At 47.5% G+C, this 118,178-nt stretch overlaps 1 protein-coding gene across 1 annotated transcript; it reads left to right on the top strand.

Annotated features, from left to right (window-relative positions):
• Nucleotides 1-12,953: 12,953 nt before the first annotated feature.
• On the top strand, nt 12,954-73,583 carry LOC127030132 (zinc finger protein 883-like). The gene is made up of 8 exons (XM_050916158.1): nt 12,954-13,477; nt 13,579-13,596; nt 36,709-36,763; nt 37,762-37,944; nt 60,014-60,077; nt 60,995-61,068; nt 67,344-67,457; nt 67,825-73,583. Exons 1-8 carry the CDS (start codon nt 13,427-13,429, stop codon nt 69,183-69,185), a joined length of 1,920 nt encoding a protein of 639 aa, XP_050772115.1. The 5' UTR covers nt 12,954-13,426; the 3' UTR covers nt 69,186-73,583.
• Nucleotides 73,584-118,178: the final 44,595 nt, after the last annotated feature.

The raw sequence follows: 118,178 nt of genomic DNA, 5'->3' as shown, positions 1-118,178 counted from the left end.
GGGTAGGGCCCCTGGAGCTAGAGTTAAGGGCCCCAATAGGAACACTAACCATAGGGCGGGAAGCCCTATCCATAGGAAACCTAACCTTAGGGTGGGAAGGCAGACCCATAGGAACACTAACTCTAGGGCAGGAAGTCCTACCCATAGGAATCCTAACTGTAGGACCGGAAGCCCTACCCATAGGAACCCTAACCCTATAGCGGTAAGCCCTACCCATAGGAACTCTAACCCTAGGGCGCGAAGCTCTATCCATAGGAACCTTAACCCTAGCTCGAAGTGCCCTACTTATATTAACCCTAGCCCTAGTTCCAAGTGCTCTACCCATAGGAACCCTAACCCTAGGGCGGGAAGCCCGACCCATAAGAACCCAAACCCTAGGGCAGGAAGCGCTACCCATATGAACCGCAACCCTAGCTCCAAGTGCTCGACTTATAGGAACCGTAAACCTAGGGCTGGACACCCTACCCATAGGAACCCTAACCCTAGCTACAAGTGTCCTACCCATAGGAATGCTAACTATAGCGCCAAGCGCCCTACCCATAGGAACCCTAACCTTGGGATGGGAAGCCCTACAATAGGAACTCTAATGCTGGGGCGTAAAGGCCTATCCATAGGAACCCTAAAACTAGGGCAGGATGGCCTACCCATAGGATCTCTAACACTAGAGCGGAAAGCCTTACCCATATGAACCATAACTCAAGCTTCAAGTGCCGTACCCTTAGGAACCCTAACCTTAGCTCCAAATGACCTACCTAGAAGAACCCTAACACTAGGGAGGGAAGGCCTACTCATAGGAAACCTAACCCTAGCTCCAAGTGCCCAACCCATAGGAACGCTAACCCTAGGACAGGAAGCTCTACCCATAGGAACCAAAACCTTAGCTCCCAGTGCCCTACCCAGTAGAACCCTAATCCTAGCGTGGGAAGCCCGACCCATAAGAACCCTAAGCCTAGGACCAGAAGCCCTACCCATAGGAATCCTAACCCTAGGGTGGGAAGCCCTACCCATAGGAACAGTAACCCTAGGGCGGGAAGCTCTATCCATAGGAATCCTAACACTAGGGCAGAATGCCCTACCCATAGGATCCCTAACTCTAGCTCCAAGTGCCCTACTCTTAGGAACCCTAACTCTAGCTCCAAATGACGTACCTAGAAGAACTGTAACCTGAGGGCGGGAAGGCCTACCCATAGGAAACCTAACCCTAGCTCCAAGTGGCCAACCCATAGGAACCTTAAACCTAGGGCAGGAAGGCCTACCCATAGGAACCGAAACCCTAGCTCCAAGTGCCCTACCCCATAGGGAACCTAACCCTCGCTCCAAGTGCCCTACTCATACTAACCCTAACCCTACCCCTAGGGTGGGAAGCCCTACCCATAGGAACCCTTACCCTAGGGCAGGAAGCCCTACCCATAGTAACCTTAACCCTAGCTCCAATTGCCATACTCATAGGAAGCCTTATCCTAGGGCTGGAAGCGCTACCCATAGAAATCCTAACCTGAAGGCGGGAAGGCCTACCCATAGGAACTCTAACCTTAGCTCCAATTGCCCTACCCATAGGAACCCTAACCCTAGGGCGGGTAACCCATTCCATAAGAACCCTAACCCTAGGGCTGGAAGCCCTACCTATAGCAACCCTAACCCTAGCTCCAAGTGCCCTATCCATAGGAACCCTAACCCTATGGGGGGAAGGTCTACCCATAGGAACCCTAACCCTAGCTCCCAGTACCCTACCCATAGAAACCGTAAACCTAGGGCGGGAAGGTCTACCCATAGGAACTGAAACCCTAGCTCCAAGTGCCCTACCCATAGGGACCCTAACCCTAGCTCCAAGTGCCCTACCCATACTAACCCTAACCCTAACCCTAGGGTGGGAAGCCCTACCTATAGGAACCGTAACCCTATGGCAGGAATCCCTACCCATAGGAAGCCTAACCCTAGCTCTAAATGACTAATAGAAGAACCCTAACCCTATGGCAGGAAGCCCTACCCATAGGAACTCTAGCCCTAGGGCGGGAAGCCCTACCCATAGTAACCTTAACCCTTGCTCCAAGTGCCCTACCCATAGGAACCCTAACCCTAGTTCCAAGTGCCCTATCCATTGGAAACCTAACCCTAAGGCGGGAAGGCCTACCCATAGGAACTCTAATCCCAGTTCCAAGTGCCCTACCCATAGCAACCCTAACCCTAGGGCGGGATGCCATATCCATAGGAACTCTAATCCTAGGGCAGGAATGCCTACCCATAGGAACTCTAATCCTAGCTCCAAATGCCCTATCCATAGGAACCTTAACCCTAGGGTGGGAAGGCCTACCCATGGGAACCCTAACCCTAGCTCCAAGTGCCCTACCCATTGGAACCCTAACCCTATGGCGGGAAGGCCTACCCGTAGGAACCCTAACCGTAGCTCCCAGTACCCTACCCACAGAAACCGTAAACCTAGGGTGGGAAGGCCTACCCATAGGAACCGTAACCGTAGGTCCATGTGCCATAACCATAGGACCCTAACCCTAGCTCCAAGTGCCCTACCCATACTAATCCTAACCCTAACCCCAGGGCAGGAAGCCCTACCCATAGGAACACTAACTGTATGGCGGGAAGCCCTACCCATAGGAACCCTAACCCTAACCCTACCCTAACTCCTAACCCTAACTCCTAACCCTCTCACTCTAATCCTAACCCCCTAACCCTCACCCTCACCCTCACCCTCACCCTACCCCAACCCCTAAACCTAACCCTAAGCCCGAGCCCAACTCCAACCCTAATGTCTAACCCCTAAATCTAACCCTGAACCCTAACCCTAACCTTATCCCTAACCATAATCCTCTTACCTTAACCCTAACCCCAAACCCTAACCTACTAACCCTAACCCCTTACCCCTAACACTAAACCTAACCTCAACACCAACCTTAAACCAAACCCCTAAACCTAACCCCTGACCCCTGACCCTAACCCTAAACCCTAATCCTAATCCTAAACCCCGACCTCAACGCTAACCCCTAACCCTAAACACTCGCCTTCGCCCTAGCCCTAGCCCTAACCTTAACCCCAACCCCTAATCCTAACCGTAACCCAACCGTAACACTAACGCTAACCATGACCCTGACCCCGACCCTGACCCATCCTAACCCTAACCTAACCATGACTCTGACCCTGACCCTAACCCCAACCCCTATCCCTGACACTGACCCGACCCCAACCCTAAACCTAACCGTAACCCAATCCAACCCTAACCCTAACCCCCAACTCTAAACACTCGCCCTCGCCCTTGTCCTAGCTCTAACCCTAACCTCAACCCCAACCCCTAACCCTAACCGTAACCCAACCCTAACCCTAACCCTAACCCTGACCCCAACCCTGACCTCGTCCTAACCCTAACCTAACCATGACCCTGATCCTGACCCTAACCCCAACCCCTAACCCTGACCCTAACCGTAACCCAACCCAACCCTAACCCTAACCCTAAAGCCTAATCCTAACCCTTACCCCATCCCCAACCCTAACCTTCTAACCCTAACCCTCACCCTAACCTAACCTACTCTACCCTAGCCCTAGTCCTAGCCCTGACCCTGACCCCGACTCCAACCCTAACCCATAACCCATAACCCTAACCCTACTCCTAACTCTAGCTCTAAACCCTAATCCCTAACCCTAACTCTAACCCAAACCTAACCCTAACCCCAACCTAACCCTCTCACCCTCACTCCAACCCCAACCCTAACCCGACCCTGATCCGACCATACCCCTACCCCTAACCCCTACCTAGCCCTAGCTCTAGCCCTAACCCTAACCCGACACTGACTCTAACCCTAACCCTAATTCTAAACCCTAACCCTAACCCTACTCGTAAACCCTAACCTCTAAACCTAACCCTAACCCCTAAACCCCGAGCCCTAACCCTAAACCGTAACCCTGACCCTAAACCCTAACCCTAAACGAAACCCTCACTCTAAGCCTAAACCCGACCATGACCCTTGACCCCGACCCCTAAACGTATCCTAAACCCTAACTGAAGAGTAACCCTAAGCTTCCCCTACATTTGACCCCCTGTAACTCTAAACTCTGACCCTAACCCTGAACCTGAACCATAACTCAAACCCTAAACCCTCACCCAATCCTAACTGAACCCACAACCTAACCCCTGACCCTAACCCGACCCCTAAATCTGACCTACCCCTAACCCAACCCCCACCCCACCCTAACGGTAACCCAAACCTAACCGGCCCCACCCAAACCCTAAACCCTAACCTCTACCCTAAGCCTAACTGAATGGTCACTCTAGCCCCCACTCTGAATCCACCGAACTCCTCCCTTACCCTGAGTCTCAACCATAACCAAACCCTGACCATAACCCTACCCCTAACGCTAACCCTGACCCTAACTCAAACCCAAACCTCAGACCCTGACCCTAACCCAACCCGGACCCTAACCTTAACTCCAAATCCTAAACCCAAAACCTAAACCCTGACCCTAACCCTAAACCAACCCTAATCCTACCCAATGTGACCCTGACCTTAAACCTTAACCTTATCCTGACCCTAAACTTAACCCTAACCATACCCTAACTCTAACGCATGAACCCTAACCCCTGACCCTGACCCTAACACAACCCTACCCCTCACCCGGATCCTCATCCTAAACCCTAACTCTAACCCCTAAACCCTAACTCAATCCTACACCTGACCCTACCCCAACCCAACCCTCACCCTCACCACTACCCTAACCCTCACCCTACCCATGACCCTCACCCTAACCCTGACCCTAACCCAAAGCTAACCATAGCCCTAACCTAACCCTAACCCTAACCCTGGTCCTGACCTAATCCTAATGTATCCCTAACCCCCAACCATAACACTAACTGACCCTGACCCTACGCCAAACAATAAACCCTAAACCTAACCACAAAAACTAACCCTAACCCAGCACAAACCAACCCTAACCCTAATCCTAACCTAACCCTAATCCAACACTAATCCTAAATCCTAACCCCCCCAACCTATCCCTAACCCTAACCCAACTCTAAACATAACCCCCGACACTATCCTGGACCCTAACCTATCGCTAAACCTAATGCTAAACACTCACCCTAAACCCTAATCCTAACCCAAGCCCTAACCCAACCGTAACCCTAACCTACCCCTACCCATTACCCTAACCTTACCCTGCCATCAATCACAACCCCAACCCAAACCCTAACCCCAACCCCAACCCTGACCCTACCCCTGACCCTGACCCTAACCCTAACTCATCTGTAAAAAGGGGAGTAGTCTCCCACTATTAGCCTATTTGGCCTTTCAGCTTTTTCTGGAAAGGACTCTGTCTCACACACTGTGGGTATGTCTACACTGCAGCTGGACATCAGTGGCTGGCTCCTGCCCACAGCCTTGGACTCACAGGCCTCAGGCTGCAGGGTTGTTTAATTGTGTTGTAGATGTTGCGGCTTAGGCAGCAGCCCAAGGTCTGGCACCCTCCCAACTTGCAGGGTCTACAGCCTGGCTCAAGACCGAACCCAGACATCTACACAACACTGTGAGTCCAAGCCAGTTGCCATGGGCCAGCTGTGGGTTTTTTAATAGCAGTGTAGACAGATCCTTGGTGTCTGTTCAGCACCTATCACAATGGGGACCCTGATCTTGGTCAGTGTCTGTGCAGAGCCCTGCACAACAGGGGGACTTGGGTGAGGGCTCTGCAACTTCCAGCACTACAGGATCTCTGATTTTGTTTGAGGTCCCTGCAGCATCTGGTAAAATTGGGGGCGGGGGGTATGATCTCTGTCAGGATCTCCGCAGTACCCAGTGCAGTGGTGGGGACTGATCTTGGCTGGGGTCAGTGCAGCACCAGGCCCAACAGGGACATAGATCTGAAGTGCCCAGCACAATGCAGGTAGGATTCTGGGGCCTGGTCTACACTACGTGTTTATATTGAATTTAGCAGCATTAAATTGATTTAACCCTGCACCCGTCCACACAACGAAGCCCTTTATATCGATATAAAGGGCTCTTAAAACCGATTTCTGTACTCCTCCCCGACGAGGGGAGTAGCGCTGAAATTGGTATTCCCCCATGTCGGATTAAGGTTAGTGTGGCCACAATTCCACGGTTTTGGTCTCCGGGTGGTATCCCACAGTGCACCATTGTGACCACTCTGGAAAGCCATCTAAACTCGGATGCACTGGCCAAGTAGACAGGAAAAGCCCCGTGAACTTTTGAATTTCATTTCCTGTTTGGCCAATGTGGAGAGCTCACCAGCACAGGTGACCATGCAGAGGTCATCAGCACAGGTAACAATGCAGTCTCCTGAGATTCAAAAAAGAGCTCCAGCATGGACTGCACGGGAGGTACTGGATCTGATTGCTGTATGGGGAGAGGATTCCATGCTAACAGAAATCTGTTCCAAAAGACAAAATGAAAAAACATTTGAAAAAATTTCCAAGGCTATGATGCAGAGAGGCCACAGCAGGGACTCAATACAGTGCCGTGTGAAAGTTAAGGAGCTCAGACAAGCCTACCAGAAAACCACAGAAGCAAACGGAAGGTCCGGGGCAGGGCCGAAAACATGCCGCTTCTACACTGAGCTGCATGCAATTCTAGCGGGGTCTGCCACCACTACCCCACCCCTGTCCGTGGATTCCGAGGTGGGGGTGGTAATCTCAGCCATGCCTGAGGATTCTGCAGATGGGGAAGATGAGGAGGAGGAAGAGGAGGACGAGCTTGCAGAGAGCACACAGCACTCCGTTCTCCCCAACAGCCAGGAGCTTTTTCTCACCCTGACGGAATTACCCACCCAGCCCTCCCAAGTCACTGTCCCAGATAATGAAGCCATGGAAGGGACCTCTGGTGAGTGTACCTTTGTAAATATAAAACATGGTTTAAAAGCAAGCGTTTTTTAATGATTAATTTGCCCGGAGGACTTGGGATGCATTCGCGGCCAGTAAAGTTACTGGAAAAGTCTGTTAACATGTCTGGGGATGGAGCGGAAATCCTCCAGGAACATCTCCATGAAGCTCTCCTGGAGGTACTTCAAAAGCCTTTGCAGAAGGTTTCTGGGCAAGGCAGCCTTATTCCATCCTCCATGGTAGGACACTTGACCACACCATGCATGTAGCAAGTAATCTGGTATCATTGCATGACAAAGCCTAGCTGTGTATGGTCCCAGTGTTTGCTGGCATTCAAGCAACATCCGTTCTTTATCTTACTGTGTTATCCTCAGGAAAGTGATATAGTTCATGGTAACCTGGTTGAAATCCAGCAATTTAATTAAGGGGACAGAGATGGTTGGGCTGTTTGCCTGTGGCTTAAAAGAAATCCTTCCCTGCATTTAGCCAAGCAGGGGGAGGGGGGGTGATTGGCGCTGAGCTTTTTTGCGTTTGGCTAGCTGGGATCTTCCCTGCTATCAGCTACGCGGTGGTGGGGAGGGTGGCTAGCAGCAATCTTCCATTATACCAGCCACGCGGTGGGGGGAGGGGTAAGGTGATCATCCCAGAGAATTGGATGGGGACGGTTCTGGTGCTGCACGTTAACAGGAAAGAAGCAGCACTCAATGGGCTTTGCTTGGTATTTGGGAAAGGAGGGCGCTGGATATATGAAGGCTGCAGAAGCTGAAAGACAATGGCTTACCATGGCTGCATGCAAGCCAAATTCTGATGACTGGACCTGTGTCTGTGATCTCTAATACCAAAGCCACAGGCACTCAATATTAAGATGCAAAATGCAACCTTGTAGTGAGATCACATGTGCTATGTAAGGTGAATAGTGTTGTTCACCGTGAAAGAGTATAACCAATGTTCTGTAAAATGTATCTTTTTAAATACTTCTCTCCCTTTTTTCCCTCTCTCCTGCAGCTGCAAATTTTTCAAGTCTCCCTCGTCCATCCCGAAGGCTATCTCAGATAAGGCAGTGGAAAAAAAAGACGCGACATGAAATGTTCTCGGAAATCATGAAAGTGACCCGCAATGAAAGAGCTCATCTGAATGAGTGGAAGGACATGGTATCAAAGTACAGGAAAGATGCCAGTGACCGTGAGGACAGGAGGGACCAATGTGAGGATAGGAGGGATGAACGTGAGGAGAGGAGAGATGCTCGAGGTGAGAGGTGGCGTCAGGAAGATCTGAGGTGTCGGGATGCAACTCTGGGGCTGCTGCGTGATCAAACGGATATGCTCCAGTGCCTGGTGGAGCTTCAGGAATGGCAGCAGGATCACAGAGTGCCGCTGCAGCCCCTCTATAACCACCCTCACCCCTCACCATGTTCCTGAGCCTCCTCAAGCACCAGACAACTAAGAACGCGTGGTGGGAGGCTCCGTGCACCCGCCCATTCCACCCCAGTGGACAGCCCAACCAAATGGCTGTCATTATTTTGAAATTTTTTTAGTGGCCTTTTCCTTCCCTCCTATCTTCCTCCCAAACCTCACCCGGGCTACCTTGTCAGTTCTCGCCCTCTTTTTATAATTAATTAATAAAGAATACATGATTTTTAAACGAGAGTGATTTTATTTCCTTAGGAAGCAAGCGGTAATCGAAGGGGGAGGGTGGGTGGCTTACAGGGAATGAGTCAATCAAGGGGGAGGGGGGTTTCATCAAGGAGAACCAAACACAGCAGTCACACTGTACCCTGGCTCGTGATGAAACTGGTTTTCAAAGCTTCTCTGATGCGCTCCGCTTCCTGGTGTGCTCTTCTAATCACCCTGGTGTCTGGCTGCGCGTAATCAGCAGCCAGGTGATTTACCTCAGCCTCCCACCCTGCCATAAAGGTCTTCCCCTTACTCTCACAGAGATTGTGGAGCACATAGCAAGCAGCAATAACAATGGGGACATTGATTTGGCTGAGTCTGAGCGAGTCAGTGATGTGCGCCAGCGTGCCTTTAAACAGCCAAATGCACATTCTACCACCATTCTGCACTTGCTCAGCCTATAGTTGAACAACTCCTGACTACTGTCCAAGTTGCCTGTGTATGGCTTCATGAGCCATGGCATCAAGGGGTAGCCTGGATCCCCCAGGATAACTACAGGCATTTCAACATCCCCAACTGTTAATTTCTGGTCTGGGAAGTAATTCCCTTGCTGCAGCTGTTTAAACAGAGTAGTGTTCCCGAAGACGCGAGCGTCATGAACCCTTCCCGGCCATCCCACGTAGATGTTGGTGAAACATCCCTTGTGATCCACCAGTGCTTGCAGCACCATGGAAAAGTACCCCTTGCGGTTTATGTACTGGGTGTCCTGGTGCTCTGGTGCCAAGATAGGGATATGGGTTCCATCTATCACCCCACCACAGTTAGGGAATCCCATTGCAGCAAAACCATCCACTATGACCTGCACATTTCCCAGAGTCACAACCTTTCGTAGCAGCAGCTTAATGATTGCTTTGGCTACTTGCATCAAAGCAGCCCCCACAGTAGATTTGCCCACTCCAAATTGATTCCTGACTGACTGGTAGCTGTCTGGCGTTGCAAGCTTCCAGAGGGCTATTGCCACTCGCTTCTCAACTGTGAGGGCTGCTCTCATCTTGGTATTCTGGCATTTCAGGGCAGGGGAAAGCAAGTCACAAAGTTCTATGAAAGTGCCTTTACGCATGCGAAAATTTTGCAGCCACTGGGAATCGTCCCAGACCTGCAACTCTATGTGGTCCCACCAGTCTGTGCTTGTTTCCTGGGCTCAAAATCAGCGTTCAATGGCTAGAACCTGCTCCATTATCAGCCTGATCTCCAAAGCGCAGAGGCCCGCGATTTGAGAGAATTCTGTGTCCATGTCCTCATAACTCTCATCGCCACGCTGCAGTAGCTGCCTCCTCCTCGACTGGTTTTGCAGGTCCTGAACAACATTCAATATTGACTGCATGAGAATGCGCGAGGTGTTTACAACGTCCATGATTGCTGTCTTGAGCTGAGCAGGGTCCACACTTGCCGTGCTATGGGGTCTGCACAGTTCACCCAGGGAAAAAGGCGCGAAATGGTTGTCTGCTACTTGCACAGAGGGAGGGGTGAGGCTGTACCCAGAACCACCCACGACAATATTTTTTGCCCCATCAGGCACTGGGATCTCAACTCAGAATTCCAATGGGCAGGGGAGACTGCGGGAACTATGGGATAGCTACCCACAGTGCAACACTCCGGAAATCAACACTAGCCTCAGTACATGGACGCACACTGCCGAAGTAACGTGTTTAGTGCGGCTGCGTGCACTAGACTTTATACAATCTGTTTTAAAAAACTGGTTTCTGTAAAATCGGAATAATCTCGTAGTGTAGACATACCCTAGGATGCAGTCATGGGCTATCTGGAACCAGGAGGCACTAAAGATCTCGGTCCAGGTCTGTTTTACCTGTCACAATGGTGGGTCCGTTGTCAGTTGGGGGTCTCTGCAGTGCCCAGTACAACAGGGGCACAGATCTCAGTTGGGGTCGCCACAGCAGCTGTCACAACAGTGGGGTCTGGCCTCTGTTGGGGTCTCTGCAACACCTGACATAACAGGACCCAGATCTCACTTGGGGTCTCTGCAGTTCCAAGAACAACAAGGTCCCTGATTTTGTTTGCTGTCTCTGCAGCACCTGGCACAATGGGAGTCTGATTTCACTTGGAATCAGGGTGCAGGGCCCAGCACAACAGGAGCCCGGAGCTTGGTCAGGGTCACGGTAACACCCGGCAACAACAAGGTCCCTGCTCTCTGTAGGGGTCTGGGTAATTCCGGGAACAACGACTGCCCTAAACTTGGTCAGGCCTTGTGCAGTGCCCAGCACACTGGGGGATCAGATCTCAGTCAAGACTTGTGCCCCTATGCTCAGTACGATAAGAGCCCTAATCTCAGTCAGATACCTGGAGGCTCAGAACCGAGGAGAAAATGGGGCAAAAACTAAATATAAGAGAAAAACACCAACATCTGGGGAGACTTTATGTCACCAGTCAACGATTCAAGGAGAAAAGGGAGAAATTTGAGAGGATTATACAGTGATATTCAATCAACAGCAGAATGGGTTGGATTCTTCTTGCCTCACATTCACATGGCCAGCAGAAAGTCCTGGCTGCTGTCTTTCACAGGGGAAAGGAGTGGTGCTGGAGTCAGAAGGTCACAGGCAGTGGGGAGGGGATGGCAGAAGGTCTGGAAATGGTAACTAGCGGGAGCTGGGTGGGGCTTCTGGATTGGGCAGGGTGGGGGAGAGGGAGAAGCTGGGACTGGGAAACCTGTTACAAATGCTCGGAGCACTCCCATGGACACATCCGTCGCCCCCAGGGAGTAGATCGCAGGGGCTGCGAGATCTCAGGTTCCCACGGACACTGGCACCCAGCCACTTCCCCGCCCCCTCCCCAGCACCTTCCCAACCACATCTGCATCCAGAACTCAGTATGGCGTGGATGGTGCCACTTGGATTCTGCGTCTGCTCAAAGAGGGAGGGTTAATACTCAAACCAATTTGGCAGGGTGGTCTGTTTCTTAAATGCAGCCACCAGGAGACTTTATTGCAGCCACAGCCTCCTAGGTGGTGATTTGGGAGTAGGGGGTGGAAGGAGGCAAAGCAGCGGCCCCTCCCCCAGTGCAGCCAGCAGGCATTTGGCCCTGCCCCCCTCTGGAGCTGCAAATGCCAGAGGAGCAGGCAGCTGCCCCAGGTAAATTCCCTACCTTCCCTAGGGGTGGCAGAGATCAGGCTTCCAGCTTCAGCCCTGAGTGGCGAGCTGCAGGCTCTGGCTGCATGGCATTGGGCTCCCTCCCCCATGTGCAGTGGGGCCCTGGACTCACCACCCCTCCATTCCTCCTGGCCTCCACTGTGTCCTCCAACCCTGGTCCCAGGCTGCAGGGCTTTGGATCCCCACTGCCTCCCCCGCTCCCTCCAATTGCCCTCACCATCACCCCTGCTCTTACCACCTTCCCATACAGGGCTTAATTTGGCCTCCAGCTTGCCAGAGTAAGTCTGCTGTGAAAAGTGTTACTTGTATGTTTGTTTGTTAATATCACTTTTCACTACCTCCCAGCTAGCTAGCAAGTGTTGCTGCTGCAAAAAGATATTAACAAATAACACTTTTCAGGGAAGCAGACTTACTAGCTAGCAAGTCAAAACAAAAACAAAAAAGCAACCAAAAGGCTAAATAAACAAACAACAACAAAAGACAAGAACATCAAAGCACCTTATTTGTGTTTCTATTCTGTTTAGGTCCAGTAAAGAAGAGAGACAAATGTACATTACATTTACATGGACATGTTTATGTGCATATTTACTTGTTTTTCCTAAAGTTTATTAAATGTTTTAGGAAAAATTGTCAGAGGCCACCAGCAAGAGTTGGTGACCAGACTCCGAGGCCACCAAAATTTTTGTTGTGAGAATCCCTGGAATAAAAGCAAGGACTACTAACTGGTGCAGGATGCTGCTGTTCTACCCGGCTGGTGCAGTGCAGTTGGAGCCTTCCCCAGACCTGAAGAATAGTTTTGCGCAGCTCCAAAGCTTGTCTCTCGCCAACAGAAGCTGGTGCAATACAAGATATGGCCCTCTCTAGCTCCCTGGCTCTTGGTATGTGCAGATGGCAGCGTAGGGTGGTGGTGGGGAGAGTCCTAGGGTATGGCTACACTGGCGAGTTGCAGCGCTGGTGGTGGGTTTACAGCGCTGCAACTTACTCACTGTCCACACTTGCAAGGCACATACAGCATCTCCCTGGCTGCATAGGCAGAACTCACAGAGACTACATTTCCCAGAACACCTGGCACAAGGGGCTGTCCCGGCAGCTCCTGGGGGAGCTCCCCTCCCGCCCCGGTCTTTAGGCTCAGGCAGGCGAGCCGTGGCGGGGGAAGTAGGAGTCCGGGAGAACAAAGGAAGAACAGAGTGTGATCAGCTCCTGGGTGAGTGCCACGCTGCTGCCTCCAGCGTGACCTGGGAGCCGGGGCTCAGCTGGGGGTCTGTGCTGGGGAGAGACCTTCCTTCCGTAACCCCCTTGTGCCCAGCCTGGGGGGAACTTCTCCAGCTGGAGCGAACCTGTGGGGTGTCTCCAGCTAATGGAGAGAGATCGCGGGGAAGGTGCTGCGGAGGGGGCGGGGGAGTGGCTGGGCGCCAGTGTCCGTGGGAACCTGAGATCTCGCAGCCCCTGCGATCCACTCCCTGGGGGCGACGGATGTGTCCATGGGAGTGCTCCGAGCTTCTGTAACAGCCGGGAGCCCAGCGCCCCGCCTGGCTAGGGTGACCAGACAGCAAATGGGAAAAATCGGGACGGGGTGTGGGGTAATAGAAGCCTATATGAGAAAAAGACCCAAAAATCGGGATTGTCCCTATCAAATAGGGACATCTGGGCACCCTACGCGTGGCCCCTGCCAGGATCTGCCCTGGGGCACAACCGGGAGATTCAGGAGGGTTCCTCTGTGTGTGGCTTGGCGGGAGGCTGTCAGGAAGGGCGAGAAGTGAGATCGAGCTGGAAGGAAAAGGAGGGAGGAGTGAAGGGAGACCTGGGAAAAGGGACAGATGGAACTATTTCTGTGCAGCCAGGAAACTGCAGGAAGAGGAGAAGGGCAGGTGACCCCAGAGGAGCGGTGGGAGATCTCCTCTGATTTACCGGTGCCCTCTCCCATAGTGATAACATTCTCTCCTCTCCTTTCCCCTTTTTCTCTAGGTAGCAAAGATCAAAATCTGTGGTGAGTTTCCCCTCAAATTACTGAGAAGGTCTCTCTTCTTCTCCACTGATTTTGCCCCATTTTCTCTCCACTTCTCCAATAACCAATTCAAATCTCAGATGTAGAGTGTTTCCCTCCTCCCCCCCTCCAATTTTTACCTGCAATTAATTGTTGTTTAGGTGGGAAATCATTACCCTGAGTGATTTTTGAACTGGGAAGAGGGTTAATGGGCAGAGGTTGGGAGAGCCCTGCCACATGGATACCTCTAGACTGGGCTGGGGTGGCCACTCTTTGTTGGCAACAGGGAATGGAAAGACACAGGAAGGGAAGGGAGGAGCAAGCATCCCCCCATGGATACTGCCCCAGGTTTCCCAGTCCCAGCTTCTCCCTCTCCCCCACCCTGCCCAGTCCAGAAGCCCCACCCAGCTCCCACTAGTTACTGTTCCCAGACCTTCTGCCATCCTCTCCCCACTGCCTGTGACCTTCTGACTCCAGCACCACTCCTTTCCCCTGTGAAAGACAGCAGCCAGGACTCCGTGCTTACCATGTGAATGTGAGGCAAAAAGAATCTAACCCATTCTGCTGTTGATTGAATATCACTGTATAATCCTCTCAAATTTCTCCCTTTTCTCCTTGAATTGTTGACTGGTGACATAAAGTCTCCCCAGATATTGGTGTTTTTCTCTTATATTTAGTTTTTGCCCCATTTTCTCCTCGGTTCTGAGCCTCCAGGTATCTGACTGAGATTAGAGCTCTTATCATACTGAGCATAGGGGCACAAGTCTTGACTGAGATCTGATCCCCCAGTGTACTGGGCACTGCACAAGGCCTGACCAAGTTTAGGGCTGTCGTTGTTCCCGGAATTACACAGACCGCTACAGAGAGCAGGGACCTTGTTGTTGCCGGGTGTTACCGTGACCCTGACCGAGCTCCGGGCTCCGGGCTCCTGTTGTGCTGGGCCCTGCACCCTGATTCCAAGTGAAATCAGACTCCCATTGTGCCAGGTGCTGCAGAGACAGCAAACAAAATCAGGGACCTTGTTGTTCCTGGAACTGCAGAGACCCCAAGTGAGATCTGGGTCCTGTTATGTCAGGTGCTGCAGAGACTCCAACAGAGACCAGACCCCACTGTTGTGACAGCTGCTGTGGCGACCCCAACTGAGATCTGTGCCCCTGTTGTACTGGGCACTGCAGAGACCCCCAACTGATGACGGGCCCACCATTGTGACAGGTAAAACAGACCTGGACCGAGATCTTTAGTGCCTCCTGGTTCCAGATAGCCCATGACTGCATCCCAGACTCCTACCTGCATTTTGCTGGGCACTTCAGATCTATGTCCCTGTTGGGTCTGGCACTGCACTGACCCTGGCCAAGATCAGTCCCCACCGCTGCACTGGGTACTACGGAGATCCTGACAGAGATCATACACCCCTTGCCCCCAATTTTACCAGGTGCTGCAGGGATCCCAAACAAATTCAGAGATCCTGTAGTGCTGGGAGTTGCAGAGCCCTCGCCCAAAGCCCCCTGTTGTGCAGGGCTCTGCACAGACACTGACCAAGATCAGGGTCCCCATTGTGATAGTGCTGAACAGACACCAAGGATCTGTCTACACTGCTATTTAAAAATCCACAGCTGACCTATGGCAACTGGCTTGGGCTCACAGTGTTGTGTAGATGTCTGGGCTTGGTCTGGAGCCAGGCTGTAGACCCTGAAAGGTGGGAGGGTGCCAGACCTTGGGCTGCTGCCCAAGCCACAACATCTACACTACAATTAAACAGCCCTGCAGCCTGAGGCCTGTGAGTCCAAGGCTGTGGGCAGGGGCCAGCCACTGGTGTCCAACTGCAGTGTAGACATACCCACAGTGTGTGAGACAGAGTCCATGCCAGAAAAAGCTGAGAGGCCAAATAGGCTGATGGTGGGAAGCTGTTCCCCTTTTTACCGATGGGGAAACTGAAGCTCAGAGAGTTGAAGTAATTTGCTCAAGTTTGCATGGAGAATTTGAGGCAGAACTGAGAAGTGAACCCTGATTGTTTGAATTTTTGTCTCTCCCCTTAACCACAAGCCAGCTGTGTGTACAGCGTTGTTTTGGTCTGAGTGTTTGCATTGCATTGGCTTCCAAAGGCAGTTGTGGAACGTCCTTCATTGGACATTTTTAAGGCCAGGTTAGAGCTACATCATTCTGGGAATGTCTAGGGATACTTGGTCTGGACTCATCACAGGAGGCTTGAGTAGACGACCTCTCAAGATCCCTTCCAGGCCTAAATTGAAATAATTCTTTTTTGTGCTGTGTCCTGTTCCACGCTGAGCTGTTTTGCATGGCACCATTTTGGAAATGTGATGCACCATGCCGTATTGCATAGTTCTATGGTGCATTGTTTTGCCTCAGGTTGTTTGGTGCCTCTGTTGTGTTAGTTTGAGTTGAGCTCTTTTCCATTGTGTACTTTTGTCCTAGGGTGTGTTAGCTTGCATTGTGTTGCTTTCTTCTCCTCTGCATTGTGTCATTTTACGCTGTGGAGTCTAGTTTTTTTTGTTTTTTGTTCTTTTTTTGTGAATGGCCTGACAGTATCTTGTGGTGGGTTTTTTTCCCTGTATGTATCATTTTTATACATAAATATATTGCATAGCATCATAGAAACATAGGGCTGGAAAGGACCTCAAGATGTCATCAAGTCCAGCTCTCTCTGTAGAGGCAGGACCAAGTATATGGAAATTATACCTGACTGAGGTTTGTCCAACATATTCTTAAAAACTTCTAGGGAAAGGGACTCCACAGCCATCGTTGTAAGTGTATTCTGGAGCTTATCTACCTTCGCTCTGGTGACACCCACACAGATTTTACTGGTGATCAGCTCTGGGGAGAGAGGAGACCCCAGTGAATGGACAGTTGGGTAAATAGTAGGGCTGTCAATTAATTGCAGTTAACTCACGTGATTAACTCAAAAAAAATTAACTGCGGTTACAAAAAATGAATTGCGATCAGTCACATTCTTAAATAATAGAATACACATTGAAATTTATTAATTATTTTGGGTGTTTTTCTACATTTTCAATATGGATTCAATTACAACACAATACAAAGTGTACAGTGCTCTCTTTATATATATTTTTTATTACAAATACATACTGTAAAAATGATAAACAAAAAAAAGTATTTTTCAATTCATCTCATACAAGTACTGAAGTGCAATCTCTTTGAAAATGCAAATTACAAAATGTAGATTTTTTTTTGTTACATAACTGCACTCCAAAACAAAACAATATATAAGTCCTACAAGTCCACTCAGACCTACTACTTGTTCTGCCAGTTGCTAAGACAAACAAGTTTGTTTACATTGATGTTAGATACTGCTGCCTGCTTGTTGTTTACAATGTCAGCAGAAAGTAAGAATGGGCATTTGCATGACACTTTTGTAGCCAATGTTGCAAGGTATTAACTGCCAGATATGCTAAACATTCCTATGCCCCGTCATGCTTTGACCACCATTCCAGAGGACATGCTTCCATGGTGATGATGCTTGTTAAAAAAATGTGTTAATTAAATTTCTGACTGAATTCCTTGGGGGAGAATTGTATGTCTCCTGCTCTGTTTTACCCACATTCTGCCATATACTTCATGTTATAGCAGTCTCGGATGATGACCCAGCACATTAGTTTTCAGAACCCTTTCACTGTAGATTTGACAAAATGCGAAGAAGGTACCTGTGATGGGTTGGATCACAGAAACTCTCTCAAGACTGTAACTAGATGTGCTGGGATACCACTAAGAACAACCCCCCCCCGCCAGAAAAGAGTTCCTACCACTCCCATCTTGCTGAACTGGGCGCACCAGTCGGCTCCAGCACAGACCAAGAGGTTGGGCCACGGCCTCCTTCATTTCACAGAAACCGAGATTCACTCAGCTTAAGGGCTTCTCAGTTAACAGGGACTTTCCCAGCACCCAGCATTCAGTCTTTCTGGGAGCCTAAACCCCAAATAAATCTGTTTTACTCTGTATAAAGCTTATATAGGGCAAAATCATCAATTGTCCACCTTCTATAACACTGATAGATATATAGAGCTGTTTGCTCCCTCAGGTATTAATCACTTACTCGGGTTTTATTAATAAACAAAGGTGATTTGATTAAGTATAAAAAGTAGGATTTTAGTGATTTCAAGTAATAGCAGACAGATCAAAGTAGGTCACAAAAAACAAAATAAAACAAAACACAAGTCTAAGCCTAATACATTAACATCTGATTACAGATAATACCTCACCCTCAAAGATGTTTCAATAAGCATGCTTCACAGACTTCTGCCCCTGCTTTCCTGCCCTGGTGGCTTAGGACTTCAGTGCCCTGCCTGGTTTGAGCCAGACTCGCTAGCCTGCTGCAAACCCAGACCCATTTCTGAACCACGTCCCCTAACAGCTGTAGGCTTAAACTGAAAGCAGCTAACACAAGTGTTCTTGTCTTTAATGCTCAGATGCCCAACTCCCAATGGGGTCTAAACCCAAATAAATCCATTTTACCTGGTATAAAGCTTATACAGGGTAAACTCATACATTGTTCACACTCTGTAACACTGATAGAGAGATATGCACAGCTGTTTGACTTCCCCAGGTATTAACACATACTCTGGGTTAATTAATAAGTAAAAAGTGATTTTATTAAATACAGAAAGTAGGATTTAAGTGGTTCCAAGTAGTAACAGGCAGAACAAAGTAAATTACCAAGCAAAATAAAATAAAACACGCCAATCTATGTCTAATCAAACTGAATACAGATAATCTCACCCTTAGAGATGCTTCAATAAGTTTTTTCCTCAGACTGGACACTTTCCAGGCCTGGACACAATTCTTTCCCTTGGTACAGCTCTTGTTCCAGCTCAGGTGATAGTGAGAGGATCCTTCATGATGGCTCCTCTCCCTTTGTTATAGACTCATAGACTTATAAACTTTAAGGTCAAAAGGGACCATTATGATCATCTAGTCGCAGCCAACAGAATCTCACCCATCCACTTCTATAACAAATCCCTAACCTATGTCTGAGTTATTGAAGTCCTCAAATTGTGGCTTGAAGACCTCAAGCTACAGAGAATCCTCTAGCAAGTGACCCGTGCCCCATGCTACAGAGGAAGGAAAAAAACCTCCAGGACCTCTGCCAATCTGCGCTGTAGGAAAATTCCTTCCTGACCCCAAATATGGCAATCAGTTAAACCCTGAGCATGTGGGCAAGACTAACCAGCCAGCACCCCAGGAAAGAATTCTCTATTGTAACTCAGATCCCAATCCATCTAACATCCCATCACAGACCACTGGGCATACTTACCTGCTGATAATCAAAGACCAATTGCTAAATTAATTGCCAAAATTAGGCTATCCCATCATACCATCCCCTCCATAAACTTATCAAGCTTAGTCTTAAAGCCAGATATGTCTTTTGCCCCCACTACTCCCCTTGGAAAGCTGTTCCAGAACTTCACCCCTCTAATGGTTAGAAACCTTCATCTAATTTCAAGTCTAAACTTCCTAGTGTCCAGTTTATATCCATATCTTGTGTCCACATTGGTACTAATCTTAAATAATTTCTCTCTCTCCTTGATATTAATCCTTCTGATATATTTCTAAAGAGCAATCATATCCCCCTCGACCTTCTTTAGGTTAGGCTAAACAAGCCAAGCTCTTTTGGTCTCCTTTCATAAGACAGGTTTTCCATTCCTCAGATCATCCTAGTAGCCCGTCTCAAAACCTGTTCCAGTTTGAATTCATCCTTCTTAAACATGGGAGACCAGAACTGCACACAGTATTCCAGGGGAGGTCTCACCAGTGCCTTGTACAACGGTACTAACACCTCCTTATCTTTGCTGGAAATACCTCGCCTGATGCATCCTAAAACTGCATTAGCTTTTTTAATGGCCATATCGCATTGGCGGCTCATAGTCATCCTGTGATCAACCAATACTCCGAGGTCCTTCTCCTCCTCTGTTACTTCCAACTGATGTGTCCCCAATTTATAACTAAAATTCTTGTTCTTAATCCCTAAATGCATAACCTTGCACTTTTCACTATTAAATTTTATCCTATTACTGTTGCTCCAGTTTAGAAGGTCATCCAGATCTTCCTGTAGGATATCCCGCTCCTTCTCTGTGTTAGCAATTGTCATAAACAGATAGCTAAGGGTTAATGTTCTTTTACCTGTAAATGGTTAACAAAGGGAACCAAACACCTGACCAGAGGACCAATCAGGAAACAAGACTTTTTCAAATCTGGGTGGAGGGAAGTTTTGGGTGTGAGTCCCTTGTTCTTGGTCTGTTCTCTTTCTGGGCTCTGAGAGTGACCACAGGAATCTCCAAGCTTTCTAATCCTCTGTTTCCAAGTTATAGGTACAAGGATAGTAAGACAATAGGTTTATATTTTTTTTTGTATTTGCATGCGTGTAGTTGCTGGACTGTTTTAAATTGTATTTTTTTTGGATAAGGCTGTTTATTCATTTTTTCTTTTAAGCAATTGACCTTGTATATTGTCACCTTGATACAGAGACCATTTTATGTCTTTTTCTTTCTTTATAAAAAGCTTTCTTTTTAAGACCTGTGGATTTTTTTTTTAGTGGGGGCTCAAGGGGTTTGAGTCTGCAGCTCACCAGGGAATTGGTGGGAGGAAGAAGACGGGGGAAGAGAGAATCTCTTTGTGTTAGATTTACTAAGCCTGAATTTGCATAACCTCTGGGTGAGGGGAGAGAAATATTTGATTTCTCGGTGTGGTGTTTCAAGGACTTGAAGCAGGGAATCTCCTAGAGTACCCAGGGCGGGGAAATCTGGGAGGAGGTATAGAGGGTGAAATCCCTTTGTTTAGATTCACGGAGCTTGAATCTGTATATTTCTCCAGGAACCCAGGGAGGGAACACCTGGAGGGGAGGAGGGGGAAGGGAAATGGTTTATTTCCCTTTGTGGTGAGACTCAGGGCATCTGAGTCTTGGAGGTTCCCCAGGGAAGGTTTTGGGGAGACCAGAGTGAGCCAGACACTGGAATTCTGGCTGGTGGCAGCGATATCAGATCCAAGCTGGTAATTAAGTTTGGAGGTTTCATGCTAGCTTCTCATGTTCTGAACTCTAAGGTTCAGATCTGAGTAGGACAGTTATGACAGCAATACCTCCCAGCTTTGTGTCATCCACAAACTTTATTAGCACATTCCCGCTTTTTGTGCCAAGGTCAGTAATAAAAAGGTTAAATAAGATTGGTCCCAAAACTGATCCCTGAGGAACTCCACTAGTAACCTCCTTCCAGCCTGACAGTTCACCTTTCAGTATGACCTGTTGTAGTCTCCCCTTTAACCAGTTCCTTATCCACCTTTCAATTTTCATATTGATCCCCATCTTTTCCAATTTAACTAATAATTCCCCATTTGGAACCATGTCAAATGCCTTACTGAAATTGAGGTAAATTAGATCCACTGTGTTTCCTTTGTCTAAAAAATCTGTTACTTTCTCAAAGAAGGAGATCAGGTTGGTTTTGCACGATCTACCTTTTGTAAAACTATGTTGTATTTTGTCCTAATTACCATTGACCTCAATGTCCTTAACTACTTTCTCCTTCAAAATTTTTTCCAAGACCTTACATACTACAGATGTCAAACTAACAGGCCTATAGTTACTCGGATCACTTTTTTTCCCTTTCTTAAAAATAGGAACTATGTTAGCAATTCTCCAGTTGTACGGTACAACCCCTGAGTTTACTGATTCATTAAAAATTCTTGCTAATGGGCTTGCAATTTCATGTGCCAGTTCCTTTAATATTCTTGGATGAAGATTATCTGGGCCCTCCGATTTTGTCCCATTAAGCTGTTTGAGTTTGGCTTCTGCCTCGGATGTGGTAATATCTACTGCCATATCTCATAGACTCATAGACTCTAGGACTGGAAGGGACCTCGAGAGGTCATCAAGTCCAGTCCCCTGCCCTCATGGCAGGACCAAATACTGTCTAAATAAGTACTTTGCCTCAGTCTTTAATAAGGCTAATGAGGAGCTTAGGGATAATGGAAGGATGACAAATGGGATTGAGGATATGGAGAATTTTTAATGAATCAGTAAACTCAGGGGTTGTACCGTATGACTTGAGAATTGCTAACATAGTTCCTATCTTTAAGAAAGGGAAAAAAAGTGATCCGAGTAACTATAGGCCTATTAGTTTGACATCTGTAGTATGTAAGGTCTTGGAAAAAATTTTGAAGGAGAAAGTAGTTAAGTACATTGAGGTCAATGGTAACTTGGACAAATTACAACCTGGTTTTACTAAAAGTAGATCATGCCAAACCAACCTGATCTCCTTCTTTGACCAGGATATCGTACAGGAAGATCTGGATGACCTTGTAAACTGGAGTAATAGTAACAGGATGAAATTTAATAGTGAAAAGTGCAAGGTCATGCACTTAGGGATTAATAATAAGAATTTTAGATATACATTGGGGACACATCAGTTGGAAGCAACAGAGGAGGAGGAGGACCTTGGAGTATTGGTTGATCACAGGATGACTATGAGCCGCCAATGTGATTTGGCCGTTAAAAAAGCTAATGCAGTTTTAGGATGCATCAGGCGAGGTATTTCCAGCAAAGATAAGGAGGTGTTAGTACCGTTATATAAGGCACTGGTGAGACCTCCCCTGGAATACTGTGTGCAGTTCTGGTCTCCCATGTTTAAGAAGGATGAATTCAAACTGGAACAGGTTTTGAGACGGGCTACTAGGATGATCTGAGGAATGGAAAACTTGTCATATGAAAGGAGACTCAAAGAGCTTGGCTTGTTTAGTCTAGCCAAAAGAAGGCTGTGGGGGGATATGCTTGTTCTTTATAAATATATCAGAGGGATTAATATTAGGGAGGGAGAGGAATTATTTAAGCTTAATACCAATGTAGACACAAGAACAAATGGGTATAAACTGGACATTAGGAAGTTTAGACTTGAAATTAGATGAAGGTTTCTAACCATTAGAGGAGTGACATTCTGGAACAGCCTTCCAAGGGGAGTAGTGGGGGCAAAAGACATATCTGGCTTTAAGACTAAGCTTGATAAGTTTATGGAGGGGATGTTATGATGGGATAGCTTAATTTTGGCAATTGATCTTTGATTACCAGCAGATAAGTATGCCCAGTGTTCGGTGATGGGATGTTGGATGGGATGGGACCTGAGTTACTGCAGAGAGTTCTTTCCTGGGTGCTGGCTGGTGAGTCTTACCCACATGCTCAGGGTTTAACTGATCGCTATATTTGGGGTCGGGAAGAAATTTTCCTCTGGGGCAGATTGGCAGAGGTCCTGGAGGTTTTTTGCCTTCCTCTGCAGCGTGGGGCATGGGTCACTTGCTGGAGGATTCTCTGCAACTTGAGGTCTTCAAACCACAATTTGAAGACTTCAATAACTCGGACATAGGTTAGGGGTTTGTTATAGAAGTGGATGGGTAGGGTTCTGTGGCCTGCTTTGTGCAGGAGGTCAGACTAGATGATCACATTGGTCCCTTCTGACCCTAAAGTCTATGAATCTATGAATATCCTCATTCCCATTTATCATCCTTCCATTATCCCTAAGTTCTTCATTAGCCTTATTAAAGACTGAGGCAAAAAATTTATTTAGATATTGGGCCATGCCTAGATTATCCTTAACCTCCATTCCATCCTCAGTGTTTAGTGGTCCCACTTCTTTCTTTGTTTTCTTCTTATTTATATGGCTATAGAACTTTTTACTATTGGTTTTAATTCCCATTGCGAGGTCCAACTCTACGTGACTTTTAGCCTTTCTCACTTCATCCCTACGTGTTCTGACTTCAATGAGGTAGCTTTCCTTGCTAATCGTGCCCATCTTCCACTCCTTGTAGGCTTTCTGCTTTTTCTTAATCACCTCTCTGAGATGCTTGCTCATCCAGCTTGGTCTACAACTCCTGCCTATGATTTTTTCCCCCTTTCTTGGGATACAGGGTCCTGGTAGTTTCTGCAACTTTGACTTGAAGTAATTCCAGGCCTCCTTCGCTTTTAGATCCACAAGTTCTTCTGTCCAATCCACTTCCCTAACTAATCTCCTTAATTCTTTAAAGTTAGCCCTTTTGAAATCAAAAACCCTAGTCCCATATCTGTTTTTGTTTATCGTTCCATCTAGTTTGAACTGAATTAGCTCATGATCACTCGAACCAAGGTTGTCTCCTACAACTATTTCTTCTATGAGGTCCTCACTACTCGCCAAAATCAAATCTAAAATGGCATCCCCTCTTGTTGGTTCTTCAACTACTTGGTTCTGTCCCATCTATTTATATATCTTTTGCATAAGGTGGGAATCCTTTGTCCCTCTGGGTTCCCACCCCCTCTTTCTCAATGGAAAGACACCAAGTTAAAGATGGATTCCAGTTCAGGTGACATGATCACATGTCACTGTAAGACTTCATTACCCACTTGCCAGCACACACACATACATAAAGACTTACAGGTAAAACAGAGCCATCTGCAGTCAATTGTCCTGGTTAATGGGAGTCATCAAGATTCCAAACCACCATTAATGGCCCACACTTTGCATAATTACAATAGACCCTCAGAGTTATATTTCATATTTCTACTTTCAGATACAAAAGTGGTACATGTATACAAATAGGATGATCACACTCAGTAGATTAGAAGCTTTGTAATGATACCTTACAAGAGACCTTTTGCATGAAGCATATTCCAGTTACATTATATTCACTTATTAGCATATTTTTATAAAATCATATAGACTGCAACATCATTGTAGCCTAGTGCATGGTTGGCCCCTCCTCCTCCGGGCCTGGTTGCCCTCCCAAATAAATCCAGGGAGATTTCATCTCTGTACAGCTGTGACAATGGATGCCCGTGGGAGCCAGCTGAGGTCACTCAAGCAGGGTGAACTGCACATAGAATGGGGCGGACAAACCCCGCAAGCTGGTGGATATTCCAATATTTAGATTTACCAGCACAAAACAGCCTGTGTACTACCTTACTGGTTATTCGGAAATCTAAACAAAACAGCTCCCTTAAAGTATCCAGCCTCAGGCCTCCCTATAGGTACACATGTCAAAAAATATGATGATTACTGAAAATCTTATTCCATCGTATAAAAGAAAAGGTTCTTCTGATCCCAAAGGACCAGCCACTTACTCAGGTCAAATTATAACTTCGATCTTACCCCCAAAATACACACTTATAGCCAATTCTTATTAACATAGGGTTTGGCTACACTTGCAGCTGTACAGTGCTGGGCATTAAAGCTGTCTTCATACAGCTGTGTAGGGAAAGCGCTGCAGTGTGGCCACACTGACAGCTACCAGCGCTGCAGTGTGGCCACATTTGCAGCATTTGCTGTGGTGTTTGGAGTGGTGCATTATGGGCAGCTATCTCAGCGTTCAAGTGGCTGCAACATGCTTTTCAAAAAAGGGGGATGGGGTGGAGTGTGACAAGGAGCGTGGGGGAGACAGAAGAGAGAGTGGATTTTTGGAGCTGACACTGTGTCAGCTCCCTGCCTTGCAAGTTCTAAGGACTTGAAGATACTCAGCACCAATCTTCAATCATTTTAAAAGTTTTGACCCCTTCCCCCACCCCTCTCTCATTCACTAAATGCAAATAGCCTTCAGACCAGATAAGCCGCTGTTCCAAAACAGACACTCCCCCCCCCCCCCCCCCCCCCCCCCGGGCTGCTTCTCTCCTCAAGGGTATGTCTACATCTACAATTTTGCAGCGCTGGTTGTTACAGCTGTATTAGTACAGCTGTATAGGGCCAGCGCTGCAGAGTGGCCACACTTACAGCAACCAGCGCTGCAAGTGGTGTTAGATGTGGCCACACTGCAGCGCTGTTGGGTGGCTTCAAGGGGGGTTCGGGGAACGCGAGAGCAAACCGCAGGGAAGGAGACCTGCTTGCTCGGGGGTTCGGGGAATGCGAGAGCAAACCGGGGAAGGAGACCTGCTTCCCCGCGGTTTGCTCTCGCGTTCCCCGAACCCCCCTGCAAACCGCAGGGAAAGAAAACCTGCTTGCTCGGGGGTTCGGGGAACGCGAGAGCAAACCGCAGGGAAGGAGACCTGCTTGCTCGGGGGTTCGGGGAACGCGAGAGCAAACCGCAGGGAAGGAGACCTGCTTGCATGGGGGTTCGGGGAACGCAAGAGCAAACCGGGGAAGGAGACCTGCTTCCCCGCGGTTTGCTCTCGCGTTCCCCGAACCCCCCTGCAAACCGCAGGGAAAGAAAACGTGCTTGCTCGGGGGTTCGGGGAACGCGAGAGCAAACCGCAGGGAAGGAGACCTGCTTGCACGGGGGTTCGGGGAACGCGAGAGCAAACTGGGGAAGGAGACCTGCTTCCCCGCGGTTTGCTCTTGCGTTCCCCGAACCCCCCTGCAAACCGCGGGGAAGGAGACCTGCTTGCTCGGGGGTTCGGGGAACGCGAGAGCAATCCAGGGAAGGAGACCTGCTTCCCCGCGGTTTGCTCTCGCGTTCCCCGAACCCCGCTGCAAACTGCGGGGAAGGAGACCTGCTTGCTCGGGGGTTCGGGGAACGCGAGAGCAAACCGGGAAAGGAGACCAGCTTCGCCGCGGTTTGCTCTCGCGTTCCCCGAACCCCGCTGCAAACCGCGGGGAAGGAGACCTGCTTGCTCGGGGGTTCGGGGAACGCGAGAGCAAACTGGGGAAGGAGACCTGCTTGATTACCAGAGAGGCTTCCTCAGGTATGCTGGGATACCTGCTTATTCCACGGAGGTCAAGAAAAGCGCTGGTAAGTGTCTACACTTGATTACCAGCGCTGGATCACCAGCGCTGGATCCTCTACACCCGAGACAAAACGGGAGTACGGCCAGCGCTGCGAACAGGGAGTTGCAGCGCTGGTGATGCCCTGCAGATGTGTACACCTCCTAAGTTGCAGCGCTGTAACCCCCTCACCAGCGCTGCAACTTTGTGATGTAGACAAGCCCCAAGAAAACATTCCAAAGGGATCCCTCTGCCTGCCTCTGCTCGAGCAAACAGTAGCTGTGTTTGTTTTTTAGATAAGCAGCTCCAGGAGCCTTGAGTTTACAACAAAACAAAGAGAGGCATCACAACAAAACAAAGAGTGTTATCTTTACTTAAAAAGCATTATGGGAAGGTTCCGGGGGTCAGTTACAGCTTAGTAAGATTAATCACTGTTTACACTGGCACCCCAGCACTGCAAGAGCAGCGCTAGAGTCGTTATTCCCCAGGCCGAGGTGGAGTACAGCCAACGCTGTAGCCAGGGAGATGCAGCGCTGTATGTGCCTTGCTAATGTGGACGGGGAATAAGTTACAGCACTGTAAAACCACCACCAGCGCTGTAACACTCAAGTGTAGCCAAGCCCTAAACTAAGAATTTGTTGAAAAAGAAAAGAGGGAGCCTGTTGTTTAAAGGAATCAAATACATACAGACATGAGTTCAATTCTTGAGGTTCAGATACTTAGCAGAGGTGGTGAGCTTGTAATTGCAGACGTTCTTTTAGAAATAGTCCATAGATTATAGTCTAAAGACCATATTCAGGGTGACTCCAGCCAATGGCTGGGGATCTCAATTCTTATGGCTTAAGGTTTCCCCTTGTTGAAACCCAAAGCAGATCTGAGATGTCAGAATCGGGTCCTAAGGCTTTTTATACTTTTCTAGGGGCCTCTTGAGCATTCAGTCCTGGATGAACAAAATTCCTTTGTGACCTTCTGTTTTTCAAATATTCTGGCAATTAGCTATGCAGCTTAACACAAGGTAATTTGTCCATTAAACAGTTTATACACTTTAAAGCAGAGGTGAGCAAACTATGGCCCGCAGGCCACATCTGGCCTGTGGGACCGTCCTGCCCAGCCCTTGAGCTCCTGGCTGGGGAGGCTAGCCCCCGGCTCCTCCACTGCTCTCTCCCTTTCCCACAGCCTCATCTCGCCATGCCACCAGCGCTCTGGGCAGTGGGGCTGTGAGCTCCTACCGGGACTGGCTTTGGCCGGGCAGCGCGGCTGTCAGTCCTGTGCTTTGAGCAGCATGGTGAGGGGGTGGCGAGTGGGGGGGTTGGATAAGGGGCAGAGGGGTCCCAAGGGACAGTCAGGGGACAGGGAGAAGGGGGCGGTTGGATAGGCATGGGAGTCCTGGGGGGCTTGTCGGTGTGTGTGTGGATAGGGGTGAGGGCAATCAGGAGACAGGGAGCAGGGGAGGGGTGTTGGATAGGGGGTAGGGTCCCAGAGGGGCGGTCAGGGGACAAGGAGCAGGAGGGATTGGATGGGTTGGGGGTTCAGTCAGGGGACGGAAGTGGGAGGGGGCGGGGGGAGGCAGGCTGTTTGAGGAAGCACAGCCGACATAAAGACAATAATACTACTTCAGCCAAGTTGAATAAGAGCAAACACCTACCACTTTACTGCTCTAACAATGCAGGTTTGCATTTCAAAATACTACTCTAACCTAATGGGATAGCCCAACTACTATGTACCCATTTCCTAACGTATCTTTAGAGGTCAACCATGGGTCAGAGAGCCTGGGGTTTGCTTAACTCTTTGCTGGCCGTGTATTGCACTTCAGTGTGGTATTACATTATAAGCATATAACATCAGAACAACACCCCTATTCTTTAAGTGTTTCCCACCACCAGTGTGTAATGTTCTCTCTAATTTTTTCCATCCATAAGCAGAATGAGTTTTGTTATGTGCACCAGTACTGAGGTAATGTGCACTTGTGTGGATGTGTGCCACCATGACACCCACCAGTACAAACAAAAAACATAGATATAATATATATTTTTAAAAAGTTATTTCTTCTTAGGATTTGCTCCTTTGTTTACACATGGCTGTTAAAAGGAGCAGCAGGAGGTCATATGTAACCCACTTTTAGGGGAAAAAACCATGGAACTATTATTAAAAAGGCATCTGCTTCTGTAGCCTTTGCCAAGGCTGAATCAATAAAGTAGAACTGAAGGCACTGAGGCCTCAACTGGCAGAGACTGAGTTGGGATAGACGTTTCACATTATTTTCAGCTACTGGTTAAATGTTACTTCTTGGATTCACTTCTGAACACTTTTTGTTCACAAATTGCTCCCTATTACCCAGAAAAACAGGATTTTTTAATATTTCTGTTTCCATATCTCAAATCTTGCAGACAACCCAGAGCAATTTGCTTTGCCATTCATCAGAGCGGTGTGGTTCATCTCTGGAGAAAGATTGAGGAATGAAATCCTACTGAAATATTATATTCATTTATTTTTATCCCCATCTAAGCAACGGATGGATAGCTTGAGCATTTTAGCACCAAATTAGCAGTCTCATTCTCAAATTTGGATTGCTCTCTGGTTTGTTGGTGCTTTCTCAGAGGGAGAAGCCTGCAGATATTTTAAGCCATATGCTCTTATTTCCTACCTACTCAAACCCATGGTAGAGCCCGTATTTTTCAATCATAAATGTCACACACAGTGCATAGGGCAATAGTGGCTGGGCTTGGGCTGTTGGCTGTATTACACTGAAAAAGGACAGAAACAAGACAGTAGCCTCTCTGTATGTGACTGATTGATTGTCTTCTCACAATGTGGGGCACAACTGCACTGGTATTTTACTGCACTGAAACCTTCTTGCTCAGAGATGTGAAAAATCACCCCCCGAGCTCAGCAAGTTTCAGCAGTGTAAAGCACCAGTGTAGACAGGCTTCCAGGGCTGGGAGCTATGCCTCTCATGGAGGTGGTTTTTTAAAGTGCTGGGAGATCTCTTTCCCAGTGCTGGTGCCGTGACCACACTGCCGGCAGTGCTTTAATCTGGTAAGTGTAGACAAAGCCTAAGAACTCTGCCAGTGTCTGACTATATACAATTGTTATAGGTTTCTCACCTACCATAGCCTGAGTCAGTAACCAGCTAGAGGGGAGGGCTGGCCCGGCCCGGCCCGGCCCGCCTGCCCACCTACCTGCCTCTCTCCCACTTCCCTTTCCTTCTGGCTCCTTCCCAGCCTTTGTAGCTCCTGGCTCATCAGGCTGGCAGGTGTTGCCAATCATGAGGCGGATCTAAGGCTTTTCAACCAGCACCAATCTATCCCCCTTGACTGGGGCTGTGGTGTGAGGGGCTGATTAGGCATGTTTGCAGCAGCACTCTGACATACACTCACATACTCACACACACACTCACTCTCACTCTCTCTCTCTCTCTCTCTCTCTCTCATATAGGCTTGGACGGGGCCTGCAGGGCTGGCTTGGACAGTGCGATTTTACTAGGGCTGGCTTGGTCAGCGGTTTGGGTCAGGGCCATGGCTGGCTTGGCTGGAGCCTGGTTGGGTCAGCTTCTCCAGGTTGAATTGCCAATCTGGCCCTGACAGACTTGGCTGGTGCATGGACCAGCTTCGCCTGCTTTGGCCAGGGTTGGCTTGGCCAGGGCTGGCCCAGCCTACTTGGCAGGAGTTGTCTTGGCCAGCATGTGCTCTGTTTTTTCATTAAAACAGAAAAATGTATTTTAACTAAAAGGAAAAAAAATAGCCAAAAGCAGCCCAGTTATGCAGACAACTTATGGTAATTCCCCCACCTCACAGACCACAAAAGGGAACTTTGGGGAAAGGTGCCTAATTTCCTTAAGGATCTATTAATTCAGAGTTGTAAGTGTGTTGTATCAACCAAGCAAGGTACTACCAACTTCAACCGGACTTTATTTTTAGTGGAAACCTCTGTACCAAGCTGCTGCTGCACCCTCTGCAACTCTCACTCAGCCTCCTCAACTCCTCTCCCCTCCTTCCTGTTTCCTGTCCTTTCAGACTCCCAACAGCCAGTGCTCCCAGTCCTAATAATTACAAGCACATCTAAACATCACATTCCCTCCTCTCTTAGGAAACTCTCCCAATTAAAATAAACATTGTTTTTCTAACCACAGGAACAAATTGGAAACAAGACACTATACTATTGGCAGAAATATTATATTGGAAACACTGCAGATACTACATAACAGTCTTTAGTCCACACAGGTGGTCTTCTGGGTCTGACAGCCCGTCTCTCAAGTCCTGGTTCTAGTGCAATGCAGGGCTGCCGGTGGGGGGTGGGGCAGAAGTGGGGCAATTTGCCTCAGGCCCCGCAGGGGCTCCCACAAGAGTTTTTTGGGGCCTCTGGAGTGGGGTCCTTCACTCACTCCGAGGGCCCCAGAAAACTCTCACGGGGCCTGGGCCCCTGGAGCTTCTTCTGCTCCGGGTCATCGTCGGCAGTTCGGCGGTGGGGGGGTCCTTCCGTTCCGGAGCGGAAGGACCCCCCCTGCTGCTGAATTACCGCCGAAGTGGGTGCCCTCCACCGCCAAAGACCCCAGGCCCCCTGAATCCTCTGGGCGGCCCTGGTGCAATGGCTTGTTGTGTTGGTTCTATGGTTAAGTCATCCAATGCAGACTGGGTGTTGGCATAATCTCCTCTTGGTGCATAGGCAGGTGCAAGATAAGCATTCCATACTCGCCCATCAGAAAGTCAGTAAGTGTAAGGTCCCTTCTTCTCTATGATTTTAAGAGGAGCTGTGAGTTTATGGTCCCCTTTGCATAAAATTCCAGGTTTTCATATTCTAGCGAAGGAACCACACTCAAACTTTGGTTCCTTAGCACCCTGCCGCTTGTCTGTGAAAGCCTTATATTTTGCTTGGTTCTGTTCAACTGTTTTTCTCACCTCATCCTGGTTTGGGGCATCAGGTCATGCCTTTAACAATCCAGCAATGTTCAGTTTAGTATTCACCTGTTTCCCATGCAATAACTCTGTGAGTGATCTTTGCATTGTGGCATGTCGTGTAGCCAGGTATGCTTGCAAGAAATCAGTAGTGAAGGGTATCCACAATTGCCCTTCCAGTTTAGCTGTTTGCAAACTCTCTTTCAAACTTCTGTTAAACTGTTCGATTTCCCCTTTGGCTGGAGGGTAATATAGGGTTGATCTTCTGTGTAAAATGTTCTTTTCTGCTAGAAAGGTTTCAAACTCCAGGGAAGTAAATTGAGTACCATTATTGGAAACCAGTTCTTTGGGGTTACCTTCCCTGCTAAAAACTGAAGAGAGAAACTTAATTACTGTAGCAGAAGAGATTTGTGATGTAAACGCTACCTCAGGCCATTTACTGACATAGTCTATTAAAGTGATGGCATTATGATAGTCAATTGGAGAAGTATCAAAGGGTCCTACAATGTCAATCACCCCTTTTTTCCCATGCAGATTCAGGAAAAGGAACAGGCTGTAATGGAGGGATACATGTCACTGCTGTCTTATCATGCATTTGGCAAGTGACACAGGTTTTTATGAGTGCTTCAGTTTGAGAGGCCATCCCTGGCCACCAATACAGATCCCGTAGTCGTTGTTTGGTTCTGACAATTCCTTGATGAGTCTCGTGTGCCAGGTGTATGAGTTTTGACTGTAATTCTTCTGGAACAAGTAGCCAGTTTGTACCGTGTAGCACACAGCCATCGAGCAAAGAAAGTTCATCCCAAACTCTAAAATAAGGCAGCAAAACTGGGTCAAGGTTTTTAGGGTTACTGGGCCATCTCTTTGTCAGAAATTCCTGTTTTTGTTGAATTGGACATGCTGAACAAGCAGCTTGAAATTGTTCTCTTGTAACTGCAGTAAGGGTGCTTGTAATAAGTGCAACTACTACATCCTCATCCTCCAGTGGACCATCTGGTGAAGGCAAAGGCAGGTGAGAAAGGCAATCAGCTACCACATTTTTGTTTCCAGGCTTATATTCCAGGTCATAATTGAAAGAAAGTAGTCTTGCAGACCACCTAGCAATACGATATCCTGCTCTTCTCAGTCCTTTCGTGGTGAGCAATATCGTCAAAGGGCTGTGATCTGTGTGCAACTTGAATGGGCGACCCCGCAGGTAAGTTCTCCATTTTTCAGTAGCCCAGACACAAGCAAGTGCTTCTTTTTCTGCTGTAGAATATTTTCTCTTAGCATTACTCAGTGTCCTTGAAGCAAATGCAACAGTCCTCTCTGTGTTGTCCTCCTGAAGTTGTGTGAGGACAGCCCCAAGTCCATAACCCGAAGCATCAGTAGTTACAATTGTGGGCAATGTGGGACTGAATAATGCAAGTACTGGACTATGTACAATCAGTTCTTTCACCGTTTCGAAACTAGCTTGCGCATCCATTGTCCATACTAAGGCTGAACTTCTCCATAGTAATTCTTGTAATGGTTCAATGACAGAAGCATAATTGGGAATGAATTTTGCATATCAGGAGGTAAGACCCAAGAAGGAACGTAAGGTTTGCAAATCTGTTGGAGAAGGAGCATTTGAAACTGCCAGGATATGATCTGGATCAGGTTTTAGTCCAGCCTGTGAAATTGTATGCCCCAGAAAGGAGAGTTCAGTTTGTCTAAATTTACATTTGGACCTATTGAGCTTGAGGCCTGATTTGCTGATGCAGTTTAGTACAGATTGCAGGTTATTGTCATGCTCCTCAGTGATATTTCCAAACACGATAATATCATCCAAACAGCACTGAACTCCATGTTGATTCTTCAGAATCAATGACATCATTTTGGAAGGCACTTGGGGCTGATGCGATACTGTGTGGAACACGTTTAAAATGAAATAGTCCCTCATGTGTAATAAATGCTGTGAGGTCTCTGCTGTCTTCATGCAACATAACCTGGTGGTATGCGCTCTGCAAATCAAGAGTAGAAAACATCTTTTCTTCACGGAGTTCTGCAAATACTTCTTCTGTGTGAGGAAGAGGATGGCTGTCAATCACAATAACTTTATTTGGCTCCCTTAAGTCCACACAAAGGCGAATGCCTCCACTCTTCTTCTGTGTCACCACTATAGCTGAAACCCATTCTGAGGAGTTAATCTCTTCAATAATGTCATTTTGAACAAGTTTTCTAAGTTCCTGTGAAACAGCTTCCCTGACTGAAATGGTAAGCGCTGTAATTTCTGTCATACAGGCATCCCATTATTCCGCATTTTAACTTTATGCAGAAACCCATAATCACAGCTGAGTTTCTCCTCAACCTGGTGTTGGGTCCTAGCTGAAACTGGTGTGTGTACCGCAAGCGTGCTTTGCTGAGGAAGATCAATTTGTCCATTTACTACCCTGAGATTTAAAGAAGCCAATAAATCTCTGCCAAGGATAGGAGTGCCTTTGTGGACAATGTAGAACTCTGCAGTTACACAGCAATCACCGAAAGTAACTATTTCTGGCAGGCAGCCATGTACTGGAATATGGTTTTTCAAATAGCACACCAACTGAAGTTTGGGTTCAGTAAGAGGCACATCTCTCAAGTAATGCAAATCAATGGAATCAGGTAGTATAGATACTGCTGAGCCAGTGTCCAACATTAACTAAATAGAGTGTGATTTGCTTGAGGGTATGGCGGAAACATTTACAGTGCACTTTATCTGTTCTGAAATATATGCAGTAGTGATTTTGGTCACACTCAGTACATTTACATCTGGTATCGTAACTGCATGCACCTGTTGACTGAACTGGCTACTGCGACATACTTTAGCAAAATGCTGACTCTCTTTGCAATGATTGCACTGAGCTACTTATGCTGGACATCCTGTGTAGTTTGCAAGGTGTTGTGAGGATCCACAGTGAAAGCATGCTTTTACTGTATTTTGCATTTGCTGATTCAGTGGCTTTTTAGTAGTTTTCCTCTTGCAATTGTTTGTCTGCAGTGATAGTGAACTTTTCTGCAAAGGAGTCACAGCCTGGACTGTGCTTTCTGTATCTCTGCTCATTATTTTGGCTTCAGCTATAGCTGACTCAATCTGAGCAGCAATGGTTATTGCTTTTTCTAGAATAAGCTGTGGTTCTAGAAGTAAGCATTCTCTTACAGGAAGCATGGTTGTTTTCTCATGGTCTCCGATCATCTCATCTGCCATATTCCCAAACTCACAAGTTACAGTCAGACTCCTCGGGGAAGCAATATACTGCATTATAGTATCCCCTGGTTTTTGCTCACGCTGGTGAAATCTGTAGCGATTAGCTACTACATTCACTTTTGGCACAAAAAAGTTCTTTAATGCAGGGAGTGCAGTCTCATATTTATCATCTGCAAGGGGAAAAAGTGTAAAATATACGCTGCCCTTCTGCTCCAAGGCAGTGGATTAGCAGAGCACGCTTTCTTACTTCAGAAATCTCTGTAGCACTGATTGCAAGCAGATGAGTCTCAAACATGGATCCAGAGAGTTAAAGCAATTGGAGGCTCACCTGGGCTGTGCAGAAAGGGTGCAGGTGGGTTCAGAGACAGAAGATCCCACCTTCGTCGCCAAAATGTTGTATCAACCAAGCAAGGTACTAACAACTTCAACAGGACTTTATTTTTACAGTGAAAACCTCTGTACCAAGCTGCTGCTGCACCCTCTGTAACTCTCACTCAGCCTCCTCAACTCCTCCCCCTCTCCTTCCTGTTTCCTGTCCTTTCAGACTCCCAGCAGCCAGTGCTCTCAGTTCTAATAATTACAAGCACATCTGAACACCACAAAGTGATTGAATTAACCTGCTAACTACAGACTTTGAAACAAAAAGTTAGGATGGTATAAAAACCTCTGTTTTTTGGAAACTGTTTCTGTTGAAAGAGAACAATCTTGAACAGAATAGTTGCTGGACTGCAGGATGAGATATGTTGCTTGTTTTTAAGTCTGAAAATGTATATTATATAACAGGGATCGGCAGCCTTTCAGAAGTGGTGAGCCAAGTCTTCATCTATTCACTCTAATTTAGGATTTCACATGCCAGTAATACATTTTAACATTTTTAGAAGGTTTCGCTCTATGTCTCTCTTATATAACTAAACTATTGTTGTATGTAAAGTAAACAAGGTTTTAAAAATGTTTAAGAAGCGTCATTTAAAATTAAATTAAAATGCAGATCTTATCAGTTTAGTGTAGTGGGTCTTAACGTGGGGTGGACACACCCCCGGGGGTGTGAGATGCCCTTTCTGGGGGTGCAAGACATGCGAGATTTTTTTTAAGAAGGTAAATCATCGAAAACAAAAATTAAGCACAGGCACATAAGTACAACTACTTTGTTTCATCAAACCTATGCATTTATTAACATTATACTTTTTTTAATGATTACTGTAATATACAAACAAAGTTTTCAAGTTTTTAAGCTAATTGTAGTGTAATTTTTGATAAGGGGTGCAAGAACATATTTTGAGAACTCCAGACCATCAGCAGGCTGAGCGGGGCTGGAGTGTAGTGTATTAAATTGCTCCCAATAGGAATGTGCTACTTACGGTGTACTACATATGGGTGCCAGTCCTGGTACTCTAAGCGGCATGATAAGGGGACGTGAAACGGGGGATTGGATCGGCGTGGGAGTCCTAGGGGGCCTGTCGGGGTTGTGGATAGGGGTCGGGGCAGTCAGGTAGCAGGGAGGCTTGGGTGTGCTGCTGGGGCCGGAAAGGGGAGGGGGTCCCGGGAGAGAGCGGTCAGGGGACTAGCTCCAGGGGGGTTGGATGGGTGGGGGGTTCTGAGGGGGTCCTGGGAGGGGGCGGTCAGGGGACTATGAGCTGGGGGGATTGGATGGGTGTGGGGTTCTGAGGGGGGCAGTGAGGGGGCAGGGGGTCCCGGGAGGGGGCGGTCAGGGGACTAGGAGCTGGGGGGATTGGATGGGTGTGGGATTCTGAGGGGGGCAGTGAGGGGGCAGGGGGTCCCGGGAGGGAGCGGTCAGGAGACAAGGAGAATAGGGGGTTGGATGAGTGTGGGGTTCTGAGTGGGGCAGTTGGGGGGCAGGGGGTCCCAGGTGGGGGTGATCAGGGGACAAGGAGCGGGGTGGGGGTTGGATGGGTCAGGAGTTCTGAGGGGAGCAGTCAGGAGTGGGAGGGGGTGGGTGGGGGTGGGCTGTTTAGGGGGGCACAGCCTTCCCTACCCAGGTGTAGTGTATTAAATTTCTCCCCGTTGAAATATGCTACTTACGGTGTACTACTTATGGCTGCCAGTCCTGGTGCTCTGCAAGTAGCACATTCCTACGGGGAGAAATTCCTATGGTCTGGGGTTCTGTCTGCCGGCTCCTGCCAGCTGGGGTCCCGGACACCTGCCCTGCTCAGCTTGCTGCTGGCCTGGGGTTCTGTTCACCCAGGCCAGCAGCGAGCTGCACGGGGGCGGTGGCCAGGACCCCGGCTGGCAGCAGCGTGCCAGTAAAAATCGGCTCGCGTGCCGCAGGTTGCTGACGCCTGTTCATGCTATCCTTACTAATTAATGGCAGCTCTCTTTATTGCAGTGTGAACTGTTTAGCATGGAATCAACAACTTCAAGCTGCATTTCACCAGGGCCAGGTAAAACTTTTTAAAAAAATTAGCTATAGTTATGCTTAATACTATTAAATTAAAAAATATCAGGTATTTCACAGATTGTATAGGGATTTGATGCATTTGGGGAATAATACTAACTAAACTTTTGCTTTTTCTTTAATCCAAAGCTCAAATACACATGAGGGAAAACAGAACAGTCAAGTGCCAGCACCCCTTTACCCTGGGGTGGATGGTAAATTTAATATAATTGACTTGTGTGTGTATGTGTGTGTTTGTTTTAAATTTTTTTTTTTTTTTTAAGATTTGGTTTAAATGTTTAAATTGTGACTTGAGGCTATCCTAGAGATAAGTGTGGGGTTTTGAAATATTTCGTTTTTAAACAGTTTGGTTTTTACTCTGCAAAATGTGATGTGATATTTTAAACTGGGCTGTTTAAAAATTAGTTTAAATGTTTAAATTGTTGGTTGATTCAGGGGTCCTGTGCAAGACATAGTTATGGTGAGGGATTTAAAACATATTCTGTTGCACACTATGTTTTGGGTGCATGGTGGAAACATGTTCTTGTATTAAAAATGTCTTGGTTTTGAAGAAACGCTAGCGGTAGAAATAAACCAAAATCTGTGTTTGTTGTAGAGCCTGAAATTGATTATTTTGTTTAAAACGATGACTTTTTAATAGGAAAAACCCTAATTAGTAATTTATTAGTAAGTTTATAATAATGTTGTCTGCTCCACAGTACAGTCAAAACATGAGAGACCCTTAGACCAGGGGGTAAACAAGCTCAAAAGGAAAAGGAAAGAGACAGCTGAAAAGAAAAATTCACCAGTGTCAGTGGCTGACAAATGGGTGAAGCCCAGTAAATATATTTTGCTTATTGATTTGGTTATTTTATGAGGGTTTGTATTTTAAGTGAATACATAGATGTGGGTGAGGAAGATGGTAAAGTTAAGTTTTGTGGGTTTGGTGAATTTTGCAAAATGTTTATTTGAGGCTAATTTGCAGCATCTGTTTTTCCTAATTAGGCATAGCCAGCTCACCTGATAATGCCATAGTCAGAGCTACAGGGACACCTCTGCAAGAACTGCCAAAGAACCAGGAATCTGCTCTAAGACCTTTAACAACAATGCCAACGCAAAACAGCACAAGAGCGCAGATGAGTCCAAAGCTCGTATACGTCAAGCCAAAGGACAAAACAAAAGATCCTGGTAAAAAGCAACCACACAAACACAACTCCGGTTTCTCAGTGGTCAGCACCACACCTAGCCCTGAGAAAACTGTGAGCGAAAACACACACATTCACAAACCCAGAGCACATGCTTTAGGGGTTGTGAATAAAAAAACAAGGACTGAAAGCTGGGGTAGCTCCTTATGAAGTATCTGGAAATTTATTACAACCCATTCTCCCCACACAATAAGCTCGGCACACCTCTTCAGTATTCTAAAAAGATTTGGGAAAAATACGATGCTTTGTTTAGAAAGCTGATGGGCTCTGTATCTTCAGGAGTTCTAAAAGAAAGGAGTACTGGAAACTACATCTAAAATGCAAAAGCTTTTGCGGATGAATTTTTGAAATATATGTTCATTTTTCCGTTGGGTGGCTCTGAGCAGGAATGACTAATTGTGGAAAGGGGCTTGAGTAAAAGGGGCATCCTCAAAGATACACATCAGCTAAGGCGTAAACAAAAGGGGGGACGGCATTTGGAAGATAAACGGACCCAAAAGTTACAAGCCAGGATCACTAGAATTTTTTTTAAAAGGCTAAAGAGGTGATGAGGAGAAGAAAAACAAAAGGAGATGCCCCCTGTTGGAGGTTCTCAAACTGGTGTGTCTGAGAATGGGAAGGCAGAATCCAACCTGCAGGACAGTGTTGACTCTCACACAGAGTCTGATTTCAAAAATTCTCCAAAAGGCTCTCTAGACTAGAGATGGGCAAACTACGGCCTGCGGGCCACATCCGGCTTGTGGGACCCTCCTGCCCCAGGAGGCAAGCTCCCGGCCCCTCCCCTGCTGTTCACCCTCCCCCACAGCCTCAGTTCGCCCCACCACCGGCACAGTGCCGTGGGTGACGGGGTTGCGAGCTCCTGGTGCAGCACTGCTGCAGAGCCCAGCTTGACTCAGTGCTCTGTGCTGCGTGGTGGCGTGGCTGGCTCCAGCTGGGCAGTACAACTGTAGCACTGCCAGCTACCAGTGCTCCAGGCAGCCACCTGGGGCAGGGAGCAGGGGGGTTGGATAGATGGCAGGGGAGTTTGGGGGGGGTGGTCAGGGGGTGAGGGGTGTGCGTAGGGGTTGGGACGGTCAGAGGGTGAGGAACAGGGGGGTTGAATGGGGGCAGAGGTCCTGGGGGAGCAGTCAGGAATGAGAGGAGGGGTTCGATGGGGCGGTGGGGGACAGTCAGGGGTAGGGGTTCTGGGGGCAGTCAGGGGACACGGAGAAGGGGTGGTTAGATGGCGCAGGAGTCCTGGGGTGGGCAGTCAGGAAGGAGGGGGGGTTGGATGGAGTGGCGGGGGGCAGTCAGGGGCAGGGGTTCCAGCGGCAGCCAGGGGACAGGGAGAAGGGGTGGTTGGATGGGGCAGGGGTCTCGGGGAGCGGGGGGCATCAGGAATTAGAGGAGGGTTTGGATGGGGCGGCTGGGGGCAGTCGGGGCGGAGGTTCTGGGGGTGGTGAGGGGACAGTGAGTGTGGGGGGTGTGGTGGGGCAGGAATCCCAGGGGGGCAGTCAGGGAACAGGGGGGTTGGATGGGGCAGGAGTCCGGGGGGGGTGTGGATGGGGGAGTCGGGCCATGACCCCCTCCCCTAACCGGCCCGCCATGTAATTTCTGAAACCTGATGCGTCCCTCAGGCCAAAAAGTTTGCCTGTCTCTGCTCTAGACGGATCCTCATCTACTCCTGCTGATCCTTTCAGTGCTCCCTTGGAGTCTGACTCTCAAATAGCATCTGATGTAGAAGATGCAGCTGATGGCCCTGTAAAAGAACCCCGAAGTAACCCTGAAAAGGCAGCTGCAGACCCCCAAATAGATGTGTATATGGAATGAGTGAGAAGTTGGCAATGGGAATTACCTAGATTTAGGGGTCTGGTGTATTGTGAAGAATTTCATTTTGTCAGTGTTGAGGGAATAAATTCAGCTCAGCAGGTCGTTGAAGCCATACACAGGGGGATACAGTTAGTTCTCGATGATGTAAGCGGTAGAGTAGCTCCTGCTGATTACGTTCAGTTACGTTTAGAGAGTCGTAATTTAACCAGCCCTTTGTTTTCCATAAGAAGAACTAGGGATGAGCTATCTCCTGAAGACTTCTTAAATCAAACCACAAAGCTGGTACAAAGTAATGGAGAGATGCATGTCTATGGGATGTTGCGCCTCATTGTGAGTTGTAAAAAATATCGGCGGGGGTGGCCCTGGAGTTTTAAATTCATCCTCAGTAGTCAAATCATCCATAAAAAGAAACAGTGTTTGGTAGACCTGACTTACAGGTACCAGTCTATGTTTTGTGGACGGGCTTTTAGCCATCATGTCTGACTGTAAACCTACAGACGCAGATGTTAGAGGGCTTTCTGCTTCACCCTCCTGCTTCCCTGGTTCTTCTCACGCAGACAGAGAGCAAAAAAGACCAGAAATCCAAAGCAAGGACAATTTGATGTTTATTGGGGTGAATTTCCAGCAAGCATGATTCCAGTTTCCTTCCTAGCTCTGATGCTGCAGAATGTTTACCCTGTGTCCCCTTTCCAACTCTGATGCCACAGAGCCTTGCCTGTGTTCCTGTTCCCATCCTCCCATTTCTATTTGACCTCAGTTTGTATAGTAAAACTTGAGTTTTGCTTAGCTAGACCTTAACCAATCATTTTATTGAAATTTAACTAACCAATTCTAACATATTATAACATAATTCTCTCACCAATTATATCCCTCTACCTTAATTAACTTACACCTAGCAAAATTAATTATATAGCAGACAGAAGCAATTAGAGAACCAGACAGATTAACAATAGAAAAGTCAGGGCCATAAAGACAGAACAATACAGAAATGAAAGTTTCACAACCACAACTATTGATAAGTGAGTTCTTGCCAAACAAGATTATATCAAACCAAGTTTTCTTTAACCATCTTAAGATCTGTTTCTTTATCTGACAGTGATGGGCACTATCAGGCCAGAACCGCTTTCCTAACAGCCCAATAGCACCTTATTTCAATGTGACTAGTTTGGAATGTGAAGCTCTGACCATATGCTTCCCAGCTTATGGCTGCCTCTGCTGCTTAGCCTAAGAACAAGGCCTCAGACTATCCTAGTGACTATCCTAACCTTAACCCTAACTCTAGTTCCCATACACAGGCAGACTGTGATTTTGATTCTTTATTTTATGCCTCTATAACACACCTAAATTATTAAAGTATAGGCCTTTACAGGCAGGCCTGAATAGCTATAGTCTAACAGTGGAATTGTTAGACTGGAAAGTTGCATGAGAAACTGGGGTGGTCAGATCAAAAAAAGATTATGCTCAGTAATGTAGCGGCATCTGAACAGCATTTACAAGTCAACATACAGGTGATGCTTTACGCGGGTGGGTTTTTTTTAACCAGTAGGCCCAGTGTACCCCAAGACTTTTTTCATCTTGTTGTATGATGAGCATTTCTATGGGGTGCTGGATTTGAAAAAGTTGTTCGGTGTGAAAAATTAATGTGAGTTTTTTCCATGCAGTGTACAGTCATGACCACTCTTGCAGGTACTGTTGCCACCTCTGCTCAAGTGCGACATGCTCAGACAGTGTGGGCGCGCAGCTGAGGTGTCCTAGCTGTAAACTGAATTGTTGCTCCAAAGACTGTTTTGACAAACACGTCGACTGTGCATCAAAAAAACAAGTTGAATGCCTGTCTAAAACTTTATGTGATAAGTGTCAATCTTATGTGGACAAGGGGCACCAGTGTAATGGGAGGCGTTGTAAGCGGTATCAGGGTTTGATCACCAGTGATGCAGACAGCCACTTGTGTTTTATGGACAGTATTAGAAAGCCCAAATCATAGGAAAAGTATATTTTTAACGATTTTGATGCATGCAGGAGAATGGGTTGCATGTGCCCAATTATATTATTGCCATGTCCCTAAAGCCGGAAAAATCCTGGGAATTTAAGGGCAGTGAGCGTCTTTCTACCTTTGTTAAGCCCTTTACTGGAAAGAAGTTCCAGGACTACACTTTCATAGCACACAATTCCAAAGGTTATGATGTGTACTTCGTCGCTAGACAGTTACTGAAGGAAAGAATGTGCGTACAACTGATAACTAATGTGTATGGAAGTTAAGGCCCTAGGCATTCATTTTATAGACTCTTTAAATTTCTTGCCCATGAAGCTTAGCAGGCTCCCTCGGGCGATGGGGTTTGAAGGTTGCAAAGGGTATTTTCTACTGTTTTAAACATTTTAGAAAACCAAAATTTTGTGGGGCCTATGCCTTTTACATACATTTTTTTCAATCTTCTCTCATAAGCCATGTTTTCTAGACCTTTATTCATTTTTGTTGCTCTTCTCTGGACTCTCTCCAGTTTGTCCACATCCTTCCTGAAACATGGCACCCAGAACTGGACACAATACTCCAGTTGAGGCCTAATCAGCACGGAGTAGAATAGAAGAATTACTTCTCGTGTCTTGCTTATAACACTCCTGCTAATGCATCCCAGAAGATGTTCACTTTTTTTGCAACAGCACTACACTAACTCATATTTAGCTTTTGGTTCACTATGACCCCCAGATTCTTTTTCGCAGTATGACTTCCTAGGCAGTCATTTCTCATTTTGTGTGTGTGCAACTGATTGTCCCTTCCTAAATGCAGTTCTTCACATTTGTTCTTATTGAATTTCATCTTATTTACTTCAGGCCATTTCTCCAGTTTGAATATTAATCCTATCCTTCAAAGCACTTGCAACCTCTCCCAGTTTAATATCATCTGCAAACTCTATAAGTGTACTCTGTATGCCATTATCTAAATCATTGTTGAAGATATTGACCAGAACCGGATCCCAAACTGATCCCTGCGGGACCCCACTCATTATCCCCTTCCAGCATGACTGTGGACCACTGAAAGCTACCCTCTGGAAATGGCTTTCCAGCCAGTTTTGCACCCACCTTATTGTAGCTTCGTCTGGGTTGCATTTCCCTAGTTTTGACAGTATCAAAAGCTTTACTAAAGTCTAGATACACCATTTCTGCCGCTTCCCCCCTATCCACAAAGTTTGTTACCCTGTCAAAGAAAGCTATCAGGTTGGCCTGACACAATTTGTTTTTTATAAATCCATGCTGACTGTTACTTATCTCCTTATTATCTTCCAGATGTTTGCCAATTGATTGCTTCATTATTTGCTCCATTATGTTCCTGGGTACAGAAGTTAAGCTGACTGGTCTGTAATTTCCTGGGTTGTGTTTATTTTCCTTTTTATAGATGGGTACTATATTTGCCCTTTTCCAGTCTTCTGGAATCTCCCATCTTTCCTGATTTTTCAAATGCTAATGGCTCAGCTATCTCCTCAGTCAGCTCCTTGATTATTCTAGAATGCATTTCATCAGACCCTGGTGACTTGAAGACATCTAATTTGTCAAATATTTTTTAACTTGTTCTTTCCATACTTTAACCTCTTCTGATCCTACCTCATTTTCACTAGCATTCACTACGTTAGATGACCAATCACCACCAACCTTCATGGTGAAAACTGAAACAAAGAAATCATTACGGACCTCTGCCATTTCCACATTTTCTGTTGTTATTTCCTCCACCCCATTGAGTAACAGGCCTACCCTGTCCTTAGTCTTCCTCTTTTTTCTAATGTATTTGTGGAATGTTTTCTTGTTACCCTTATGTCTTTACCTAGTTTGATCTCGCTTTGTGCATTGGTCTTTCTAATTTTGCCCCTACATACATGCGTTATTTGTTTATACTGGTCTGTTGCATCTTATGTGCATTTAACATGCATGATTTCAGCTTTACATGGTCAGCAAAAAAAAAAAAGGGAACAATAACAATTTTAATAATGTACCTGTAGTGCGGGCGATTCCGCCCGCCATTCAACTCAATGTAATTTTGACTGTACGCGGTTTTCGCTTTATGCGCTAACCACGGAACGGAACCCCTGTGTAAGATGAGACTCGCCTGTATTCGTTCTTTGTAATTTGACCTAATGTCCACTTTTTGTAGGACTCTTTTTTGATTTTTAGATCATTGAAGAGCCAAGATGAGCCTCTTACCATACTCTCCATCTTTCCTATGCAGTGGGATAGTTTTCTCTTGTGCTTAAGAACGGTCATACTGGGTCAGACCAAAGGTCCATCTAGCCCAGTATCCTGTCTTCCAACAGTGGCCAGTGCCAGGTGCCCCAGAAGGAATGAACAGAACAGGAAAATCATCAAGTGATCCATCTGTTGTCGCTCATTCCTAGCTTCTGGCAAACAGAGGCTAGGGACACCATCCCTGCCCATCCTGGCTAATAGCTGTTGATGGACCTATGCTCCATGAATTTATCTAGTTTTGTTTTTAACCCTGTTTTGCTCTTGGTCTTCACAACATCCTTTGGCAAGGAGTTCCACAAGTTGACTATGTGTTGTGTGAAGAAATACTTCCTTTTGTTTGTTTTAAACCTGCTGCCTATTAATTTCATTTGGTGGCCCCTAGTTCTTCTGTTATGAGAAGTAGTAAACAACACTTGGTCATCTACTTTTTCTACACCCGTCATAATTTTGTAGACCTCAGTCATATCTCCCCTAAGCCATCTCTTTTCCAAGCTGAAAAGTCCCAGTCTTATTAATCTCTCCTTATACAGAAGCCATTCCATACCCCTAATAATTTTTGTTGCCCTTTTCTGGATCCTTTCCAATTCAAAAATATTTTTTTTGAGATGGAGTGACAACATCTGCACACAGTATTTGAGATGTAGGCATATCACGGATTTATATAGAGGCAAGATGATATTTTCTGTCCTATTAGCTATCCCTTTCTTAATTATTCCGAACATTTTGTTCACTTTTTTGACTGCCGCTGCATATTGAGTGAATGATTTCGGAGAACTATCCACAATGACTCTGAGATCTCTTTCTTGAGTGGTAACAGCTAATTTAGACCCATCATTTTATATGTATAGATGGGATTATGCTTTACAATGTGCATTACTTTGCATTTATCAACATTGGTTTTCATCTGCCATTTTGTTGCCCAATCACCCAATTTTGAGAGATCTTTTTGCATGGGTATTAACTATCTTTATTAATTTTGTATCATCAGCAAATTTTGCCACCTCACTATTTACCCCTTTTTCTAGAATATTTATGAATATGTTGAATAGGACTAGTCCCAGAACAGAACCCTGGGGAACACCACTATTTAACTCTCTCCATTCGGAAAACTGACCATTTATAAGTACCCTTTGTTTCCTGTCTTTTAACCAGTTACCAGTCCATGAGAGCAACTTCCTTCTTATCCTGTGGCAGCTTACCTTGCTTAAGAGCCTTTGGTGAGGGACCTCGTCAAAGGCTTTCTGAAAATCTAAATAAACTGGATCCCCTTTGCCCACATGCTTCTTGACCTCCTCAAAGAATTATAGCAGATTGGTGAGGCATGATTTCCCTTTACTAAAACCATGTTGACTCTTCCTCAACAAATTAAGTTCATCTATAGGTCTGACAATATTGTTCTTTATTATAGTTTCAACCAGTTTGCCCAATACTGAAGTCAGGCTTTCAGGTCCGTAATTGCCCAAATCACCTCTGGAGCCCTTTTTAAAAATTGGTGTCACGTTAGCTATCCTCCAGTCATCTGGTACATAAGCTGATATAAATTATAGGTTACAGATTACAGTTAGTAGTTCTGCAATTTCATGTCTGAGTTCCTTCAGAACTCTTGGGTGAATCCCATCCAGTCCTGGTGACTTATTACTGTTTAATTTATCTATTTGTTCCAAAACCTCTAATGATACATCAATCTGGGACAGTTTCTCAGATCTGTCACCTAAAAAGAATGGCTCAGGTTTAGGCATCTCCCTCACATCTGCAGCCGTGAAGACCAAGCCAAAGAATTCATTTAGTTTCTCCACAGTGGCCTTATTGTCCTTGAGTGCTCTTTAGCACATCAATCATCCAGTGTCCCCACTGGTTGTTTAGCAGGCTTTCTGCTTCTGATGTATTAAAAAAAATCACTATTACTTTTTGAGTCTTTGGCCAACTGTTCCTCAAATTCTTTTTTGGCCTTCCTAATTATATTTTTACACTTCATTTGCCAGTGTTTATGCCCCTTTCTATTTTCCTCACTAGGATTTAACTTCCACTTTTTAAAGGATGCCTTTTTGCCTCTCATTGCTTCTTTTACTTTGTTTAGCCACATGGCTCTTTTTTCGTTCTCTTACAATGTTTTTTAATTTGGGGGATACATTTAAGTTGAAACTTTATTATGGTGTCTTTAAAAAGTTTCCATGCAGCTTGCAGAGATTTCACTTTGGGGGCTGTACCCTTTAATTTCTGTTGAACTAATCTCTTCATTTTTCTGTAGTTCTCCCTTCTTAAATTAAATGATACAGTGTTGGGCCGCTGTGTTTGTTTTTCCTGCCATAGAGTGATGAAATTTAATTATATTATGGTCACTATTACCAAGCGGTCCAGCTATATCCACCTCTTGGACCAGATCTTGTGCTCCACTTAGGATTTTATCAAGAATTGCCTCTTCTCTTGTGGGTTCCAGGACCAGCTGCTCCAAGAAGCAGTCATGTAAGGTGTCAAGAAACTTTATCTCTGCATCCCATCCCAAGGTGACATGTACCCAGTCAATATGGGGGTAATTGAAATCCCCCATTATTATTGAGATTTTTGTTTTATTAATCTCTCTAATCTCCCTGAGCATTTCACAGTTGCTGTCACCATCCTGGTCAAGGGGTTGCTAATATATCTCTACCACTGTATTTTTATTATTAGAGCATGGAATTTCTGTCCATGGAGACTCTATGGTACAGTTTGATTAATTTAATGATTTTTTCTTCATTTGAGTCTGTGCTTTCTTTCACATATAATGCCATTCCCCCACCAACACAACCTGTTCTGTCTTTCCGATATATTTTGTACCCTGGTATTACTGTACCCTCATTCCACCAAGTTTCTGTGATGCTTATAATATCAATATCCTCATGTAATATGAGGCATTCTAGTTCACCCATTTTACTATTTAGTCTTCTAGCATTGGTATATAAGCACTTTAAAAACTTGTCGCCTTTTAGCTGTCTGCCATTACATGATGTAATTGAATGAGACTCTCTTTTATTTGACTGTTTTTCTGATCAGATCCTGCCCATATTTTATCATTTTCCATCCTCTCGTCCTCACTAGGACAGAGAGACTCTGTATTAATATATCTTCCCCTAAGGGATGTCAGAACCACGTGCTTCTCCACACATGTTGGCTTTCCCGCAGCCCTTAGTTTAAAAACTGCGCTACAATCTTTTTAATGTAAAGTGCCAGCAATCTGGTTCCATTTTGGTTTAGGTGGAGCTGATCCTTCCTGTGTAGGCTCCCCCTTTCCCAAAAGTCTTCCCAGTTCCTAATAATTCTAAACCCCTCCTCCCCACACCATCATCTCATCCAGGCATTGAGACCTTGTAGTTCTGCTTGTCTAACTGGCCCTGCGCATGGAACTGGGAGCATCTAGGGGAATGCTACCATAGAGGTCCTAGACTTCAATCTCTTATCTAGCAGTCTTAATTTAGCCTCCAGGACCTCTACCCTATCCTTCCCTATCTCATTGATACCTAATGTACCATGACCACCAGCTCCTCCCCAGCACTACCATAGATCTAGATGTCTTGAGAGATCCGCAGGCTTCGCACCAGGCAGGCAAGTCACTATGCGGTTCTCCTGGTCGTCGCAAATCCAGCTAGCTATGTTTCTAATGGTCTAATTGCCCACTACTAATACCTGTGTCTTCCAAATAGCTGGAGTTCCCTCTCCCGGAGATGTATGCTCAGTGCGAGAGGATACCACAACGTCATCTGGAAGGAGGTTCCCAACTATGGGATTGTTTCCCTCTGCTCCAGTTGGATGTTCTCCTTCCCTGGGACTTTCATCCTCTTCAACAGCACAGAGGTTGTCAGACCTGGGTGGGCCATTCTGCTGTGTCCTGGAAAGTCTCATCTATGTACCTCTCTGTGTCCCTCAGCTCCGCCAGCTCAGCCACCCTGGTCTTCAAAGCCCGTACATGGTCTCTGAGGCCAGGAGCATCTTGGACTGAATGCACACACACGCCACCTGTCCATAGGGCAGGTAATCATACATGCTGCCCTGGGTGCAATAAACTGGATAGCCCCCACTCTGGTGCTGGGCTTCTGCCTACATTGTGTTTTTGCTCCTGCAGCTGGGTTCTTTGTTGTTTTTGTTTATATCAAGGGGGTGTTTTTGGCTTTTAAGTTTAAACAATGTTGAGTTCTAGCCCCTGCTTGCACTTCTCCTCTAAAAACTCTGTCGCCAAATTCCCCTGTTAGCTGCTCCTGGTCACTCGCTCCTCTGGTCACTTAGGAGCAGGCTTTTTAAAGCTCTGGTCTTCCTGAGTTACCCCGTCCCTTGGTTAAGGGTTGATGAGTGCTAAAACGCTTAGGGATCACAGCCTCCTTAAGAAACTCTCAGCTCTCAGCCTTGCCTAGCAGGCCGCTAGGCTCAGCACAGACAAGGTCAGCACATGGTCTCCCAAACAAACCGCGCACGCGGTATATTTGAGTCAAGCAGCAAGCTCACCACAAACACAGATACCCACACTGTGGATAACAAACTTACCCCAAGGGTCACGTAATCGCTCCTCCTTCACCTGGAGAACTCCCTCGCCAAACTCCCGTTAGCCGCTCCTGTTCACTCTTCCTCTCACTCTGCCTCCCTTATATCCTTATTGCCTTTCATGCAATTTATTTCAAGCCATTTTTCAAGTTTGTCAGGATCATTTTGAACTTGAATGTTGTCCTCCAAAGTGCTTGCAGCCCTTCCCAGCTGGGTGTTGTCTGCAAACTTTGTAAGTGTGCTATTTCTGCCATTTTGGAAACCATTTATAAACATATTGAATAGAAGTGGACCCAGAACAGATCCCTGGGGGAATTCCACTCGATATGTCCTTCCACCTTGACTCTGTATCATTCACATCTACGCTCTATTAGTGGTTTTCCAGCCACTTGTGCACCCAACCTACTGTCGGTTCATCTAGGCTATATTTCCCTAATTTGCTTATGAGGAGGTCATGTGAGACAGTACCAAAATTCAAAATATATCATATTTACTGCTCTACCCAAGCTGTATACTATAGACTGCACTATCCAGTGGGGTGAGAAAAAGTGCTTACTCTAGATGTTGCCCAGTCTAATAGAGTTGAGAGTTTATGGTTATCTTTTCTTTTGGTAGTCAACTCTGACTTTTTGCCGATCACTTAAAAAGCTATCTTTTATAGTTTAACTGTTTAACTTCACCAGTGAGTTTGTCTGAAGTGAATGGTAATTGCTCAGGTATCAAAGGCTGGTGTATATCCACTTCCATTGATGAAGTAGTGAACCAATTAATAAATTAGACCATATATTCCTGATATAAAGTGCTGGAAGTTGGGGGTATTTGGCTCTGGTGCCTTTCTCTGTGTGATTGTTGAATGGCTCTGGGAGCATTCATGCAATCTAGCAGCTAGGTGTGGGTCTGCACATTCAGTAGTGCTGAGTGATAACAGCGCCTGGAGGAGGGGTTGCTGCTGGTCACTAGCAGGACATTGTGAGAGACAGCCCAGGCTGGAGTTCAGGGGGCACAGTGGTCCCATGGCCCCAGGCTGCACCCCGATGATCCTGTCACATCTCTCATCCTTCATGAATTCTCAGAGATAATCGTCAATGGCTCAGGTGTCTCTTTGGCCAGTTCCTTAAGTATTCTTGCATGTATTTCATCAGGCCTTCCTCACTTGAAGACACCTTCAAAGATTATCCCCAATGGCTCAGAGGTCTCTTCCGTTAGGACCTGAATGAGCTTACATTGCAGCAAGGAAGATTTATGTTAGATATTAGGAAAAACTTTCTACCTATAAGGATAGTTATGCTCTGAAATAGGCTTCCAAAGGAGCTTGTGAATTCCCCGTCATTGGAAGTTTTAAAAAACAGATTGGACAAACGTCTGTGAGGAATGGTCTAGGTTTACTGGGTCCTGTGATAGCACAGCTGTTTGGACTTGTAGAGTTCTTGAGCTCCCTTGCAGCCCTACTTTTTGATGGTTCTGTGCTTTCTCTGATGTTGCTCCTTGCTCTTTGGAGAAACTACCCATAAGCATCCACAGGCATACTTTGTTATCATCCTTCCCATCCCTCCATACAGCTCCCCTGTTCCATGAAGCTTTCAAACACAGGACAATGGTTAGGCTGCTGAGACCGCTGTTTAGCAGGTTGACAAATGTTGTCTTGTGCTCCCCGTCTCTATTCAGGGCCATTGTACCTGTATTCCCCCTCTGCTGCCCAGCTGTCACCTCTTTTGGGTAGAAACGCACAACAATCAGGAGGGATAGAGATGTATCTCCAGGCTTCACAGCTCTGAACACTGTAACTGCCCCTGCTTAACTTACCACACTTCTGTTTCCCAGCAAACAATGATTCTCAAGGTAAAAGATTAGAGAGCCTAGACACATGCTAATAGCTTACTAGAGATCACCCCAGCCCCACCCAGGGCTGAGGCAGGTGTACAGATCTTCAAACCCCACCACAATTTTTTTTAATTTGTTTTTTATTACCCTGTGGTCAAAAGCTAATAATTGTTAGCTCACTATTTTATCCAATTTAGGCCACTGAAATTTACTCTTGGGCAGGGCCGTCCTTGGCGGGGTTGCGGGGCCCAGGACTATTTCCCCCCACCCCTCCAGGCTCCACCCCCACTCCACCACTTCACCAAACACCTTTACCCTGCCTCTTCCTACCCAGAGCCAGCCCACAACATTTTAGCACCTGAGGCGAGGATCTCAAATGATGCCCCCATGCCCCCTCACTTAGGCCAAAACTTTGAAAGGTCTCAGTTATGCCTTCTTCCTGTTCTACTCCTCTCATGGTCCTGCTCTGCTACCTACCCCAGTAAAGGAGAACTAACAACTTAAAATGCCTTGTTCAAAATTTTTAAGTAACACATCACTTTCAAACGCCTGAACAGCAAATATAACTTGACTTGTCTGCATAGTAAACACTGGCATTTGTATATCCGAATAATCAAAGTGGTGCTTTCCGTGCCGCCTTGGTTGCAGAGATTTGAACTGCTTCCTGAAGGTCCATAGTCTGGGCCAACTCATGCTCTGTTGAGATGGTTGCAAGGCCGACCAGCCTCTCCTGTGTCATTGTGGAGCATAGATGTGTTTTTATTAACTTCAGCTTGGAGAAGTTGCTTTCTCCACTGGCAACTGTTACAGGAAGTGTTAGAAGTGTGCACAGAGCAACAAAAGCATAGGGGGCGGGATAGCTCAGTGGTTTGAGCACTGGCCTGCTAAACCCAGGGTTGTAACTTCAATCCTTGAGGGGGCCATTTAGGCTTCTGGGGCAAAAATCTGTCTGGGGATTGGGCCTGCTTCGAGCAGGGGGTTGGGCTAGATAACCTTCTGAGGTCCCTTCCAACCCTGATATTCTGTGAAAGAGGATGGTCATCTTATTTGTGCACATATATTCCAGAACAGCCTTTGGAGTTGATCCTGCTGAAATTTATCTTGAAAAGGTTTTCAGTTCGTCACCTAAATCACTCACATCAATATCACACATATCATCAGGTGTCAACACTGTCTCTAGTGCCCTGCATTGATGGTGTAGGTCTTCTTCAGGTATAGTGAAAAGTTTTGAAATGTCATACAACATCCCAAATATACTGCTGTGTTCCTTGAGCTGCATGAAATATTCTTCAGCTGACTGTATTGCACAATCTAATACCCGATCAAATAATTCATCTTTGGAGGAGCATAAAAATATTGCTCAGGCATGCAGGAGTGAAATCAGGAAGGCCAAATCACACTTGGAGTTGCAGCTTACAAGAGATGTTAAGAGTAACAAGAAAGATTCTTCAGGTATGTTAGCAACAAGAAGAAAGTCAAGGAAAGTGTGGGCCCCTTACTGAGTGAGGGAGGCAACCTAGTGATAGAGGATGTGGAAAAAGCTAATGTACTTGATACTACATGGCCAGAGGGCAGCAGGAGAGTGTTAGCAGGGATCCTTATTCCCTGCAAGGGGAGGAAGGTTTGCTATAGATAGTTAGAGCACCTGAAGCCAATTAGAGCACTAGCAGTCAGTCCTGTGATAAAAACCCCTGCTTCTGTCAGACAGTGTGGGAGTTGGAGCAGGAAGGTTTGATTGCAGCAGAGAGCAGTTTGAAGGAGTTGGAGCAGAGAACAGTTTTGAAGACAGACAAAAGGAAAGTTTGGAGGAGTGCTGCGGTGGGCTGAGAAATCCAAAAACCCTAGGTAAGGGACACCTGGCTTGTGTAGAAGGAGGGCAAGAAGCCCCTCCACAAGCTGAAGGGCAGGAGAGGGAAGTAGCCCAGGGGAAGGAACAGCTAGTTCAAGTGGTTCACCACAAACCTCAGGGCCCCTGGGTTGGGACCTGGAGAAGAGGGTGGGCCCAGGTCCCTCCCTCTCCACTCCCCTCCTCAAGGACACTAGTGGGGCAGTTAAATACCAATTCAGAGGCAAGCAATGGCACCCTGAACCTTCCCCAAAGAAGAGAAAGCACGAGACCCAGCATAACAGTACTGGCAATTTGCCACAGTACTAAATGATTTTTTTGCTTCTGTCTTCACAAACAAGGAGAGCTCCCAGACTGCTGCACTGGGCAACACAGTATGGGGAGAAGGTGACCAGCCCTCTGTGGAGAAAGAAGTGGGTTGAGACTATTTTAAAAACACTAAACAAGCACAAGTCCATGGGTCCGGATGCGCTGCATCAGAGGGTGCTAAAGGAGCTGGCGGATGTGACTGCAGAGCCATTGGCCATTATCTTTGAAAAGTCATGGCGATCGGGGGAGGTCCCGGATGACTGGAAAAAGGCTAATGTAGTGCCCATCTTTTAAAAAGAGAAGAAGGAGGATCCGGGGAACTAGGCAAGTCAGCCTCACCTCAGTCCCTGACAAAATCATGAAGCAGGTCCTCAAGGAATCAATTCTGAAACACTTGGAGTAGAGGAAAGTGATCAGGAACAGTCAGCATGGATTACGCAAGGGCAAGTCATGCCTGACTAACCTAATTGCCTTCTATGAGGAGATAACTGGGTGTGTGGATGAGGGGAAAGGAGTGGATGTGTTATTCCTTGACTTTAGCAAATCTTTTGATACGGTCTCCCACAGTATTCTTGCCAGCAAGTTAAAGAAGTATGGGCTGGATGAATGAACTATAAGGTGGACAGAAAGCTGACTAGATCCTGGGGCTCAATGGGTAGTGATCAACAGCTCCATGTCTAGTTGGCAGCTGGTTTCAAGCAGAGTGCCTCAAGGGTCTGTCCTGGGGCCGGTTTTGTTCAATATCTTCATTAATGATCTGGAGAATGGCGTGGACTGCACTCTCGGCAAGTTTGCAGATGACACTAAACTGGGAGGAGTCGTAGATACCCTCGAGGGTAGGGATAGGATACAGAGGGACCTAGACAAATTAGAGGACTGGGCCAAAAGAAATCTGATGAGGTTCAACAAGAACGAGTGCAGAGTCCTGCACTTTGGATGGAAGAATCCCATTCACTGTTACAGACTAGGGACCGAATGGCTAGGAAGCAGTTCTGCAGAAAATGACCTACGGGTTACAGTGGACGAGAAGCTGGATATGAGTCAACAGTGTGCCCTTGTTGTCAAGAAGGCTAACGGCATTTTGGGCTCTATAAGTAGGGGCATTGCCAGCGGATCGAGGGATGTGATCATTCCCCTCTATTCGACATTGGTGAGGCCTCTTCTGGAGTATGGATCCAGTTTTGGGCCCCACACTACAAAAAGGATGTGGAAAAATTGGAAAGAGTCCAGCGGAGGGCAACAAAAATGATTAGGGGGCTGCAGCACGTGACTTATGAGGAGAGGCTGAGGGAACTGGGATTGTTTAGTCTGCAGAAGAGAAGAATGAGGGGGGATTTGATAGCTGCTTTCAACTACCTAAAAGGGGGTTCCCAAGTGGATGGATCTACACTGTTCTCAGTGGTAGCAGATGACAGAACAAGAAATAATGGTCTCAAGTTGCAGTGGGGGAGGTTTAGGTTGGATATAAGGAAAAACTTTTTCACTCAGAGAGTGGTGAAGCAATTGAATGGCTTACCTAGGTAGGTGGTAGAATCTCTTTCCTTAGAGGTTTTTAAGGTCAGGCTTGACAAAGCCCTAGCTGGGATGATTTAGTTGGCAGTCGGTCCTGCTTTGAGCAGGGGGTTGGACTAGATGACCTCCTGAGGTCCCTTCCAGCCCTGATATTCTATAATTCTATGATTTGAGTTGTTGTTTGGGGTCTCTTATGGGATTATCCCATGCCTCGTAATCAAAATGTTGTCTTCTTCGGTGACTCGTATTCTTGAATGAGTGAGAAAATAGCTTCAGTGTAAAGTTCCTCTGCCAACTTTTGTGCACTCTTCAGAATGTTTTGAAATCCCTCATCTGACCGGTAAGACTGCAGGTATGACTTTGCTTCGTCCAGTTGTTCCATTGCTCCAGATATATCACTATCAACACCTTGGAGTCTCTTGCTTACAACATATATTTCAAATAGTATGTCATGCCACACATGAAGCCACACAGAAATTTGAAGTTATGTATGTTTCTGGTAATTCCATTTCCCTCTGCCACGGTTCTCCTACAAACAGTTCCTGTCATAGTATTGTCCTCCATAATGGCAACTATGGCCTCACCTATCTTCCCAATTTGGTGTTTGATAGGCTTTATCGCCTCCACTCAACTTTGCCATTGTGTGATACTCATTGGTTTCAGTGTCAGAGAGAATGTTTCCAGATGTTGCTTCAAAATTTGCCATCGATGAGTTGATGCAGAGAAAAATATATAGATACTTTTTGAATTACATTAAAAAATTCAGCAGCCTCGCTAGAAGCTGATGCTGCATCACTGACCACCAAGTTCAATAAATGAGAACTGCCTGGGACACAAAAAGCTCCAGGGTTTAACTCTTGGATCCGTGTCTGCACTCCTCTGTTCTTTCCTCTGATGTTGGCACCATTATCATAGCCTTGACCTCTCATGTCAGCTATCGCAATTCCTGTATCTTCCAGCTTTTTAAGAAGCACATTTGTCATACCAGCTCCTGTAGTATCATCAATGTCACTAAATTCTAGAAAATGCTCTCTGACAGTCACCATTGCAGGGACATTTTCACTAGCTTCAGTTGTTGCAACACGCACCATTAAAGTCATTTATTCCGTATGGCTGATGTTAGGTGTGCAATCCAGAATAACAGAGTAATATCTTACTGACTTCAGATCTGCCACAATCTTCTCTTTTACTTTTGTTGCCAGTATGATCTCATTTTGAATTGTTTTTTCCAAGGTAATGGTGTGTGTACATTTCTTAGGTGATGACTCTTCTTAGATGCTCCTGGGGTACAGCATCAAACTCAGCCATCACCTCCACAATTTTAAGGAAATTTCCATTGTTTGGCACATACATGGTTACATCCATTTGAGATGGATATGTGGATGCTGCAGTAGCTGCCGGGTCACCTGCACTCTGACTAACTGGAAGATCAGGCATCTCCTCACCACTCTTGTCCTCACTGGGGCCAGAAGGCTCGCCGTGAACATTTGTGTCTATGTATCTCAGGAGAGCACCTTCCTGCTTAGATAGAAAAGCTTCCTTTGCCTGCTTTTTCTGAATGCTGCCCCAGAGGGGCATTTTCTTCTTTCACTCATGACTGTTGTTCTATGCCAGTTATAGTGACTCTCAACACTCAGTTGAAGGGGACAAATAAGCAGGCTGGTAGCAGGGCCTGAGTGAGGGAAGATATCAGCATCTTAAGGGCTTAACTGGCTCCTACTACTTCAGTTGACTGCCTGTTTTCCTCAAGTAGGTTCAGAGAAGCAGCAGGAAACTTGAAGCTCCCTGACAAGCTGGTGTGAATCAGTCCAGGCTCCTTGAGGGTGCTGGAGAGGTACATAAGAGGCTCCTCCTCCTCCTCTCTCTCCCTGCAGCTCCTGCTGCTTTCTGTTATTCCCTCTCACCTTTTGTCCTGCCTGCCTGTTATGTCTCTTGTGCCCTCCCTCCTCCAGCACGGCACTCCACCATCTCTGTGCATCTGGAGCAGGGAGAATACATATGCACCAGCAGCAGACACAATTTTCTACACTCTGGGTCCTAGTGGTGCCCCCCTCCCACCAGTCTGGCATCTGAGGTGACTGCCTCAGTTTGCCTCATGGTAAGGCCAGCCCTATTCCCACCCCTGCTCTGCCCCCTCCCATCCCCATTCCACCCCTTCTCCCAAGCCCCGCTTCACCTCTTTCCAGCTTCCACCCTGTAGTGAGGCGGCCTGGCTCCCAGCCGCCCCAGAGAGGGATGAGCTCCTGCAGATGCCAAAGTGGGCGGAGTCACTGGAGCCTGCTCCCGCCCCCCAAAGGTCAAGGCACCGGGCAGGAAGTATAAAAGCCCAACCCCAGGGCTCAGAAGTGGCCTGGCCGCCAGAGAGGCCAGACGCTGATGCCCCAGCTCCCGCTGGGGAGACTCCCACCACCTGTGACCAACCCGAGGACTGGCCATACCTGCGGAGGCTGGATGCCCACCAGACGCTGACCAGACCCTGGAAGAGCCCCTAAGCCGACGGGTACAAAGGGTCCAAGAGGAGCTGCCCAGTTTACCCCTCGCTCAATATCCCGAGGAGCCCATGGTGCTAGACGCCATGGAAGACGCCGCTGAGACGCAGGTACTGGTAAAGGGGGAGGTCCTATTCCCAGATTTGGACTTAGCGTCCAAAATATGGAGGTTAGCATGAAAACCTCCAAGCTTAGTTACCAGCTTGGACCTGGTAAAGCTGCCAGCACCCAAAAAATTAGTGTTTTGGGGCACTCTGGTCCCCCAAAAAACCTTCCCTGGGGACCCCAAGACCCAAATTCCTTGAGTCTCACAACAAAGGGGAATAAACCATTTCCCTTCCCTTCTCCCTTCCAGGTGTTTCCCCCCCTGGATTCCTGGAGAGATACACAGAAGCAAGTTCCGTGAATCTAAACAGAGGGACTCCACCCTCTCTATTTCCAGTCCTGGAAACACAAGGAGAGAGAGACAATCTCTCCCCCACCCCCCTCCTTCACCCAGAGGGAATGCAAAGTCAGGCTAGTAAATCTAACACACACAGATTTCCCCCTGACTTCTTCCTCCTACCAATTCCCTGGTGAACACAGACTCAATTCCCTGGAGTTCCCCACTAAAGAAAAACTCCAACAGGTCTTAAAAAGAAAGAAAAAGTTCATAAAAATGGTCTCTCTGTGTTAAGGTGACAAATACAGGGTCAATTGCTTAAAAGAAATATGAATAAATAGCCTTATTCAAAAAGAATATAATTCAAAACACTCCAGCAACTACACACAGGTAAATACAAAAAAAACATATAAATCACTATCTGATCTTTTGTACTTACAACTGAGAAACAGAAGATTAGATAGCAGGAGATAGAAATCCTCTCATAGCCGAGAGAGCGTACAGGCAGAAGACCAAGAACAAAGGACTCACACACAAACTTCCCTCCACCCAGATTTGAAAAAGTCTTGTTTCCTGATTGGTCCTCTGGTCAGGTGTTTCAGGTTACTTCTTTTCAGGTGAAAGAGACATTAACCCTTAGCTATCTGTTTATGACAGACGGGTACAAAGGGTCCAAGAGGAGCTGCCCAGTTTACCCCTCGCTCAATATCCCGAGGAGCCCATGGTGCTAGACGCCATGGAAGACGCCGCTGAGACGCAGGTACTGGTAGAGGGGGAGGTCGGAAGTAATCCGGAGGCAGCCGACCCTAGTCTGGCTGCAGCACACCCAGAGCCAATGTCAGTGTGTTGCGGCCAGGATCCCCCATGACACCGCAGCAGGCTGCCTGCCACCGTTAGGGCCCCAGGCTGGGACGCAGAGGAGTGGGCGGGCCTGTATCCCCCCTGCCACCTGACTCCCGGGTGGCAGTCTCCTCCTCGCCCCCGACGCTCAGGACCAGGAGCCTGGGCTTGTTAAATCCTGAACTACTTTGCTCAGCCCCTGCCTGAGGGTCTGAGCTCTGAACTGTTGTTTGCTGCCCCACCCTGATCAAGGGCCTGGGCTTACAATATGGAACTATTTGCTCAGCCCCTGCCTGAGGGCCTGAGCTCCTGACTGTTTCCTGCCTCACCAGGCTAATTCGCCAGCTCACCGGACTCGTATAGTGAGGCGGGCTGGCTCTCAGTCGCCCCAAGGAGTGGCGACCTCAACAGCAGATGTCTACACGCCCCCTCCCCTGAGCGATGCTGGGAGCCAGTGAGGCAGAGCAGAGTAGAGTGGGCTGGGGCCAGGTCACTTGTTGCTGCTGGTGACAGGGCCCCTGCTAACTCCCACACTGCTATGGACCCTGCATCCCCCTGAATTGTGGGGTTCCCCCAAACTGAGGGGCCTGGGGCAGTTGCCCCAGTCTGTCCTATGGACAGGATGGCTCTGCGGCTGGGTGAATTCCGCAGATGTGCAGAATTCATGTGTTTGCAGAATTTTTTTTCTCTGCAGAAAATATATTCTGCCAGAGATGTGCTGCAGTGATACCTTTTGCCCACCTGGATCTTCTGTGGTGCCAGAACAGAGAGCAGCTGCTCTCAGGCACAAGCGACTCCTGCTGTAGATCGGGAAGAGAAGAGGCTCAGTTCCTCACAGTGTCCTAACTGGTGCCAGGTCAGGAGGCACTGGCTATGAGTGGATGGACAGCGTGAGCACATGGGGGTGCTGGGTGGTCAGACTGGGGTTCAGAAGAGATAGTGGGTAGGGACAGCCTGGTGTGGGGCCTCAATTGGAAAGGGGGTTCAATGACACATGAGGACAGGGAGTAGGGTGTGCTGGGACACATAAGAATGGCTGACGGGTGTAGGGACACATGGAGCAAGGAGAAGGGAGTGGCTGAGTGGGGATGCAGAGACACCTGGAGATAGAGGTGGGGGTGGCTGAGTGGGATTGCAGGGCTACATGGGGACAGAGGCAAATGTGCCTGACTGAATGAGAGAGAGAGGCTATGGGTCAGCCAGGATCTGCATCAGGGAGGCTCCCTAAGAATTCCCCACACACCCCCTCAACAATTGTTTCATACTTCTCCCACCCACCCTCAGCAACCTTCGAGGTTAACACCCAGGCACCTTTCCAGCAATTACTTTCCACACCATCAGCTCCTCCATTACCCCTTCCCCAAACCTTTGCACTGCTTCTGGGGGTGCTGGAAATACGTATCTCTAGTGTAGTTTAAATGAATTATTACTCAAAGTTTTGTATTAATATGCCCAGTTGTGATGTGTTGGATCACAGAAACCCTCTTGGGAGCTGCCACTCGATGTGCCAAGACTACTTCTACCCCTGCCTTCCCTGCCAGCTCGGGCCCCAGGACCCTGACTTGCTAAGCCAGACACTCTCGTCTGCTCCAGCGAAGACCCAGGGCCTGAATTACTTGCTCCAAAGCTGCTGGTTTACCTGAAAGCAGCTCACAGAAGTGTGCTTGTCTTTAACACTCAGATGCCCAATTCCCAATGGGGTCTAAACCCAGATAAATCCATTTTACCCTGTATAAAGCTTATACAGGATAAACTCATAAATTGTTCACCCTCTGTAACACTGATAGAGAGAGATGCACAGCTGTTTGCTCCCCCAGGTGTTAATACATACTTTGAGTTAATTAATAAGTAAAAAGTCATTTTATTAAATATAGAAAGTAGGATTTAAGTGGTTCCAAGTAGTGACAGACAGAACAAAGTACGTCACCAAGCAAAATAAAATAAAATGTGCAAATCTATGTCTAATCAAACTGAATACAGATAAGATCCTCACCAGTTCCAGAATGCTCCCTTTCACAGACTAATCTCCTGTTAGTCTGGGTCCAGCAATCACTCACCCCCTTGCAGTTTCTTTCTGGTCTCTTGAAATGGAGAGGCTTTCTCTTTAGCCAGCTGAAGACAAAATGGAGAGGTCTCTCAAGTTTAAATAGACTTTCTCTTGTGGGTGAAGACCTTCCTCCTATGCAAAGTCCAGCTCCAAGATGGAGTTATAGAGTCACCTGGGCAAGTCACATGTCCATGCATGACTCGCACTCTTTACAGGCAGAAGCCATCGTCCACATGGTATTTTGTTTGTCTCCAGGAAAACTTCTTTTGTGGATTGAAGCATTCCAAGATGCACTGTTTCCCAAGTGCTTCCTGATCAGGTACTTAACCTTGCAAATTCCTTCCTAAAGAAGCTGACCAAATGCCTCACAAAGCTTACTTAGAAATCAAGCAAGTATACAGCCCATATTCTTAACCTCAAGTACAAAATGATATATGTGTACAAATAGGATGAATAGATATAGTAAACCATAACCTTTACAGAGATATGTTATATGGCACAGGCAGCACAAAACATATTCCAGTTATGTCATATTCCTATAAAGCATTATGGGGTACAGCATCACACTAGTATTGAATCTGTTTGTCAAAAAACATTTCTTTAATCTTTTTTGTGCACTGTATTGCTACAGAAATATTTGCTGACAGGTATTGTGAAATAAATTATTAAAATAATTGAAACTTGTGTGATTGTATTGTTCTATTTTGACAAATAAAATATAAAGAATTCTAAACTATTGTGAGCAGAATTTTTAATTTTTGCTGCAGAGTTTTCCCAGGAGTAGAACTTACATTCAGGTAATAGGTGATCAACAGGCAATGGTTTCTTCTCCGGGTGCAGCTACCATAGGTTTGGGATGGAGGTGGAACATTGCCCTCTCCTCCCCCCATGTACTTCCTAGTAATCCTACTTAACTTTGTCTAGCATATTGTTTCAAAGGATTCTTTGAAGCGCATAACACTTTCTAGGGCTTTTGTTAGCCAGGTCCCCTCCCCAGAGGGGTTACAGACCATCCCACAATAATGCATACACATTCATATTTTTAATAAAATAAATTCCTAGAATACTGAACACTTAATTCAGTAAGGTTTGAGTTAATTCTCTAAGGATGATTCAGAATATTGCAGAAAATTTCATCTCTGTCAAATCCATGTCTGTTTGTATCCATCTTTCTCTTATCTTATTCTTAGATTCTCATATTTTGGGGCAAAGAATTTTTTGTTTTGTGTTCTGTAGAATGTCCAGCAGAATGGGATCATGGTCTGTGACTAACGCTACTAAATGCTACAGTAATAGAAATTGTAATAATGGTGTAGTCTTTTATTCTACTTAAAGTTAATTATATTTCCCTGGGTTCAGCTCTGGTGACTACGATCTCCAGTTCAACAGAGGTGTGTCTCTTGGTTCTAGATCTGGAGCCCATAGGAACACCGTAAACCATAGGCAAGTAACACCTACAATTAAAAGAGCATCTGTCTTTTAGTAATTTTATTAAAGTTGCCAATAGAATCATGAAAGTAACAGCATATATAATTCCAAAAAGATATGTACTATGCCCTAACTGTAACTATAGACATAGTCACATCCTCTTAGGCGGTGTTAGAGTGTTTCGGCCCTCCCAGTGTCTGTTGGCCCTCACATGGATTGATTATCTGTATGGTAGTGGTTCCTGCTAGAGTCTCCCAAAGGGAGCTGAACTTGCCTATTCTTGGGCACCCCTTTTTATACAGTGACTTTGACTATACCTACTTCTGTGCATGTACATGCTCTGATTGTCTCTTTCTTATTGGTTGTTGTCCCTTGGAGACACAAGGGACTCCGAATTCTATAGACTGTGTAGGATGATATTCCACCTTTGTCTTGCAGTTAAGGCGTGTGTTACGAACCATTTTGTTGTTGCAGCAATTTTATGATTAATTTTAAGCTTTCCTGAAGTTGCTTTCGCAATGTTACTAGAATTTTAGGTCATCAGGTCATCCCTGAACCATTTCTTGTATCTAAGGCCTAAAATAGCTAAGCTAGATCTTGCAGGTTTCAGCCTACAGTTTCCTTGCATTTCAGCTTGTCTGATTTCTCACCTAGTTCCACTAAATATTACTCATCCTCATGTCTTGCTTAATCTTATACTTTTATAATTCCATAAACCAATTTCTATAAATCAATTTTTATTAACATAGTGAGTATACCACATATAACACATTGATTAATCTTAGCGCCATACAATAAATGAATACCAAACTAACATTATTGGCTACAATAGGCAGGTTCTGGGCAGTGGAAGGGAAGGCGTTAGAGAGCTTAGGAGAGGAAGGTTTTGGGCAAAGCTCCTGTGAGCAAGGAGTGCTGGAGACACTAAGAGTGGGGATGCCATGGAACAGCTGCTGTAGGGAATTAGGATGCTGTGGAGGGCTGGAAGAAATGGAAATCAAGGATCTGGAACGGTTGGTGCTGGTTAGAACCCATGCTCCCTTTACTCTAGGTAGTGGTGCTCCAGAAAATAGAGGTGCTAGCAATGGGACACATTTCTGGCAGGAACTCTTGGGAATCAGGACCAAGGAACAATTGAGACAGTGGGATGATGGGTGGAAAAGGCTGGGGAATAGAGAATTTGGGAGTACTGGTAGCAAGGAGGGCACTGGGCAATGGGGGAGTTGAGGAGGAAACACAAGGGCCTGGTCTACACTACGAGTTTATATCGAATTTAGCAGTGTTAAATCACATTAACCCTGCACCCGTCTACACAACAATGCCCTTTATATCGATTATAAAGGGCTCTTAATAGTGATTATCTGTACTCCTCCCTGACGAGGGGAGTAGCACTGAAATCGGTATTCCATTTCGGATTAGGGTTAGTGTGGCCACAATTCGACGGTATTGGCCTCTGGGTGCTATCCCACTGTGTACCATTGTGACCGCTCTGGACAGCTATCTGAACTCAGATGCACTGGCCAAGTAGACAGGAAAAGCCCTGCGAACTTTTGAATTTCATTTCCTGTTTGCCCAGTGTGGAGCGCCAGTCAGCACAGGTGACCATGCAGTCCCAGAATCAAAAAAGAGCTCCAGCATGGACCGTACAGGAGATACTGAATCTGATCTCTATGTGGGGAGATGAATCTGTTCTATCAGAACGCTGTTCTAAAAGATGAAATGCCAAAGCATTTGAAAAAAATCTCCAAAGCTATGTTGGACAGAGGCCACAATAGGGACTCAACACATTGCTGCATGGAGGAGCTGAGACAAGTGTACCAGAAAGCCAAAGAATCAAATGGACGCTCGTGGAGGGAGGGAGGTGGGACTGAGGACTCCAGCTATCCCACAGTTCCCACACTCTCTGAAAACCATTTGCATTCTTGTCTGAGCGCCCAAAGCCTGAAAGGTCAAAAACATTGTCGTGGGTGGTTCAGGGTATTTCATCAGCCCCTTCCCCCACCCCTCATGAAAGAAAAGGGAAAAAAATTGTTTCTTGCCTTTTTTCAGTGTCAACGTATGTCTACTGGATGCTGCTGGCAGGTGCGGTGCTACAGCGCTACACAGCAGCATTCCCTTCCCTTCCCGATGGCAGATGGTACAATATGACTGGTATTCAACATCCCGTGAGTGCTCCTGGCTGGCCTCAGTGAGGTTGGCCGGGGGCACCTGGGCAAAAATGGAAATGACTCCTGGTCATTCCCTTCTTTAAGCTTTGTCTCCTGGAGATTCAGTCCTGCCTGGAGTATCATAGCAGCTGGAGGCTGCCCTCCCCTCCCCCGTTTGATGTATAATGGAGATTCAGTCCTGCCTGGAATATCATAGCAGCTGGAGGCTGCCATCTCCCCCTCTACCTTTATCTCTGCTTGCAAAGGCAATAAACATAATAACAACATAAGAACGGGCGTACCGGGTCAGACCAAAGGTCCATCTAGCCCAGTATCTGTCTACCGACAGTGGCCAATGCCAGGTGCCCCAGAGGGAGTGAAGCTAACAGGCAATGATCAAGTGATCTCTCTCCTAACATCCATCTCCATCCTCTGATGAACAGAGGCTAGGGACACCATTCTTTACCCTTCCTGGATAATAGCCATTTATGGACTTAGCCACCATGAATTTATCCAGTTCCCTTTCAAACATTGTTATAGTCCCAGCCTTCACAACCTCCTCAGGTAAAGAGTTCCACAAGTTGACTGTGCGCTGTGTGAAGAAGAACTTCCTTTTATTTGTTTTAAACCTGCTACCTATTAATTTCATTTGGTGACCCCTAGTTCTTGTATTATGGGAATAAGTAAATAACTTTTCCTTATCCACTTTCTCCACTTCAGTCATGATTTTATATACCTCTATCCTATCCCCCCTTAGTCTCCTCTTTTCCAAGCTGAAGAGGCCTAGCTTCTTTAATCTTTCCTCATATGGGACCCTCTCCAAACCTCTAATCATTTTAGTTGTCCTTTTCTGAACCTTTTCTAGTGCTGGAATATCTTTTTTGAGGTGAGGAGACCACATCTGTACACAGTATTTGAGATGTGGGTGTACCATGGATTTATATAAGGGCAATAATATATTCTCAGTCCTATTCTCTATCCCCTTTTTAATGATTCCTAACATCCTGTTTGCTTTTTTGACCACCTCTGCGCACTGCATGAACATCTTGAGAGAACTATCCATGATGACGCCAAGATCTTTTCCCTGACTCGTTGTAGCTAAATTAGCCCCCATCATATTGTATGTATAGTTGGGGTTATTTTTTCCAATGTGCATTACTTTACATTTATCCACATTAAATTGCATTTACCATTTTGTTGCCCAATCACTTAGTTTTGTGAGATCTTTTTGAAGTTCTTCACAATCTGCTTTGGTCTTAACTATCTCGAGTAGTTTAGTATCATCTGCAAACTTTGCCACCTCACTGTTTACCCCTTTCTCCAGATCATTTATGAATAAATTGAATAGGATTGGTCCTAGGACTGACCCTTGGGGAACACCACTAGTTACCCCTCTCCATTCTGAGAATTTACCATTAATTCCTACCCTTTGTTCCCTGTCTTTTAACCAGTTCTCAATCCGTGAAAGGATCTTCTCTTTTATCCCATGACAGCTTAATTTACATAAGAGCCTTTGGTGAGGGACCTTGTCAAAGGCTTTCTGGAAATCTAAGTACACTTTGTCCACTGGATCCCCCTTGTCCACATGTTTGTTGACCCCTTCAAAGAACTCTAATAGATTAGTAAGACACGATTTCCCTTTACAGAAACCATCTTGACTATTGCTCAACAGTTTATGTTTTTCTATGTGTCTGACAATTTTATTCTTAGCTATTGTTTCGACTAATTTGCCCGGTACCGACGTTAGACTTACCAGTCTGTAATTGCTGGGATCACCTCTAGAGCCCTTTTTAAATATTGGCATTACATTAGCTAACTTCCAGTCATTGGATACCGAAGCCGATTTAAAGAACAGGTTACAAACCTTAGTTAATGGTTCCGCAACTTCACATTTGAGTTCTTTCAGAACTCTTGGGTGAATGCTATCTGGTCCCGGTGATTTGTTGATGTTGAGTTTTTATCAATTCCAAAACCTCCTCTAGTGACACTTCAATCTGTGACAGTTCCTCAGATTTGTCACCTACAAAAGCCGGCTCAGGTTTGGGAATCTCCCTAACATCCTCAGCCATGAAGACTGAAGCGCTCCTTTTGTATCTCGATCGTCAAGGGGCCCCACTGTTTGTTTAGCAGGCTTCCTGCTTCTGATGTATTTAAAAAAACATTTTGTTATTACCTTTGGAGTTTTTGGCTAGCCGTTCTTCAAACTCCTCTTTGGCTTTTCTTATTACACTCTTGCACTTAAGCTGGCAGTGTTAGTGCTCCTTTCTATTGCCTCACTAGGATTTGACTTCCACTTTTTAAAAGAAGTCTTTTTATCTCTCACTGCTTCTTTTACATGGTTGTTAAGCCACGGTGGCTCTTTTTTAGTTCTTTTACTGTGTTTCTTAATTTGGAGCATACATTGAAGTTGAGCCTCTATTATAGTGTCTTTAAAAAGGGCCCATGCATCTTGCAGAGATTTCACTTTAGTCACTGTACCTTTTAACGTTTGTTTAACTAGCCCCCTCATTTTTGTATAGCTCCCTCTTTTGAAATTAAATGCCACAGTGTTGGGCTGTTGAGGTGTTCTTCCCCCCACAGGGATGTTGAATGCTATTGTATTATGGTCACTATTTCCAAGCTGTCCTGCTATAGTTACCTCTTGGACCAGCTCCTGCGCTCCTCTCAGGATTAAATAAAGTCAGTGTTGTTTCTTATTCATGCATTCTTTATTACTTCGTCACACAAATGGGGGGATAACTGCCACGATAGCTCAGGAGGGGTGGGGGAGGAGGGAAGCAATGGGTGGGGTTGTTGCAGGGGCACCCCCTAGAATGGCACGCAGCTCATCATTTCTGTGGGATGTCTGGGGCTCTGACCTGGAGCGGCAGTTTGCCTCTCTGGTTCTTTAGCAGGCTTGCCTGATATTCTAGGCAGGACTGACTCTCCATTAGACAAAACTTAAAGAAAGGAATGACCTGGGGAGTCATTCCCATTTTTGTCCATGCGCTCCTGGCCCAACCTCACCAAGGCCCGCCAGGAGCACCCATGACAGCAGCAGACGGTACAATATGACTGGTAACCGTCTCTGCTAACTTGCAAAGGCAACGGGATACTGCTGTGTAGCACTGCAGCACCGCGTCTGTCAGCAGCATCCAGTAGACATACGGTGACATTGAAAAAAGGCTGAACAGGCTTCATGGTTGCTATGCTATGGCATCTGCCAGGGCAATCCAGGGAAAAGGGCTAGAAATGATTGTCTGCCGTTACTTTCACGGAGGGAGGATTGACTGATGACATTTACCCAGAATCACTCGCGACACTGTTTTTGCCCCATCATGCATTGTGATCTCAACCCAGAATTCCAATGGGTGCAGGAGACTGCGGGAACTATAGGATAGCTATGGGATAGCTACCCACAGTGCAACGTTCTGGAAATTGACGCTAGCCTTGGTACATGGACGCACACCACCGAATTAATGTGCTTAGTGTGGCCGCGTGCACTCTTCTTTATACAGTCTGTTTCCAAAAACTGGTTTCTGTAAAATTGGAATAATCCTGTAGTGTAGACATACTCAAGGAGTGGTTGCTCCTCAGGTTGCAGGAGCTGGGAAAGGGTGAGAGCAATTAGAGGAAGAGATGAGGGAGTCATAGTGATGGGCAGGGATAGCTGCCTCTCTGTGCCCTTCCTTATCTCTCTGAGTATCTCCCCTCAGCTGTCAGGCCTTGAGCCTTTCTCTCTCCCTCAATGTCTGTGGGCCTCTGTCTGTCAATAGGAAGCAGTTGTAGGGGGAGTCCCCTCTGGCTGGAATCTGCTCTGGGTTTTTCCTTTGATCATGAGTGTCTGGCTGTGTGTGTTCCCATGAGACATGGGCACAGTTAAACCCCTACACCTTTGAGAACGTGGGGAGCTGGCCCCAGGATTTTACTGCTTTAAAATGGGCTTGGGTTAAAATAACAGAACTGTTTTTGTGGGGGACAAATGTCTCATGAATTTACCTAATCTCACTTGTCTTCTTTCCCTTGAGCAGGGTTTCCAGTTTCCAAACCTGATGTCATCTCCCAGCAGGAACAAAAGGAAGAGCCGTTTTCCCCAGATCTCCAGACCTCAGTAGAAAGAGAGCTCCTGAGAGGCAGGAGTACAGGTGAGTGATCATCAAACTAACTCAGTGCTTGAAGGAAATAGCTGGGATTCCCAACAAAGACTTTTTGAGCTTTCTGAATTCAGGATTGTCCCCAGCGGATGTCATATCCACAGGGCAGATATTGCTCATGGCTTCCTACCTATCCTGACTTACTCCTGGCAGTAGCTCCCTCCCTGAACTTCCTTCTCCCTGAGTGTTTGGATGGGAGCTGGATGCGGAATTGATCCCCTACTCTCTCCCCTTTAGGAAAGAGTTTGGGGAACTTCAGTCCCTGTTTGTTTTTTTTTCCATCTCCAGCTTCTTCTTTTGGTTTGTTCTCCCCTTTTCCATTCTAGTTTCTGAGGTTTTTCTTTTTCTGTCCCACCAGATGATGGGATCGTGAATGAGACTGTGGAGCAGAATCCCCTGCAGGAAGATGATGAGAAAGGGGAATTACATGGGGTGTTACTGCAAAGATGCAAAGGGAATGTGTCCAGGAGTTGTGAGCAGGAGAAAACCTGTAAGAATCAGTACAGGCCAGCAAAGCAGCAGGGAAACCAGCCAATGCAGAAAATTGGTCGATCTGTTCATTATCAGGGAACTCAGAAATACCACAAGAAAACCATGGCCCAGCAGATTATCCTCACGGGTGAGAGAAATAACACATGCGCTGAGTGTGGTAAAAAGTTTGATAGGCTCCCACTCCTGATTATCCATCAGAGAATCCACACGGGGGAGAAACCCTATCGATGCTGTGAGTGTGGGAAAACCTTTGCGCAGAGCTCAGCTCTTATTCAACATCAGAGACTCCACACCGGGGAGAAACCCTATCGGTGCTGTGAGTGCGGGAAAACCTTCACTCAGAGCTCAGCTCTTATTCAACATCAGAGACTCCACACTGGGGAGAAACCCTATCGGTGCTGTGAGTGTGGGAAAACCTTTGCTCAGAGCTCAGCTCTTATTCAACATCAGAGAATCCACACAGGGGAGAAACCCTATCGGTGCTGTGAGTGCGGGAAAACCTTCAATCAGAGCTCAAGCCTTATGAAACATCAGAGAATCCACACAGGAGAGAAACCATATCGATGCTGTGAGTGTGGGAAATCCTTCACTGAGCAGTCAAGCCTTATTAAACATCAGAGTATCCACACAGGAAAGAAACCCTATCGATGCTGGGAGTGTGGGAAATCTTTCTCTCGGAGTTTATCCTTTATTCAACATCAGAGAATCCACACCGGGGAGAAACCATATGAATGCTACGAGTGTGGGAAAACCTTCACTCAGAGCTCAAACCTTATTAGCCATCAGAGGATCCACACAAAGGAGAAACTCTATGAATGCTTTGAGTGCGGGAAAATGTTCACTGATCGTTCACACCTTATTAGCCATCAGAGGATCCACACAGGGAAGAAACTCTATGAATGCTTTGAGTGCGGGAAAACATTTACTGGTACTTCAAACCTTGTTAGCCATCAGAGGATCCACACAGGGGAGAAACCCTATCGATGCTGTGAGTGTGGGAAAAGCTTCTATCGGAACTCAGCTCTTTTTCAACATCAGAGAATCCACACAGGGGAGAAACCCTATCGATGCTGTGAGTGTGGGAAAAGCTTCTCTCGGAGTTCAGCTCTTATTCAACATCAGAATATCCACACAGGGGAGAAACCCTATCGATGCTGTGAGTGTGGGAAAACCTTTGCTCAGAGCTCAGCCCTTGTTACACATCAGAGGATCCACACAAGAAAGTGACCCTGTGAATGTTATGAATATGCCAGGTTCTTATATCAGAACTCAGGCTTTATTTAGCATTAGAGATGCTGCAAGGGAGCTAGAGACTATACAAATCCTGTCCAGAGCTGAGAAAAGATTGTTTTCCTTTTGCTAATTCCCACATAGTAAAATTTAAGGCCTCATTTGTGTCCCTGTGATCTTTCAGTTCCCCCAGCTAAGTTGTCTGCTTTTCTCTTCTGTAGCACATCCTGTCTTGGGGAAAATCTCATAGTCTTCATGATCATCTGCTTTGTTCTATGTCATGGAAGTGTGCTCCTCAAACAAGAATAACAAGGAGTCCGGTGGCACCTGAAAGACTAACAGATTTATTTGGCTATATGTCAGACACAAAGTGGGTTTTGTACCCATGGAAGCTTATGCCCAAAAAAATCTGTTAGTCTTTAAGGTGCCACCGGACTCCTTGTTGTTTTTGTGGATACAGACTAACATGGCTACCCCTCTGATATTTGTCAAACAAGAATGTCAGTCAACTCCAGGTGAGGGAACCAGGAGTGACCTCAGCTAGGTACACGGAGGTTAAATATACTTGGGCCTTGATTCCACTAGGATTTAACTAGCTTCAATTAACAATCTTGATGTAAAAACAACTGGTTTTTTTTTTTCAATAAAAAATAGCCCATATATAGTGGCCGCAGTAATTTAGCAAACTTCATGAAGACCTGATGTAACCCTTTCCCTAGTGTAAACAAATTTGGAGCATCACATTTTTACTTTTTCTCCCACTGCAAAGCAAGTGTTGGTCACCAGGTTTCCCCACTATGGACAAATTATCTCATTCCCAATTGTTTTCACATTGCACTGGGTTCTGCTGAATGTTTTTGTACCATTTTTCTCATTTTTAATATATTTAAATATAACAAAGAGAAGGAGCAGGATTAGGGACATGAAAAGAAAAGTTTTTTTCAACCTCTGTGACACCTGAAGAAGAAGCAGTGAGTTGGAGGGAGTCCCTCCTTCCAAATTACTCCAGCAGTGTTTCTCTCTTTGAGATAGAATTTATGTTCTCCAATTTCTACTCCTCCATCTTTCAATGTATCCTGTGATGCAGTGTTCTCAGCCCTCTGCTTGGGAATCACACTTTGATTTCATCCTAAAAAATAATAATTTAGGGCCTGAGATGAAAGTCTCACAAACCTGGAAGGGGGATTTGAAAGGATCTTAAAGGATCACAAATGCAAAGGCTAGCTGTGGGTGGAGGAGAGGAACAATCAACATGGATTCACCAAGGGGAAGTCATGCCTGACCAACCTGATTGCCTTCTATGATGAGATAACTGGCTCTGTGGCTATGGGGAAGTGGTGGATGTGATATATCTTGACTTTAGCAAAGCTTTTGATACGGTCTCCCACAGTATTCTTGCCAGCAAGTTAAAGACATGGCTTGAATGAATGGACTACAAGGTGGATAGAAAGTTGGCTAGATTGTTGGGCTGAATGGGTAATGATCAATGGCTTGATGTCTAGTTGGCAGCTGGTATCAAGTGGAGTGCCCATGGGGTTGGTTCTGGCTCTGGTTTTGTTCAATATCTTCATTAATGATCTGGATGATGGGATGGATTGCACCCTCAGCAAGTTTTCAGATGACACTAAGCTAGGACAAGAGGTAGATACACTGGAAGGTAGGGATAGAGTCCAGGGTGACCTAGACAAATTGGAGGATTGGGCCAAAAGAAATCTGAAGAGGTTCAACAAGGACAAGTGCATAGTCCTGCACTTAGGACGGATTAATCCCAAGCACTGCTACAGGCTGAGGACTGACTGGCTAAGTGGAAGTCCTGCAGAAAAAGGACCTATGAATTACAGTGGAGGAGAAGCTGGATATGAGTCAGCAGGGTGCCCTCATTGCCAAGAAGGCTAACAGCATATTGGGCTGCATTAGTAAGAGCATTGCCAGCGGATTGAGGGAAGTGATTATTCCCCTCTATTTGACACTGGTGTGGCCACATCTGGAGTACTGTGTTTTGGGGCCCCAGCTGGAATATGGAGTTTTGGGGCCCCCATTACAGAAGGGATGTGCATAAATTGGAGAGAGTCCAGCAGACAGCAACAAAAATGATTAGGGGGTTGGGGCACATGACTTATGGGAGAGGCTGAGGGAACTCTGCTTATTTAGTCTGCAGAAGAGAAGAGTGAGGGGGAGGATTTAATAGCAGCCTTGAACTACCTGAAGGGGGGTTCCAAAGAAGATGGAGCTCGGCTGTTCTCAGTGGTGGCAGATGACAGAACAAGGAGCAATGGTCTCAAGTTGCAGTGGGGGAGGTCTGGGCTGGATGTTAGGAAACACTATTTCACTAGGAGAGTGGTGAAGCACTGGAATGGGTTACCTAGGGAGGTGGTGGAATCTCCATCCAGAGAGGTTTTTAAGGCTTGACTTGACAAAGCCCTGGCTGGGTGATTTAGTGGGTGTTGATGCTGCTTTGAGCAGGGGGTTGGACTAGATGACCTCCTGAGGTCCTTTCCAACCCTAATCTTCTATGTTTCTATGACAGTAAGCACATTGGAAATACAGATACACAGTCAATATTCATAACTCCAGATACAAAAATGATCCATGCATTCAAATAGGATAATCACATTTAGCGAATCAAAACTTTTCCATAGACACCTTACATGCCGCATTTTGCAGCAGATACATTATAACTATATCTTAATTATATCATAATGATACCATTGTGATGAATATGGGGTGCAGTGTCACAGTGGTCAGGCCTTCCAAGAGACAGCCTGTGAACAGAAGTCAAGTTCTGCCTGCATGGAGGCTCACAAAATCTATCAAGAACAAGGCTGGTATTAGAAAAACATACACATTCCTGAGACGTGTTAGGCATAGGACATTCACACAAACAGATTCCAGAAAGATGGTACCAGAACCACCTGACCTCTTAAAAATAAGTTCATGATGCCAATGTGGTGGATAGATATGTTTTGCTGAACTAACATGTACAAGGTAAAGGGTGGTTACTGACCACGTCAGAGGGGCAATAACTGGCTACATCAGAGGGGCAATACGAAACTTGTTTGTATTGGTGTCTAAAATAGAGGAAGTGGCTCTGGCTGGCCCAGGAGGAAGTGGAAAGTCCCACTACTGACTGAGCTGGTCCACTGTGATGAGTATACATGTGGTAGTGGTCCTGCAGAGACTAAAGGATACTAGGACCATGCTTCATTCGTTGTCTGGGTGCCTTCGCTACTAAACTGGGGCAGTTTGATTGGAACTTGATGTATGGGGTGTCTGGCCAGAGCCAGTGCAACACACAGAGGGAACCAGGGCTACCCAGAGGATTCACGAGGCCCCTGCTGTCAAGTTGCCGCTGAAGACCCGCACTTTGGTGGCGGGTCCCAGGGCAGAAGGACCCCCTGCCATGGGTCTTCGGGGCGCTCCGGCGACGAGTCCCGGGGTGGAAGGACCCCTGGCCACGGGTCTTCGGGGCACTTCGGTGGCAGGTCCCGGAGCAGAAGGACCCCCCATTCCCAAATTACCCCTGAAGACCTGGAGTGGAAGAAGCTCTGGGGGCCCGGCCCCTCGAGAGTTTTCTGAGACCTCCGGAGCAAGTGAAGGACCCCGCTCCAGGGGCCCCGAAAAACTCATGGGGGCCAGGGCAAATTGCCCCACTTGCACCCCCCTCTGGGCGGCCCTGGAGGGAACATACACATGCAGACAACATCTGACAACAGCAGTGTTATATGTGAAGTAGTAAATACAAGCTGAAATTATGACTAATAGTATTTTATCCAGCTAAATCTGGGGAGTGGCCAAAACCCATTCCTCAGAGGCAAAAGGCAGCTGATGCCTCAGCCAGGTGTAAACAAGGGCGATGGACCTTTACCTGCTAAGTGGCCATTCTTTGTCAGGAAACGGGGTGAAGGCAAAAAAATCTACATTTTAGTACAGAACCCACAGAGTGTTCCTGTTCACATAGACTGCCTGTAGCCTGGCCTCCAGCTGGGAATGCTTCTCAAAGTGGAAACAGGACTATAAACTAAGGGGCAGACACCCCCACACCCTTCTCTCCCCTTGCCCATTGTATTCTCTGCATCTGAGAAGACAAAATGACACAGCCCCTAAGCTTTGAAGGAGGGGTCCTGACCTAAAGAATTTGGTCAGTAACACTACTGAAGCACGTGCTGAGAAAAATTTGCTTTGAAACTAAAATAATTTCTTAAGTATATGTTTTTAAGCATTTTATCTTTATTTTTCTTGTAACCATTTATGACTTTTAAGCCACATTACCTGTACTCTCATAAAATCTCTTTGTAGTTAATAAACTTGTTTTCTGTGTTATATAAGCCAGTGTGTTTAAACTGAAGTTTCTGACTAGCTATATGAAATAATAAACTGATATATTATTCTCTTAAAGATTTATTGACTTTGTGATAGACCCAGGCCAGTTGGGAACAGCAGAGTAGTCCTGTTGGTATCCAGGGAGTGGGCAGGCAAAGCCTGTCCACTGCTAAAGAACCTCCCCCCAGCCTAAGCGGAGGATCCACAGGTCCATGATACCATATAATTCTGGGAGACAACTAATGAAATAACAGGAATGGGAGTGAGGTCACAGGGCTAAACAAAGGGAACCTGATGGGGACACTGAGCAGAGAACCCCAGACAGCACCCGCTGCTCCTCGAATTCATCAAGGGAGCCAGTGGACACAACCCAGAGGAACTCTGCCTGGATGCGTGAACAGCTGGAGGAGCGGAAATAGGCCCCACAGTTGCAGGAAATCCTGTCGGCCAAGCTCATCTCCCTGGTTTTGTAGCTGGCCATTTTGGCCAGAGCTAGGAGGAGGTTGACAAGGAGGTCCCACGACTTTGTGGGGCCATGGATGGGGAGTGCATAGATGAACGAGTGAGGGGAAAAGTGCAACCAAAAACGTAATAATATATCTAAGAGGAGCCAGAATAGGGGCTGCAACCTGGCACACTCTAGGTAAACGTGCAATGGTCTCCCTCACGCCGCATAAGGGGCAGATGTCTGGGATGGGTAAACCGCTCCAAATACACGGTCGTGCTCATGGCCCTGTGAAGGAGCCGCCAATTGATATTCCTGGCAGACCTTTGGACCAGGTTGGAATATAGGCTGTCCCACTGGGGCTCCTCACCCTCGAGAAGTGACATGAGGGTGAGGAAGTGAAGGGTGTGGAGGATGAACATGTATAGATGTTTCCTTGCCACAGTCTGGAACCAAACTGGCTGTAGATTGTGCAGCCGACTCATGGTGAAAGGGCAGGGAGCCAGTTGAGTCCACGGGGCAGAGGTCCGATGAAGAGGTCCGGAGGGCCGGGGTGGAGGGTGGGTGGGGCATGCTCTCTTGCAGGACCCAGTCAAAGTAGGCTCGAGCAGCGAGTGACAACGCAGACTTCACCTCCTGAAATAAGCGCTGGGGAGTACGAGGTCTGGAGAGCCCCATGCGCTGAGCGGCTGCCATGGACCTGGTTGTTGAAAACAGCTTCCAGGTCTGGAGGAGGTCTTGGTAGAAGACCAGCAGTCTGGAGCAGTCTCGCAGAAGACCTCTTGGATGGAGATAAAGGAGCTACCAGTCGTATTGGAGCCCTCGGAAGTGGCGGAGGAAGGCGTGCGCCAGTACTCTGCGCGCCTATCATAACCTTAGTCCCAGTTTTGGACCTTAGCGTCCAAAATATGGGGGTTAGTATGAAAACCTCCAAGCTTAGTTACCAGCTTGGACCTGGTACCTGCTGCCACCACCCAAAAAATTAGAGTGTTTTGGGGCACTCTGGTCCCCCTGAAAAACCTTCCCTGGGGACCCCAAGACCCAAATCCCTTGAGTCTCACAACAAAGGGAAATAATCCTTTTTCCCTTCCCCCCTCCAGGTGCTCCTGGAGAGATACACAGACACAAGCTCTGTGAAACTACACAGAGAGACTCCCCCCTCTCTGTTCCCAATCCTGGAAATAAAAAGTGCTTTCCTATTCCCCCAGAGGGAATGCAAAATCAGGCTAGCAATCCAACACACAGATCTCCCCGATTTTTTCCTCCCACCAATTCCCTGGTGAGTACAGACTTAATTTCCCTGAAGTAAAGAAAACTTCAACAGGTCTTAAAAGAAAGCTTTATATAAAAAGAAAGAAAAATACATACAAATGTGCTCTCTGTATTAAGATGATACAACACAGGGTCAATTGCTTAAAAGAATATTGAATAAACAGCCTTATTCAAAAAGAAGACAAATTAAAGCACTCCAGCACTTATATTCATGCAAATACCAAAGAAAAGAAACCATAGAACTTACTATCTGATCTCTTTGTCCTTACACTTAGAAACAGAAAATTAGAAAGTAGAACTACTTCTCCAAAGCTCAGAGAAAGCAGGCAGGCAGACAAAAGACAAAAGACTCAGACACTTAATTCCCTCCACCCAAAGTTGAAAAAATTCAGTTTCCTGATTGGTCCTCTGGTCAGGTGCTTCAGGTGAAAGAGACATTAACCCTTAGCTATCTGTTTATGACACGCCCCCCAAATTGCAGACAGTGGGGAAGCTCACTGGCGGCGATTTCCTTCTAGAACTTGAAAATAAACAGATTAATACAACACATAGACCTTTACATATACTCCTAAGTATATAACTAACAGACTTCTACATTTTAAGAACACTTTTTAACTACTGAATTTTGGGAAACTCTCACGGGAGAGTGCATTAGCTACTTTGTTAGAAGCTCCTGTGATGTGCTGAATTTTAAAATTAAAATCTTGGAGAGCTAAACTCCAACGAAGAAGTTTCTTGTTGTTCCCCTTGGCAGTATGAAGCCACTTTAGTGCAGCATGGTCAGTTTGTAGTTGGAACCGCCGTCCCCAAACATATGGGCGTAGCTTTTTCAGGGCGTACACAATGGCATAGCATTCCTTTTCACTGACTGACCAGTGACTTTCCCTCTCAGACAGTTTTTTGCTGAGAAACACGACAGGATGGAAGTTGTGATCTGTTGCTTCCTGCATGAGCACTGCTCCTATACCACGCTTAGATGCATCTGTGGTTACTAGGAATGGCTTGTCAAAGTCCGGGGCCCTGAGCACAGGGTCAGACATGAACATCGCCTTAAGCTGGGTAAAGGCCTTTTGACACTTATTAGTCCACTTAACGGCATTTGGCTGGGTCTTTTTGGTCAGGTCGGTCAGTGGGGCAGCGATTTGGCTGTAGTGGGGTACAAATCGCCTGTAGTATCCGGCCAAGCCTAAGAAGGATTGGACCTGCTTCTTGGACCGTGGGACAGGCCACTTTTGGATAGCATCCACCTTGGCCTGTAGGGGGTTTATGGTTCCTTGACCCACCTGGTGCCCCAGGTAAGTCACTTTGTTTTGGCCTATTTGACACTTTTTGGCCTTAACAGTTAGTCCTGCCTGCCTGATGCGCTCAAAGACCTTTTCCAGGTGTAGTAGGTGTTTGGGCCAGGAGTTTGAAAAAATGGCCACATCATCGAGGTAGGCAACTGCAAATTCTCCCAGTCCAGCTAGTAGACCATCTACCAGCCTCTGGAAGGTGGCGGGTGCATTTCAAAGGCCGAAAGGAAGGACATTGAATTCATACACCCCCGCATGGGTGACGAATGCTGACCTCTTCTTGGCAGGTTTATCTAGCGGTACTTGCCAGTACCCCTTGGTTAAGTCTATTGTAGAGATGAACTGGGCACGTCCCAACTTTTCCAATAGCTCATCGGTACGTGGCATTGGATAGTTGTCCGGACGAGTTACAGCATTTAGCTTACGGTAGTCCACGCAAAAGCGTATTTTCCCATCTGGTTTGGGTACCAGAACCACTGGAGATGCCCATGCACTGGTAGATGGGCGGATTATACCCATCTGTAGCATGTTTTGGATCTCCCGTTCTATAGCAGCTTGGGCATGAGGAGACACTCGGTAGGGTGGGGTTCTGATTGGGTGAGCATTACCTGTATCAATGGAGTGGTATGCCCGTTCAGTCCGTCCTGGGGTGGCTGAGAACAATGGGGCGAAGCTAGTGCACAGCTCCTTGATTTGTTGCCGCTGCAGACGTTCCAGGGTGGTTGAGAGGTTCACCTCTTCCACGCCACCGTCTTTTTTCCCGTCGTAGTAGACACCGTCAGGCCACTCAGCATTATCTCCCTGGACTGTAAACTGACAAACCTGTAAATCTCTGGAATAGAAAGGCTTGAGAGAATTAACATGGTACACTTTAGGCTTTAGTGAGGAATTGGGAAATGCTATGAGGTAGTTTACAGCTCCCAGGCGCTCTTGGACCGTGAAGGGCCCTTCCCATGATGCTTCCATCTTATGGGCCTGTTGCGCCTTCAAGACCATAACCTGGTCTCCTACCTTGAAGGAACGTTCTTTGGCATGTGTGTCATACCAGGCCTTTTGCTCTTTTTGAGCATCCTTTAGGTTTTTTCTAGCAAGGGCTAAAGAGTGTCGGAGGGTGCTTTGTAGGTTGCTTACAAAGTCTAGAATGTTAGTTCCTGGAGAAGGCGTAAACCCCTCCCATTGCTGCTTCACCAACTGTAATGGCCCCTTAACCTTGTGACCATACACAAGTTCAAATGGTGAAAACCCTAAACTGGGATGTGGTACAGCCCTGTAGGCAAACAGCAACTGCTGCAACACTAGGTCCCAATTATTGGAGAATTCGTTGATGAATTTTCGTATCATGGCCCCCAAAGTTTCATTGAACCTTTCAACCAGGCCATTGGTTTGATGGTGGTACGGGGTGGCAACCAAGTGATTCACCCCATGAGTTTCCCACAGTTTTTCCATGGTCCCTGCCAGGAAATTAGACCCTGAATCTGTAAGGATGTCAGAGGGCCAACCTACCCTGGCAAAGATGTCTGTTAGGGCCAGGCACACAGTGTTAGCCCTGGTGTTGCCTAGAGCGACTGCTTCTGGCCATCGGGTAGCAAAGTCCACTAAAGTCAGTACGTACTGCTTTCCTCTGGGCGTCTTTTTTGGGAAAGGGCCCAGAATATCCACAGCTACTCGCTGAAATGGGACCTCAATTATGGGGAGTGGCTGGAGAGGGGCCTTGACCTGGTCTTGAGGCTTTCCCACTTTTTGGCATACCTCACAAGACCGGACATACTTGGCAACGTCCTTGCCCATCCCCTCCCAGTGGAAGGACTTCCCCAACCGGTCCTTGGTTCTGTTCACCCCAGCATGGCCACTGGGATGATCATGGGCTAAGCTTAAGAGCTTCTCCCGGTACTTAGTTGGAACCACCAACTGTTTTTGCGGCTGCCATTCTTTCCGGTGTCCACCAGAAAGAATTTCCTTGTATAAAAGTCCTTGGTCTATAACAAACCGGGATCGATTAGAAGAGCTGAGAGGCGGTGGGGTGTTCCGTGCCGCCGCCCAAGCTTTCTGAAGGCTGTCATCTGCTTCCTGCTCAGTCTGGAACTGTTCCCTTGAGGCTGGGGTCACCAGTTTTTCCTCAGACTGTGGACTTGGGCTTGGTCCCTCTGGAAGCGATGTAGGTGATGGGGTTGTTTCCGTTGCTGGTGAACCGCTCTTCGCTGGTGCACCTGAGGGTATTTCAGGCTCTGGCTGAGCCTTTTGGGTATGGCTGTTTTTGGCTTTTTGTTGTTTTTCCATTTCTTTTTGTTGTTTTTCCATTTCTTTTTGGTGTTTTTCCATGTCTCGGCGGTGGGCCGCCTCTTCTTCTTCTTGCTTCCTTCTGTGGGCCAACTCTTCTTCTGCTTGTTTCCTTCGGTAGGCCACCTCTTCTTCTTCTAGTTTTCTTTTGTGTGCTGCCTCTTGGGCTGCTTGTTCTCTTTGGTAGGCTGCCTGTTCTCTTTGGTAGGCTGCCTCTTTGATCTGTTCTTCTTTTTCTTTCATCTCCATCTCTTTTTGTTTTATTTCCAGTTGTCGCCTGTGTTCAGCTTCTTTGATTTGTTCTTCGGCCTCAATTTTTGCCTTAGAAGTCATGATTCCTGTTTTCTTGTGTTGGGGTGCCCTCCGGTGTTTATCTTCTGAACTGCAGGTTCTCTGTTGCCTCCTGAAGTCTGCCTAGCAACAGTGCCTTTAGCTAATTTTCCTTTTCTCTCTCTAGCTAATGTTCAATGAAGGGAAACCAGAAAAACCACTTTATTTGCATGCATATAAGTGCTGGTACTTGCCTCCTAATGGGAGGGCTATTGCATGACAAAAGACCCTCAACAGTTTGGTAATGGCTTCTCGCTTAACATGCAAGCCACAAACTGCCAGAGAGAGCAGAAAAAAAAATTCTCTCTGGTTCCCTTTTAAAACCAACTGCTTCTCTCTCTGCTAAAAAGCCCTTAGCAGAGAAAAGAAAAATATAATATTCCTACTGGCTTCTGGATTCTGTCTATATCCCACCGCTGCTACTCATATCATAACCTTAGTCCCAGTTTTGGACCTTAGCGTCCAAAATATGGGGGTTAGTATGAAAACCTCCAAGCTTAGTTACCAGCTTGGACCTGGTACCTGCTGCCACCACCCAAAAAATTAGAGTGTTTTGGGGCACTCTGGTCCCCCTGAAAAACCTTCCCTGGGGACCCCAAGACCCAAATCCCTTGAGTCTCACAACAAAGGGAAATAATCCTTTTTCCCTTCCCCCCTCCAGGTGCTCCTGGAGAGATACACAGACACAAGCTCTGTGAAACTACACAAAGAGACTCCCCCCTCTCTGTTCCCAATCCTGGAAACAAAAAGTGCTTTCCTATTCCCCCAGAGGGAATGCAAAATCAGGCTAGCAATCCAACACACAGATCTCCCCGATTTTTTCCTCCCACCAATTCCCTGGTGAGTACAGACTTAATTTCCCTGAAGTAAAGAAAACTTCAACAGGTCTTAAAAAAAAGCTTTATATAAAAAAAAAGAAAAATACATACAAATGTGCTCTCTGTATTAAAATGATACAACACAGGGTCAATTGCTTAAAAAAATATTAAATAAACAGCCTTATTCAAAAAGAAGACAAATCAAAGCACTCCAGCACTTATATTCATGCAAATACCAAAGAAAAAAAACCATAGAACTTACTATCTAATCTCTTTGTCCTTACACTTAGAAACAGAAAATTAGAAAGTAAAACTACTTCTCCAAAGCTCAGAAAAAGCAGGCAGGCAGACAAAAGACAAAAAACTCAGACACTCAATTCCCTCCACCCAAAGTTGAAAAAATCCAGTTTCCTGATTGGTCCTCTGGTCAGGTGCTTCAGGTGAAAAAGACATTAACCCTTAGCTATCTGTTTATGACAGCGCCAGACTACCTGCACCATACAGGAGCCTCTGCAGGGCCTGGAGATGGAAGACATGGACCTGAGTGCATAAGCACTTCAGGCCCTACCCTCCTTCCTCCAGGGGCAGGTGGAGGACTCCTGCAGAGACCCAGTGCACTTCTGGCCAAAAGAACTCCAGAATCGCCGTCCGGAGGTTGGCCAAGAAATCCGGGGCCAGGAACAGAGTGTTGAGCCGGTACCAGAGCATGGACAGGACTAGTTGATCGAGCACCACTGCCCTCCCTCGGAGGGAGAGGCACCGGAGTAGTCCTGTCCATTTCCGGAACCGTTCCATCACCCTGCCCTCTAAGTCATGCCAGTTGTCCGGCGGAGACAGATGCATGGCAGAAAGGTAAACACCGAGATAGAGCAGCGGACCCACGCTCCACCAGATGGCCTGACGCACGGGTGGGAGTGAGCTCACCTGCCTCTTGTCCCTGACCACCAGGCCAGAGCTCTTGACCCAGATGACTCGGGTGGAGGAGGCTACCAAGTAAGTGGCCTGGCAAGCCTCCACCTGCGCCAAGTCGCCCGGTTCTGGACCACAAGGAGCACATCATCTGCGTACGCCAACAGGACCAGCCGCAGCTCCGGCTCTTGGAGCACTGACCCCCTCAGCCTCCGGCAGAGGAGACAGAGGAAGGGCTCGATTGTCAGAGCGTACAGCTGGCCCGAGAGGGAGCACCCCTGCCGCACTCCTCACCCAAAGCTGACTGGCTTGGTGAGGCTCTAGTTGAGCCTGACCAGACACTCTGCGAAGTGTACAGCACCTGGACAAAACCCAAAAACTGGGATCCGAAGCCAAACACTCGCAGAATGCTCAGGAGATACCCATGGTCCACCTGGTCGAATGGCTTCTCCTGATCCAAGGACAGGAGGACCAACCCTACACCAAGCTCCAAGAGATCCCGGACCAGATACAGGTTATCAAAGATGGTGCGGCCCGGGACAGTGTAGGTCTGCTCTGGGTGGACCACGTCTGCCAGCACAGACCCCAGCCGCAGTGAGATGGCCTTCGCTACATCTTAGTAATCCGTGCTGAGGAGAAAGACAGGACACCAATTCCGTACGTCATGGATGTCCCCCTTTTTCGGCAATGAGGTGAGCACGGCTTGCCTGCACGAAAGAGGGAGGACCCCGCTCTGCAAGGACTCGGCCCAGATGGTGACTAGGTCCGGGCCGAGGACATCCCAGAACACGCAGTAGAACTCCACGGTCAGCCTGTCCATGCCCGGAGATTTATTGGTGGACATGCTATGGAGGGCTTCCGAGAAATCGGCCAGAGTGAGAGGTAGCTCTAGCCGGTCACGGTTGCCCACACTGACCATTGGGAGTCCGTCCCAGAGCACTCTGCAAGCATTATGATCGGTCGGATCTGGGGAGAAAAGATTTGCACAGAAGGCCCTGCCCCTCCCACACATCTCCACCGGATTCGGGGGGGAGGTGCCGTCCTCCGCCAGGAGGCAGGTGATGTGCTTCTTGGCCCCCCTTTTTTTCTCCAAGGCATAGAAGAAGTGGGAGCCACAATCCATCTCCCGAAGGAGGCGGATACGGGATCGAACAAAGGCATCCTGGGCCCGATGGTCTTCAAGGGCCCGGAGCTCCTCCCGCTTCTCCCGGCACACTCCGCAGAGGTATGGATCTTCGGGGCTGGGAACCAGACGCCTCTCCAGCTCTAACACCTCCCATTCCAACTGCTCTATCGCCGCATCCCTCCGTCGGCTGGCGCCCCGGGTGTAGTCACGGCAGAGGAGTCAGGTCCCACCACCGCCGCACCGAGGGAAAAGTGTGCCTCTGCCCTCACCAGGCCAGCCAGAACTCCCAGAAGGACGCCACGAAGCCCACATCATCCAACAAACTGTTACTGAAGTGCCAATAGGCTGTCCCCAGCCTCTCCGTGCAGAGAGAGGCCATCACGGTGGCAAGATGATGATCTGAAAACGGGGCCGGCCGAATGCTATAGGAATGGGCTCATGAAAGGTGGAAACGTGACAAGTAAATACCGTCTAACCACGAGTGGCATGACCAAAGGGCCTCCACCCGGACAGAGGTGAACGTTGAGATGTCGTCCAGGTGGTGGTCGTGCCAGACGTCCACCAGGGAGTGATGTTCGACAATCTCCGGGAGGACATCTGTGGTGGCCGGGCACTGCTCGGTCCCTGAGCGGTCCTGCTTCTCAAGGGTGGCGTTAAAGTCCCCACCCAGGACCAGGCACTCGCAAGGACCCAAAGAGCGGAGGAAGGCGGATGCCTGCTGATAGAAATGCAACCATTCCGGTCCCAATGTCGGGGCATAAACATTGACAAGATTCACCACAAGCCCCTCCATGTGGACCCAGAGGTGCAGCAGGTGGCCCAGCACAGCCTCGGCAACCCCCAGCACCTCGGGCTGTAGGTCAGGGGAGAACAGGGTCGCCACTCCAGCCGTACGAACTGTGAGGTGGCTAAAACAGACATCCTCCCAAATGTGTCCTTTAAATTCCTGAGGTCCGTGCTTCTGGTTCAAAATGATCCCATAGCTCTGCAACTATGTCATAGGCTGATTCCCACCCTGGCACTTCGAGTGCAGAATGTGGGGGCCCACAAGAACTTCCAAAATTAATACTTGCTACTCTAGGCTTGTATTAAACTTCCAGGGTACAGGTTTTCTCTGACCTTGAATGGGTAGATGTTAGGATACAGATATTCAAGCTGGTCTGGCCTGTGTATTCTTATCACTTAGCTAGTTATAGAGGTATAAAAGAAAGAAACAAAAATCACTGTCTGTCTGTGTAGTGGCCTTCTCTTACTGTGACAGTCTGAGGCCTGGTTCTTCAGCTAAGCAGCAGAGGCCAGCCATAAACTGGAAAACGTAGGGTCACATCCTCACATTCCAAACTAGTCATATTGAAATAAGGCAATCTGGGGCTGTTAGGAAGGTGATTCGATCTATCACCTCCAGAGAAAGGGAAGAGCCTAAAACATGTAAAAGGAAATTTAGTTTGATCGTTTTCTGTCAGATAAGAACTCACTGATCTATAGACACAGCTGGAGAACCCTTATGTCTGTTATGACAGACCCAGACCAGTAGGGTAGAGGGCAAATATACTGGTCACTGGCTGAGTAGTTTTCTGTTCCCTGAGTGACCAGAGCAAGGGCTGCAGTAGAGTAATCAGGAACCTGCTAGAACCAATTAAGGCAGACAGGCTGATTAGATCACCTGCAGCCAATCAAGACAGGCTAATCAGAGCACCTGGGTTTAAAAAGATGCTCACTCCAGTCAGGTGGGGAGGGGCCAGAGGAGAAGAAGTGCGTGTGAGGAGCTGGGAGCAAGAGGCACAAGGATCTGAGAGTAAGAGGCTGTGCTGCTGGAGGACTAAGGAGTACAAGCGATATCAGACACCAGGAGGAAGGTCCTGTGGTGAGGATAAAGAAGGTGTTTGGAGGAAGCCATGGGGAAGTAGCCTAGAAAGCTGTAGCTGTCATGCAGCTATTACAAGAGGCACTACAGACTGCTGCAATTCACTGGGCCCTGGGCTGGAACCCGGAGAAGAGGGCGGGCCCGGGTTCCCCCCCAAACCTCCCAACTCCTGATCAGACACAGGAGGAGTTGATCCAGACTGTGGGGAAGACCACTGAGGTGAGCAAATCTGCCAATAAGCACAGGACCCACCAAGGTAGAGGAGGAACTTTGTCACAACTGGTGTCAGGGGTGGGATTTGGTGTGAACAGGGCGGTGGAAGAAGGAGAGTGATTTCAAAAAAAAAAAAGGTAGAGGTTTGTTTTTTTTTCACCACAATGGACGACTTAGTGCGGGCATTGATACAAGCTACGGCAGCCCAGCAGGAGGCTACCCGTGTCCAGGCAGCCACCCAACAGGAGGCAGTGTGGCTGCAGCAAGAGACTAATCACCTGCTGATGGACCAGGCTTTTCAAGACTAGGCTATGTTGCGGGAACTGGTAAACCAGATAAAGACCCTTACAGAGCTGAACCGCGGCCATGATAGGACGCAGATCATACGGGCCAGCCATTGGCTGCAGAAAATGATGCAGGAGGATGATGTAGAGGCATACCTTCTGGCCTTTGAGAGGACAGCCCTACAGGAGGCCTGGCCTCAAGATCAGTGGTCTGGCATCCTTGCCCCATTCCTGTGTGGGGAGGCCCAGAAGGCCTACTATGATCTGCCTGAAGAGGCTGCAGCAGACTACCCCCAGCTGAAAGCAGAGATCCTGGCCAGATCTGGGGTAACGACTGCAGTGCGGGCCCAGCGGTATCACGAGTGGAGGTACCAGGAAAACAAAACCCCGTGATCCCAATGGTATGACCTCTTCCATCTCACACGAAAGTGGTTGCGAACGGAATCCCGGAGTCCGGAAGAGGTACTAGAGGTTCTGGTCATCAACCGATACATGAGGGGGCTACCGCCTGATCTTTGTGCCTGGGTAAGCCAGAACGAACCCTCCACCTATGATGAGGTTGTTGCACTGGTAGAGATGCGAAGGACAGCTGGGGAGCTGACCGGACCAGTTAAGAAAGAAGCACCCCGGGTTAAACTAGCAGCACTAAGCCCTAGAGCTCGAGTGACGGGGCCACCAGGAGGGCCCAGGTAAAAAAAGAGAGGGGCTGAAGGCCCACCAGAGGCCACAGAGGGTTGGAGCACGGAAGGAGAAGAGGATCATGATGTTAGATTGCCCAAACCAAGACACCAGCGAATGCCTAGGGCTCCATACAGATGTTATGCCTGCGGGAAGTGCGGACATATAGCTGCACAGTGTCCCAATGCTGAGGAGCCGATGCAGTGTAACCTGGGGAACTGGGCAGACCCATGCTCCCTAATCCACCTTGTGAGAGTCTCACTAACCCCACATTTGTACACCAGACGAGTGAAACTAAATGGGGTAGAGACCACGGCACTGATTGATTCGGGGAGTGCTTTCACACTTGTCTCAGGGAAGCTCATCAAATGTAGTCAGCTGCTGCGGGCTAAGCCTACAGGGATAACATGCGTCCATGGGACAGTTTTTTATTACCCCATCGTCTCAGTAAAACTCGAGATTCAGGGGAACACTATTGAGGTAGCAGCAGGTGTAGTTCCTAAACTCCCATACCTGGTGCTCATAGGGAGGGAATTCCCGGTTTTGGAAACTTACTCTCAGTAGGAGGATTGGAGGAAAAGGGGAACCCTGAAGTTAGTGAGGCTTCCACAGTAGACTGTCAACCCGCAGTCTTCTTTGAAATATCCCCAGATTTATTTTCCATTCCCAGACAGGGTAGAAAGTAAAAAAGGGAAAGGAGGGCAGCTAAGGCCTTGGGAACCCGAATACTGACTCAAAGCCAGCGGGTCGCTCTTGTAGTTAAGTGGACCCGAGCAGCTGAAAAGGAGGCCACCCAGGAGAGAGAAGCACCCGAGTCTGACCCCCACCCTAACGCATTCTGAACCAGTAGAGGCAACAGAGACTGGGCCCCTAGATCTTGGGCAGATTAGCCCCAGGAGAGGAAATTTTGGACGGAACCAGGCTGAAGACCCAAGGTATGACAACATTAGGAAGGAGGTGACTGAAATAGATGGGGTGCCCGTGGAAGGGAAAACCCAGGGACCAGAACCCTACTTCATAATGAAGAAGAATCTCCTATACCGGGTTGCAACAGTACAGAGGCAGAAGGTAGAGCGGATCCCAGTACCTCAAAAACACCAGAACGCTGTATTAAGTCTTGCTCATAGTCATCTTTCTGGGGGGCTTTTGGGGGTAGAGAAGACCCTGGTATGAGTCCTATGACGGTTCTTCTGGCCCAGAGTACAAGAAGAAGTGCGGAAATACTGTGCATTCTGCCTGTAGTGTCAGCTGCACAGTCCCCATCCCCACCTGAGAGCACCTTTAGTACCCCTTCCCATCATGGAGGTCCCCTTTGAGCGAATAGCCATTGACCTAGTGGGACCCCTGGAGAAGACAGCTCGGGGCCACCAATATTTGCTTGTTGTTTTGGACTATGCTACTCTCTACCCAGAAGCCATCCCCCTGCGGAACACAGCCTCTAAAATGATAGCCAAAGAGCTGGTGGGGATCTTTGCCCAAGTGGGGCTACCAAAGGAGATATTAACAGACCAAGGAACCCCATTTATGTCAAAGCTAATGAAGGAGCTCTATACGCCGCTCCATATACATACCCTGAGAACTTCAGTATACCATCCGCAGACTGATGGGTTGGTAGAAAGGTTTAACCGAACCTTCAAGGCTATGATACGGAAGGTGGTAAGTCGGGATGGGAAGGATTGGGACACCCTACTACTCTATCTTATGTTTGCTATCCGACAGGTACCGCAGGCCTCAACTGGGTTTTCCCCCTTCGAGTTATTATACGGGCGTCACCCCTATGGCATACTAGATAACGCCAAAGAGATCTGAGAAGAGGAACCCAATGAGGGAAGAAATATAATAGAACATGTAATACAGATGCGAGAGCGGATAGCCTGGGTCACCACTATTGTACGGGAACATTTGGAAGAGGCACAGGAGGCCCAGAGAACCCATTACAATCGTCAGGCAAAAGTCCGACAGTTCCAACCAGGGGATCGGGTGATGGTGTTGGTACCCACGGCATAAAGCAAGCTTCTGGCCCAATGGCAGGGACCCTATGAGGTGGTTGAACCCATGGGGGAAGTAACCTGCAAGGTGCAGCAGCCAGGACGCTGAAAACAAGAACAGATTTATCACATCAACCTTCTGAAACCCTGGCATGCACAAGAGGCATGCATAACTATCCGAAAAGATCTAACCCAGGAAAACAAGCCTTCCAGACAGGTGAGAGTGTCTCCCGATTTAACACCAGACCAGAAGCATGAGGTCTCTGAGATGATCTTCCAGAGCCAAGATGTGTTCTTGACAAAACCAGGTCGAACAACCGAGACATATCACCACATCGTCACGAACCGTGGGGCCAAATAACAATGAGGCCCTATTGGGTGCCAGCGGCCAAAAGGGAGGAAATAAAAGCAGAAGTGAAAAAAATGCTGGAATTGGGGATCATCAAAGAATCCCACAGTCAGTGGTCCAGCCCAATCGTGCTAGTGTCCAAACCTAATGGCACCACAAGGTTTTGCGATGACTTCCAGCGACTAAACGAAGTATCCCAGTTTGACGCATACCCCATACCTCGCATAGATGAGCTAGTGGACCGTCTGGGTAATGCCCGATATTTGACTACGCTAGACTTGACAAGGGGGTACTGGCAGATTCCCCTTGTGGAAGACGCAAAGGAAAAGACTGCGTTCTCTGCACCAGAGGGTCTTTTTCAATATACTGGCCTCCCTTTGGACTACATGGGGCCCCAGCTACTTTCCAGCGCCTCATGGACAAGCTATTATGCTTGCATAAGAGTTATGCTGCTGTCTACGTGGACGATGTGGTCATTCATACCCCAGACTGGGAAACCCACCTAGAGAAGGTGGAGGCAGTCCTTGATACCTTCAGGCGAGCTGGCCTTACAGCAAACCCTGCCAAGTGCGCTGTAGGGTTTACAGAGTCGAAATATCTTGGCTACCTTGTGGGAAAAGGTCTGGTAAAACCCCAAGTGAACAAGTTGGAGGCCATCCAAAATTGGCCCCAACCGCGTCGCAAGAAACAAGTCCAGGCATTCCTAGGTGTAGTGGGGTATTACCGACGATTTATCCCCCACTTTGCCACAAGGGCAAGCCCCCTGACAGACCTAGTGAAAGCCCGTTGAGCTGATCTGGTTAGATAGTCTGACGCAACAGAGGAAGCATTCACAGACCTACGGACTGCCCTCTGCAGTAACCCCGTACTGATAGCCCCTGATTTCTCCAAGGAATTTATCCTGCAGACAGATGCATCGGAAGTAGGGTTGGAGGCCGTTCTATCACAGATGGTCAGGGAAGAGGAACACCCAATTCTCTACCTCAGTAGGAAACTCCTTCCGAGGGAACAAAAATATGCAGTGGTGGAGAGAGAGTGCCTTGCCGTAAAATGGGCCACGGAAGCATTGCGCTACTACTTGCTTGGGCACAGATTTGTCCTCGTGACCGACCATGCCCCTCTTCAATGGATGCAGCGGAACAAGGAGAAGAACACAAGAGTAACCAGGTGGTTCTTATCCCTCCAATCTTTCCAGTTCCGTGTGCAACACAGAGCAGAGAGCCATCACGGTAATGCCGATGGCTTGTCACGTGTGCACTGTCTGGTTTTCCAAGCTGCCCAACCCCTTGATGTTGAGCAGGGGGGCGGGATATGTGACAGTGGGGTACAGGAGTCTGGTAGAGGGCAAATATGCTGGTCACTGGATGAGTAGTTTTCTGTTCCCTGAGTGACCAGAGCAGGGTCTGCAGAAGAGTAATCAGGAACCTGCTAGAACCAATTAAGGCAGACAGGCTGATTAGATCACCTGCAGCCAATCAAGGCAGGGTAATCAGGGCACCTGGGTTTAAAAAGGAGCTCACTCCAGTCAGGGAGGGGGGAGCCAGAAGAGAGGAAGTGCGTGTGAGGAGCTGGGAGCAAGAGGCACAAGGAGCTGAGAGTGAGAGGGTGTGCTGCTGGAGGACTAAGGAGTACAAGTGTTATCAGACACCAGGAGGAAGGTCCTGTGGTGAGGATAAAGAAGGTGTTTAGAGGAGGCCATGGGGAAGTAGCCCAGGGAGTTGTAGCTGTCATGCAGCTGTTACAAGAGGCACTATAGGCAGCTGCAATCCACAGGACCCTGGGCTGGAACCCGGAGTAGAAGGCGGGCCTGGGTTTCCCCCAAACCTCCCAACTCCTGATCAGACAAAGGAGGAGTTGATCCAGACTGTGGGGAAGATCACTGAGGTGAGCAAATCTGCCAATAAGCACAGGACCCACCAAGGTAGAGGAGGACCTTTGTCACGCTGTAAATATGTAGTTGTAAAACTGTTTTGTCTGTATAGATGTAGTTGTGAAATCCTCACTTCTGTATTGTTTTGTATGTTTATTTGCATGGTCTCTGGTTCTGTGATTTTTCTGTCTCCTATATAATTAATTTTGCTGGGTGTAAGCTAATTAAAGTGGTCGGATATAATTGGGTAGCTAATCATGTTACAATATGTTAGGATTGGTTAGGTAAATTTTAGTAGAATGATTGGTTAAGGTATAGCTAAGAATATTACTACATAAATTAGGGGCAAACAGGAAGTAAGTTGAGATTTGAAAATAAGGAAAAAGGAACTTGGATTTAAGCTTGCTGGAAGTTCACCCCAATAAGCATTTAATTGTTTGCACCTTCAGAATTCGGGTATTGTTGCTCTCTGTTCATGCGAGAAGGACCAGGGAAGTGTGAGTGTGAAGGAATAAGCCCTCTAACAGTAGATGCTGCCACCACCCAAGTGCAGAACCCCTTTGAGAGCCCAGGAAGGCGCACTTGGGAAATTCCTTCCTGTGGGGTACCCTCAAGTCCTTTCACTGACTCTGAGCCTGCCCTTCCTGCTCAGACCCTTTCATTTTCCAATGGGACTCTCCACCAGCACAGCCCCGCCCGTCCCCGCCCACAGTCACCATGCTGGGCAAGGAGGCAGCCCCATTCCTCACCCCCAGTGAGGCTACAGTCAGGGGCAACAGCAGGGGAGGAGGTGCATGCAGCACCACCACGGGGGAAGCGAGGGAGATTTCTGGACCTGAGAGGGGCCCTAGGAGCACATGCAATGACAGTGGTGGGGGTGAGTGTGCTGCTGGGGGGGCAGGAAAGGGGAGGCTCCTCCCCCAGAGCTTGTTGCTGAAGGCAGGGAAAGGGCAGGGGGGAGTCCTATTTGGCCTCTATCTTGAAGCAGCCTGTCTGTACCCCAAACTCATCCCCAGCCCTGCCCCATCCCAGAGCCCACACCCCCAGCCAGAGCTTTCACCCCTCCCCACTGCAACCTCATCCCTCTACCTGAGCCCTGACACCCTCCAACACCCCAATCCCCTCATCCCCAGTCTCAGCCAGAGCCCTCATCCCCCCACACACTGACCCTCTGCCTGAGCCCTGAGCCCCTCCAGCACCCCAAACACTTCATTCCCAGTCTCAGACAGAGCCCTCACCCCCCACACTCCTATTCCCACCCTAAGCCTCTCCCACACCCCAGACCTCCCAGTCTCAGACAGAGCCCTCATCCCTACTTTCGCCCTGAGCCCCTCCCACACTCCAAACCCCTCATCTGCAGCCTCAACCCACAGCCCTCACCCTTGCACCCCTCCCATCCCAAAACTCTCTCCCAGAGCCTGCACCCCAATCCCCTGCCCCAGCCTACCACCTGCACTCCAGACCTCCTCCCTCACCCAGACTCCCTCCCAGATCCTTGGGTGAGGGGGCAGAGTTTGGGCAGGGGCAGGTTCTGGGCACCACCAAAATTCCTACAAACCTGCCACCGCTGATCCTGCCCTGCAGACCTGAACTCCCAGCATTCTCAGGACACAGGCTGATCCCTAGTGGCCCTGTTGATATCCAGCACCTCCCTCCTCTCTTAACCTGTGAGTCCCGCTCTGGATTGGAACTGGACTGGAACCAAGGACCATCTTGGAAGCAACGTTACCAGCCCAAGCAGTCAAAAATCATGTTAGACCTCCCCCAAAATCACAGGCTCTACTGCCGCCACTTCTGACATTATGAGTGAGATATAATATCTGATTGAAAGATGACAGGGCCAGAAAGAGTTAGTTAACTCACCTCACCGACTGACCTGATCCATGGGTGAACCTTAAGGACTGGTTAGGAAGATATGTAAACGAATAGAGCTTTGAAATGCAGTCTGCATTGTTAGACAACTCATTGTTTGTTCAGCTCTTGTGATATGAGCAAACAAGTCTTGTCTATCACTATAGCTTTGATTCAAAGATCAAAAAAGGAATATTAACATTTAGGAAGACACGAGTGAAATAGTAGTATTGTCTATCTGTCTCTTTGAAGGTTGTGCTAACCTGTATTTGAACTGTTTAATGGATAAATTACCATGTACTAATTGCCAGGCTGTTTGGGAGAAGGAGTTAAGCCTATTGTTTTCTCAGGCCAAAAAGGCTGCTGGAAATGTATAAGAACCCTGGGACACAATCCTACTTCATCTCAGATCTGCTTTGGGTTTCAAGAGGGGGAAACCTTAAGCCACAAGGATTGAGATCCCCAGTCATTCACTGGAGCTACCCTGAATATGGACATTGGACTGTAACCTATGGACTATTTTTAAAAGGACTTTTGGCAACTACAAGCTCATCTCTGCTATGCATCTGTACCTCAAGAATTGAATTCAAGTCTGTATGTATATTGATCTTTTAACCAACACACTCTCTCTTTTCTTTTTTAATACATTTTAGTTTAGTTAATAAGAATTGGCTATAGCGTGTATTGTGGGCAAGATCTAAGTTATAATTGGACCTGGGTATGTGGCTGATCCTTTGGGATTGGAAGAAACTTTTCTTTTCTTTTATATGATGCGAAGATTTTCAGTAATCATCTTCATATCTGACAGGTGTGTCTGGACGGAGGCCTAAGGCTGGGCACTTTAAGGGAACTGTGTTGTTTGGACTTCTGAGTAACAAGTGAGGTACTACAGAAGCTGTTCTGTGCTGGTTGGTAAATCTAAGTACTGGAATAACCATCAGCTTCTGGGGTTTGTTTGCCCCGTTTGGTTTGCAGTTCACTTTGATTGAGTGACCTCAGTGGACTCCTACAGGCAGCACCGTCACACTGCTTCATTCATTCTTTGGCGGAAATTCGGCGGCAGGCCCTTCCCTCCGAGAGAGACTAAGGAACCTGCCAGCGAATTGCCGCAAAGAGCCAGCCCTGGGGGAGGGTGCTATTTTATATTCTTGCCTCAGGTGCAAAAATACCTAGTTACGGCTCTGCATGCTGCTTCTACATTGAGCTGCATGCCATGCTAGAGGGGTGCAGCCACACTACCCCAACCCTGTGCTTTGACTCCATCAATGGAGAATCGTGCAACAAGGAAGCGGTTTTGGGGGATGATGAAGATGATGATGAAGAGATTGATGATAGCTCACAGCAAGGACGTGGAGAAACCGGTTTCCCCAACAGCCAAGGTATGTTTCTCACCTTGGACCTGGAGCCATTATCCCCTGAACCCACCCAAAGCATGCTCACCGACCCTGTAGGCACAGAAGGGCCCTCTGGCGAGTGTACCTTTGTAAATATTACACATGGTTTAAAGGCAAGCATGTTTGATGATTAATCTGCCCTTGCATTCGCGGCCAGTACAGCTACTGCAAAAGTCTGTTAACGTATGGGGAAGGAGCAGAAATCCCAGTGTTTGTTGGCATTCAGACAACATCTATTCCTTATCTCTCTCTGTGTTATCCTCAGAAGAGTAATATCATTCATGGTCACCTGGTTGAAACAGGGTGCTTTTATTAAGGGGGCATTCAGAGGTGCCCCTTCCTGCTGGGCTGTTTGGCTGTGGCTGAACAGAAATGTTCCCCGCTGATAACCACATGGTGGGGGGAGGGGTGAAGTGATCATTCCAGGGAATAGTGTGGTGGAGGGTGGTTATTTGGGTTTGTACTGCATACTAACCTGCAAACCACAGCCCCTCCTTTTAAATTGCAAATCCATTTTAAATGGCCAACCCAATGGCACCTTGGTATGTGAAATGGGGGTGCTGCTGTTTGAAACCATCCCCACATGTTATGAAAGTTAAAGAAGCCAAAAGACTGTGTCTTACCATGGCTGCCTGCAAGACGAATTCTGTTGCCTAGCACTGTGTGAGTGATCTCTCCCACCCCACCGGCAGGCTCTCAATATAAGAGGCAAAATGCTACCTTGTAACGAAAGCACATGTGCTGTGTAATGTGAATGGCAAGGTTTAACGGGAAAGAATGATCCTATTGTTCTCTAAAATGTATCTTTTTCACCACCAATATCCCTTTTCCCCCAGCAACTGCAAATGTTTCTCCTTCACAGAGGCTAGCAAAGATTAGAAGGTGAAAAAAAATGCACTCAGGATGAGATGTTCTCAGAGCTACTGCTGTCCTCCCAGACTGACAGAGCACACCAGAATGCATGGAGGCAGTTGATGTCAGAGTGCAGGAAAGCACAATAGGAACACGAGGAGAGGTGGTGGGCTGAAGAGGATAGGTGGCGTCAGCTTTCTGACAGAAGGCAAGAGTCGATGCTCCGACTGCTGGAGCATCAAACTGATGTGCTCCAGCATATGGGTGAGCTTCAGGAAAGGCAGCAGGAGCACAAACCACTGCTACAACGCTGTGTAACCAACCGCCCTCCTCCCCAAGTTCCATAGCCTCCTCACCCAGATGCCCAAGAACACGTTGGGGGAGGGGGCGGGCTCCAGCCACTTCACCCCAGAGGATTGCCCAAGCAACAAATCGAAGGGGGGAGGGGAAGTAGAGAAAACCAAGGTGGGGGGTGTTAATTACAGAGAAACAAACAGAACGTTCATACCATAGCCTGGCCAGTCATGAAAATGGTTTTCAAAGCTTCTCTGATGCACAGTGCATCCTGCTGTGCTCTTCTAACCACCCTGGTGTCTGGCTGCTTGTAATCAGCGGCCAGGCGATTTGCCTCAACTGCCCACCCCACCATAAACATCTCCCCCTTACTCTCACAGATATTGTGGAGCGCACAGCAAGCAGTAATAACAATGGGAATATTAGTTTCACTGAGGCCTATCCAAGTCAGTAAACTGCGTCAGCGTGCTTTTAAACATCCAAATGCACATTCTACCACCATTCTTCACTTGCTCAGCCTATAGTTGAACGGCTGGTGACTACTGTCCAGGCTGCCTGTGTATGGCTTCATGAGCCATGACATTAAGGGTTAGGCTGGGTCCCCAAGGATAACTATAGGCATTTCAACATCCCCAATGGTTATTTTCTGGTCTGGGAAGAAAGTCCCTTCCTGCAGCTTTTGAAACAGACCAGAGTTCCAGAAGATGTGAGTGTCATATACCTTTCCCGGCCATCCCACCTTGATGTTGGTGAAACATCCCTTGTGATCCACCAGTGCTTGCAGCAGCATTGAAAAGTACTCCTTTCGGTTTATGTACTCACTAGCTTGGTGCTCCAGTGCCAAGATAGGGATATGGGTTCCATCTATCGCCCCACCAGAGTTAGGGAATCCCATTGCAGCAAAGCCGTCAACTATGACCTGCACATTTCCCAGAGTCACTATCATTGATATCAGCAGATCTTTTATTATGGGGGCTACTTGCATCACAGCAGCCCCCACAGTAGATTTGCCCACTCCAAACTGATGCCCGAGTGAGATGGTAGTTGTCTGGCGTTGCAGACTTCCACAGGGCTATCGCCACTCCCTTCTCAACTGTGAGGGCTCGGCTCATCTTGGTATTCTGGTGCTACAGGGCAGGGGAAAGCAAGTCACAAAGTTCCATGAAAGTGTCCTTACGCATGCAAAAGTTTCACAGCCACTAGGAATCGTCCCAGACCTGCAACACTATGTGGTCCCACCAGTCTGTGTTTGTTTCCCGGGCCCAGAATCAGCGTTCCACAGCATGAATCTGCCCCAGTAACACCATGATGTGCACATTGCTGGGGCCCGTACTTTGTGAGAAGTCTATGTCCATGTCTATGTCCTCATCAGTCTCATCAGTGTGTTGCCATCGCCTCCTCGCCTGGGTTTGCTTTGGCAGGTTCTGGTTCTGCACATACTCCAGGATACTGCGCATGGTGTTTACAGTGCTCATAATTGCCACGGTGATCTCAGTGGGCTCCATGATCCCAGTGCTATGGTGTCTGGGCTGAAAAAAGGCATAAAATGATTGTCTGCTCTGACGGGGGGTGGGGGCGATTGACGACATGGCTTACAGGATATCAAGGTTCCTTTCCCACTCTGAACATTAGGGTACAAATGTGGGGACCTGCATGGACACTTCTAAGCTTATTTATAAGTTTAGATCTGGTAACTCTGCCACCATCCAGAAATGTTAGTGTCTGGAGCACTTCATGTTTCCCGCAAAACTCTCCCCTCCCTGGGTGGCCTCGAGGGATTTCACCAATTCCCTGGTGAACTCAGATCCAAATCCCTTGGATCTTAAAACAAGGAGAAATTAACCATCCCCCTTCCTTTCCCCCAAATCAATCAAGTTCTTAAAAAGAAAGCTTTTAATTAAAGAAGAAAGGTAAAAATCATCTCTGTAAAATCAGAATGGAAAATACTTTACAGGGTAATCAAATTCGTATAGCCCAGAGGAACCCCCTCTAGCCTTAGGTTCAAAGTTACAGCAAGCAGAGTTAATATCCTCTCTGCAAAAAAAGGACATTTACAGGTTAAGAAAACAAAAATAAGACTAATCTGCCTTGCCTGGCTGTTACTTACAAGTTTGAAACATGAGAGACTGATTCAGGAAGATTTGGAGAGCCTGGATGGATGTCTGGTCCCTCTTAGTCCCAAGAGCGAACAACACCCAAAACAAAGAACACAAACAAAGACTTCCCTCCACCAAGATTTGAAAGTATCTTGTCTGGTTCTCTGGTCAGCTGTCAGCCAGGTTCACTGAGCTTCTTAACCCTTTACAGGTAAAAGAGGCATTAACCCTTAACTATCTGTTTATGACACAGGAAATTACAGTTCACAAAGGGGGTGGCTTTGCATCAAGGAGAAACACAAACAACTGTCACACACACAATGACCCCCTCAAGGATTGAACTCAAAACCCTGGGTTTAGCAGGCTGTTGATTTCACAGAGGGCAGGAGAAAGCAAATGAATACAAAACAAATCAGGTCTATTTCTTGTTTTGATCTACTCCATTTTTCTTTTACATCTTTAGGGTGGCAGCAGACAATGCAGTTTGACTGCTAGCCATTGTCATCTCCTGGGTGCTTGGCAGAAGGTGCTGCATTATGACTGCTAGCCATTGTCATCTCCTGGGTGCTTGGCAGGACTCTGCCCAGGCACCCATGACTGACCTCACCAAGGTCAGTCAAAAGAGCACCCAGGAATATGATGATGATAGCTACCAGTCATAATACACCATCTGCTGCCAAAAGGCAAGGAGCTGCTGCTGTGTAGCAATGCAGTCTCACGTCTGCCATTTGCCCAGGTACCCTTCACTGAGATCGGCTAAAAGAGCACCTAGGAATATGACAACAATGGCTATCAGTCATAACACACCATCTGCTGCTGCTGTGTAACAATGCAGTCCCACTTCTGCCAGCACCCAGGAGGGTTACGATGACAGTCAGCTGTGCGAGTTCCATGCTTGCCGTGGTATGGGGTCTGCACAGGTAACCCAGGAAAAAAGGCATGAAACCATTGTCTGCCCCTGCTTTCATGGAGGGGAGGGAGGGAGGTGGGGAGAGGGGGGCCTGATGACACTTACACAGGACCACTCGTGACACTGTTTTTGCCCCATCGGGCATTGGGATCTGAACCCAGAATCCCAATGGGCAGGAGAGACTGCGGGAACTGTGGGATAGCTACTCACAGCTACCCACAGTGCAACGCTCCAGAAGACGATGCTAGTCTTGGTACTGTGCATGCAGTCCGCTGACTTAATGCACTTGGAGCATTTTTTGTGGGGACACGCACAGTCGACTGAAAAAAACAATTTTTTAAAAACCGACTTCCATAAATTCGACCTAATTTTGTAGTGTAGACATACCCTGGAATAAATTGCCTAGGGAGGTTGTGGAATCTCCATCTCTGGAGATATTTAAGAGTAGGTTAGATAAATGTCTATCAGGGATGGTCTAGACAGTATTTGGTCCTGCCATGAGGGCAGAGGACTGGACTTGATGACCTCTCGAGGTCCCTTCCAGTCCTAGAATCAATGAATGTATTGTGATAAAGTTCCTCCTCTACCTTGGTGGGTCCTGCACTTATTTGGCAGATTTGCTCACCTCAGTGATCTTCCCCACAGTCTGAGTCAACTTCTTCTGGGTCTAATCAGGAGTTGGGAAGTTTGGGGGGAACCCGGGCCCACCTTCTATTCCGGGTTCCAGCCCAGGGCCCTGTGGATCACAGCTGTCTACAGTGCCTCCTGTAACAGCTGCATGTTAGGCCTGAATAAAGATATTGCAGACAAAACCTGGTATGCCAACCTGACCAAAGTCAGGCTAACAGAGGTTTGTGGGTAATCCCTGAGTGGAAAAGAACTGAGAAGCAGCAGCATGTCTCACAAGCGCTGGGAAAAAGTGAGATAAGGGAGAGGCTGCATTCCTGGTATAGTACCAACTGTGCTGTGTTAGGAACAGTTCCTTTGAAGAATTGATAAGAAATCCCAGCCTCCCTGTTTTCACTCCTTGGTTCAGTTCTCTGTCTGTTTTAACTCCCCTACATTCCTAACTTCTGGTGCTTGCTAAAATATTGTTAATCACCTAATGCTGTAAAACATGTATACTAAAAGTGTCTAGTTTCTAGTTGTTAGAAAAAGGGGGTGGGTTGTTCCAGTGAATAATTTATGACGCCACGGAACTGTCTATATAGGCTTATACTAAGATGTAAAAAGCGGGCTGGTTCTCTCTGGAGATGAGCTGCTCTCTATTGATGCGTGCATTTGTCAATAAAGAGCTTTTGATCGGATCTTGCTGGTGTTGCCTGTCTCTCTTGCGGTCAGACAACAAACTTTGCAGTCTGGGTTAGAGTCCCTGACATGCATGACAGCTACAACTCCCTGCGCTACTTCCCCATGGCATCCTCCAAACACCTCTTTATCCTCACCACAGGACCTTCCTCCTGGTGTCTGATAACGCTTGTGCTCCTTAGTCCTCCAGCAGCACACCCTCTCACTCTCAGCTCCTTGTGCCTCTTGCTCCCAGCTCCTCACATGCACTTCCTCTCCTCTGGCTCCTCCCCCCCTGACTGGAGCGAGCTTCTTCTTAAACCCAGGTGCCCTGATTAGCCTGTCTTGATTGGCTGCAGGAGATCTAATCAGCCTGTCTGCCTTAATAGGTTCTAGTAGGTTCCTGATTACTCTAGTGCAGCCTCTGCTCTGGTCACTCAGGGAACAGAAAACTACTCACTCAGTGACCAGTACATTTGCCCTCTACCAGACTCCTGTACCCCACTGGTCTGGCTCTGTCACATATCCCGCCTCCCTGCTCAACATCAAGGGGTTGGGCTGCTTGGGATGCCAGACAGTGCACACGTGACAAGCTATCGGCATTACCATGACGGCTCCCTACCCTGTGTTGCACACGGAACTGGAAAGGTTGGAGGGATAAGAATGACCTGGTCACTCTTGTATTCTTCTCCTTGTTCTGCTGCATCCATTGAAGAGGGGCATGGTCGGTCACGAGGACAAATCTGTGTCCGAGCAAGTAGTAGCGCAATGCTTCCATGGCCCATTTTATGGCGAGGCACTCTCTCTCCACCACTGCATATTTTTGTTCCCTCGGAAGAAGTTTCCTACTGAGGTAGAGAATTGGGTGTTCCTCTTCCCCGACCATCTGTGATAGAACGGCCCCCAACCCTACTTCCGATGCATCTGTCTGCAGGATAAATTTCAGAATTGGGTGTTCCTCTTCCCCGACCATCTGTGATAGAACGGCCCCCAACCCTACTTCCGATGCATCTGTCTGCAGGATAAATTCCTTGGAGAAATCAGGGGCTATCAGTATAGGGTTACTGCAGAGGGCAGTCCGTAGGTCTGTGAATGCTTCCTCTGTTGCATCAGACCATCTAACCAGATCAGCTCAACGGGCTTTCACTAGGTCTGTCAGGGGGCTTGCCCTTGTGGCAAAGTGGGGGATAAATCATCGGTAATACCCCACTACACCTAGGAATGCCTGGACTTGTTTCTTGCGACGTGGTTGGGGCCAATTTTGGATGGCCTCCAACTTGTTCACTTAGGGTTTTACCAGACCTTTTCCCACAATGTAGCCAAGACATTTGGCCTCTGTAAACCCTACAGCGCACTTGGCAGGGTTTGCTGTAAGGCCAGCTCGCCTGAAGGTATCAAGGACTGCCTCCACCTTCTCTAGGTGGGTTTACCAATCTGGGGTATGAATGACCACATCATCCAAGTAGACAGCAGCATAACTGTTATGCGGGCGTAATAGCTTGTCCATGAGGTGCTGGAAAGTAGCTGGGGCCCCATGTAGTCCAAAAGAGAGGACAGTGTATTGAAAAAGACCCTCTGGTATAGAGAACGCAGTCTTTTCCTTTGCGTCTTCCACAAGGGGAATCTGCCAGTACCTCTTTGTCAAGTCTAGAGTAGTCAAGTACCGGGCATTACCCAGACGGTCCACTAGCTCAAGAATGAGAGGTATGGGGTATGCCTCAAACTGAGATACTTCGCTTAGTCGCCGGAAGTCATTGCAAACCTTGTGGTGCCATCAGGTTTGGGCACCAGCACGATTGGGCTGGACCACTGACTATGGGATTCTTCAATGATCCCCAACTCCAGCATTTTTTTTACTTCTGCTTTTATTTCCTCCCTTTTGGCCGCTGGCACTCTATAGGGCCTCATTGTTATTCTGGCCTCAGGGTTCATGACGCTGTCGTGATATGTCTCGGTTGTTCGACCCGGTTTTGTCGAGAACACATCTTGGTTCTGGAGGATAATCTCAGACACCTCATTCTTCTGGTCTGGTGTTAAATCGGGAGACACTCTCACCTGTTTGGAAGGCTTGTTTTCCTGGGTTAGATCTTTTTGGACAGTTATGCATGCCTCTTGTGCATGCCAGGGTTTCAGAAGGTTGATGTGATAAATCTGTTCTTGTCTTCAGCGTCCTGGCTGCTGCACCTTGTAGGTTACTTCCCCCATGGGTTCAACCACCTCATAGGGTCCCTGCCATTGGGCCAGAAGCTTGCTTTATGCCATGGGTACCAACACCATCACCCGATCCCCTGGTTGGAACTGTCGGACTTTTGCCTGGTGATTGTAATAGGTTATCTGGGCCTCCTGTGCCTTTCCAAATGTTCCCGTACAATAGTGGTGACCCAGGCTATCCGCTCTCACATCTGTATTACATGTTCTATTATATTTCTCCCCTCATTGAGTTCCTCTTTCCAGATCTCTTTGGGGTTATCTAGTATGCCATGGGGGTGACGCCCGTATAATAACTCGAAGGGGGAAAACCCAGTTGAGGCCTGCGGTACCTCCCAGCTACCAAACATAACATAGGGTAGTAAGGTGTACCAATCCTTCCCATCCTGACTTAACACCTTCTGTATCATAGCCTTGAGGGTTCGGTTAAACCTTTCTACCAACCCATCAAACTGCGGATGGTATACTGAAGTTCTCAGTGTATGTATATGGAGCAGCGTATAGAGCTCCTTCATTAGCTTTGACATAAATGGGGTTCCTTGGTCTGTTAATATCTCCTTTGGTAGCCCCACTTGGGCAAAGATCCCCACCAGCTCTTTGGCTATCGTTTTAGAGGCTGTGTTCCGCAGGGGGATGGCTTCTGGGTAGAGAGTAGCATAGTCCAAAACAACAAGTATATATTGGTAGCCCTGAGTTGTCTTCTCCAGGGGTCCCACTAGGTCAATGGCTATTCGCTCAAAGGGGACCTCCATGATGGAAAGGGGTCTAAAGGAGCTCTCAGGTGGGGATGGGGACTGTGCAGCTGACAGTCTGGGCAGGACGCACAGTACATCCACACTTCTTTGTGTACTCCAGGCCAGAAGAATCGTCATAGGACTCATGCCAGGGTCTTCTCTACCCCCAAATGCCCCCCAAAAAGATGACTATGAGCAAGACTTAATACAGGGTTCTGTTGTTTTTGAGGTACTAGGATCTGCTCTACCTTCTGCCCCTGTACTGATGCAACCCAGTATAAGAGATTCTTCTTCATTATGAAGTAGGGTTCTGGTCCCTGGGTTTTCCCTTCCACGGGCACCCCATCTATTTCAGTCATCGCCTTCCTAATGTTGTCATACCTTGAGTCTTCAACCTGGTCCCGTCCAAAATTTCCTCTCCCGGGGCTAATCTGCCCAAGATCTAGGGGCCCAGTCTCTGTTGCCTCTACTGGTTTAGAAGCATTAGGGTGGGGGTCAGACTCGGGTGCTTCTCTCTCCTGGGCGCCCACCTTTTCAGCTTCTCGGGTCCACATACCTACTGGAGCGACCCTCTGGCTTTGAGTCAGTATTCGGGTTCCCAAGGCCTTAGCTGCCCTCCTTTCCCTTTTTTACTTTCTACCCTGTCTGGGAATGGAAAATAAATCTGGGGATATTTCAGAGAAGACTGGGGGTTGACAGTCTACTGTGGATGCCTCACTAACTTCAGGGTTCCCCTCTTTCTCCAATCCTCCTACTGGGAGTAAGTCTCCAAACCCTGGGAAGTCCCTCCCTATGAGCACGGGGTATGGGAGTTTAGGGACTACACCTGCTGCTACCTCAGTAGTGTTCCCTTGAATCTCGATTTTTACTGGGATAGTGGGGTAATAACCAACTGTCCCATGGACGAATGTTATCCCCGAATGCTTAGCCCGCAGCAGCTGACTACACTTCATGAGCTTCCCCGAGGCAAGCGTGATAGCACTCCCCGAATCAACCAGTGCCGTGGTCTCTACCCATTTTAGCTTTACTGGTCAGGTGTACATATGTGGGGTTAGTGAGACCCCCACAAGGTGGATTAGGGAGCATGGGTCTGCCCAGTTCCCCAGGTTACACTGCATAGGCTCCTCAGCATTGGGACACTGTGCAGCTATATGTCCCCACTCCCCGCAGGCATAACATCTGTATGGGGCCTTAGGCATTCCCCGGTCTCTTGGTTTGGGCAGTCTAACATCACGATTTTCTTCTCCTTCAGTGCTCTGACTCTTCATGGCTTCTGGTGGGCCTTCAGCCCCTCTCTTTTTCCACCTGTGATCCCCTGGTTGCCCAGTCACCCAAGCTCTAAGGCTTGGTGCTGTTAGTTTAACCCGGGGTGCCTCTTCCTTAACTGGTCGGGTCAGGTCCCTCCCTGTCCTTCACCTCTCTACCAGTGCAACAACCTCATCATAGGTGGAGGGTTCGTTCTGGCTTACCCAGGCACGAAGTTCTGGCGGTAGCCCCCTCATGTATCGGTCGATGACCAGAACTTCTAGTATCTCTTCTGGACTCCGGGATTCCGTTTGCAACCACTTTCATGTGAGATGGATGAGGTCATACAATTGGGACTGTGGGGTTTTGTTTTCTTGGTACCTCCATTCATGATACCGTTGGGCCCGTACTGCAGTTGTTACCCTAGATCTGGCCAGGATTTCTGCTTTCAGCTGGGGGTAGTCTGCTGCAGCCTCTTCAGGCAGATCATAGTAGGCCTTCTGGGCATCCCCACACAGGAATGAGGCAAAGATGCCAGACTACTGCTCTCGAGGCCAGGCCTCCCATAGGGTTGTCCTCTCAAAGGCCAGAAGGTATGCCTCTACATCATCCCCCCGCGTCATTTTCTGCAGCCAATGGCTGGCCCGTATGATCTTTGTCCGATCTTGGCCACGGTTCAGCTCTGTAAGGGTCTTTACCTGGTTTACCAGTTCCCGCAACATAGCCTAGTCTTGAAAAGCCTGGTCCATCAGCAGGCTATTAGTCTCTTGCAGCAGCCGCACTGCCTCCTGTTGGGCGGCTGCCTGCACAAGGGTAGACTCCTGCTGGGCCACCATAGCTTGTATCAATGCCCTCACTAAGTCATCCATTGTGGTGAAAAAAAATAATAAACCCTTTCCTTTTTTTTTTTAAATCACCCTCCTTCTTCAGCTGCGCTGTGCACACCAAATCCCACCCCTGACACCAGTTGTGACAAAGTTCCTCCTCTACCTTGAATGATCCTGCGCTTATTTGGCAGATTTGCTCACCTCAGTGATCTTCCCCACAGTCTGGGTCAGCTCCTCCTGTGTCTGATCAGGAGTTGGGAGGTTTGGGGGGAACCGGAGCCCACCCTCTACTCTGGGTTCCAGCCCAGGGCCCTGTGGATTGCAGCTGTCTATAGTGCCTCTTGTAACAGCTGCATGACAGCTACAACTCCCTGGGCTACTTCCCCATGGCCTCCTCCAAACTCCTTCTTTATCCTCACCACAGGACCTTCCTCCTGGTGTCTGATAATGCTTGTCCTCCTCAATCCTCCAGCAGCACAGCCTCTCACTCTCAGCTCCTTGTGCCTCTTGCTCCCAGCTCCTCACACGCACTTCTTCTCCTCTGGCTCCTTCCCACTCAACTGGAGTGAGCTCCTTTTTAAACCCAGGTGTCCTGATTACCCTGCCTTGATTGGCTGCAGGTGTTCTAATCAGCCTGTCTGCCTTAATTGGTTCTAGCAGGTTCCTGATTACTCTAGTGCAGCCCCTGCTCTGGTCACTCAGGGAACAGAAAACTACTCATCCAGTGACCAGCATACTTGCCCTCTTCCAGACTCCTGTAATCCACTGGCCTGAGTCTGTCACAGTATGAATCTATGAGAGTCTGAAGGGAACTGCTGGGATACTTGACAAAGACCTTGTGGGTTTGCCACATTCAGGATTGTCTCTAGAGGGTTCGTAGCCTCAGTGCAGATATTGCTCATGTTGCCTACCCATCCTGAGTGACAGCTGGCAGAAGCTCCCTCCTTGTCCTTCCTTCCCCCTGAGCATTTTGATTGGATCATAGAATAATAGTCTGCAGAAAAGAAGAATGAGGGGAGATTTGATAGCTGCTTTCAACTATCTGAAAGGGGGTTCCAAAGAGGATGGAGCTCGGCTGTTCTCAGTGGTGGCAGATGACAGAACAAGGAGCAATGATCTCAAGTTGCAGTGGGGGAGGTTTAGGTTGGATATTAAGAAACACTATTTCCTAGGAGGGTGGTGAAGCACTGGAATGGGTTACCTAGGGAGGTGGTGGAACTTCCTTCCTTAGAGGTTTTTAAGGTGAGGCTTGAGAAAGCCCTGGTTGGGATGATTTAGTTGGGGATTCGTCCTGCTTTGAGTAGGGGGTGGGACTAGACACCTCCTGTGGTCCCTTCCAACCCTGATATTCTATGATTCTGTGATTCTACCTGGGACAGGGCCAAATCAGCTAATCAAACAGTCTGATAAGCAGGAGAACGGGAAAGTGCGAGGTTGCAGCGCCATCTAGAGGCCACAGGAGAAATCTCCGGCTGCTGCACCTGTGTGCACTGGTGGTTTGGTTAACATGGAAAGTTGCTTAAGGCAAAATTGGGAAAACAGGGTTCTGCTGCACTACATCATAATCTGTACAGTGGCATCACATCTTACATGGGGGTTAGGTTCTTAAGTCAGCGTGTAAGGTGAAAATTGTGTATAGTCAAACTACCCTTGAAAATCCCTTAAAATGCCCATAAAGTACAGTATACTGTACATGCTTGTGTGTATACAGTAATGTGTATAAATGTGTAATGTACAGTATATAATAAAGAGTACATATGCAAAATATAATTTTACAGTACTGTATTTTTAATTACAGGGGGTCATCAGGGCTTGATGTTGATCCAGGAGACGGAGGTGACAAGAGAGCTTGGGCAATGGAGAGCGAGTCGTAGACAAAGTGGTTGGCTCTGGTTCAGCTCGAGAAGTTTATTGCATAGGCTCATCTGCTGGTGGTTGTTTTTCCTTGAAACATGGTGACCAGCAACTATCGCTGTTGTCTCTTGAGCTGCTCAAACATTTCTTGATGCAGGCTCAAATCATCCATAATATTACATGTGATTTTTGAGGCTTCGTTCCATACAGAGGTCGTATTCAGAAATTAAATCATTCAGTTGTTTCACTGCTTGTAACTCTTCAGCAAATTTATGAAGATTCCAACTTGCTAGCTCTTCCTGTTCGTCATCATCATCTTCGTCTTCTATAGATGATTTTATCAGTTCCTTTAACTCTTCGTTAGTCAATGTTTCTCTATGGCTCTCAACTAATTCTTCAATTTCTTCCTCAAGGATGTCAACGAAGCCATCACCACCCACTTGCCAGACCACCTGAACAATGCATTTAACTTCTTTGTCAATGGTCGGGAAACCCTTAAAATCATTCACACATTCTTTCCATAGGTTTTGCCAACATGCATTGACTGTTTCAGGCTTGATTGCATCCATTCCCTGTTTAATATAAGTGATGCAATTGGCATTGTTGAAGGACTTTCAACACTCAATCACATTAAGATTGGGATCAGCATCCATAAGTGCTACATATCTGTGAGAACGTAAGCCTCATGTATGTGGCCTTGAAACAGTGAATCATGCCTTGGGTTGAGAGGTTGGAGGATGGAGGTATTGGGGGGGGGGGGGAGAAAGACGACTTCAATTTTGTTATGTGCAAACCTGAGTGCCTCAGGGTCGCCAGGAGTATTGTATATAATCAGCAACACTTTAAAGTCAAGTCCTTTCTCTTTGAGGTACTGCTTGACCTCCAGAATGAAACACTTGTGGAATCAATCCAGAAATAATGCTGCTGTCACCCAAGCCTTTTTACTTGATTGCCAGAATAAAGGCAGGAGATTTTTGTTCTTGCCTTTTAGGGCATGGGGATTTGCAGTCCTGTAGAGCAAGCCTGGCTTTATTAGATGCCCAGCTGCATTGCCACAAAGCAACACAGTCACGTGATCTTTAGCTGCTTTGAAGCCCGGGGCTTGTATTTCTGATTTCGAAATGTAAGTGCGGTTGGGCATCTTTTTCCAGAAGAGCCTAGTCTCGTCAACATTAAAAACTTGTTCTGGAAGATAACCCTTCTCTTCTATGATTTTCTTTAATTGTTCAGGGTAGGCTTTTGCTGCCTCTTCTTTGGCAGATGCAGCTTCACCAGTAGTCTGCAAGTTTTTGAGGTTGAAGCGGTTCCTAAAACTGTTAAGCCAACCTTGGCTGGCTTCGAATTCTTTCTCATCAGAAGGCTGTCCCTCTTCGGCAGGTTGGAACAGCGCGCAGAGGCTAAGAGCCTTTTCTTGCAATGTGTTGCCATTGATAGGCATACATTTACAGTTCATGTCTTCCAGCCATAAGTTTAATGCCTTTTCAGTCTTCACTGGTGTCTGATCACGCACCTGGCTTGTCACCTTAGCAGTTATTGGAGCACTTGATGCCACAGCTTGACAAATTTCTCTCTCTCGAATCCTGATGGCATGGATGCTAGATTCGTTGCAGCCATATTTACACGCTACAGTGGAGACCGACATACCATCTCTCAATAACTCCAACACAGCCAATTTTTCCTCCAGTGTTGGAACAGATCTCTGTTTCTTCAGTTGAACACCAGATGAAGTAGTTGGCTTGTGTTTAGGGGCCATGTTGTACAAAAAATACAAATTTTTAAACGCTAGAATCACACTCAGTGCAGTGAGATGCTCACACTATGAGAGGCACATGGGAACTGAGACCAACTAAGGGAACAGCGGATTCATGTCTCCCATCTCACGCTCACTCTGGTGTATCTGCTTATTGAGTGGAATGATGGGTGAAATCGCCCTCGCTATTTACAGGTATCTTGTTTTTCTTTTTTTTGCCAAGTGCATATAGTTGAATTTGCGTAGATTAAATGTGTGTATGATGCGACTCACCTGTAATGACTCAACCCGATAGGACACCTCCCGTGCTACACTGCTATTAGCAGGGTGACCAGACAGCAAGTGTGAAAAATCGGGACGGGGGTGGGGGGTAACAGGAGCCTATTTAAGAAAAAGACCCCAAAATCAGGACTGTCCCTATAAAATCAGGACATCTGGTCACCCTAGCTACTAGTGACCCTCTCAAACAGGTCCCCACAGCTCCCTAGCCTCCCCCCACCAGGAGGCAGGTGTGAGAGTCTTGTTATCCCTAACCAACAGAGGGACAACCGAAGGCTGAGAAAGGTGAAGGGCCTTGTCTTACATCCCAGAGCCTGTTGGCACAAAGTTGGGAACAGAACCCGAGTGTCCTGACTGTCAAACTAACCATCAGTCTGGAGTTTCACACACTGAATGATCAGAACAAAGTGACCTCAAATGAGCTACAGACCAACCACCATTCACAGTGATTATTCAGCAAGTGTTATAGAAGCACTAGAACATCCAAGAGAACCAGGAATGGCTCAGAGACAGACAATGGCGAGAAGAAAGGAGAAAAATTCACCAAGCAGATGATTGGTTCTGGCTTATTTGCTGGGCCTTAAAAGAGAACAACAAAGTCCTGAGTCTCCTCCCTGTCACTAGATCCCCTGCTCAGCCAATCAGCATTGAGACTCTGGCAGAGGCTGAGGGTGCCCCAGATGGCCCAAGGATGGCTCAGGTCACCAGTGAGGATCGCTCTCAGAGCAGTCTTCCTGTCCCATCTCTTTGGGATGGCCTCCCTCCACGAGGGCTAAAAAGCAGTGCCTCACCTTGCCTGTGGAGGGAGGGAAATAGGAAAAAGGGAAACCAAAAATGATGAACCCCAGTGTCCCCCTGACTTTAATGGACAAAGGCCTAGGTGGTAAAAAAATTCTCTCACCTTAACCTAGTGTTTTCCATGCCTTGAATTTGGCTAGCACCAGGTGGGTCAAGCTCCCTAGGTACCAAACCTCTCTGGGGCTCTTACCTGCTCCACAGGGACGTCTGTCTTCTCACTCAGTTAGCAGTGGGAAAGGGGAAAACTCCAAAGAGGCTCCTCCTCGTGCTCACAGGCATGACCCAGAATTCTCTCTCAGTCCTCAAGGGGAGACCTAAAGATGGAAACTCTGCAGCAAAGCCACAGGGGTCTCTGAGATCGCCCCAGCCCTGCAGCCCATCCTATCTGGCCGCTGTCATGGATTGTCTGTGAGATCACCGCCTCCCAACCTCCTTTAACCAATCAGCTGAGGTGCTGCAAAAGGCCCTTGTGATGTCACTGCCACACCCACCCCTCCCGTACAGGGCTAATCCTGCCCCTGGCCAGCCCCTTTGCATGTTTAAGCTGCTCTCCCTGTGTCACCCTCACACACTCAGTGTTAATGCTGGGGATCAAGCAGGCAACACATGGAAACATCAGAGGCTCTCAATGTGCCATCCTCAGTTTTGCAGAGTTTTGGAGACTTTAAGGCCAGAAGAGACTGTTAGATCAGTAGTCCCCAACGCAGTGCCCTCGGGCGCCATGGCACCCACCGGGGCATTTACGTACACCCGCCTAGTACCAAGCAGGGGAGAGAAGCCGCGGCCCCGCACCTGCCAGGGACAGAGAACTCTGGCTTCAGGCATGGTGTTCTCTGTTACTGGCAGGCATGGGGCCCGCCTAGTGCCCAGCAGGGGAGAGAAGGTGCGGCCCCACGCCTGCCAGGGACAGAGAACTCCAGGGCTGCAGGCTGTGGGTGCCGGTGTTCTCGGTCCCTGGCAGGCGCAGGGCTGTGGCTTAAGCTGGAGAGAAGCCACAGCCCTGTGACTGCCGGGGACAGAGAACTCTGGGGCTGCACACTGTGGGCACTGCTGTTCTCGGTCCCTGGCAGGCGCGGAGCCGCAGCTTAAGATGGAGAGACATTGTGGCCCCGCGCCTGCCGGGGACAGAGAGCTCCGGGGCTGCAGGCTGCTGGCGCAGGTGTTCTCTGTTCCTGGCAGGCGCGGGACCCACCTAGTGCCCAGCAGAGGAGAGAAGCCAGGGCCCACATCTGCTGGGGACAGAGTATTCCGGGGCTGCAGGCTGCGGGTACTGGTGCACTCTGGCCTCTCGGCTTCTCTACGGCTTCTCTCTGCGCTGCCCAGAACTGCTGCAAAAAAAACCCCCCAAATCCTCCAACTCTGCTGCCCCAAGAATGGACGGAATGCCACCCCGTAGCATGTGCTGCCCCAGGCATGTGCTTGCTCCACTGGTGCCTAGAGCTGGCCCTGTATGTGAGTATTCTTCCACTGCACTGATACTGCTGTTTTCTTGTGCTTTGCAATTTATTATTTTTTTGACCTTTTGCCCCAAAATGAGTGGTTCAAATAAAAGACAACGTACATATTATTTCAACGCAGAGTGGGAAGCGTCCTATTGTTTTATTGAAAATAAAGGGAAATGTGTTTGCTTATTGTGCGGGGGTGCTGTTGCAGTGCCAAAAAAACACAATGTTGAAAGCCATTTCCAAACTAATCATGGCTCTTTTGACCTTAGCCATCCACTTAAATCTGAGTTGAGAAAGAAGAAATTAATCAAATCAAACCTACCTGCCCAGCATTCTGTTTTCACTAGACAAGTGGTAAAGTCTAAAGGTGCTACTATTGCTTCCTTTAAAATTGCTTATCTGCTCGCAAAGAAGAAAAAACCCTTTTAAGATGGTGAATTGTTGAAGGAAGCATTTTTGAAGGTTGCTGATTGCCTGTTTCAAGGATTTCCTAATAAGAGTGAGATTTAGTCAGCACTACAAGACTTGCAGTTATCAGACAACACAGTTACAAGGAGGATACATGCAATTTCAAGTGATATGCAAACTCAGCTAAAGGATGACTTGGAAATATGTGACTAATTTTCACTGCAATTCGATGAGTTGACAGATATATCGGATACAGCACAGTTGGCAGTTATGGTGAGGATGGTATTTAGTGACTTCACCGTAAAAGAAGAGTTACTAAAATTATTGCCTATGAAAGGGCGAACAAAGAGTGAGGACATCTATAATTTATTCAAATCATACGAAACATCAATTATTATGCCACTACACAAGCTGTCTGTGATCACCACTGATGGGGCACCAGCAATGATAGGCAGCGCCAATGGATTCATTGCACTCTGTAAAAAGAATGAATCCTTTCTGAACTTTATGTCCTATCATTGCATTATCTACCAAGAAGCTTTGTGCATCAGGGTTCTTTCTTTTCAACACATCATGAATGTCATTATTAAAATAATTAACTCTATCTGAGTGAAACCTTTGCAACACCAACTTTTTAAGGCCCTATTGGAAGATGTTGATGATAAACATTCTATCTTATCTTGCACACAGAAGTACGATGGCTGAGCAAAGATAAAGTTCTTGCACATTTTTTAAGCCTAATTGAAGAGATCAAAGAATTTCTTAAGTCCACAAATCAGAACTTTGAGCAACTAGAAGACTCCAGCTGGTTAATGGACTTGGCTTTTCTTGCCGACATCACTGACAAATTGAACATTTTAAATCTTGAGCTCCAGGGAAAAGACAAACATGTGGCTCAAATGATAGGTTCTGTAAATCATTCAAAGCAAAACTGATCTTGTGGCTGTCACACATGAAGACGAAGTCTCTCGTACATTTCCCAAGTATGAAGAAAATGGTATGTGACAGTGATTTTAACCCATCAACATTTGTTATCCACATTCAAACACTTCTGGAACAATTTGAAAAGAGATTTCAACAGTTCACCATCATTGAGCCTGTAGTTGCCTTTCTTGTGAATCCTTTTACTTGCCAAATAGAGGTAACTGAGATGGCTAAGTCAATTGCAAGTCTCATTCAAGTAAGAACAGAAGACGTGGAACTGGAGATTTTGGGCTTTCAAAATGATATTGTTCTAAAATCCTGTGCAACAGATGAAAACTTTTGGAATCTGGTTGACCAAAAAAAGCTTCCTGCCTTAAAAAATGTAGCATACAAAATAAAATCTTATTTCCGTTCCACTTATCTACGTGAAGTTCTGTTTTCAACAATGAACATCATAAAATCAAAATACAGATCTTGGCTTACAGATGCCCATCTTGACAATTGCTTACGAACGGGAATATCATCCTACTCTCCCAACTACGAAAAATTGGCTAAAGAAATGCAGAGCCCAAAATCACACTGACTATTAGAAAAACCACATGAATTAACGATACCCATTTTCCATTAAGTGCTCATGAGCGCGTATGATTCACTTGTGTTTAACTTTTTTTTCATATTTGTTTGTTTGTTTATTGAAATCTAGATACAAGTAACAATACAAAGAATATTTTTAATTAACCATAACTGGCTATCTATGTTAAAGTAAGAATAATAAATATATTTGGACCAGCAGTTCAACGTTTTACTTTTTTTAAATAAATAAGATGAAAACTGTTTATGATGTTTATTTTGTAAAAACTCCTTAATTTTTCTTACAGGTAGATAAAAAAGAGCAAATTCACATGATAAGGTGAAAGAGTAATTGCTGAATAATTTAATTAATATCTTTTACATGTAAAATTACCTTTTTTAGCTTATGGATTCATATATTATGTAATATTAAATATGATGTTTTTCATATTATTTAATGTACAAATACAAAATAAGCCTTGAAAAATTGTTGGCACCAGCCACACTCTTATGAAAACATGAATGTGCTACTGGCCACAAAAAAGGTTGGGGACCACTGTGTTGGATCATCTTATCTGACCACTCTGCACATCACAGGCCTCCTGTATGGCGCAGTAGTGAGTTTTGGACCAAAGCACACTCCAGAAAGGCACGTCATCAAGAGATGGAGAAAGCACCACTTCCCTTGGTAGTCTGGAGGAAATTGATGCTGTGGGGGGCAGGAAATTGACCTCAAGGCCATACTTGTGAGTCTGTATCATAACACACACGAACAACAGCACTGTGCAAAGTTTGTACACATCACCTTAACTCTCATGTTTCCTAACCTTTAAAGGCCTGGTCTCCATGGTGTTCTTTCTGCTTATAGAACTAGTTTGGGGAGAGATGCACTAATTTACTTGTTATAGTGAGCAGGCCCCCAGGGGTGCAACCTGGAGCTGGGGTACCGCTGAGCCCTCTGTCTCCCCAGCCTGGGCTCCCTCTCACACTGCTGCTTTGAGAAGATGCAGATCACTCCCAGCCCTGCACTCACACAAAACTTGACACAGGCAGGGACACACCCAGCTGCAGGTATCATAGAATCACAGAATCATAGAATATCATGATTGGAAGGGACCTCAGGAGGTCATCTAGTCCAACCCCCTGCTCAAAGCAGGACCAATTCCTAACTAAATCATCCCAGCCAGGGCTTTGTCAAGCCTGACCTTAAAAACCTCTAAGGAAGGAGATTCTACCACCTCCCTAGGGAACTCATTCCAGTATTTCACCACTCTCTGAGTGAAAAAGTTTTTCCTAATATCCAACCTAAACCTCCCCCACTGCAACTTGAGACCATTACTCCTTGTTCTGTCATCAGGTACCACTGAGAACAGCCTAGACCCGTCCTCTTTGGAACCCCCTTTCTGGTAGTTGAAAGCAGCTATCAAATCCCCCCTCATTCTTCTCTTCTGCAGACTAAACAATCCCAGTTCCCTCAGCCTCTCCTCGAAGGTCATGTGCTCCATTCCCCTAATCATTTTTGTTGCCCTCCGCTGGACTGTCTCCAATTTTGTTGCTAACATACCTGAAGAAATCCTTCTTGTTACTCTTAACATCTCTTGCTAGCTGCAACTCCAAGTGTGATTTGGCCTTCCTGATTTCACTCCTGCATGCCTGAGCAATATTTTTATACTCCTCCCTGGTCATTTGTCCAATCTTCCACTTCTTGTAAGCTTCTTCTTTTGCATTTAAAATCAGCAAAGATTTCACTGTTAAGCCAAGCTGGTCACCTGCCATATTTACTATTCTTTCTACACATCGGGATGTTTTTTTCCTGCAACCTCAATAAGGATTCTTTAAAATACAGCCAGCTCTCCTGGACTCCTTTCCCCCTCATGTTGTTCTCCGAGGGGATCCTGCTCATCAGTTCCCTGACGGAGTCAAAGTCTGCTTTTCTGAAGTCCAGGGTCCATATTCTGCTGCTCTCCTTTCTTCCTTATGTCAGGATCCTGAACTCGACCATTTCATGGTCACTGCCTCCCAGGTTCCCATCCACTTTTGCTTCCCCTACTAACTCTTCTCTGTTTGTGAGCAGCAAGTCAAGAAGAGCTCTGCCCCTAGTTGGTTCCTCCAGCACTTGCACCAGGAAATTGTCCCCTATACTTTCAAAAAACTTCCCAGATTGTCTATGCACCGCTGTATTGCTCTCCCAGCAGATATCAGGGTGATTAAAGTCTCCCATGAGAACCAGAGCCTGCGATCTAGTAGCTTCTGCTAGTTGCCAGAAGAAAGCCTCGTCCACTTCATCCCCCTGGTCTGGTCGTCTAAAGCAGACTCTCACTACGACATCATGCTTGTTGCTCACACTTCTAAACTTAATCCAGAGACTCTCAAGTTTTTCTTCAGTTTCAAACCAGAGCTCTGAGCAGTCATACTGCTCTCTTACAACTCCCTAACCTTTTCTGCCCTGCCTGTCCTTCCTGAACAGTTTATATCCATCCATGACAGTGCTCCAGTCATGTGAGTTATCCCACCAAGTCTCTGTTATTCCAATCACATCATAGTTCCTTGACTGTGTCAGGACTTCCAGTTCTCCCTGCTTGTTTCCCAGGCTTCTTGCATTTGTGTATAGGCACTTAAGATAACTCGCTGATTGTCCTGCTTTCTCAGTCTGAGACAGGAGTCCTCCCCTCTTGAAAATTCTTCTGCTCGTGCTTCCTCCCAGTATCCCATTTCCCCACTTACCTCAGGGCTCTGGTCTCCTTCACCCGGTGAATCTAGTTTAAAGCCCTCCTCACTAGGTTAGCCAGCCTGCTTGCGAAGATGCTCTTCCCTCTCTTCGTTAGGTGGAGCCCGTCTTTGCCTAGCACTCCTTCTTGGAACACCATCCCATGGTCGAAGAATCCAGAGCCTTCTCTCCGACACCACCTGCGTAGCCATTCGTTGACTTCCACAATTCGATGGTCTCTACTCAGGCCTTTTCCCTACACAGGGAGGATGGACGAGAACACCCCTTGCGCCTCAAATTCCTTTATCTTTCTTCCCAGAGCCATGTAGTCCGCAATGATCCACTCAAGGTCATTCTTGACAGTATCATTGGTGCCCAGGTGGAGAAGCAGGAAGCGGTAGCAATCTGAAGGCTTGATGAGTCTCGGCAGTCTCTCCATCACATCGTGAATCCTAGCTCCTGGCAAGCAGCAGATCTCTCAGTTTTCTTGGTCAGGGTGGCAGATAGATAACTCAGTCCCCCTGAGGAGGGAGTCCCCAACCACCACCACCATATTCCTTCTCTTGGGAGCGGTGGACGTGGATCCCCCATCCCTAGGACAGTGCATCTCATGCCTTCCAATCGGTGAATTCTCCTTCTGCTCCCTTCCCTCAGATGTATCATCAAGTTCACTCTCCACATTAGTACCTGTGGAGAGAACATGAAAATGGTTGCTCATCTGTATCTCCATTGCTGATACATGGATGCTCTTATTTCGTCTTCTGGAGGTCACATGCTGCCAAATTTCTTCATCGTCCCTCTCTCCCTTCTGCACAGCCTGCTCCGATTCTTCAGAACGTTGTGCCCGTAGAAGCATATCCTGATGTCTGTCCAGGAAATCTTCATTTTCTCTTATACAACACAGGGTCGATATTTATTGCTCCAGACCTCGAACCTTCTCTTCCAATATGGAGACCAGCTTGCACTTTGTACAGACAAAGTCGCTTCTGTCCTGAGGAAGAAAGACAAACATGGCACAACCTATGCAGGTTACAACAACTGAATGCTCACCTACCATAATTTCTTCCTTCTAAGAGCTTCTTCATCTGTTGCAGCAACTCACAGAATCCCATGGTGTTTTATAGGACAGAGATCTATAAAAGCTTCGTAGAGGTTGAGTAGAATCTAGAAGTTGCTGTTGTAGATATTTAAGAATCAAGTCTGTGTACTTTTTCAGTTGTCTTAACAAACACTTCTGGTCCTCTTCACTAAGGATTCAATATAATTGCCATCATTAGTCAACTTCTGGACTGAAGTCTTTGCTTCTTCAGGTACTTTTTCAATGGATACTCTGATTGATCCAAATGTAGCTTCTGTTGCTGGACAAAGATCTACTACTGTTGGAGCAGATGCCTGGATGGAATTGTTTAATGACCCAAGTGGTTTCAACAGTAGACTTACAAAAGAGAGAATGGCAATAGTCTTCTCTGAATGTAGTAGCAAAAGTAACCCATCAGGTTCACTACTTAGATCCATCCCATCTTGGTAGTTACTTTCCAAAACCAGTAATAACAGCTGGAATAATTTTAAGACAACAGCCAAAGATTGCTCATGAGAAAGCCAGAGGGTTTTCCCAGGTTGGACTAATTTGAACTTCAGGCCCAGTGTATCTTCTATATTTTTCAAGGAATTCAATCTTTTTGGACTCTTGCTGAAAAGAGAATATAATGAAGACTTTAAATGTATAGCTTTTTAAATGTCTTTTGAAGAGTCTGCAGCTTGTACTAGCATTAGTTGGAGTAGATGGCCTCTGCAGTGTATATAGGAGAGATTAGGGCTATACTTTTCTCTGAGCAAAGCTTGTACTCCACCATGTCTTCCAGAGAAGTTTGCAGCTCCATCAAATGCACAAGCAGCCATCTGTTTGGGATCCAATTGACAAGCATTTAAAGACAGAGTTTTGGGTGTGGAGTGCAGGCTCTGGGAGGGAGTTTTGGTGCTGGGTGCAGGCTTTGAGCTGGGGCAGGAGTTTGAGGTGCAGCAGGTGTGCGGGCTCTGGGAGAGAGTTTGGGTGCAGGATGGGGGTTCTGGGAGGGAGTTTGGATGCGGGAAAGGTTAAGGCAGCCCAGAGGATACAGGGGGCCTGGGGTCTTCAGTGGCAGGAGGCCCCCACTTCAGCGGTAATTTGATGGCGGGGGGGGTCCTTCCGCTCCAGGATCCGCCGCCAAAGTGCCCTGAAGACCCACGGCGGGGGCCTCCTGCCGCTGATTACTGCTGAAGACCCGGCAATTTGGCGGCAGGTCCCGCTTCGGCGGTAATTTGACAGCGGGGGGTCCTTCCGCCCCCGAGTGGAAGGACCCCCCCCCCATCACCAAAGACCTGGAGCAGAAGAAGCTCCGGGGCCCCTGAAGCAAGCGAAGGACCCTGCTCCGGGGGCCCCTGCGGGGCCTGGGGCAAATTGCCCCACTTGCCCCCCCGGGCGGCCTTGGGAGGGAGTTTGAGTGCGGAAGAGTTGCAGGCTCTGGGAGAGAGTTTGTTTAGCACCTCAGCAATAGGTAAGAGAGTGAGGAGCTGCAGTGACTTCATGCAGACACATGAACTGACAAAAGACTCTTGAGGGCGGGTGTGTAGCCAGGGCCGGTGCAACCATTTAGGCGAACTAGGTGGTTGCCTAGTGCGCCGAGATTTGGGGGCGCCAAAAAGCGCCCCCCAATTTTTTTTTTAAATGGTTGACCGGCCACTGCTGCCGGGACAGAGAGGGAGTCTGAGCTGCCGGCGGCAGCTGGCAGCCCAGGGTGTCCCCCGGGTCAGGGCGCCGCCGCGGCAGCCTGCAGCCCAGGGTGTCCCCTGGGTCAGCGTGCAGCCGCGGCAGCCAGCAGCCCAGGGTGTCCCCCGGGTCAGAGTGTCGCCATGGCAGCCTGCAGCCCAGGGTGTCTCCCGGGTCAGCGCGCCGCCGTGGCAGCCCGCAGCCCAGGGTGTCCCCCGGGCCAGGGCACCGCCGCGGCAGCCCACAGCCCAGGGTGTCCCCCAGGTCAGGGTGTCGCCGAGGCAGCTGGCAGCCCAGGGTGTCCCCCGGGTCAGTGCGCCGCCGCTGCAGCCGGCAGCCCAGGGGATCCCCTGGCCCAGGGAAACCCTGGGCTGCCGGCTGCCGCGGAGGCGCACTGACCCTGGGTCAGCGCGCACCGCCGCGGCAGCCGGCAGGCCAGGGGCTCCCTGGGTCAGGGCGCCGCAGCGGCAGCCGGCAGTCCAGGGGGTCCCCCGGGTCAGGGTGCCGCTGTGGCAGCCGGAAGCCCAGGGAGTCCCCTGGGTCAGGGCGCCGCTGCGACTGCCCAGAGGTTCAGGCTGCCGGCGGCACGCTGACCCAGGGGAATCCCTGGGCTGCTAGCAGAGGCTCAGAAATCAGAATCTCTCTCCCTCCCAGAGCAGGGGCTCCAGCCTATGCAATTTTTCTCATTGGGGGGGCGGCGGCGGCGGCTGGGCAGAGCTGCGCAGCTCTGCTTAGCACACGTGATAGGAGCCCTGCGACGGCGCAACACAAGGACTTCTGGAGGAAAGCGGGGGCTGCCCCCTGGCTCAGCCTCCACATCAGCCCCAACGAGGGGAAGGAGAAGAAAAGAGCCTCAGCGGTGGTCTGGTGGAGTGGAGGAAGAAAGAAGACCCTGACGCTCATGTGCTGGGCAAGGCAAGCAAGTGCTTCCCCACAGCTCAGCTTCAGGCGCCTGTGCTCCTGCCCCCTTGGTCCTTGGCTGGTCCCTGCTGCTGCTTCCCTTGTATGTGGGCTGCTCCAGAGAACAACAGCCTGCAGAGCTGAGCTGCCCCAGTGCCCGCAGGCACCCCCCTTGACCCCATCCCCCCCACAGCCCTGACCTCCAGCTCCGAGCCCAGCCCCTCTGAGCTGGACACCACTCTGACCCCATCTCCCCACATCCCTGAGCCCAGCCCCTGTGAGCTGGGCACCCCTGAACCCAGAGCCCAGCTCCCCACCCAGCCCTGGGCAACAACAGCACCACCCCCAGGCAGCGACAGCCCATTGGTACCAACCATCACAATCACTCATCATCTGCCCATTATATAATTGCAAATGTATACAGACCATTACAGCTTTTTTTAATGTTTTTAAATAATATATTTAGTGTATTTTCAAATTATTACAAGTTAATTTTTGAATATATTTCACTAGTTATTTCTTACATTTCCTCATACATGTTACTATAGTATTGCAAATGTTTTATGGAAGGGGCCCCCGATTTTGCTTTGCCCAAGGCCCCCTGAGTCCTCTGGGCAGCCCTGTCTGAGTTTTAAGCCCTGCTGCTGTGTTTTGCCGGCAACAGGCAGGCCTAAGCCTGTGAGTGACCCCCATAGCAGCTGCCTGAAGAAGTGCTTGGGGGAATCATGCAGAAGGAGCATGATATTTATTTGAGTTCTCTCCTCATGGAGGCTGTGCTCCACTTGGTGCAGGACAGCAGTCTCAGCAGGACTCTAGGCCCAGCACCTTGCCTCAGTGTGTGGACTTGTACTGCACCCATCACCGGGCTCAGTCTGG

This window comes from Gopherus flavomarginatus, chromosome 10 (assembly GCF_025201925.1).
Source record: "Gopherus flavomarginatus isolate rGopFla2 chromosome 10, rGopFla2.mat.asm, whole genome shotgun sequence".
In the NCBI taxonomy this organism is placed as follows: domain Eukaryota; kingdom Metazoa; phylum Chordata; order Testudines; family Testudinidae; genus Gopherus; species Gopherus flavomarginatus.
This window is presented reverse-complemented; position numbering and strand designations above follow the sequence as displayed.

Coding starts and splice junctions, on each gene's coding strand:
- LOC127030132 (XM_050916158.1), top strand. CDS start 13,427: ATGGAACTATTTCTGTGCAGCCAGGAAACTGCAGGAAGAGGAGAAGGG. Junction 37,945..60,013: donor GGACAAAACAAAAGATCCTG/GTAAAAAGCAAC, acceptor GTTTGTCTCCAG/GAAAACTTCTTTTGTGGATT. Junction 67,458..67,824: donor CCTGAGAGGCAGGAGTACAG/GTGAGTGATCAT, acceptor CTGTCCCACCAG/ATGATGGGATCGTGAATGAG.